Source organism: Condylostylus longicornis, unplaced genomic scaffold (assembly GCF_029603195.1).
Source record: "Condylostylus longicornis isolate FDR11 unplaced genomic scaffold, ASM2960319v2 ptg000048l, whole genome shotgun sequence".
In the NCBI taxonomy this organism is placed as follows: domain Eukaryota; kingdom Metazoa; phylum Arthropoda; class Insecta; order Diptera; family Dolichopodidae; genus Condylostylus; species Condylostylus longicornis.
This window is the reverse complement of record NW_026578017.1, coordinates 1,653,321-1,797,499: the sequence shown is the minus strand read 5'-3', so window position 1 is coordinate 1,797,499 and position 144,179 is coordinate 1,653,321. Positions and strand designations below refer to the sequence as shown.

Sequence of the window (144,179 nt, the reverse complement as noted above, 5' to 3'; positions counted from 1 at the left end):
TTTTTACAATGCTTTGATTCTTAAAATGTTATATAAAGGGGAAAATTTACTTTGAGTAATATGAAAAAAATATTAATTATTCTCATATTTCAATATTTAACATGATTATAATTATATGAAGTCACACGGAAACTTAGACTAGTCTATCACCAAAAAATCACAAAAATTCAAACTTTCCACATGCCATTTGAACGTATCAAACGTATCCAAACGCCAACGTATTGGATGCCATTTGAATTATCAAAATCACTTTTAAAAAATGTTATGCCGTTTAATAACCAATTTTGATTTTTGTTTTAATTTTTTTTTTGTTTTTGTTCTAAATTCTATTTTTAATTTGAGAAATTCAAATGGTAATCCGATCAAATTAACAGTAAAAAAAATCCGATGTGATCAGCATATAACCGACCGCAGTGTATATTGTCTAGATTAGTAAAAGTATTCCAGAACGTTTAAATTCGTTTTAAACACTTCTTTACAATTTGAAAGACACTAATAAGCTTTTAGTTAACATACCTAGCACAATGTGAATTTAACTTTTATAAGAGTATCATTTTGTGCCGTCCGAATGTTACGAAAAGTTCGTCAGTAACTTCTGATAAAAAGCAGAGCTCAAATATTAAATTTCAAGAAATTCCATCAATTCGTTCGGTAGATATGATAAAAAATGTAAAATCGGCAGAGATCAGTTTCCGATCTTTCCAAAACATTTACAGATTCATTATTTTAAGACCTCGAATTTAAATATAAAATTTCAATGAAATCGGTTGTTTATTTTTCTTTATATATGCAAAAATGTATATTTGGCCCGTAGTAAAGGTTTAGTTGCTGACACCTGATTTGTTCCAAAAGTTAGAAGGTTTTGCGAACGGACGGATGAAATATCAAGAAAATCTGTTGAAAATTTTTTTCAAAATGATAAAAAATGTAAAACAGGCCCGTTAAAAGGTCCACTTTCTGAAGCCTGATATATCCTAAAAGTTGATCAATCCGTGGAATTATCGAAATAAACTCACATATAAAATTTCATCAATATCGATTCAGCCAAACTTGAGGTACGCCCGTGCGCACACAGACAGACAGACAGGCCGACAGACCGACACCTCTCTAAAAATAGTTCATGGAAAACTAGACATCCAAAATTTGTTGCCATCACATAACCTACCTTATTGTATACACAATGCGATGGGTAACAACAACCTTTGGCCTGTAATGTTAATTTCAGTTTGACAATGTTCGGAGCAAAAAAAAAGAGACCTACCCATGTTTTTTTTCAAAGATTTGATTTTTTAGGGAGTGTAAGCGAGATAGAAACAAAGATGCTACTTCCTTTAGTATTTCTAATTTAATCTATTAGTCTTTTATTTAAATTTAGTCTTGGACAAATATTCAGCAAGTTTGTGAACTGTCCAATTTTATTTCAAATATGTCATAAAATTCATGTGACCCTTAACCTTTATAATGTATAATAAATATAAAATGTGCCAAAGGTAAAAATTCTTCAAAAAAAGCAAATTGTTTTTTATTATTTCAAATTTTAAAACATTGAACAATTTTAAAAAGTGAAATCAAAAAAAATTTCATGTCACTAATAGTCCGCCCTAATTATTTTTTTTTTTCATAATATTTGTATTTTAGAGTTCGCTTTAATCCTTTAGTTTTCGGTAGTCGTTAACACAGTTTCATCTATCTACGAGTACATTTCAATTTTAACTTAGCCAAAAGTATAGTGTAGATATAGATAAAATTATAGAAAATATTAAAAATTAATTTTAATTTTCCCCAAAGAATTTTTCCATTTTCATTTTTTGAAACATTGATCTAATAGCCAATCTGAAGACCCTGAAGGGGATTATGTGATGGCAACAAATTTCGCATATCAAGTTTTCGGTGGGAACGTACTTCTCCATAGTAGGCAAGCGTAAATAAACTATTTTTAGAGAGGTGTCGGTCTGTCTGTCTGTGTGTGTACGCGTGTATCTCCATTTCATATAAAGAGAATAACCAACCAAATTCCTTGAAATTTAATATTCAATTTTGGAGTGTTAAAACAATGAGCATATCAATTTTTTGGAATGATCAGGGATGGTAAAGCAAACTAGGGACTGAATTTACATTTTTTATCATATGTATGGAATTAATTGATGGCATTTCTTGAAATTTGATATTTGAATTCTGGTTGTTACCGAAATTAACTGGTGAACATTTCAGGGAGTGCGGACACAAAACAAAACTCAACTAAGAGCCAAATTTGTATTTTGCTAGGTATGTTCTAGGTAAATAAGCTTTAATTAACGCCCTTAAAATTTGAAAGAAGTGTTTAAGAGGCATTATTATAATATTGTGTAACACTTTCAGTTAACTAAAAAATACACATTGCGGTCGGTTATGTGCTGATCACATCAGACTTTTTTTATTATACAGGTACAGGCAACTTCTTAAAAATAAGAATGCATCTTAAAATAGCAATGAATCAATGGGGCAGATGATAAAAACTTTATTCTTTCTTTAATGGTTCTACCTCCAAGAATTGAATCTTCTTGAATGCTTTAAGTTTGAGTTCTTATGTGGCTTTTGTTTCTATCGTGTTCACCTTATAAAGAAAAGACGGCCACAATAAATTTACAAGTTTCAATAAAACAAAAGAGAAAATATAAAAAAATTTGCCGTTTTTTTTCTATCTTCCATTTTGTATACAAAACACATACCATTTTTATTACCGACCGCATTGTGTATACAATAAAGTAGGTTATGTGATGGCACCAAATTTTGGATGTCACCTTTTTGGTGGAAACGCACTTTTCCATAGTAGAAAAGTGTAAAGAAACTATTTGTAGAGAGGTGTACATCTGTCGGTCTGTTTGTCTGTGTGTGCACGCCTATATCTTAAGTTCGACTGAACCGATTTTGATGAAATTTTGTATGTAAGTTTATTTCGACTATGGCACGGATTGATCAACTTTTGAGATACGTCAGGAATCGGGAACTGAACTTTTTAGCGGGCCTGTTTTACATTTTTGATCATTCAGAAAAATATTCAACAGATTTACTTGAAATTTCATATATAAGTTTCATTCGACCGTACGCGGATCGTCCTAACTTTTTAGAAGAAATCAGGTGTGGCAACTGAATGCTTACTACAGGCCAAAAAGACATTTTTGCGTATATAAAGAGAATTAATCAACCGATTTCATTGAAATTTAATATTTAAATTCGAAATCTTAAAGCAATGAATTTATAAATTTTTAGAAAGATCAGGAATCGGAAACTGAACTGGGGGCCGAATTTACATTTTTTACCATATCTGCGGAACTAATTGAGTCTCTTAAAGTTTAATATTTGAGCCCCAACTGTTACCAGAAGTTACTGACGAACTTTTCGTATAATTCGGATGGCACAAAAGGAAATTCTACTAAGAGCCAAATTCACATTTTTCTAGGTATGTTAACTAAAAGCTTATTAGTGTCCTTAAAATTGTAAAAAAGTGTTTAAAACGCATTTTCATAATCTTCTGGAATATTTTTACTAATCTGGACAATATACTTTGCGGTCGATTATGTGCTCACCACATCAAATTTTTTTTCAAATTTAAGTTCATTGATGATTTTCTAAAGTATAACAACGACGAAAAAAAAACCTTATGAGCTTATGTTATAGCGTAAGAGAAGTTGAAAACATGTTTTACTTTTTTTTTTTAATTTTTTATAAATTTTCAAATTTCATTATTTAGCAAAATATTTTCCTCTTCAATCTGGAAATTCATTTAATTATCTTTATATTACTCTCCCCCCCCCCCCCCCCCCCCCACCTTGTTATAGTATATGAGTAAGCAATCAACAAGCAGTGTCATCATCACTGTTATCATCAACAATACACGCATACATTTTTATGTTTCAACGGCATAACTTCCTTTAAAAATTTTTTTTTGCTGGTGTTTTTGTTTTTTTTGTGTGTGCCATTGTTTTTGTTTCCGTATGAAATCATGTTGGTTACGTTACGTTATGCATGTACTTATATATTTATACCAGTGTATTGTGTGTAAGAATATAAAACATCTATGTATGTAGGTGAATATGTGTTGTAAATGCATTTTTTTTTTAGAATTTAATATTGAAACTTTTAAATATACCAAATTTATTCTTCACTTACACAATAAAATATTCACATTATAAAGCAAAGCAGGGCATTTTTGAATGAAGCACGTTGAATATGCACAATCATTAAAAATGCAATTTAAATTTTAAAGGAAGAAGAGAATTGATAACAATTTAATTTTTAACTCTTTTTTTTTCTCTTAGGCATACGAATATAATTTAAATTCTTTCATTTTACGCTCATGAAGAGAAATGAATAAATTTAAATCTTTTCTCTGTAAGACATTATTATAAAAACTTTTAACCAATATACCTGCACTGTTTAACCCCCCCGCCCCACCCGTAAAATTTTTTGCTTGAAATTGATCAAAGAATCATCTCAGTAACTGTTTGCTACTTTATGCGAAACATCCTGTATAAAATATTTTTATATCTATGCATACTTATCTATTGGATGTACATAAGAACTAGATACAATATAGAAGATGTCAGTGTTGCAAGATGACATTGATCCTTTTAAGAGTTAATGTGATATTTTAAATTTTTCTTCACAATATTTAAAATAAACTGCAACCAGCACCCCAAATAGCAAAAGGAAAAAAATTAAAAGTTTTTAAGACTTGGTGCGATGATTGTTTTTACCACTAACCATTTACCGGTTGAAATAGAAAAGACATATGCATGTACATAAGTTATAAATAACGCTTGCATTATTTTTAAAATACTTCTACTACATGCAAATATATTTATTGAGCAAACACTAGAATATTGTCTTTAGAAATTTCAGTCTTGACAAAGTTTTGATAATTTTCAAAAATAAACAATATCTAATATTTAATAAAATTTATTGTTTTATAAGAAGTTATTTCGAAACAACTAACTACAAAATTTTTTTATACTCGTATCAAAATAAAAATTTTAGCAAAATTTTCAGTTTTTTTTTGTTTGGCGTTGCGGTTATTTTGTTGGAGTATCAAAATATTGCAATGACGAAGTATTTTGAAAAAAGAAATTATTTTAAAGTAAGTGTAAGAACAGAACCAAAGTGGTGAATTGCAACCGCGAACTATTTCTGTTGTTATAAAAATAACAGCGGAACGGTAAAATCAAATGTCTAGTATTTTGTGTATAATGTCACACAACATGGGAACGGATGATGGCAAAAAGCCGCCAGTGGTAAAATATGATTTTAAATTCGCGGCGGTAACTTCACTTCATTCTGGACAGTATTCATGTACATGTAGGGTTTGCATAAGGCCATCATATTATTTCAGCTCATCATACAAAAAAACTTTAAATTTTTTCTTAAATTCAAAATCTTTTTTTTAAAATCAAAAAACTGTAAATTAAAAATTACTCTTTGTCAAAATTAGTGAAAATGTGGATATTTCTTCTTTCTGCATAAGAGTGTGCTAGAATCAAGACGTAGTTTTTTTATTTAAATTTATTTGCTCGTGTATTTTACTTATAATCAAAAATTTAATATTCAATTTAAACTTACTAATTAGTTAAGATTTAATTAAGCTTCAATTTCAAAATTAAGAGGTAAACTATCTAACTGTAATTGTTTAAAAACAATAAAAACTAAATATTGAACTTTCATACTGTGAAATAAAATACAATTACAGAAAAAATTGGTGTAATAAGTTATTTCATTTAAAAATCATTATTAAATCCTACGTATTATGTATATGTGTATTCCATATGAAATTTGACATATCGCCGCAGAAAATCGCTCTTGTGCTGTTTTTAACTTAAATTATAATGAGAAATTCTTTTAATAACTTCTTTATGATTATGATTTTTAGATAGTATTGGTTGTCTAAAAATTTGTTTTGCAATTTTTAGATTTGACATTAATGACACTTACAATAATTATCTTGAGCGCAGACATATAATTAAAGCAATAATAATGATTGACCAGAAATGATTCATTCTGAATTTCTTCCTTATTACATGCAACACTGGAAGAAAAAATTTCATAATGAATGTTGAATGACTAACAATAAAATTTCTCACTTTAAAAGAATTTTAATTCGTAACACGGAAAACCAGAAGCCTTGAGAAAATCATAATTGAATAAAATCTTTGATGTAAATAAATGAAAAAGAAGGGCTTATTACGATGGAATTGTGAAGATAAAAGATCATACTTTAAAACTTTGTAGAGAAAAAAGTTGAAACATTTATACTGTTTCCACGATTATTTCCAGTTTAGAACCTATTTCTGCTGATTCTTTTTCAAAAAATAACTAAAAAGTTACAATATTAGAAGCTCAAAATACCACGGGGTTTGTACTTGCCAGATCTTTGGACAACCATACAGAGACAACCTACACTACAGAATATTAGGACAGATTTTAAAACTGAAAAGTTACGGTTTTATATATGTACGTGTAAAAAATGTACGAATACAAATTTGACTATACCGTAAATGTTTATGTTCTTTTTAGCGACCGCATTGTGTGTACAATAGGTAGGTTGCACAAATTTTGCATACCGAGTTGTCGGGTAGGGAAACTTTGCACTTCTTCGCGGTAGGCAAGTGTAAATAAACTATTTTTAGCAACCTGTTTGTCTGTCGATCTGTGTGTGCACGCGTGTATCTCAAGTTCGGCTGAGCCGATTTTCATGAAATTTATATGTGAGTTTGTTTTGGCTATGTCACGGTTTTGTCAACTTTTAAGATATATCAGGCCACTGAAACTGGACTTTTTTGCGGGCCAATTTTAGATTTTTGCCCATATAAAGAGATATAATCAACCAATTTGGTTGAAATTTAATATTTATATTTGAGGTCTTAAAACAATTAACATATAAATTTTTGAATATAAAACCGAAATGGGGGCCGAATTTACATTTTTTATCATATCTATGGAATTAATTGATGGAATTTCTTGAAATTTGATATTTGATTTTGGTTGTTACCGAAACTAACTGGTGAATATTTCAGGGAGTTCGGATTGCACAAAGCGAAACTCTACTAAGAGCCAAATTTACATTTTTCTAGATATGTTAACTAAAAGCTTACTAACGCCTTAAAAATTAGAAAGAAGTATTTAACAGACATTTTTATAACATTCTGTAACACTTAACATTCTGTAAATCTGATCACATCAGATTTTTTTTACTGTTTATGCAATGAATTTATTTTTTTCTTGAAAATCAATTATGTTTAATTTATTTTTTAAAAACCAAGTTTTTAAGCTTAAGTTGATTTTTTACGTAAAATTTAAAGAAATATTAAAAAAAGAGGTATACGAATACGATTTTTATAAACTGTACATACCTATACTTATTTTAAAAAATATTTTAATTATTATTTAACGTAAGGTAAGTGTAGCTAATACTGACAGTGGCGGTAATACTGACATACATGAGGTTTTTTATAATTATTAAGAGATTTTCTCTATACAACATATATATATTTTTTTATTTCTAGATTAATTCAAATTATCGCAATACTTCCTTTTATTTAGTTTTGAAATAACTCCAAAATATTGAACATAAATCAGTTTTGTTTCCATAGACATAGCAAAAGTGGGTTGCATTGGAGAATTTCTTATACTTTTTGCTTAATTTTTCCGATTTTGTTTTTATTGTTTTTTGACTTATTTGACGGTTAAAAATATATGTATTTATATTAAATTAAATATTTTGATTATTCTTTATCTTATTTTATAAGTTATTCGGAGTAAAAACGTTAAATAAATAAGAATTTTAAAAAATAATTCCTATCAGTATTAGGAACATCTAAAATTCGACCCTGCTTCTATTACTGACATATGTGTCAGTAATACGTCAAAAATCCGTATTTTTACAAATGTCGTCATTTTTAGAATATTTAAATTTTTATTTTCGTATTTATTTAATTAAAATCGAATTTGAATTTTCTTTCTAATGTCCGAATTCTGACACTAAGAATTTACTACAGGTTCGGAGTATTTTAGCTTTAAAAACGGGTGTCGGTAATACGATCTAAAGAGGGTCAATATTATGTACAAAATTATGTCAGTATAAAGTTTTAATTTTGATATTCATTTTAATTAATAAAAATAATTTCTTTATACTTTAAAATTGTTTAAACTATTTCTGTCGAATGAAAATCGATTACATTTGTGAAAACTTATATCTGACTGCGACCTTTTTACCTTTTTAATAGTGATATTCGTCTAACAAATTGTGTGTCAATATTGTATACAATACTGTCAATAAAACAGTACAATTCGCTTTCTAAAAAAATGCTTTGAAATTACTGTAAACGTTAACGTCATAACAAATATCACAACGGAAATGGTTCTTTTTAAATAAGAAAAGGAGTCCTTTTTAATAACCCGAAATGTTGTTCCAAAAATTAAGAATGGGTTGCTCTCGTTACGTACTTAATACATAAATAGTCTTTGTTAAAGCAAAAAGCAGCTTTAGAATAGGCTTATTAGCAGCTTTAGAATATATTGATATGATTTCTTATAATTTCGTGTGATCGGTACATCATATTTTAGGTATTATTTATAAGAATACATCTGTAGCAAATATTACTTATAATACTTTATAAAAAATTATATAATTTCGAATTAGATTTTCATAAATATCTTTTAAAAATTTTTATTTATTCATTGTTGCATATTAAGACTACTAGCAAAAGTACATTCTGCAGTAATAATAAATTCAAATCAGCTGAATTTCACATATTTTTACCTTTAATTCAATAAAAAATATTTTTTTTATTTTTGTTTGAATTATAATATGATAAATTTTTAATTTTTTTTTTAAATAAAATGAAATATCCGTAGAAATCCAAATTATTATTCCATTTTTATTGAATATTATCATTTTAACCATTTTAAACCATTATTCATATATAGAATATGGATTACAGCATATAAAATTACATTGTCAGTATTAGGAACACAAACTGTCAGTAATAGACACAAACATTTGCGGTTATGTCAATATTAGGAACATTTTTTCTCTTCGTCTTTAATCGAAAAATTATGAATTAAAAAATATTTTGATTAAATAATTTTATAAAAAACATTATTCCCAATTATCCAAATTATTCAAAAAATCGGAAATACGATCATTTATTGTGTCCCACATATAAAATATCTCACGCCAAAGTTGAATTTGTTGCGAAATATGTCACTAATAGGGACACTTACCTTATATATCTCTACCCTATTGATTATGTATCATAATTTGCATACAATTTACAAGTATACACGGCATTTATTCTATATAACATGTACAATATAACAATATACACTAAACTCATATACAGACACTAATTTGTATAAGTGTACATAATATGTAAACATATGTATGTATATTAAATTTTAATTTTTTATTATCCACATCATCAGTTAAATATTCAGTATTATTATTTATTTTTCTTTAGTTTTTCTTTTGCATTAATTTTAAAACAAATATCTAAATACTAAGCCAAAAATATACATTTAATTCATAGTATACACAAAAGCATGTCACACAACCATCCAATAAGTTTAAAGTCAAAACATTTTCAACCTTAAAGAAAAATGTATATATGTTTTTGCATACGTATGTAATATACCAAGCGCTCATCAAATATATGAATTGAGTTCGGTTAGATTGGGCGGAATATCATTATTTTTTGTAAATATGTATGTATGTGCTTACGGACATATATACATATATATTCGCAAAAATAAATAATAATACAAGTTGTGTCGAAGTCTAACTTGCCGCATTGTTAAATTTTAAAAAATATTTAATTTACGAAAAAAATTTTCAAAATTTATTGTGAATACATAATATTAAAATTCGATTTCAATTTCTCAAAAACAGCACGGTACCTGTATATACCCGTATAAGTAAGTATATCGAGAAATGTAAGAACAAAAAAGACTAATGTATAATTGAATTCCAAAAAAATCGTTGGTAAGTTACATCTGAAAAATGCATTTAAAAAAAAAGTTGCAATTTTTAAGCGCAGACAGCCGAAGACTTCCAAATGGAAGGGTAGTAAACAAAAAAAATAATTTTTATAATCTTCAATCGACATACTTCGAAAACATATAACATGAAGGATTGCTTTTTCCGATTCAAAATTTCGGAAAAGAATTTCAACTTGGTGGCCTGATAAATATATATGGCATTATATGCGGCATTGAAAACAAAATTCGTTATTTTCATGAATTAGTTCCCGCATGTTAGGTCTAATATTTAAATTATTTTATAAACTGAGTACACCTTGTACGCAAATTATTATGAGCTTATTTTTATTATTATTAAAAAATTTTAGATAATCTAAAACAAATTCTGTTAGAATTAAATGAGACGAGAAAAGACCCGATGACAGCAAAAATTATTTTCTACTATCACGTAATATTTCTTAGGATTTTTATGGGATTTTAATGATAAAATTTTTATTTTATAGCTTTTGTGTACTTTAAAGAATTTAAAAACAAAAAATAGAAACGAAAAATTTTGTTATTACTTTTGTAGTATTCTATTTTCTATATTTGGCTTTGCCTCATGCCAAAAAAATGTGAAAAATATATTTAGCTACATTCATATGCATACATACATATATAAGTATAAGCACATATATTCAAAAAGTTAAGCTTTAAGTAAGTTTCACTTAAAATAACCTTTGGATACATGAGTTATAACGGTTTTAATGCTATATTAAATAGCTCGTAGACATACTGTGCCGACCAAATAACGAATGCAATTGTAACTGTAATAGGCAAATACACTCTGCTCTCGCTTAACGGAAGCTTGTCATACCGAATTTCGATTTTACGGAATTCAAAAATTAAACCAAAGTCTCTTTTTAGGAAAAAAAAATTCGATTTACAGAAAATGTTTAAAATGCAAAAAAAAAATAAAGTTGGGTCAAACTAATGTTTTGTATTATAGCAGTTTTCCCTTTAACAAGTGAAATTCTGCTTTTAAATACAGTCTATGTATACCTATCACACTATTAAAATTATTTTCATTCATATACAAAACTATTTCTAGGATTGCATATATTTAGGATGATGCTTACATGCAATCTTTGAAATAAAGCAAAAATTAATATAAAGAGTGGTTAACATAATGCTCCATTTTACTTCAATTTCATACATATTCAAATTTTACGAATTTGGAGAGGTGATAACTTGAGAGAGGGGTCTAAAAGAAAGACGACATCAAAAATTTGGAAAAACGGATTATAGACAACGGTAAATCTTAACGGCTATTTTGCATTTTTTAAAGTTTAAATATAGTTATCTGTTCATCTACTATATTTCTGCGTTTGCGAAATTTGAAAAATGCTTATGGTTTCTCTGTGATAAATACATAGTTGAAATATGCCATTTTAGGGTTTTAGTAATTGGGAGAGATAGCTAATAATTTTGTTCTACGGAAATAAGTGTCTAACAAAAGTCTATGTGTATATAAAATTTCAGCTATCTATCTTCAAGGGTGTAGAAGTTTTGTAAACAGATGCATGGACACACGGACGGACGGACGGACAGAGTGAAACTAATAAGCACTTTTTTCAAATTTTTTTTAAAGAGTCTAAAAAATTACAATTTTTACTAAAAAAAATAAAGCTTATTTCTAGAAAACTTTAAGTTTAAGTATACATATATGTTAAACATTATGTAGATATAAAAACCATTGTGATTAACGTGTATATGTATATGTACACTAATGTTTCATGTAGCAAAATAATGCAAAGAATTTATGTATGTAATTGTTTTTTTTCCAAGAATTAAAATTTCTTGTTGATTTTGTTGTCCAATGTTCTAATAATAATAAAATCCTACTATATTTTTTGCAAATTAACAAGATAAATAAGTTTAGGTAAAAAATTCGGTAGTTGTAGTGTAATGTAAGTAAAAAGATTAGTTTTACGAAATTTCGCTTTACGGACAAAATTTCAGGAACATATTAGTTCCGTAAAGCGCGGAATGAGTGTATTTTAAATTCTTCCATGCAACTCCTCCATAGCGAAAGTTGATATCTTTAAATCTATTCAAGCCACGTACTTTAGATTTTAGGAAAAGTTGTCAAGTCTTGGACCTACAAATATGGTAATGTAGGGATTGAAGTGGACTCGGTTCGATTAGTATCGGACAATTCCTATTTTGTGCGATCAAAACTATAAACTTGAAATTTTATCTGATATTATCGAATTTGCTTTTACGTGAATAAACTGCAACAGAAATTATAAAATGGGTTTCAGTAAGATAATAGATAGAAAACTTTTTGCAAAATGGAAGAAAAAGCACTGCGGAGCTACTGTAAGTGATTTTGAGTCTTCGTTGTTCCAAAAAGGGCAATCGTTAAACTTAAATGGCTAAACGGTCTCTTAGACAGTAAGAAATTGATAGGAATGTTCATAAAGCCTCCATAATATAAAGGTTTTAGATGAAATGCAGCTATTATGATCTTTGTAAAGACACTAAGTATAAGTAATATATAGGACGCTAAAAGGAAAACATACAAAATAAAATAATATAAAAAACACCTTTTTAAAAAACAACCCTTGTATCTTAGTGAATAATTGTGCTAAAAGATTCTTACAAAACGAGATTGTGAGAACTTTATAAAATTGGCCATTTGTTTCTTTTTATATTATTTTATTTTTACAAATAAACTTTTATGATAGATTTTTTTATAGAACTACAGTTAATTTTAAATTTTTCCAAAATTTTTCATAAATTTTCTAAAACTCGTATTATTTATTGTTAATTTATAAAATTAGATTGCCTATTGTCAAATCAATAAATTGAATAAATTAGTAATTAAAAAGCTTTATTGAATTACAATATTAAAAAATTAAATATGAATTTACGCATTTCAAATTAAATTGTTGAATCATTTAAAAAACACAAGTAAAATAAATAATTAGCCGGATAGATGAGCTGAATTTAAATACACTTTGGTCAAACAAATGGTTCGTAAAGAAGCACTTTTCTTTTAAAAAAGTAAAATACTGTTTTTAAAAACAATCTGCTACATTATTTCAATTATATGTGTTTAAATCGTAAACCAAGATATTTCAATTCATTGCACACTTTTAGGATGAGCAAATAAAAAAAATTTAAAGAAACGTTAACAAAATAGTTAAATTGGTTACGGTTAATTGAGTGATTTAAAATAAAAGATTACACTTTTTGATGGAATGACAATTGCGGTTACGTTTTCGCTTTTGTAGAAATTCCGAAAACTTGTAGTTTCGGAAATATAGGTCAACAAAAATCAAATATTACGAATTTTAACTAAATAAATTATTACTAAATTACATGTTAATGTGAAAAAGTTGGTAAAATTTCAGACTCCTGCAAGTTGCCGTCTGCAAAAAAAAACGATACCAAAAATTAAAAAAAAATAGGTTTTGTATAACGGTTAATTTTAACGGCCCGTTTTGTACTCGTATTTTTTAATATTCAATTGTGCTGTGCCGCGGTAGGAGAAGTATGTCACTGCCTTTCTGCGTTTGCTGAATTTAAAAAGTGTTTATGCTTTCGTTACAATTAATAGTGAAATATAGCATTTTTAAGTCTTATAGAGAGATAGGTAGGTTAAAATTTTTGCTACGGAAAAAGTTTTTGCAAATGCCTTATTTGTATATAAAATTTCAGCTTTTTATTTCAAAGGGTTTATGTAAAAGTTTTGTAAACAGCACACGGACAGAGTAGTGATGGACGGATGGATAGAGTGAAATTAATATGTACTTTTTTTAAACATTTTGGAAAAGTGCTAAAAAGCGATACTAGTTTCAACAGATCTATTTTAGTTTGATAATAGACATATGTATGTATGTATATTATGTTAATAGATACATGAACAAGTCTGATGAGTTTATTTTTATTCAGATTTTTCTATAAGTGAAAAAATAAAATATTTAACTAAAGGTTCAATATTTCAAATTAGAATAGTGTGAAAAATAATTAAAACTTAACCAAAATAAGCTTATAAAATGAGGATATGTTAAAAACATTTTTTTGTTTATTCGCATGGTGTCAAATTAAACGAGAAATTCATGACGAATTGATTAAACAATTATTTGATAAAAATTGAGAAAAATATTTTCATATTATTATTTACGTTACTCCATATTCCATTGCGTTCTTTAAATATTGCGCTGAGACGATTGCAAAATTTACCAATTCATTTCTTCTTTGACGATTGCAAAAATTTACTAATTAAAAATTTACCATATTGTCTAAAACTGTTAAAACGCATGTTCTGATCACATTCGTTTTCTGAGAGTTTCGTTAATTCTAATAATAAATTCTAATTTCGAAATTTATCAACTGAATTAGAAGTCTTTCTCTTATCAGGAAATACCATTAATATTGTTTTTAAGTTGTCAATATTTATTAATTTTGAAAAAACCAAAGTTGTTGCGTTAGCCAAACAGCAATGACTTCCAACAGATACAATTTTGTAAGGAACCTTAACTGGTTTGTATGCGCTGTATAGTTTTCAGGAATAATTTTCACAAAAATGTGCAACATTCATTATGTGCAAGAATACGTTTTTTTTTGTGAAGTAATAACACTCGTATTAAACATTACAAATGTAACTAGATCAACCAAAATTATGTATTTATGTAAGGTTTCTTAATTTATAAACTCATTTTTAGAGGTGCTTAATATAATTTTTTTTGAGAACATCGTCTTGTTCACAAATTACTTTTCCATTGCTCCTGAAATTGTTTGCATAAAGCTTAACAGTAAAACCTTAAACGTAAAACATTACTAAACCATGCAATGCACTTTACAATGTATTTGAAATTTCAACACTTACTGTTTCTACCCTCGATAACTGGGCAGTGCAATTGTTTGAGAAATGAACTAATGCATTGTCATAACGAAAATTGAAGAGAATTAACGACCTATTTAATAAGGCACGAATGTTGAGCTGCACAACAATAAATTATAAATTTTTGTTTTTACTGATTTTTACTTTTAATTTCAGTTTTTGGTACATAATTCACAAACAAGCATATGACATACTTACATACGTACCTATGAATGATGTTATATAACAATTTTGAACATATGTATGCATTTCCATATATGTATACATATTTAATTTTATTTGTTCTGTACATTTATAATACAAAAATAGTAGGCAGTGACATTATTATGTGAAATGTGTGTATGATTGTGTGTTAAATACATATTCTTATATAAATGACAAACCACCGTTAAACTTTGCATATAATAGTAATTTTGGAAAAAGGTCATTTTAATTTTTTCTTAATTTTAATATTTTTATAATAAAAGACATTTATATACTGCATACATATGCACATACATGCTTAATAATATCACCTGTATAATATTATAGGTAGATACTATATGTATTTGTTTTTCCACACGTATTTTATATATGTATGTTTCATTATATGAAAATGAGCAAATAAACAATAATTATGCTTAAAAAAATTTCAATAAAAACAACAATAACACATACATAGGTAATAAAAAAAATACAACACGTTTCATCAATGATGGTGTTTTCCGACCTTGGCGGTGGTGACCACAATGAAACTCAAAAAAATCTTAAAATACACTATGTACACACATTTGATGAGTGTTGTATAATAATATCGTAAAATACGAGTATACTACGTGTTTAAATAGACAGTGTATTTCAATATACATACATATATACACATATAATTTCCAACATAGTGTATATATATAACTATTACCTACGGCTTTAAATCAAGAAGCTTATTATGAATTTGTAAATGTATATAAAGAAACAGCTAGGTTACATACGTACATACTTATATTCTTGTAATTTAACTTTTTTTATATTAAATGGGTAATTTAAGGTGAATAATATTTTGAAATGGAAAATTTTGTGGGTATCAATTAGTGATTTTTTTTTTTAAAGCAATTATGTAAGTGGATGCAAATATATTTTTTTGTTTTCGTTGAGCCAGACAAAATTGAAAATTTAAATGTACTACGTTATTGTATATTTGCCTGATAGGGTATTAGTTTTTTTTATGTATATTATGATATTTTGATATATAATTTAATTTTCTTATCAACTCAAAATATTTAATTTATAATCTATTGTGTATTCTAAATATATTTAAGTACTTACATACTTATGCATTTAAAATCATGATCTCTTAAGTGAATACATTTACATGTACTCAAGTGAATATAAATTACATTGCAATACACATAAAACGAATTATTATTAAAAGTAACGTAAGAATCTGAGGACAAAATCTTTTTCTATTTCTTCACTTTAAAATTTATAGCCCCTCAAAGCTATAGTTATTGCAATGAAAACATAAAATTTTTTTAAATTCTGCGAAGCAGGAAAGTGATTGGTTTCTCTTTCCGCGGTAGAGTACATTTGAGTATTGAAAAGACAAAATGGTCGTTATTTATCAACTCTTCTCAAGTTTTTGTCATTCGAAATTTGTAAATTTTTAAATTTCGGCACCTTACATTTTCTAAACTTCATGCTTTTTCTCTTTCTATAAATGAAAGTTAGCGGTAAATGCTATACCATCAAAAAATATAATAATTATTTACCTTAACTCATGCAGTTGACCCATGAATTCGATCATTGTTTTTTTACTCACCCTAAATATATGCAATCATTTGAGATATTTTCTTATATGAATGAAAAAGTTAAACTTTTATTCGTCGTGACCATACTGGCCTGCAACTGAGTTGGCCTGCAACTGAGTTGGCCTGCAACTGAGTTGGCCTGCAACTGAGTTTTTCTTCTGAAATCTTAAGTATTTAAAAAAATATTTCAGTGATTGTTAACTTTGCTTTGAATTTTTTTCAATTTTAAATTTTTATTTCTTATCAGATGTGAAATTAATTTTACCTAAGTAGTATAATGCGTACTCGTACATCTCAATCAATATTAATATATGCATAGCTATATATATATAAAAACCCTTTTAATAAATACATATTTATCGAAAAGTGCGCTTTAAAACTAATACATTTTGCATGTAAAAATTTTGAGAGATTTCATAATAACAATAACTACTAATTATAGTAAGTTTTTTGCAATAATGTTTTAACAATGGCTACTTATGAATAGAGCTACTTATTTAAAAAAAAATACACTTAATCTTTGACATCGTTCAGTGCGACAACTTATCATGTTCAGTTTGCAAACTTATTTAATTAACAAAACAACAAACATTTAAAAGTGTGATTTAATGTTTTTTTACGTGTACAGAAAGGTAAAATAAAAAAAAATTGAAAAAAGATAAATAGTAGCTCTTGTAAGCTTTATTTTATAAAAGTTCATTTTAATTTTTTAATCAAAAAATAATAATAATAATAAACAATAAACAAACATTTTGTTTGCAAATAAATTCCGAGTTAAAACAAACTTTAGTATAAATATGCATGTTAGAAAATGTGCGTTTTATTACGTATCTGTGTTACTTTATGATACAAATACTATGTATAAAGAGCAACGTATGTATTGTTATAAAATGTATTTTATTATTCATATACGAGTATAATAGTGTGAACGAAAAAAGTATAAAGTTTAATAAAAGAAAATATAAATAAATAAAGTTTTAAGGTCGAGAACAGTTCGAGGGCGAATGTTATATGTATGACGTTTTAGACAATAATGATTGTTCATTCAAAAATTAATTCAAAAGCGAAAAGAAACTAAAAGAATTGAAATTAAAACAAGTAAAAACGTTTCAGTCGGTATAAACCGACCGAATTATACCCTGCACGTTAGCAATATGAGTTTAAAATTTGTTTTTGAAATATCTAGAATTAGCTCTCATTGTTATATACCAAGTATTCGAACCTGACAAACCACTCTATAGAAATTGCATGGATATGTCTGACCTATAATTGGACATGCAACTGCCAAGTTTAATGAAGTTAACTCTATTATTTTTTGATATTTAAAATTAGTTTTTGAAGTTCCATCGCAGCTACTCAAACCTGTTAGGCCATTTTATCAAAACTTCAGAGTTATGTGTGGGCTGATGTTGGACACACAACTGTCAAGTTTCATGAATTTAACTTTATTATTTTCCCAAATCATTAAAATTTGCTTTTAGAGTTGTCTAGCAGCTACCCGAAGCCGTCAAGTCATTCCAACAAAACTTCGTGGATATATGTGGCCTATAATTGGACACAGGACTATCAAATTCAGTGAAAGTGACTTTATTATTTTTCCAAATACCTAAAATTGTCCTATGGAGTAGTATGGCAGCTACCAGAACCTGTCAAGTCATATTCCCAAAACTCCACAGATATGTGTGACCTATAATCGAACACACGACTACCAAAGTTCGTGAATCTGACTTTATTATTTTTCCAAATATTTAAAATTAGCTTTTGGAGTTGCATGGCAGCTACCCGAACCTGTCAAATCATATCACCAGAACTTTAGGGATATCTGTGACATATAATTGGACACACAACTGCCAAATTTCATGAATCTAACTTTATTATTGTTCCAAATATTTAAAATTAGCTTTGGGAGTTGCATGGCAGGTACCCGAACCAGTGCAGCCATTCCATTAAAACTTTCAGAACATGTGTAGAGTGTAAATGGACAAATCATTTGATATTGATATCTTTATTAGTTTTTGAAATATTCAAAAAAACCTCTTTGAGTTGTATGGCAGCTAATCAAACCCGTTGTCCGAATTGGCCCAATTACAATAGTAGCCGTCGTTTGCGCAAAAGAAGCAACTTTTGAAAGTTTGGTGCCGATTGCGTTTTTGAGTTATCGTGCCATCGGACGGACGGACGGCCACGTCTAAATCAACGCAGAATTTTACTCTGAGCGAGAATATATATATATATATATATATATATATGTCCATACCGGAGACGACTCTTTCAAGTAGTTACAAACTCCATACCAAAGTGAATATACCCTTCACGAAGTGCAGGGTATAAAAAACATAACTAGATAGCGTATAACAAAAACGAGGAAAATAATTTTTTTAGGTTAAGTGTTTGAAAAGTATTATTTTTTAATGCATTAAATGCAAGTTTTGATAATTAATTTAAGTAAATTAAATAAAATTTCAACACAAAATAATGTTATGACATAATTTTACGGTGTACAACAACATTATTTTTGTAAAAAGCAAAGATGAGAATACAACCTTTACAAAGATTCAAGAACAAAAAAGAAATATTTCAAATAAATGAGCGTTTTAAGTAACTAAATAAAAAAGTAATAACATGGTGTGCTATATTTAGAAAATACATCTATATAAAACAAAAGCAGTCTGTGTTATATCACTATATAAATTTTTAAAAATACCCATCGAATGTCCAGTTGTCCGCGATTAAAAGAAGTGAATTTTAGGATTTCCCTTGCAAAAATTTTTTTTGTCATTCATAACTGAATTTTTATTTTTCGAATTTAGTTTATTTCAAAAAACCAGAATAACAACTAAGTAGGTATATGCGTTGAAACGTTGTGCCGATAGTTGCCTTTGCTATGATTGACTTAAACTATGTTCCTAATAAATACACTTCTATAATTATGTAGAAATTTTCCGATTCATATATCTGTTTCAAAAATTTTATGGCAGCTGTATAATCAAATTAAAAAATTTGATGTGGTCAGCATATAACCGACCGCAATGTGTATTTTCTAGTTAAGTGAAAGTGTTATATATTATAGAAGATTATGGAAATGCGTTTTAAATACTTCTTTGCAATTTTAAGGATACTGGGAAGCTTTTAGTTAACAAAGCAAAGTGTAAATTTGTCTCTTAGAAGAATTTCGCTTTACGTAACCTGAATTCTCTGAAAAGTTCATCAGTTATTTTCAGTAAAAATCAGAACTCAAATATCAAATTTCAAGAAATTCCATCAATCCGTTCCGTAGATATGGTAATAAATGTAAAGCCGGCCCCCAGTTCGGTTTCCGAGCCCTGATTGTTCCAAAAAATTTATATGTTCATTGTTTTAGTACTCCAAATTTAAATATTAAATTCCAAAGAAGTTGGTTGATTATTTCTTTTTATTATAAAAATGTAAAATTCACCCGCAAAAAAGTCCAGTTCTAAAGGTCTGATATATCCCAAAAGTTGATCAATCCGTGACATAACCAAAACAAACTCACATATAAAATTTCATGAAAACCGGTTCAGCCGAACTTTTGAAATACAGCCGTGCACACACAGACAGACCGACACCTCTCTAAAAATAGTTTATTTACGCTTCCCTAGAGAAGTGCGTTGCCACCAAAAACTCGATATGCAAAATTTGTTGCCATCACGGGACCTCCCTTATTATATGAAATGCGGTTGGTGAAAATTAATTCTACAACCACTTCGCATCGTTAACAATAAATGTAAAATTTATCATGTCGGTCTGTCAATGAACTGTCAAAACATTTAAATTTATAATTTCTTTTTAGTTCATTTTGTTTTGTTTTTATTCAATCCGAATCTTAAATAAATTTTCTTTTTTTTTTTGAAAAATATTAGAGCCCACGTTGCATTCAACAATTTCACATCTATTGTTTTTTACATCATATTTAAATTTACTTTATAGATCTGATGATTGATCAACTTTTTCCAGGTTCCATAATGTGTAATTAATAGATTATCTTGAAAATTTCTCAAGTTTAGCAGTTATCAGCTAAACTACCTAAAACAATTTTTGAAAAATGGTATTCGAGAAAGTAAACCTCCCATCAATAAAGTTTAGTCAAACCAATGGTTTGTAAATAAGCACTTCCTTCAACAAGTGAAAATACTGCTTCAAAAAGCAATCTAAATAGCTGGTACATTTTTAAATTGTTTTTATTTATATATCTGCATATTATATAAAACTATTGCATAAAATTAGGATGAGCAAAAAAAAAAAACTGAAAGAAATATCAACATAATGGTTAAGCAAGTGAGTTAAAGGTAACAATTATATTTTTGAGTGGCATGACATTTACCGTTAGCATTCTGCATTTATAGAAATTTGCGAAAGCTGGCAGTTTCTCTTCTCAATTTATCACCTCTTGATGAAATAAGGTAATGAAATTTCGAATTTAACAGATTTCGAATAGCGATAATTTGGGAGGGGATCGAGGTAGAAAAAATTTTCTTTAACGGATATAAGTTTCTAACAAATATAAATTTATATATAAAATTTCAGCTCTCTATCTTAAAGGATGTAGAAGTTTTGTAAACAGACACGTGGACAGACAGACGTATGGACGGACACATTTTTTCCAAAAATACTTTGAGAAAGTACTAAAAGCAACTTGGTATTTATGAAGCTACAAACATTAAACAGGAGTTTACCAGTTTTCTTACAATTTGAGATAAGTTTATAAAATTTGTTTTTACATCCCAAGTCTTTCGCAGACTTTGTAATTACATTTATTGAAATTCAAAATATTATTCAAAATGTTATATGTGCCACATAAAACTGTTTTAATTTTTGTTTTACGTTGTGGTATGTCGTTACCGGTGATAACAGCCGGGATACAATGATGTTCACCTTGAAATTATTTTAAATAAAAACTTATTTAAATAAATAATAAAATATATCTAATGCGCACGAATAAAAATTTACAGTAAATATGTCAAAGGTGAGTAATAATAACGAGCGATTTATTTAGAGGATTCGTTGCACTTATCAAATTATAATTTATATGAACTAATTTTCCACTAGTCAACCGATACATATATCGAGAATCTTAGAACTGAACCTCATACAATAAACAATCAGAGTTTTTTTTTAAATGAAATTTTTATGGTAAAGATCGCAAAATTAAAAATCAGTACAATGCAGCCTTCATTCACAATTCATTGCAGAAATTTGGCTCGTTACTTTTTAAAATAGCTTAGCATAATAATTTTTCCCAATAATTTACTTCGCATTTCATTGTTATTATTTACATATTTACGGAGAGATGATGCAGAGACGATTAAAAAAATAAGAGAAAGAAATAAATACATTCAACAAGTTGAGAAAACCAAAAAAAGGAAAAAATACAGTACGAACTTTCATTTATGAATATGTACATGATAACGTATGTACATTGTGTCGTATAAAGTAACGTACATTATTATACATACATATATACATTATATTATTATATAATGTTCATGAATAGCTTAAAGTGTATATCAACTCAGTTTATTATAAGAGTTCCCGATCAGACATAACAATAATTATTCTATAATTTCATTTTGTCTATATACCTATATATTCGCATATGTATGTGTGTATTTATGTATGTGCATACACACTTCTTAATTTTTAAGCAGTATAGAAAAGGTCAATATCTGACCATTTCCATTTTTCAAGTTGGTGCCTCGTTTCTACATTGCAACTTACCCCATTTTCAATATTAATGTCTCACTATTAAATTTTATAATATATGTATATATACATTTGTATATATGTATATTTTTTATTTTTTTTTCATTTTTTTAACAGAAAACCATTACATTTCAATAAAAATATAAAAATGTAAAAATATGTGTCGCCAATGCGGCTTCAAATCGTAATTCTCTCTCTCATATACTTAAATATTTCTTGTATGTATGAGTTGTTCATTTTTTTTTTTTTTAATTTTGGTGCTGTTAACGAAAAAGTATTAAATATATCCTTCCTAAACGACAATATCCTTATTTCGTTTCGTATACATGTAAATACATAGAAGCAGTTTTTAAATTTCCGATTTTTCCACATGTTCATATTATTTAATAGTCGTTAAAAGTAAAATAAAATATAAAGATAAAATACAAACGAAATGAGAATACATTTGTATTATGTACATATGTATGTATAGATAATAACAAAACAATAGCTACTGCCACATCAATTATGATTATTATCATCATCATAATCAATATTGATTTTATATGTATGCATGTATGTACATAATATTATGTATGTTGGGTTCTACACATATAGTTACGAGTACTTACATACATACATATTTCATAATAATCAGTACATCATATTTTCATTAAACCAAATGGATGAAAGTGGAAGATGAACGAAACCGCACAAGAAAAGAATATGAATAAGAAAGAATACATAAAAACAAAACGGAGTCTAAAATTTTATTTGTAATATTCCCCCACTATTATTTCAATATAACAATTTTTTTTCTTGATTCTATATAAAATTCCATGGATAAAACTGTGGACTTTTACAAGACAACAATGTACTTTCAAATAGGATGTATGAATAAAAAAAAACACAGTAATACCGGCGACATGTATAATAAGAAAAATAAAAAAATATTTCATTTTATTCTTTGTACATACTTATACTCGTATTAAAAGCCCCTAGTGCAGATCGCGCTGAATTTAAATATGTTCGAGAATACCGAAACAAAATTGAGACATGAATGTATAATTTTCCTACAATACTCAATAAAATTGAGTAATGTAGGAACAAAATTGAGGAAAATTTAAAATTAAATCAGGTTAACTCATAAAATATAAAAATTTATATCCATATACATATGTACCAGCCCAGCAATAGCCATTGCAGTTAGTTTGAAATAATATTGAATTTTACATCACAAAATAAAAAAATCTTGAGTATGTCTAGTATAAAGCTCCGCAAGAATACATTCATATTGAAATTTAGTTACTATACATGTAATATAAGAATCCTATGTTTGGGTTTCAATTGACAGATGTACAGAACAGTATACCGATAGGTGTAAGATTTACTTTTTTCACGTAATGGCTGTTTAAGCATAAAATTTTGAATTGAAAAAATGCTAAATACTCGTATCTTAAAAATACGCATTATTTTCTTGATTCGCCTCATCTACTTCCACAACTTTACTATGGAAGCATACATTTTATCAATTTTTGTATAATTTGTGCAAATAAGTAAATTGTTATAGATTAAATTATTGATAGATTAATAAGTATATGTATAATATGTCGAACTATGTATGTATGTATGTATATTATATTATTATAACCATTATTATATTATAATAACTATTTTTAGCACTTTTCCAAAAAATTTTTGAAAAAAAGTGCTTATTAGTTTTACTCTATCCATCCGTCCGTCTGTCCGTCTGCCCGTGTGTCTGTTTGCAAAACTTCTACACCTTTCAGGATAGAAAGCTGAAATTTTATATGCACATTATAAAATAGTTTCTTTACTAGAAACTAATTTTTTGTGGAACAAAATTTTTAACCCTCTAAAGTTATACCCTCTAAAAGTTATACTCCCCCCTCACAAAACCCTAAAAATATCATTTTTCAACTATTTATTGTAGTACGAGTATAACCATATGAATTTTTTAAATTTTGAAAATGCAGAAAAGCAGTGGTTTGCTTTTCCTATCGCGGCATTCTATACTTGAACTTTGAAAAAAAAATAATTTTTTTTTTGCTTTATTTCAAAGACTGCATAAATCGTTCATCCTAAATATATGCGATCCCAGCTATAGATTCGTATATAAATGACAATAATTTTAATAGTGTGGTAGGTATACATAGATTGTACTTAAAAGCAGTATTTTCACTTGTTGAAGGGAAAAGCGCTACAATACAAACCATTGGTTTGTCCCAGCTTTATTTAAGTTTATTTTAGCGGAAAAAGTTTCAAAAGATAAAAATCAATTTTAAAATGCTTCATTGTAAAAAAAACTTTCAAATACATATTAGAATATATATTTACTTTGGAAAATTTAAATTTGTAACCTGTTAGTACAACTTATGTAAATAATATGTAAACTGAAGGTCAACTAAATGAAATTTTTTTGACTTTACCTGCATATAATATGTCAACTTATTGGCAGTTGGCATAATATAAGTCAAAAAATTTCCAAGTCTCAATACACGGGTGGTTCCAGAATTTTTAACAAAATTTTCCACAAAAATCTGCATATGCTCAAGTTGGTTCTAAGAAAATTTCTTACATAATAAATCAGTAAAACTGTAATATAAAAAACTATAACGTATAACAAACATTTAAAAACTAAAATTTTGATCTAATATTTCGTTTTTATACGTTTATGTTATAATATCTACACACTATACACATTTCAATTTCTAAAAGGCTTAAGTCTATCTTTATATAAATATTTAAGCTCAAAATATATGTTTTTACGACAAAAAAAAAAAAAAACAGTAGAACCAATCACAGTAATTTGAATCTCAAATTCGAAAAATATGACTCAAACACTACCCCTTTTCATTGAGTAGTTGACAGTTTAAATACAATTTCCTTTAAATTATTAACTTATTTTATATTTTACTTTTAAATGTTTTACAATTTACTTTAAACTTTTGATAAATTTGTAATACTGTACTTACATCGTAATATTGCGAAGGTTAAAATTAAAAAAAACCGAGAAAAAATAGAGTTGATCGTGTCAGCTCTGTGATACCCGTACGAATTTGTTATCCTATGTTCCAATAAATATTCCATAGCTGACTATGGGACAGACTATGACATTAAGTTATCGTATTACCATATTAATTTATGCAAAATTACTAATATGGCCAAACTACTGTTGAAGTTGTATGACAGCTACCAGAAGGAGCCAAGCAATTTCAACAACTCTTATGAAACACATTGGCCCTATTGATATATTTGCTTGTGTGAAATTTCAATATCACAGCTTTTATAGTTTTTGAGATATAGTCAAATAAATTTTGAAGTTGTATGGCAGCTATTCGAATTTGTGGAAATTTAGTAAACTTAGCTCAATTAGTTTTTGGGTTATCGTTGGGACGGACGAACGGACAGACGGACACACAAAACTAAATCGACTCACAATGCTGATCAAAAACATACACTTGAGTCTATATCTCAGACCGTTCTTTCTTAGCGTTACAAAAAATCAAACAAAACAATCATAATTTATATAGGTACATATATTTATGTACATATGTATCTGTACCTATGACCTACCTATGTATATGAAATATAAAATTATTTTTCTACTCTTTTCAGTACCTTTCACGCAGTGTTATTGTTAAACTATAAAATTCTCAGAAAATTCCCATAGATTCCAGGTAAAATAGGAAGATTCCAATCAATTCAACTTGACAGATTTTCTGGCTTTGGTTCAAATATATTGTTATTGTTAATTATATTTATATCCAAAGTACCCACATAATATGAACCAAAATATACATATGTATATTAATACACACAAAAAGTAAATGCATAAATACAATTCACCATACAAAAATATATTACATCCATAATAAAAAAATAAAAAGAACCTGTTAATAAGTTTCCAAAACCAGCATTAAAACTATATCGCGAAATTATAAACAGCTAAGAAAAAAATATTTTGTAAATGATTCGATCCCATATCAAAAGCTGAATATTTTATATATGAATGTGTGTGTGGCGGCACTAAACAGAGAAATACCTTTTTTATAACAATCCTCTTCAACAATAATACAACATTGTTGAGTTTATAATATGCTTATCTACATATGTATATGTGCATATATACATATATACATTGTTATTGTGGTACCATGATTTTAATTCTAGCGAAGACATATTATTGTATCTTCTTGAAAATGTCAGAGGGATTCCTTTTGCCCATTTTTTTTCTCTTTGTTTTTTTTACTTCTTTCGTATTATTTTCTTTCGTTTCATGACCATATATTTTATACCCTACACCTTAGTTTTCGGTATATTATTTTTGGTATGACGTTTGGTTTAGTTAACTGTTACACAATATTATAAAAATGCTTCTTAAATACTTCTTTCCAATTTTTAGGGCGTTAGTAAGCTTTTGGTTAACATACCTAGAAAAATTTAAATGTGGCTCTTCGTAGAGTTTCGCTTAATTAATCCGTTTCGTAGATATGGTAAAAAATGTAAAATCGGTCCCCAGATCGACTTCCGAGCCCCCCAAAAATCAAATCCAAAAAATTTAAACGTTCATTGTTTTAACACTCCAATTTTAAATATAAAATTACAAGAAAATTAGTTAATTATTTATCTTAATATGGGCAAAAATCTAAAATTGGCCTGCAAAAAAGTTCAGTTCACAAGGCCTGATATATCCTAAAAGTTGATCAGCCTGTGACATAGCTAAAACAAACTCATATATAAAATTTCATGAAAATCGGTTCAGCCAAACTTGAGATATACGCGTGCACACAGACCGACAGAGTTCTAAAAGTGTTTTATTTACACTTCCCTACCATGGAGAAGTGCGTTCCCACCGAATACTCGATATGAAAAATTTGTATCTACCTTATTGTATATACAATTGGCCGGTAATGAAAAAAACCACCAAATTTCATATTTGCATTGTTTTCTGGCAGGACGGCTTCTATTTAAAATTACCTTTTTATACAAACTAAAGGAGGCTATTTTAAATATATCAAAATCTTATAAAGACATTGACATGACATATTGTACTCTAGTGTCCAATTAAAAGTCATATTAATTCTGATAGTTTTATTGTAACGGCTGTACTGATTGTGGTGCATGAAGTACAAACTGTGTCATGGTGTGGGGTATAATGAAGTCGGCTAAGATGTTTTATTATAAACAAAAAACTTAATTCCCGAAGCAAAACAAAAAAAAACAATTTTTAAAAGCCAAAATTTTTGAAAAAAATTAAAAAGTATGAATAAAAAATAAATTAAAAATGTATGTATACATACAATATGTAAATACATATGTATGTACAAGGTAGAAGATACGAAAAAACCAGTCTACAAGCTACTAACCTAACGCTTTTTTTTAACGTGGTTTCTTTTATAAGTACGCTTATATTTCTCAAAGATGTTAAAAAAAGAAGAATTCAAACAGGTAAATTGAAAAATTCAAACGAAAACTGCAAAAAGAAAAGGAAATTAATAACCGAAAACACGAAGTTGAATCGTCTCAAAAGTCAACTGTCGTTTGATTTATCAGAAGAAAAGTTTTTATACCGTGCACCATCATGAAGGGAATACTCACTTTAGTATGGAGTTTGTAAGTACTGTTTGTAAGGAGCTGTCTCTGGTGTGAACATGTATAGCCATGTTTGTCCGTCCGATCGCACGATAACTCAAAAACGAATAACTCAATCAACACAATTCGGACAATGAGTTTGAGTAGCTGCCATACAGCTCAAAGAGTTTTTTTTAAATATATCAAAAACTAATAGGGATATTAGTAACATATCAAGTTTGGCAACGGTGTGCCCAATTATCTTTTACATATGCCCTAAAAATTTTAATGGAATAGCTGCACTGGTTCAGGTAACTGCCATACAGCTCTAAAAGGAAGTTTTAAATATTTGGAAAAATAGTAAATTTAGATTCATGAAATCTAGCAGCTGTGTCCAATTTCAGGTCAGATATATCCCTGAGGTTTTGGTTGAATGACTTGACGGGTTCGGGTAGCTGCCATATAACTCCAAAAATAATTTTAGATATTCTTTTTATTTAATTAAATACTTAACTTGTTTTGAATTAAAAATTATGTACGTTATTTTTGAATAAAGAGCAAAAATGAAGTACTTTTGTAAGAAGTCTTAAAAACTGTTAAGTTAAAAATACACTGCAGAATATGAACATCAGTTAAATTTATGAAACATAATAGATTATTATGTTTAATGGTACGTAGTTAAATATTAATGTTAATATAATTAAATATTAATGAAATATTAATGAAAATTTTAATTTTATAAGATTAAAATCAAATATTTCATTGGTTCTTTTAATTTTTTTTTCAAAATAAGTTTTCACGAACTTTTTACAATTAACTAACACTTACTCATTATACCTGCCACAAACGCTTTGGCGAAAATTTCAACCAATTGTTATTATATTAGTCTTTTTGCTTCATATAACTTACAACTTTTTACAGTAATTATAAGTGTTTTTAAGAAAATTCTGAAAAAAATTCACAAATTTTACAAAATTCAAAACAAATAAACAATGGTTTGTAAAGTAGTAATTTTCCGTTGAACAAGTAGAGGTACTGTTTTTAAAAACAATCTTAAGGTCATCGTTTATATGTCAATCAAAGATTGACAATCATTGATGAAGATTGGCCACGAGACTGAGACATAAAATTGAGAGATGAAGACAAGAAAATGATGAAGATTGAGCCTGTAAACATCATCAATCAATCATTTTCATCAAACTTTTGATTGACGAAAAAATAAAAATTGCTCCTTCTTTCGTCAACTACATTTGGCAGAAATAAAAAAAATCTGATGTGGTCAGCACATAACCGACCGCATTGTGTATTGTCTAGTTAAATGAAAGTGTTACAGAATATTATAAAAATGTCTGTTAAATACTTCTTTCCAATTTTTAAGACATTAGTAAGCTTATAGTTAAAATACCTAGAAAAATGTAAATTTGGCTCTTAGTAGAGTTTCGCTTTGTGCTACGCGAATTCCCTGAAATGCTCGCCAGTTAGTTTCGGTAACAACCAGAACTCAAATATCAAGTTTCAAGAAATTCCATCAATTTGTTCTGTGGATATGGTGAAAAATGTAAAATCGGCCCGCAAATCAGTTCTCGAGCCCTGATCTTTCCAAAAAAGTTATATGTTCATTGCTTTAATATGAAGAATTCATATATTAAATTTCAATGAAATCGGTTGATTATTTCTCTTTATATACACAAAAATGTATATTTGGCCCGTAGTAAACGTCTAGTTGCCGATGCCTGATTTCTTCCAAAACATACGAATTTTTGCGGACGGTCGAGCTGAGCTTATATATAAAATTTCAAGTAAATCGGTTGAATATTTTCTTCAAAATGTTCAAAAATGTAAAACAGGCCGGCTAAAAAGTGCAGTTCCCGAGGCCTGATATATATCAAAAGTTGATCGATCCGTGCCATGGTGGAAACAAACTTAAATATAAAATTTCATCAAAATCGGTTCAGCCGAACTTGAGATACACGCGTGCACACACAGACCGACAGACCGACAGACCGACAGGTTGCTAAAAATAGTTTATTTACACTTCCCTACTATGGAGAAGTACGTTCCCACCGAAAACTCGATATGCAAAATTTGTTGCCATCACATAACCTACCTATTGTTTACCCAATACGGTCGGTAAAAAGGGTGCCAAATTCAAAGGTTTTTGAATAAATAAGGAAATTGACGAGAAATCGATTGCGTGAGTTAAAATTAAAAATTATATTTTTTTATGGCATGACATTTGCCGTTAGCTTTGTGTCTTTATAAGAATTTGGAAAAGTTTGCAGTTCCGAAAATGTAAGGCACCGAACATTAAAACTTTACAAATTTCTGGAGGAGATTTATGACGGTATGAAAGCTAACATATTGTACCTAAATTAACGCAGTTTTTAAAATGTGAAAACTGCGCATTTTAAGAGATCAACAGATATAGAAAAAGTAAAATTGCGAGGCCACAGCAATTTTCGCTAACACAGTATGCAAAATATTTAAAAAACAAAAAAAAACTAAAAAACAAGCATATCTATTTAAAAAAAAATTAATTGCTTCACGGTAATTTGTATTTCTTAATAGGAGCAGATTATTGCTAGTAATCGCTCACAAACGAAGCAAAATTACTGCTATAATACTAGGGAGCAAGTGTGCGTACGTTTACGCTGATCTGTTCGAGCTTATTTATGTATTATTTTTTACATAAACCGATAATGTCAAAATATATTTGTATGTAGTGAATTAAAAATCATGTCGGTATAACAAATGAAGATTCCTTCTATCATGATAATAAGCACACATGTTGCTTCTGAGTTACGTTAATCTAAGATAATTTTATTAAACTATTGACATTTTTTTACTTTTATGTACTATATGGGAATGTTTTATCTTATTCATTTTATCTTATTATCCTAACAAATTCAATAAAATGAAATATTTACCTTCGATGTTGACTTGAAATAAGTCAATTTTTAACTTACCTGGAATGAAAAGAAAAATTATTGAAATATAATTAATCAATATTTTTTTAATATTAAGGAAATGTATTAAATAATTGTTATAATTAAAAGCTCAAAATGCATCAAATTGATAAAATAAATTTTATTTCATTAACTGCACGTTTGCATGTCCTGCATCGTGCAAATATTCAAAAATTGAGATTGACTCTCAGGATTTTTTTTTTTCATCACTTTAGTATTTAATAACTAACAACCAACTCAATAACCTATGTTAATTAAATCTTAACATAAATTCCTCCATAGAAAATTTTAATTAACTTATTAAATCAAATAAATAATTAATTTACGTAAGAAAAAAAAGTTTACAAAAAAAATAAATTTCCATCAGATAATTTAATTTAAAATAAGTTTTTCGTATCCACAAAATTTAAAACTGGGAGCTTTTCGTTTAGTATCTGCTACTGCAAGCAAGTAAACAAAACCAGCTTAAAGCTCAAATCGGAGCTAAAACGATAATTTTCATGTTCTTAATTCATATGTACATAGGTATGAAGTAAATTTATATGACACATCGTTGCAAATTAATCTTGCACACATCTGTTTATATTAAACAGATTAAAGTCTATAATATGATATTTATGTATTTTCATATTTAAACTTTATATAACAGAAAAAATTTAATCAAATTGTAGAAATATTCTATAATTATGGAATGATAGAAATAAGTATGGATAAATAAACTAGCGGTTTTGTTAATTTTTCTTACATGTAATTATCTCACAAATATTATGGAACACATCATACGTACATACATATGAGCAATACTACTGTGAATCATCATATTAAAACTCTTAAACGTGTACACTGCTTTGTCATCCATAATATTATTCAAGGTGAAAGAATAAATCTTATTTGAGATGAACTTTTGATTCACGATTATGTCATTAAAATATTTATCATAAAGTTTCTCAGAAATTACGCGATAATTTAAAATTTATAACAACAAAAACTAGTTATACAAATAATACTATAAATAAAACTTCTTATAGTTTCTCAAAGCTTAAAATGAAAAGTAAGATAAGTATTCGTATAAACTAACAAATACATAATTTGACATTAATTTAATTACACTTGATTGAGCACTTTTCCCTTCAACAAGTGAAAATACTGCTTTTAAAGCAATCTAGTCATGAAGGCGATTACTTTCATTTTCATACGAAAAAAATTTCAAAAATTGCATACCTTTAAGATGCACCATGTAAGCAATCTCTTTAAATTTTTTTTTGCTTTATGTCAAATAAAAAAATGTTTCAAAAAAAACAATGCACCCGTAACATAATGCTCGAATTTAAGGGTTAATTACGTGAGTTAAAAAAAATGATATATTTATTTTAATATATATTCTGATGACATGGCATTTACTGTTAGGTTTCTGCATTTATAGAAATTCGGAAAAGCTTGCAGTTCCGAAAATATAAGATGCCAAAAATTCAAATTTTCCTAATTTCAAGAGGTGATAACTTGAGAAGAGTTGGAGGTGGAAAAACAATTTCTTTATTGAAATAAACTTTTTATCAATATCTTAAAATGTCTTATATATCAGACTCAAACAAAATTTAATTTAGAAGGAAAACAATATAAAAAATTTAAAAAAAAAACGGGCTTAAGGCAAAGGTAAATTTCAGCAGCCATTCTGTTTTTTTTTTAATATTTAATTACGCTATATTTAATATTTAATTATTTAATTTTTCCTGTGTTAACAAAATTTGAAAAATGTTTATGGTTTCCTTGAAATAAGTAGACAAAAAATGGCGTATTTAGCTCTTTGAGGGGCTATAACTTTTAGAGGGGGAGAGATAAGTAAAAATTTCCTCTAAGGAAATAAGTTTCAAGTAAAGATCTATGTACGTATGTATTTATAAAACTCAAATATACTATATTTCACTTTTCTACCTGCAAGGGTGTTGAAGTTTTGTAAACAGACACACAGAAAGGCGGACAGACAGAGTGAAACTAATAAGCACTTTTTTTTCAAAATTTTTTTTTGGAAAAGTGGAAAAAACAAACCTTTGTAAAGTTAAGTTAACTAGTAAATATACGCATCTACATACTTATGTTTATTACCTGCGTCGAAGTTATTGGAAATGAATTAATATAACACACGTACAGACAAACACGTAAATAAAATCAATAATTGTGTAAATAATTTAAAATTTCAATTGTATAATGAATTTAACGGCTTATCTGATTAAATATCTAACTTTTGTAAAATTAAAAAAAAAAAAAACTTATATGTATGTATGTTGTTGCAAAAAAACAAATTTGATATATGAAAGTGGGAAACATAAATGTATACAATCACAATATTTCCGCACGATATAACTGATTTTTTTCGATTAAATGAAAAATGCTGAATTTTCTGACAACTGCATGCCAGATGCAGAGACAATCTTATAGAGGACAAACATACATCAGCAAACAGTACAGAAATTCTTTTATAACTTATGCTATATTAGTCACTGTACTGTATTACATCATAAACTCTGCCGTAATTAATGCGGAGTATTATTGTACACTAAAAATATTTATACTTTTCTTTATTTTTCAAAAACATTGTAATTTTTGTGATTGATTTTTGTAATTGTAATTTAACAATTCTATATAATTAAATTAAAGTTATTAATAAGAAATTTTACCATTACTAAAACTTCAAATCAACAATTTATACTACTTTAATCTCTTACTTTTCATCTTTTGTAACTATAACACTAAAGAATTTCTGCACTGTTTGCTGATGTATGTTTGTCTATTACAAGATTGTCTCGTAGCAGAATATGAATATCTGTCACGTTTGAAGCGCAAGATTTTCAAGTCGTTTTTTTCTTTTCATTTCATAGAAAATTTCGAAAAGACATTAAGATCTTTAATATAAATCTTTTCACAAATCGGAACTTTACACATGCACATGGATATGTGCATATATGCATGTGTGTGTATATATTTACATATGTATTAATTTTATGACACGTTAGTAAATACCTATGTACATACAAAATATTATTATGAAAATATTTCATTGTTAATACTTCGTTTAAAGCTCAAGAATGAGAAAAAGAAATCAAGAAAAAAAACACAGTAGAATTTAAATCGGCATTGGTTGAGTTTGATAAAACAAAGTACGAGAAAAAAAGGAAATATCAAAAACATGTCACTAGGATAACGTCATCTCAAAACTTTAAAACCTGTTTATGAATAAGAATTATTTTGGAATCTACATCAAGTGAATATATTATACATATATATGTACATACATACTTGTAGTAGTTTATAAGCAAATTTTTCTCATATTCTATCTTTGGTAATCAGAATTTAAAAAAATTACGCAATAAAACAAGACCTTATATTGAGTGGTGTTTTTATTATACGAGTACATATGTACATGTGTGCATACATATGCCCGATCATAATTTGTATCTTGTCGTTATTTGTGCAGCATAAGGTAAAATTTACTCTACCAGAAGTTCTCATTAAAATGAATGATTGTGTCTGCTTAATTTGAAGACAAAATAGTTGTAAAAATTGCATTCCGTGACTTCAATAATGCTTTATAAAAAGTTTGAGTACGGTATTAATATGATTTTAGTACCGCCTCAGAGCTTTCAATACCTTTATCAGAGCAATGTAAAAAAATCTGATAAAACTTTTGATACATTTTGAAATACAATTTTTACAATATTAATACCTACTTTAACGTTTGTTTGAAAATTTCAATTTAAAGTTCTGTGCAAATAATATTTTTCAACAAAGGTCACCACATCATTAAAAACATAGCATTTTTATGCTGCATTTTAAGGAAAAAATTAATAACTAGCATTTTATTGCTGGAAATATATGCTAGTTTCCGTGACTTCAATAATGCGATACCTAATTTACTTTTATTTTACATATCCGCTACCTAAAAAACGCATTTTGGAAAAGTGTACAATGTCACGAGTTTTTGCTAAACTTTTTGAATGTGATACTTTATAAAGTTTACTTCGTAAGCGCATTATTGAAGTCACGGATTGTTATAGTAATTAAGTAAACTGATTCTAATAAAATACACAAATATTTAGCCTATTTATATACATATGTATGTGGATATTTTGATTTATTTTAATTTATTTTGATTACGAAAATACATGCATGCATAAATAAATAAGTTTAATTTTTAATATAGGCACATTATGATAAATTGTAATAAGCGATTTAAATTTTTCCATCTTGGTTCCTTTCCCTAAAAACCATGTTCTTATTTGTTAACATATGTTATAAGTATATATGTATATTAATAATGGTACATAATTATATTAACTTTATAAAAGATGAACCTGTAACGTAGTATAATATCCATTGCATATTAATTCTTTTAAATCGGTTAATATAATATTGGAGTATGTAGTAAATTAACAATGTTTTTTTAAATATCATATATTTATTGCATATTCTCAGGATAAAAACAAAACTAAAAGAATTTTACAAATTGATTGGAATATAATTATATTGATTGAATTACACGATTCGATTATTTTAACAATCGATCGAAGAAATATCGTGTGAAAAAATCGGTAGTGTTTACTTTTGTATTTCGATTATGATAAATTAATTCGGTTATACTAATTTTTAAATTGGTTGATAAATATATTTTTAAATGAAATGAAACTCATTTCTGTTATTTTTGAAAAAATTGGTTAAAAAATATAACCCTGAAGTTGCGAAAAAGTTTTGCAAAAATTCTCAAATGCAAAGATTCTTTATAAAGAATTTAGAAATTTTAAATAGCTTGTCTCACTGTATTATAGCACATCATGTTGGCAATAGGTACTTAATATAAAAGTCGATCAACATAGTACCGAGAAGCCTTATGTTCATGTACTACCGGCAGGCCTAACAATCTAATTTTTTTTATTTTTTTCCTATCTGTCGACAGAGAATTACATGATTCTAATGAAAGTAAAATATTCTTAGTTGATTTGATTACTTTATAATAAGAAATTCTTCAATCAACTTATGATAAATTTCCTACTGGGATAATATTTATTAACACTTTCAAAATATAAACATGTGAGTGTATGTACATATGTATGTACATTATGTATATGTGCACCATGCCAATTCAAATCTACATACATCATACATTTTCAAAAGAAAATTCTAAAAATAATATGACATATATGAATATGTATGCATATATATGTATGCGTGTGTATATATATGTACATATGTATATATAATATGAAAATAATAAGAAAAATCTGTTGATTCAATTATAATCATTGTTGATTCTAATGATATTGATGCCGATGATAATGAGTGATGCCAGAAATTCTAAAAAGCAACAGATATGTTTATGTGAATAGCTATTTATATGGCTGTATTTAAATTTTGTGTATTGTTTGGATTTATAAATACAATTTATATACTATATTTACACACTTAAATATGTACATATGTACATGCATATATAATAAATGTATACTGTATGGGCGTCACATTTATTTGATTATAAATGAAACTAAACAAAGCAAAAAAGAAAAGGCATCGGCAAGAGTTACAGCCATGCATACATACATATTTTACATCTTTGATGAAAACATTTTATAAACATCTTTTCGGACATTTTGGCGACTTTGTGGAATTTTGTTTAGTTGTTCATTTAAGTTCTTTATATTTTTTGTATACACCACGTATTCATACATATAGCTATATACATACAAACATACACATTTTGTTATTTAGATATTATATTAGATTTATATTAGATTTTCTTTCTTTATTTCTCATTTATTTTATGCTGTTTTATTTTTTTTTTTAAATGTTACTTAATAAAAACAATAAAGCGAATGAGTTTGGTAAGTGTTAATTTTATTAAAAAAGTACTTGTAGTATGTTTTAAATATTAATTGTTTTAGGCGGCCTCCCCTTAAATTTAATTTTGAATAATTTTTTTTTATTATAAAACAAAAGAATTTTAAACATGTACATACATATGTAGTTGATTAAGGTAAGTGTCTCTAATACTGACATACATACTTCGCAACAAATTCAACTTTGGCGTGAGATATTTTATATGTGGGATACAATGAGTAATCGTGTTTCGGATGTTTTGAATAATTAAGATAATTGAGAATAATGTTTTTTATAAAATTATTTAATCAAAATATATTTTAATTCATGATTTTTCGAAAAGAAAAAATGTTCCTAATATTGACCTATCCGCGTCTATTTGTGTCTATTACTGACAGTTTGCGTTCCTAATACTGACAATGTAATTTCGTATGCTGTGATCTACATTCTATGTATGAATAATGGCTTAAAATGGTTAAAATGATAATATTCAATAAAAATGGAATAATAATTTAGATTTCTACGGATATTTCATCTTATTTAAAAAAAAAGTTAAAAATTTATCAAATTATAATCCAAACAAACATAAAAAACATATTTTATATTGAATTAAAGGGAAAAACATGTGAAATTCAGATGACTTGAATGTATTATTACTATAGAATATTTTACTAGTAATCTTAATATGCAATAATGAATAAATAAAATTTTTATAAAATTTTTATAAAAATCCTATTCGAAGTTACATATTTTTTATAAAGTATTTAAATATTTGCTACAAATGTATTCTTATAAATAATACTTAAAATATGATGCACCATATCAAAAGAAATTATAAAAGATCATATCGATTTTCTTCTGCCCAGTCAAAAACTGTTGGATACTTAACTGTTTTTTGTTTTATCAAGGACTATTTTTATTTGCTACGTAATGAGAGTAACCAATCCTTAATCTTTTGAACAACTTTTTGGGATATTAAAAAGGACCACTCTCTTCCTATTACAGATAACCATTTTCATTGTGATATCTGTTGCGACGTTAAGAGTTAGAGTAATTTTAAAGGAGTTTATTAGAAAGCGAATCGCACGCTTTATTAAGAGTATTGTATACAATATTGACACACTATTTGTAAGACGAATATCACTATAAAAAAAGTAAAAAGATCATGGTCAGATATAAGTTTTCACAAATATAATCGATTTTCGCTCCACAGAAATCGTTTAAACAATTTTAAAGTATAAAGAAAGTATTTTAATTAATTGAAATGAATATCAAAACTAAAACTTTATAATTGTACCTAAGACTGACCTTTTTGAGAATCTATTATTGACACCAGTTTTTAAAGCTAAAATGCTTCAAAACTGTAATGAATTCTTAGTGTCAGAATTCGGATATTAGAAAGAAAATTCAAATTCGATTTTAATTAAATAAATACGAAAATAGAAATTTAAATATTTTAAGTCGGAAATTTAAATATTTTAAGTCGGATTTAATTTAAAAATACGGATTGATGTATTACTGACACATAATACATATATCAGTAGTAGTAGCAGGGTCGAATTTTAAATGTCCCTAATACTTAATCTGACAGAAATAATTTTTAAAAATTTTTATTTATTTGACGTTTTTACTCCGAATAACGTACAAAATAACCAAAAAAATAGTCAATATACTTAATTTAATGTCAGTACATATATTTTTAACACTCACGTAAATAAAACAGTAAAAACAAAATCGGAAAAATTAAGCAAAAAATATAAGAAATTCTTCAACGCAACCCACTTTTGCTATGTCTATAGAAACAACAATGATTTATGCTCAATTTTTTGCAGCTATTTAAAACTGAATAAAAGAAAATATTGCGATAATTTGAATTAATCTAGAAATAAAAATATATATGTATATATGTTGTGTAGAGAAAAATTAAATTAATAATTAAAAAAACCTCATATATGTGAGTATTACCGCCACTATTAGAGACCCTTACCTTATTTTCTTCTTTCCTAAAAATTTTGTATGTACTACATAAGTATGTATGTATGTAAGTATGTCTATATGAAAATATTGGGGGGGGGTAAAGTGATGGAATTTCGGGTTTTATTAAAAATTTTATACATGCATACATACATACACACATAATTTTAATTATTTAGAATTATGCAAATATAAGTTTATCTGCTTCTTAAAATATTTCAGTTATAAGTTCTAGGTACTGACATATGTACATAATATGTATATACTACATACTTATGTTTTCATTTTTCTTATTATTTTACTAGAAGAAAAGAAAAATTTAAAAGCAAAACAAGTGCAATAAGTACCACAGAACTTACACATTTTACTACAGCATTAAAAGTTATTGGTTATATGTAAAACATTTAGGCTTTATATGTTTTACATACATTCATACATATACATATGTATGTATGTATGTACATATCTAAAGAAAATACGAGAAAATTGAAATTAGAATTTAGAGTTTTTTGAATCGTGTAGTAAATATGTATGTATATATGTAGCATTTAGGCACTTTTGAATACAACATCATACATACTTACATAAGAGTACATATGTATAGTATATAAATGAGGCAACGCCTATGCATTTTAGTTTATGTGGTTCATTTGACAGCTCCAATTTTCGTAAAAACTTTTTTGAGCTTTTTAAACGGCTATTACCAACAAAATACACAGCATACTTTTGATATCTGTATGTATCTGTTATCCAGAAGCTGCAATAGATAAAACTTCATAAACCCAAGAAATGTGTGGTTTTTCAAATTTGTTATGAGGCAAAAATTACTGTAAGCTATTCTTTTTTCTTCTTATTATGAAATAAAAGATTTTAAAAACTGTTTTTCTGAAAATAATTATGTATGTGACATATTTTTTTTCTTTTAATTAAGCAGTATGCACTTAAGGTTTAATGTTCTGTCACGGTAACGTGGGCATCTTAAGTTATTTAAATAAATGATTTTAACTCAATTTTTGATTTGAACCTTAAAGTTTTATGTAGAATTTAGAAATTTTATATCATGACTAAAAAACCCTTCAATATTTTTTAATAAATCTTAATTGTAAATATTGTTTTACAAATAATAATTTTAAATGTAAATTTTACAAAAGAAAAATAATGTTCGGAATACAGAAAAAATTTAGACTTCTCAATTAAAAAGGTATGTAGAGACAATCATAAAACACATATAGATGTATGTACATAATATGTATGTAGAGTTTTCCAGGCAATAAGGCTTCTATTTTACGTGTTATACTTATTTCTTTATAATGTTTGCTATTCTGTTATATCTCAAAAGCTTCGTAAAGGTGTTTTTAAAGTAAATTATTTAAATACATAAGGTAATTTTTTTGGCCTCGAAAATTTTTTAAAAATAAATACAAATTATTAAAATAGAGGTGGTTGTAGGCGATTAATAAGTTGTTTTCATTTATGTATATTGTTTTTTTTAGAAATATGCAATGAAAAAAATAAAAAGAATAAAAATACTTAAATTTAAAATTGTTTTTAATATGTACTCGTACATTAACTACAAACGATATAGCTACTTGTATCTTTGATATAGCCTATCGAGGTTGGTAGATTTATTATGTATGTATTTTTTACACGACTCAATCATGTACGTACATATACTAGAAAGATAATTAATCTTAAGCTTGTAACGAAGAATACAATTTTTATTGAACGTATAGACCTGTATTTTAATTTGTTATTTGTTTTGATATAATATGTACATAATAATATTACGTTTCATTATTGAGAAAAATCAAAATTTAATAAGACAGTTTTTCACAATTAAGGATAGATTTATAAGTATATTCTTAAGATTCACATTATATACATATGTACCCGTAAATATTAGTGGACAATAGAACACGTCGAAATAGGAAGTAATTATAAACGTTCTTAAAGTGTAATTTTGGTATTTGATACATATAATAAATTTTATCCCAATTCTTAAACACCTGCTAAGGTTTTACATAATATTTTTAATTGATTTTACGGTTGAGGTAAATGTAAAAGTGTACTACAAATGTGATTTTTTCGAACTCCCTCAAAAGAATTTCTACATTAAACTTTTTTACTTAAAATTGCTTGGAAAAAAAATTCTATTTCTTTACTCTATTATTTTTGATGTAATCAATAATAGGTATGAAGTAAAAATCTTAAAATTATTTTCAAATACACGTACATACATATGTAAGTATGTAAATAAAATGTGAAATTCTTCTCTTGTGTACATGAATATGGAATCAACTAACACTCTTAAATTCAATAAAATATTCATATTTTTTATAAATTTATTAATTAATATGAAAAAAAAATTTATTGCTCATTTTCTCTCTCCATTTTTTGTATAGCATGTCTTAATTAATATTTCAAGGTTCCGCCAAAAAGGCGACATTTTTAAATTCGAATTCAAAAAGAAAAAGAAGTAAAATAATAATAATGTGTGAAGAAAAAATATTTTATTCATAAAAAAAACAAAATAAAATGAAAATAAATAATAAAAAATAAAGTTATGATTTGAATCAATGGTTTGTAAAGCAGTTCTTTTCCCTTCAACAAGTGAAAATACTGCTCTTAAAAATAATCTACCACATTATTTAAATTACTTTCATTTGGTAAATGGAAGAAAAAAAATTAAAAGATGCGTTAAGATCATGGTCGAATTCGATGGTTAAGTAAATGAAATTGGTTTCGGATATTTTTGCAGTTTCGGACACGCTGAAAATTTAAATTCTACGAATTTCGAGAAGCTTGGGAGAGGGTGGGGATGAAAAAAAAATTTTTCAAACGAATTAAACTGTTTGTTAGTTGAAACTAATAAAAATCTGAAAACTGCTAAATGTCTGGTTTGAACAATTTAAATTAGAAGAAAAACGATTTCCTAAATTTAACAATGGGTTAACAATGGATAACGGTTGAACTTCAGCAACCACTTTAACATTTGGCTATGCTGCTTTGCTTTGTAAGAAGTCAGTCACCACTTTTCTTTCGCTATGCTGCTTTGAGATAGAAATAGCTTTGAAAAATACGAAAAAATTGTACTTTGAATGGCGAACTTTGGAAAAATGCGAAAAAATATTTTTTCGCATTTTTGGAAAAATTATATTAATAATTTTTGCATATACTAATTGGAAAAATTATACGAAAATTAGAACAGTTTTTAAACGAACAAGGGAAAAGCGAAAACCATACGATTACGTTTTCGTTACCCACAATTATTTTTTTAAATTCAAGTATATACTTACATACATACATAGATTATAAGTACAAATATATATTTTGTATTTACATAAGTACGAAGGAATTTATAAGAAGTGATATCTTGAGAAAGGGTCATGTTGGAAAAATTTTTCTTTTAATAAAATGAACTATTTACTACTGTCTAAAACCTGCTAAAATTTAAAACGATAAGATACAGAAGAAAACGATAAACAGTTTGGAAAAAACTGATCTAAGATAACGCTTAATTTTAACGGTGATTTTGTTCTTTTATAGTTCAAATATGGTATGCCGCTGTAGAAATAGTCACTCCTTTTCTGAGTTTACAGAATTTAAAAAAAGTTTGGTTTTGTTACAATAAATATTCAAATAATGGCATTTTTGGGGTTTTCAAGGAATATAGCTTTTAGAGGAGCGGAAATAGATAAAAATTTGCTTCTACGGAAATACATTAAGTTTCTAAAAAAGATTTATGTATGTATGAAATTGTTTTCTTTTTTATTTTATTCAATTAGCCTAACTAGACAAATACACATAATACAAACATAAGTGTGAATGTACATGTATGCTTGTTTTTAACACTTTTCCAAAAATTTTTTGAAAAAAAGGGCTTATCAGTTCCACTCTGTCCGTCCTTCCGACCGCCCATCTGTCCGTGTGTCTGTTTACAAAACTTCTACACCCTTGAAGATAGAAAGCTGAAATTTAATACGTACATAGATCTCTACTAGAAACTTTTTTTCATAGAACAAAATTTTTACCTGTCTCCCCCCTCTACAAGTTTGTAAAAATTGGGGAAAGTATTAAGTTTCGAGAAATTAAATTTGCTTGATTTTTAAATTTATACAAATTAATTATATACTAAAGTTTACGATGTTTAACCGTTTGAGTGCGGCACAAATTTTGTGGATATATGCCAAAAATGCGGTAGTACTTGGGTATATATAAAACAAAATTCACAAACGTAGTTAAATAATTAGATCATAAATACTTATTGCATTTTTAAATAAAAAACATAAGAAATAGGGGTTATATACATTTAAATTGTCTTTGATTTACTTCTTTAAAAACAATAAGAAAATTGAAATTTACAAATTTTCCTTGCAAGAATGGTTTGCTGCACAAAGCGCATGAAGCCCTCTTTTACAAATAGAGCAAATTAGGTTTCGAGCTATAGAGCGGCGACTGTATAAATAATGGTTGTATTATAAAAAAAAAACAAAAAAAATGTTATATTGTACGAAATAACTATTACATATATTGAAAAAAAAAACCGTTAATGTAACCAAAATGATACAATAAATGGAGCGCTATCACTGCAATTTTGGCAAAAGGAGCGCTTCCCGCAGTTTTGGCATATAACAAGAGGAGCGCATTCGCGCTCCTCCGCACTCACACGGTTAAGATTCTTAACTTTATCATTATACTGATAGTTTATTTATAAATTAATTGCGAAAGTTTTCAAAAAACTCTTTTATTTTGTACAAAAAAAGAGTATAATCGAAATTCTAGTGCCGACATAATAAATTCTTGTGTTGTTGAAAAATGTAAACAAAAAACTCAAGAAGAAATTCTTCAATGAAAATGAAATGAAAAAACAAATTTAAATTTTGAATTAACAAAAAATAAAGTCAATACAATGTATGTATGTCAATTACGTACCAAATATATACATATGTATATTTAATTTTTTTTGTAGATTTTTTAGTTATTTAAAAAGCTTGCGTTGAAACTTTAGTAAAATGTTCTAAAATAATCGTTCGCGAGCCTCGAGTAACTAAAATGTTTTTTTATCGCTATGTTTTCATTTATCGCTAAAAATAGAAATTATTACATGCTGGGTATTGTAATCTTTGTATAAAGATTATGTACGACAATAATGTTTAATAATTAATTTAATTATAGCTGGGTCAAATCAATAGTTTGCAATGTATCACTTTTACCTTCATCAAGTGAAACCACTACTTTTTAAGACATTGTATGAGTACCTACTATTAAAATTACTTTCATTCATGTACGAAACTATATTAAGGATTTACAACTTGGAGTCTAGAAGAAAAATTACATCACAAATTTGTAAAATACGGATTTTAGGTAACGGTAAATTTTGACGGCCATTTCGTTTTTTTGAAGTTCAAATATGGTATGCCGTGGCAGAAGATCAACGCATTGCCTTTCTGTGCTTGCAAAATTTGAAAAATGCTTATAGTTTTATTGCAATAAATAATTAAAAAATGGCATTTTTATCATTTTGAAGTGGTATAACCTTTTCAAGATAAGTAAAAATTTTCTTCTACGGAAGTTAGTTTCTAGGAAAGATCTATGTACATATAAAATTTCAGCTTTCTATTTTCAAGGGTGTAAAAAGTTTTGAAAATAGACATACGGACAGACGGACGGTCGGAAGGACAGACAGAGTGAAACTAATACCACTTTTATACCCTAGAATTTTTCAAAAATGATTTGGAAAAGTGTGAAAAACGAAAGATAAAAGTTCTTTGAATAAAATCGATCATAAAAAATGGAACAAAGAAATATTCTTTATGTCATAAAAACGCCTGCAAAATTTTGCGAGAATAAAGGTTAAAATTATACTGAAAGATTAGGCATTTTAGGAAATTTTTAGTTGTTGTATAGCACTGGCCCAAAAGGAATACATTTTTTTCTAAGATTCCTGAAAGTATTCCTTGACACGTAAAGTTTCTTCGCTTTATTTAAGTCAATATAAAAAAATCATGTATTTTTTTCAGATTAAAAAAAACGAAATGTATAAAAGGCATTGCATAAGTCTGTTTTAAAGTTCATTCTACATTTTTGAAAGCGCTTCATAAAAAATATTAGAAAAAACATGCAATTGTTTTTTTAATTGTTAAAATTAGTTTTTGGGAAGGATTCTTTTCGTACGGGATGTTTAGTTCTGGAAATTTGCAAAATTCCTCAAAATTAAAGTATTAAAGTATTAAAAAAAAATTTGCAGTAGAATAATTTTCTCAATATGTTCCAAATTCAGGTATTGTTATACCAAATTAAAGCCTTTGTTTAGGGAAATGCTAGATACGGTAAAATTAAAGAAACCTCCAGTGTTACATAAAACATTAACGCTTTTCAAATATAATAAGATAAAAATTCAAATTTTTCAATACCGAAATCTGAATTATATTGTAATTAGTGTAAACATTCTTGAGAAAGATCTTGTTTTGAGTTTCCTGATATTGGAAAAGGAACGGAGTTTTACTCAAAATTTCAAAAGCATTGATTTTACGTTAAATGTCTTTAACCCGGAATCTTTTAAGCTGTAAAAATTTTTTCAATACAAAATATTTTTTTTTATTATGTTTATCACATAATAATCACATAGAATATCTAAAATATCAACCGATAGAACGTAGTGTTTTTTCGGTGGTATTTCATTTTTCCGTTCAACAAAATCAGATGTCAAAAGTGTTGTCGCGTATTTAAAAATCTACAGACGTTTACAATTATATCAAGCTTTATCATATCAAATCATATAACATATCAAAATTCTTATGAAATATTTTATAGAAATAGTACTAATCTAATAATTTTTAGATTCTTTCATAAGCACTTACATTGTATATTATTGCTGATTATGTACGCATCAACTGTATCTATGAGATAAAATATTTACTTATGTATCTACATATATGGATCTGTATAGACTTACATACATACATATTTTTTATGTCGGTTCCAAATTATATTAAAAAAAAGGTAAAAGAATCGAATGAAGCTAAATTTTACTCGCTCCTCCACACATATGAATGTACGTACAAACATATTGCAATCGGTTGTTAATATAATGTACATAGCCGATTTCAATCTTCCAAAAGATACCTACATATTTTTTTTCTCTGTAAAATTAAACATGAAACAGGTCAGAAGCTCATATTTTTTTCAAAAAAGGGAAAAAAAAATTAAAAAAAAAGCAAAAAATAGAAATTTCATTATAAAAGGATGAATATTTTGTTTACTATAGAACATACCTATGTAGTTATCTACATACATACATACATGCCTATATATTTATTGCGCCCAACAGATGAAGTCGCAGACGTCAACTTGGCGCCACTAAAAATGATTATATGAGACACAGGGGTTTTTTTATGATGAATAGAACAATAACATAAAACAACGAAAAAATGATGGTGAAGAAAAAGAATGAACATTTTTAGAGAAGAACATCAGATACATTAAATGTGTACATCCATACGTATGTATGTATGTACAAAGTTGTTATATTTTTATACCAACGAAGTTTAGTACCTACCGACATGAATAAGAAAAGTACTATAAATACATAAAAATAAATATGTATGTATGAAATTTTGAAAACTGTTGTCCTTCCTCATCTTACTGTAATTGTATTTTATGATTATTGCTACATGCATACATAAATATTTCAAATTTCGTATAAACATTGTTGTAGAACGTATAAATGTACCTTAATACTTATTTGTAGGCAATAGATTCATACACAAACATACTTATTGATGCTAACAAGTAGTTATTAAAAATATACAGACTCCACTGTTGTTAAAATATAACATAAAAAAAATAATTGTAAAAATTAAAAAAAAAATGTTCTTAAGAAGCAAAATTTCTTAAGAACTAAACTATATATATATATGCGCCTCATATGTACATACATATGTTCACGTGTGAATGAATAATGTATAGACAAAAGAGGAAAAGCAAAATTAAGGAGCGAATAGGGAATTTAGCACCGAATTACAGATGTGTTGCGAGCAATGTTGCCAAAGTGGAATATTTTATTTTACAGCAAATATTTTTGTCGAAAAATGCATCTTTTTTTTGAAAAAAATTTTCCATTATGAAAGTTGAATGTTTTACTTTGGAAGAATAAAAAACCATATTTTTTTCAAAAAAATTATTCTACTATTTTTAATTTTGCCGTTTAGTAATGCTGAAGCGGAGCGAGTTTTTAGCTTAATTATTATTATAAAGTCAAAACTAAGAAATAGAATGGAATGCAAAAGCTACTTCTTAGCAGCTTACTAATAATAAAAACGTATTGTAAATTCTGTAATAAATGTTGGCACAACTTTGACATCACTTCACAAAGTTTAAAAAAATATAAAAATATTAAGTGGGTTGAATGTATCAAGAAAGCTGAAGCGATGGGTTTGTTCGGAATCATCAAATAAAAGTTGTACGATTTTGTCAAAATCAAAAAAAATAAAATTTCAATCTAAATTTCAATACATACCATTTTTTTTTCAAACACATTGTATTATTTAACATTTGAAAACTTAAAAATCATGATGCTTTGCATTATTTGATTCCATTGCTTAGATAAGAAAATTTTTTGTTTCACATTATTTTAATTTAAAAATTTCTACATACTTAAAACTAAATCAAGTACATAAAAAACATTATGTGTTGAAAAAATTTTGAATACACAATTCGACAAATATTTCAATGTCAGCAATGTCGCAGACACAACATTAAATAAATTCTGAACAAAACATATCATCAAATTTGTTTGTTAAAATTTTAAAAGATGATACAATGTGTCTGATGCGTCGTAGATGTAATTCCGAAGATGCCCGATGATCAATGGTTTTGGAAATTCTTCAAATTTTGTAGTAATATGTGCTTAACATAACATGTCATAAAACAGAGGTGGGGAACCTACGGCCTCCGTGGGGTTTTTTGTGTGGTCCCCGCCGCCTTTTACATTTGTTAAGTAATGAATTTGAAGCTGTTTTTTGTTATTTGTGTTTAATTATTTACTTTTCATTAAATTAATTTTTTTTATTAATTTTTGTATGGTATTTATGTATGTATATACATATAATTCAAACACTGCCCTCGTGAGTAATAGCCCTCCGTATTAAAAAATTTTTCCGAAATGTTTGAACCGAGTCAACTTCGATATAATTCGTATGTTTTTTCTCAATTTATTTTCAATGAAATAATTTTTTAATTTGAAAAAAACTATTGAAGAAGTAGGTCCTTTTATAATATATGTACAGTGGCGAGCAGAAATGATCAAATAATTTGAAAAAAATTTTTATATTTAATTTTTTCTTAATTTTTTTAACAAATTCATTTTTATTATATTACATAATTATTGCTTCAATATTAACCTATTAATTCATACAATAAAAAAAAACAATTCATTCAAAACAAAAACAAACAACAATTAAAAACTCTTGGAAGTCCCATTTGATCAATTTTGCACGTTTTTACATGTTTGAAAATTTAATAAGAAAGAACCGTTTTAAACAAATCTTATTACCAAGAATAGCATTATTTTACTTCATATACTCAATAACGTCCGTTCTGTATAGAAGTTTTATTTATATTTGTAAAGAAATTTATTAAAAATAATAAAATGAAAAAAATTAGTATGCAAATAGAAAATAATATAGTTTCCATGATTAAGCAGGGCTATACTGCAAGGAAAATTGCTCAATTATTAAAAGTATCTGTAGGAACTATCTCTAATGTAAGAAAAAAGAAGAAATTAACTGAAGAAAAAAATCTACGGGGTCGAAAAAGTCTGTTGTCTGAGGCCAATGCTCGCCAAATGTATCGATTTTTAAAAAATAACAAAGCTAAGACACCAAAAGAAGCAGCTCTTGGGCTAAATAAGAATGTTAGCGAATGGACGGCTCGAAGAGCTTTGCAAAAAATTGGTTTAAGAGCTGGGGTCAAAAAGAAAAAGCCTGCAATTTCTGAGAAAAACAGAAAAGCTCGTTTGAGTTTCTGTCAGAAACACCGAAATTGGGGTGTAGAAGACTGGGAACGCATAATTTGGTCGGACGAAACAAAAGTGAACAGGTTTCAGTCTGACGGAAAAACATATTTTTGGCAACGGCCACATGAAAAAAAACTGCAAAGGCAACAAATTCAAGAAACCATGAAGCATGGTGGTGGGAGTATAATGGTATGGGGTTGTTTTACATGGTGGCACATAGGACCTGTTGTCAAAATTAATCAAATTATGACAAAAGATTTATATTTAGACCTCTTGAAAACCTATTTGCCTAATTTTGTTGAAGAATGTGCTTATCCAATCGACGAAATCATTTTTCAACAAGATAACGATCCCAAACATACGGCCAAAATCGTTCAAGATTGGTTGGGAGCTCAAGATTTTTCGACGTTAAAATGGCCAGCACAGAGTCCGGATCTCAATCCTATTGAGAATCTTTGGGCCATAGTAAAGAAACGTCTACATCAGCATGAAAAGCCTCCGAACAATATAAAAGAACTATAGGAAAGATTTTCGAAGGAATGGCAAAACATTGATGAAGTAGTCATTCAAAATCTCGTTGAAAGTATGCCAAGGAGGATAGAAAGCGTCATTAAAAACAAAGGACTATGGTCCAAGTACTGAAACCGAAAAAATATTAAAATTTACTATGAAATTGATAAACGTGCAAAATTGATCAAATGGGACTTCCAAGAGTTTTTAATTGTTGTTTGTTTTTGTTTTGAATGAATTGTTTTTTTTTATTTTGTGAATTAATAGGTTAATACTGAAACAATAATTATGTAATATAATAAAAATGAATTTGTTAAAAAAATTAAGAAAAAATTAAATATAAAAATTTTTTTCAAATTATTTGATCATTTCTGCTCGCCACTGTATATAGATATGTATATTCTTCCTCCTTTCAAAGATATGTATATCTTTCAGGCCACCAAGTTGAACTTATTTTCCGAAATTTTGATTCGGAAAAAAATACAAAAACAATTCTTAATGTTTTATGTTTTCGAAGTATGTCGATTGAAATATTTTTTGAGTATTCTTTATGAATCTCATTTTATTTAGTATAGTTTTAAAAACCATCTAGATTTTATTTTTGCTTGTTACTTCAATTTATTTTTAAATTCTATTTTTTATTCAAAAATTTTACTCCGTAATTCAGTACCCTTCCATTTGGAAGACAAGAAAGATTGTCTGCACTAAAAATTGCAATTTTTACATTTTCAGATGAAATTTACCAACCGATTTATTTGAAATTTAAAATTTAAAATTTAAAAAAATATTATGTAGAATCAGTAGAGCCAAAAATATTGATCAAATTCCTTCACACAATTAAATTTCGATACACTTTCCATTTAAATTCCATATAAATTTGGAATTAATTTTTGATTTGCTCTCTGAGCTTGATGGCCTAATAGATACTTATACATTACTTATATGTATGTATGTATATACGAAAATGTAACCAATATTTTTTCAATATGTACATACGAGTATAAAGATTTTTCAGTAAAATTTTCTAATGAAAGCTAAATATTTATGTTTAGAGTATGGTGAACTTAGTATCGATCAATTTTCTATAAATTTTAGGAAGCATATTTTTTATAAAATTTATTTTAAATGCAAACTTCCTTCTTTAGCAGCAAACATCAAAATAAAACTCAAAAATTTATTTATATAAAAAAATTTTTATGTATTTTTAAATGTAACTTAAAACATAAAAGGATGGTGAACATTTTTTCCTTCATTTAAACTGTATACATTTTTTTAAAAATCATAAAAGCTAAGTCAGAGTTGCTTCGTGGTGACCTTATGACCAAGGCAGTGATTAAAATATTGACTTCAAAATAAAAATTTATTTTGAAATAGATAAAAACTGAATCAAAAATAAAAATAATGGAATTTTCACGGAAATAACTGTACAAAAGCTACATTCATTAGTATTGAAACTTATATGGCCTCCTTAATTTTTGTTATACTAAATTTAGCCTCCATGGGTAAAAAGCTTAGAAACTTATATGACATGTTATTTTATTTTTAAGAAGCTTTTTCATTTATATTTAGTTTTAGAAGTAAAATTATATTTTATTCTATATAAAAAACATATTATATAACGCTATTGCGTTACTATCAAGAAACTGCTGGCTTTTGTAGTACAGATTTTCCGTTTATATAACAAATATATATCATTGGTGGTAAAAGAACTGTGGAATATAAACTGGAATATTTTTTTACAAGTGGAATGTTTTAGCATACTTTTTTCTAGACAATTTGGTTAATTATTGAGGATATAAAAATATTTATATGTATACCGTGACTTCAATAATGCTTTAAAAAAGATTTAAGTACGGTATTAATACGGTTGTAGTACCGTCTCAGAGCTTTCAATACTTTTACATTTTAAAAAAAAATACTAAAGCTTTTCGTACATTTTGGAATACAATTTTTACCATATCAATACGACTTTGGCGTTCTGTGCAAATGTTCATTTTTATAAAACGTTATCACATCATTAAAAACATAGCATTTTTATGCTGCTTTTTGGGAAAAAAAATTAACTAAAACTTTATTGTTGAAAATATATGCTAGTTTATTTTAACGGTTATTTCTGGCAACACTTATATGACAAGATATTAGAAAAGCGTGCTCGATTTTTTCGATACCCGATTTACTTTTATTTTACGTTTCCACTACGTATAAAACGCATTTAGGAAAAGTGTACAATGTCAAGAGCTTTTACTAAACTTTTTCGAATTTGATACTTTGTAAAATTTACGTCGCAAGCGCATTATTGAAGTCACGGATAGTGCATGCGATTAAACGTATGTATGTATGTATATGTATTCATTTATATGCAAACAAATATATTAAATATGTGACTGTGTCATCAAGTAATTTAGTTTGTTTTTCTTTATTTTTCTTATTATTATTATTATTTACAAAACATGTAATATATAAATATGTAGACAAAAAGATTTTTGGTGACTTCTAATTTTCATCGTTTTTTTGTTTGTCTCCTTTTTTTCTTCATTTTCATTCCATTTGTTTGAGTATGTGTATAATACAAAATTGTGTGAGTGTAAGGTATTTAAATTATTCATAATAAAAAAAACGAAAAAAAAAATAAAAAAACTTAGAAAAAATTATATAAATAAACATGTTATTATATATACAGGGTGTTTCACATAAGAAATAAGGGTGTTTTTCGAAATTTTATTAAAAGAAATGTTTGGGCAAATAAATTAATTCTTTCATTTGCAAAAATTTAAAATATTAATAAAAAGATAAAAGATAACTCCGACAATTAGAGATCCGAGCCTTATTGCCGAATCTACACAAAGTTGATAAATAAAGACTTTTTATTTTTTAATACTTATAAACATACAAAATTCGTTTTCAATTGGCATAAAAGAAATTATGTCATGTACTGCATAAATATCTATATATGTACATAGATTCTTTTTTAAATCAATTAACATTATATTGCTAGATTAAAGTGTGCAAACTTGTTATTTAAAAGCAAAACATATCCTTCTACAGTTGAAACAATAAAAATAAGAAAAATAAAGAAAATTTTTGGTACTATTGCAAATTGGTACTGTATTTGATAGTAAGACAGTTTGTTATTTGTACCTACTAATAAAACTCGTTCGAAGAATGGGTGGTGTTAAATAATTAGAGATCATTTTTTTCTCGCCTCCTTTTATCACATTCTCTTCTTGCATAGTAACCATTGAATAGCTCAATTAGGCAAAATCTAAAGTTTAAATCTTAAAAAGAAAGTTATGTTTGCTTGTGTTCGCTGGAATGCTAATTTATATGTTTATTTATGTTTTATACATACATATATAAAATATACCAAACTAAAAGGAAAAAGTTTACTGTAAAACTAAAATTTTTTCGTTTTGTTCTTTAGGAAATAAATTTTAAATTATTTTAAATACACATTTTGCTCTTTTTATATGTACATACATCTCATTGTACAAATGTTATTTGAATTTTGTACAATGAAATTTATGAAAAAAACATGAGAGTTTTTACGGGTTATTGAGATCGAAATATTCAATATCGCTTTTCCGAAATTTCGTTTTACTATAGGCCTAATTACATTTTACTATTTTTATATTACATTAGAGAATTATGCGAGGAATCAACTGCTCGATGATAGTCGTATAATTCTAAAAATGCCCTTTACAGATTTTTTATTTCGTTTGTTAAATTTAGCCGCAAGTGATTGGGCATTCTGTTATAATTTTCAATTGATATTTCTGTATAGCTTGAATGTAAGCAGCAAACGTAATATTTTTATATTTCTCTTTTCGTTATTTTATATTTTTAAATTAATTTTATTAGGAACACACCTAAAGCACATTCTGTAAAAATTTTCTTTCAAGAAGCTGAAATTGTCTAACTTGACTAAAACTTAACCAAAAGCGTGTTTACTCTTACACAAAATTTTGATGTTAGACCTATTCAAAAAGTGTACTTAAATAAACTTTCAATTATTATGATTAATTAACAAAATGCAAAATATGATTAAATTTTTGTTAAGATTTTTCGAACAAATTTTAATTAATTAAATAATATTCTTGTATTTAATAAACTTACAAAATAATCCGCAATATTTCGGCCGCAATTGAATGCATTAGTCTCTGTTTTTCTATTACTTTTTTAATTTATTTGACCGGAAACTAGTTTTTGGTAAAACTAAAATTAGTAGAACTCAGATACATATAAATTTAGAAATAATTTTAATCACAATCCATTTACAACTGTCTTAAGTACAAGAAATTCAACAGGTTTTTGCTTTTTCCAACAATTGTTCTTGATCGCTTTTAGTCAAAAAATGAAAAAAGTTGCAATCGTTAGAAACATTCAAATAATAATAAAAGGCATACATACATACATACATAGCATGTAAATAGGAAATTGAACCATCAATTATGTCAAAAATTCTATTGACAATAAGAAAAATTTTAAAAGGTAAATAACATAGTTACTTACAGACAATTCAAAGTTTATATGTATGTACTTATGTATGTACCAATTATAAAATATACAAATGAAAGCAAAATAAATTCCAATACACACGTAAAAAAGACGGTAATTTTTTTCATGAAACACAGCACAATATTTACAAAAGAATTCTTCTATTTTATGGTAATTTATAAGACATTTATAAGACATTTCTGTTTCTAAATTAAAATGAAATTTTTGACATTGCCATTGGCAACCCCATTATTGTGTATCACATTTTTTGTTTTTAATGTCTTTTTCCGTTTAATTTTTACTCTGTTGCCATAAGGATTTTCATTTCATTTTAATTTGGCATTAAAATAAGAGCAAAGATCTATAAATGTTAAAAATGATGTTGTTTACATTTCCTTTTGTTACCTCTAAAAATAACGTTGTAAGAACGGGGTTGGGTAGACGAAGATATTTTCCATAGTAAATAAACTTATCCAGATCAAATATTTTACACACAGGCATGCATACATACATACAGTTTTTTTAATACACACATATTATATTAAGCGCAGGCATTGTATAAATGTGTATATATATATTATACTATATATTATATATATGTATATAGTAATGCCATATATGTATATCTACAGGCCATCAAGCTCAGAGAGCAAGTCAAAAATAAATTCCAAATTTATGGAGTTCCAAATTTATGGAGTTCAAATGGAAGATGCAGTGTCGGAATTTATTTGTGTGAAGGAAATTGATCAATATTTTTAGTGCTAGTTATTCTACATATTTTTTGAAATTTAAAATTCAAATTTCAAATAAATTGGTTAGTAAATTCCATCTGAAAAATGCATTTAGAAAAAATTGCAATTTTTAGTGCAGACAACCTTTCTTGTCTTCCAAATGGAAGGGTGCAGAATTACAGATTAAAATTTTTGAATAAAAAATAGAATTTAAAAATAAATTGAAGAAAAAAGCAAAAAAGTAATAATTATAATCTAGATGGCTTTTAAAACTATACTAAATAAAATGAGATTCATAAAGAATACTCAAAAAATATTTCAATCGACATACATACTTCGAAAACATAAAACATTAAGAATTGTTTTTGTATTTTTTTCCGATTCAAAATTTCGGAAAATATTTTGAGCTTGGAGGACTGATAGATATATATGGCAAAATGATTCCTTGTATTCATTTTGGGAAGACCCCTGTTATTTTTGTAGAAATATAGAAATCAGGCGAAAAGTAAAAAAGGATAAAAATTTAAAAAATTTTCCTGTGAAATGGTCAATTTCCTTTTTAGCTTTTTTTTCTCTTTTAACTGGTATCTTTTGTTTCCTTAATAAAAAAAAAATCAAATTGCCAGCTTTTTTAAGCTGGTTTTTAGTATTTTGAATAATAACTTTTTCTTCAACTATCATTTATTATTCATTTATTTATTTATGATATAAGTTGAGATTTAAATGTTTTCTATTTGTAAAATTTAAGGGATATTCCAGTTTTATATATAGCACCATCACTACAAAATGCCTTTGTTATGTGTAAAACAATTAACATCACCTCCTCATACCTTCCTTAAAGCACTTTTATGTCTTTAAAAAGTTACTTAATATTCTGCACAACGATACGAAAACAGAAATTTTATTTAATAATGATTTTATTAAGCTATTCTCATGGTACAGTTTGGTTAAGAATAATTGACGACAACTGCATATTGCCACCGGGTACCGCAGCGCGAACGAGGAATTCGTGGTAACCGCATTCGCGTACATCACACATTTAATTGCAGCACTAAGAGATTATTTTATGAAGTTTTTCAAATCGTCTTTAATCAATACAAAAATATGGAATATATTGAGTTAGTCCAATTTTGGATTCTTAAGCAAAACGAAAATTAGTAACTGATACATCAATACGCTAATAAACAAAATCTATTTTTATTTTAGGTAACTATTTGTATATGTTTTTTTTTTTTGAAATTTTATGTTTAATATTTTTGTGATGAATTCAAGGAAAAAAAATCTTATTAAAAAACATGTACAATAATATTTAAAGTAATTTAAAAAATATATGTAAATACTAAAAAATTTGCTTTAAAGTGCGATTTTCCTAAAATTTCACAAAATTTAAAAGAGCTTTTTGGTATGAAAAAGTTAAAATTAATTAGCTATGTAGAATTTTTGCCCATTCCCCTTTTATGGAAAGATGATATTAAAATAATATTTTGCAATTAAATTGTGAAAAATTCAAATAAAATTAAGTAAACATTTTTTTTGTTCGGTGTATATGTCATCGACGTCTATTGTTTTGACTCAAGTGGAAGTCTAAATATACAGGTACTTTACAAATTATAGTTATGATTTATTAATTGGGATCGAAATTTTATCAGTTTTATTTACAATCCTGTTTAGATGTGTATACTTTTATAGTTACAAGCCGTATTTAATTTAACATAATTGTATTTTTACATATAATAAAATTTAGCATTATAATTTCTTTTTACATCTTGATGAGTTAATAAAACTCAATCTGCACATATAGGTATATAAAAAGCGTAATACTAAAAACTGATTTTTTATTTACATTGACCTCTTTTCCGTATCTTTTCTTTTTGCAATGCTTGATATTTTCGTTGCGCCAATTTTACATAGTCTTTTTTAAATGATTTTGATATTGCTTTTTCTTAATTTTCTTTTGCATTCAATATATTTCCAAAAGAATTTTAAAGAAATGTGCTCATTGGTTTAACTCTGTTAGAGATGGACGTTATGTATCCACTTTTCAAAACTCAATTCAAATTTTGCTAGGAAAATTTACTTACCTGTCTGTTATATTATAGTCTATTAAAAGTCAAATTGTAGCTATTTTGCCAGAATTTGTTATGTTGAAAAGATATAATATAGATAAAAGCATGCCTCAATTTCCTTATGCGTAGAATAGTTGGGTGACTTACAATTTTCACTCAAAAAGTTATAAGAAAACGTTATTGAAATTGGATTTTCAAATTCCCCGTTATTTAAAATCGATTTTCAACTTTTCAGGATAATTTTTTCATGAGTTTAGTTTTTAGCATGTAAAAATATTTCATTTTTCTTCTTCAAAATATCTTTTTAATTATCTTAAATTTCATGTTATTATTGTTGAAAATTATAATAAGTTTTAATTGTCGGCTAATGTTCCTTCAAAATAACTTTATCATTTCATAAATTCAATGTTCAAAAGAAGGAAAATGAATATCGCCTAGTTGAAAATTCTTTTTACTAAGTTTTGAATGAATTAATTACTTACATTTTAATGAAATGCTTAATTAATCATTAAGTCTAAATAGAAATACAACGGAACTAGTACAAATTCATGCAAATGAAGTGTGCTCTTATATAATTAATTAAAAATAATTATGATCACGTATACGATACACATTTCGAAACTCTATTATGCAGAAATTGTACAAACCATTTTTTGTAATTTTCGGCAATAACTTCTTACATAAGAGTTTCTTATTTTATTTCGTATTCATTAATATTTATTTTATATCCCTCTTAATCGTAGGCAATGCGCTATAAAAGTAGGATAGTCTAGCCATCATTTTTTATCTTTTGCTCAATTAATGCCTACAAGATGTCTGAGTATTCATCAAACATATTTATTATAATGAAATTTGCTATTTTACAAACCATTAGCTTGATCGACTTTGTTTTTTTCCTTCATATAAATAAATGATTAACATTTTTGCTTTGTAATACATTTTTTAAGTTACGTTTATGTGAAATGTTATGTTAAACAATATATTGATAGAGAATGGTGTACATACAGTTATTTCAGGAAGGACTTATTGTAAATAAAGAAAAAGGATAGTACATATAAGATATGTATATGAAAATCACTTGTTCCTTTTTTTATTTTTTACTCTTAATGGCAACATATACCTATTGTTTATATGTATACGCGCATACGTATATATGAAAATCTCATAAATATAGATAATTATTATATTGTACAAACCTACAAAAAATCAAAGTTTTCTGTTGAAGATGGTGAAAAATTTTTGCATTTTTTTCATTTTCTAGAACAAAAAATATTAAAAATGTTTTATACCAACTATATTTGTGTTTTTGTAAGTTTCCAATATCAAAACAAATATTAATTGTGCAGTAAAATGTTATATGATGATTATATAAATATGTATACGTGTCCTATACAGGGTGATTCAGAAAGATATTTTTTTTCATCAATCAAAATTTATTAATTTCAGAAAATTTAACAAAGTAAGCTATGTATAAGAGATTAATGAAGAAAAACTAACTTAAAAACTAATTAATTTACATTTACATTTATTTTTTCTTTTTCTTCTATATTTCTTTTTCTTTATATACTTTTTTTCTTTTTCTACGTTATTACTTAATTTCTAAAATTTTTAAGAAATTTTTAAGTTTAATTCTGAGTTAAATTAAATTGTTACTATCTTTTATTTACCTGGGTAAAGAGTTATATAATTTAATTGCGCTGTACTTTAAGCTTTTTTGATTTTTTTAGTTTCTAAATTTTGGAATTTGGATTTTTTTTCAATACCTAGGGTAACAATTATATTTATATATTTCCATTGTTTCAAAGTTTAATTTCGTTTTAAAGTTATTATTTAAAATATTATATATGTATACTCGTATAATAAAATTTTTCAAAATATATTAATTGATTAATATCTATTTCATTAGTTTCTTTGAATAAAGTTTTCAAGGCTTTGTTCAATTAAATGAAATTTAGAACATTGATACCAGCTACATAAATTATATCTAATTCTAGATAAGATATGCCCATAATATATTAACTTAACTGCATGTGTGAGGCTTACCTACACATTCTTTTAATTTCTATTATTATTTCTATGTCTATATTAAATCTATTCTTTTAATGGCCATTATGATGGGTATAATTTTTCATTCTCTTGATATGCTTATCCCATTTAACTGCTCATCTATTATCATTCCTAGATATTTGATGTTATCCAATTTTTTTATTGGTACGATATTTACTTTTCCATATTCTTAGCTGGTTTAAATATTATAAAATATGTTTTATTTTAGACCTGTTTTTAATGATAATTCTTTACTTAAATACTAACTTCTATTTTTCAGCTAGTTTTTTACCAAATCATTACTAGTACTCATCATACCTAGTCTATCTAAAAAATCTAGTAGTTTAGAATGATTAATTACATCAAATGCAGTTTTAGGATGGCTGTAATTTGGCTGAACCTGTTCCACAATTTTCTAAGAAACCCTAATTGGTTCAGATCAAAACAAATTGTATTTTTAATAAAGTCTCTGATTCTTATATTTATTACTTTTTCAAAAAATTTTGAGAAAACATTAAGGACTGAAATTAATCTATAATTTACAAAATCAGTTTTCGAACCTTCATTGTATTGGTATAGTAAATGATTTTTTTTGACTGTCTAGATGGAGTATAGAATGTAGTATTTTGACTGTCTAGATGCGCAATGAAGTGCACTATTAATGATATTTGCCAGTGGTTGTTTTATTATAGTAATTCAAAATTGTACATATGTAACTGTAATTTTATCTTAGCCAGAGGGCGCATTTTTATTAAGATTTAAAATAATTTTTTGAGTTTCATTTTTAGTAACTGGGTCAAGAAATAATTTATTATTATTAAATTGTGGAAAATATTTATCGTAGCTTAAAATGTTATTTTGAATATTTTTAATTATCGATTCTCCAATTTCATTGAAAAACTTCTTTAAAGCGTTTATTGTGTCAATTTTAGTTTGTGTTTTTTCTCCTTTCTTATTAGTAACATTCAAAGTAAGTATGTTTAATTTTATCAGTGTTGGTGTTGATTGATATAACTGTTTCAGAGTTCACTACTAGCTTAAATCACTTACTAGCTTTTTTAATATTTTTACATTTTCTCCTTAAAGTACACAAATACTATGATATTATAAAAAAGATGCGAAAAAGTAAAAAACTTTTAATACGTAGTGCAAAACTTTTGCGAAAAAATATACCATAAATGCATAAATTTCGCATTTTTCAAACATTATCCGATAAATTTATGAAAAAAAAATTACTTAAGAAAGGTTTGACGGATTCATTATTCCACATATTCCAAGCTAACACTGAAGAATATTTTCTATAATAGTTGTTTTTTCAATTAGTTGCAAAGACAGTTGTTGCTCACTATTATAATAATTTTGTGGTTATTAATATCCTTTATTTAAAGGTTATAATATTGCTCATTAAAATAGCACACCATGCATGTTCTTACATGTCATTATGTGATGTAGATGAATTTTGCTATTTCAACATAAAGTTAAACTTTTGCATGAGATTCTTTTTGTTTCCTTTTTAACACTTTTCCAAAAAATTTTTGAAGAAAGTGCTTATTAGTTTCACTCTGTCCGTCCGTCCGTAGACATGTTTATAAAACTTCTACACCCTTGAAGATAGAAAGCTGAAATTTAATATGTACATAGATCTTTACTAGAAACTTATTTCCTTAATTTATTAAAAATGTCCTTTTTTAACTATTTGTTGCAATAAAACCATAAGCATTTTTGAAATTTTGCAAACGCAGAAAGGCAGTGGCTTGCTTCCCCTAGCGCGGTATACTATAGTTAAACTTAAAAAAAACAAAACGGCCGTTCAAATTTACCGTTATCTAAAGTCCTTTTTTTCCAAATTTTTGATTTCGTTTTTCTACTATACCCCCGGTTGTGGGAGTCTCAAATTTTACCAGCTTTAAGACATTAACAAATAACTCATTTCGTTTGAAGAAAATTTTTTTCCATCTCCACCCCCTCTCAACTTATCGCCTTTTGAAATTTGTAAAATTTTAATTTTTGACAAATTTTAATTTTTCGCATTTCCGAAACCGCAAGCTTTTTCAAATTTCTATAAACGCAAAAAGCTAACGGTAAATTCCATGACATTAAAAAATATAATTATTTTTCTTAACTAACGTAATTAACCCTTAAAATCGAGCATTACGTTAACTCCTCTTTATATTAATTTTTGCTCTATTTCAAAGACTGCATAAACCGTTCATCCTAAATATATGCAATCCTAGAAATAGTTTCGTATATGAATGAAAATAATTTTAATAGTGTGGTAGGTATACATAGATAGACATTTTCGCTTGCTGAAGGGAAAAGTGCTACAATACAAACCATTGGTTTGACCCAACTTTATTTTATTTTTGTTTTTAAGGGCACAGTTAGTTCTGTGCTCATTTAAATAGCACACTTCATTAAAGTAAGGTAATAGATTATTGCAAAATCATAGTTTTATGATTTCTCTTTTATTGTTAATTCTTGTTTTTTGTTTCGTAAATGAAGTATAACTCAAAATTTACGTTCTTTTTTAACATATTAAATTTTTTTTAAAGTGTGTTATTTTAATGAGTAAGACTATTTCTGCAAATTTTAAATAAAATAAAAAATTTTTAAAATTGTAATTTTGATGTCAATTTATTTCCATATTATTTGCATACATAATAATGTATGTATGTCTTTAAAAGTAACCGTATGCACATTGTAAAATTATTTTTGGTTTTATTTATTTTATTTAAATTTTTTTATTATTTTTTTATTATTTTTTTATTTTAAAATATATAATTAAAAAGAACTCGTGACTTAATCACGCATTGATATTGATTATCACAATTTTTACCACTTTTCCAAAAAATTTTTGAAAAAAAGTACTTATTAGTTTCACGCTATTTGTCCGTCCTTCCTTCCATCTGTTCGTCCGTGGACATGCTTACAAAACTTCTTCACCATTGAAGATAGAAAACTGCAATTTCCAAGATTTCCAAATATGTTCCAAGACCTTTGCTAGAAACTCATTTCCGTAGAAAAAAACCTTAAATATGACATATTTTAACTATTTATTGCAGTGAAGCCATAAGGATTTTTCAAATTTGCAAACGCAGAAATATAGTCGCTGGCCTCTTGTATCGCGGCATACTATAATTGAACTTAAAAAAAAAAACAAAATAGCCGTTAAAATTTACCGTTATCTAAAATCCGTTTTCCCAAATTGTTATGTCGTTTTTCTTCTAGATTCGGGGTTGTGAAAGTCTGAAGTTTTAACAGCTTAGAGTCATTTATTAGACGCTAATAAATGACTCATTTTGTTAGAAGAAAATTTTTCACACCTCCATATCAAGTTATCGTCCCTTGAAATTTGTAAAATTTGAATTTTTGGCACCTTATATTTCCGAAACCGCAAGCTTTTCCAAATTTCTATAAACGCAAAAAGCTAACAGTAAATTCCTTATTAAAAAATATAATTATTTTTCTTAAAGCAATTATAACCCTTAAAACCGAGCATTATGTTAACAAATCTTTAAATTTATTTTTTCTTTATTTCAAAAACTACAAAAAAAATTGTTCATCCCAAATAGATGCGATCCTAGAAATAGTTTCGAATATGAATGAAAGTAATTTTGTCACAGTAGTAGATATACATACATATTGTTTTTAAAAGCAGTGTTTTTACTTGTTCAAGGGAAAAGCGCTACGTTACAAACTATTGCTTTGACCACTTTATTATTTATTTTATATACAATATTTTTATTCAATTGAACAATTATTTAATTTATTATAAAAATGTATTACTGATCAATAAAATTGTACATAATATAAAAATGTAATGTAATATAAAATAAAATAAAATATATAAAAATAATATAAAAATAAAATGTGTAATACTTACATATACTTGTATCTAGTAAATAACACACAAATATAGTATAGGTACACACATACACGTATTATTAAACTATTTTTATTTGAAATAATCAAAACTTTGGAATAATTAAAAGATTTTCTTTATAGATAGGCGTACAAAAAAAAATGCAAATAAAAAAAATAAAAAAAGCCAAACAATATTTTCAAAACTGTAAACAATAACTTTGTACAAAGTCCAATGCACTTGGGGTCAGCTGATGGAAAAAATATGGTAAAGGGTATGAAAAGAAAACAATTCAATTTAATTTGAATTGAAATTTTAATCGTGAAAAAGTGTAATATAGAAAGTAAAAATTGAAATTATTTCTTTTTTCGTTTCTTTATATTCACATGTGACACTTATCAAAATGAATAAGTTAAGTTTTATAAATATCAATCTCCTTTTGTAACAGTATTTATAAATGCGCGTATACGTATGTATGTATGTCGTTATTTGAAGATTTGTGTCGCCATATTTATAGCTCTTTAAATTATAATTAATTTTGATTTTTTCGTGATTATTTGGCAATCTAGTGCACGGATCGGTAAAATCGGTCATAACATGTTGTTTTTGTTAGTACTTCTAGACAAATCAATACATTTTACATATGTATGTGTTTAGATACGAACACCAGTTAAACGCAAGCCTAACTCAATCGATAAAATTAAATGAAAAACAAAAAAATCTATGATATAGTTACAAAGTAGCCGACAGCAATCTCTATTAGTTTAGTGAAAGTGTTGTACAATATTATAAAAATGCATTTTAAATACTTCCTTCCAATATTAAAGACGTTAGTAAGTGTTGAATAACATAGCCGGAAAATTGTAAATTTGGCTGTTAGAAAGGTTTTCTTTTGTGCCATCCAAATTCTCTGAAAATTTTGCTACTTAGATTTGGTAACAACAAAACTCGAATGTTAAATTTGAACAAATTCCATCGATTGGTTCCTTAGACATAAAAAAATTAAAATCGGTCCCTAGTATGGTTGCCGAGCTCTGATATTCCAAAAAAAAGTTACATGTTCATTATTTTAACACCCTGAATTAAGTTTTAAATTTCAAGAAAGGTTGTTCAGTTCAACGTAATTCAATTGCTGACACCTGATATCTTCTAAAAGTTAAGTTGTTTCTTGTTATGTCAAACAAAACTTATATGTAAAATTTTAAAGTTGAATACTTTCTCAAAAATAATGAAAAATGTAAAGCTAGTCTATAAAAAAATCATCTCCTGGGGCCTGACATATTCCAAGTTGATCAATCCGTGACATAACCAAAATAAACCAACATATAAAATTTCGTCAAAATCGGTTCAGCCAAGCTTGAGATAGCCGCATACATACACAGACCGATAGACCGACGTTGGGTATCATTACATAGGTTATGTAACTTTAATGCGGTCGGGAAAAAGAAAACAAGCTTTGTTGATTCCTTTTTATCTCATTTTTGTACAGATGCGACATTGGATACTTCAGTCTTTTAACAGTTTTTCAAAAATATTTAAAAAAGAACGTATTAGTTTCATTCTGTTTCTCCGTTCTATTGTCCGAGTGCCTGTTTACAAAATTTCTACACCTTTAAAGATAGAAAAAGCTGAAATTTTATATTTATTAATTCTTTAGTAAAAACTTGTTTTCGTAGAAAATGTTACCTATTTCCTCTCCTCCAATAGTTATAGCCCCAGAAAGTCTTAATAATGTAATTTTTTTGCTATTTTTAGCTCTCTTAATGCTTAACCGTCCAATTCAACCATTATGTTAACGCTTCATCCAATTTTCTTTTTCAGTCATCCTAAATATATGCAGTAGTTTTATATATAATTTGGTGTATCAATGAATCTAATTTAAATAATGTAGTAGTTCTATATTTTCACTTGATAAAGGGAAATTATAATAAAATAAGTCCAATCATAAATTTGATTGGACTTATTTTATTATAAGATTTTCATTTTTAAAGTAATTAAAATTATTGGTTTTCCTAATGCTAATTTTATTACGTACTAGTTTTCATACTGTTACAATTCATTTTATTTTAGTTTACATTTATTTCTTGAAGGATTGTTTTCATATAATATGTCCCTTATTCTATATGCATTAAATCCAAAAAATTAAATTGACATAAGACATTTCAATGTTTGCACACTTCAATTTTGTGACCCTTTGCTTGAATCAAACTTTGAAATTATTTATTATTGAAATGTTATCACTATGAATAGTATAAAACGATATTGCTGCTTTTATCTATTTTTTACCATAAGCAAGCCTATATAATTTAGTAGTAATATTAACAAGTTTTTGAAAATAATTTGTTCAAATAGTTCTTACATGAAACTAATTGAACTTAACCGAAAAGACAAAGTGTTTAATTAATGAAAAAATCGCCATCTTATTTTGTATTCACTATACATCTTTTGAATTTAAAACTGTTTAGTAATAAAAGAGCACGCATCTTAATATTTGGCGGAGTTTTCCAATTACGTAAAAGTAGTAATTTATATAAAGCTCTAATCGGTGCTATGCTGCTCACATTTATTTTGTTTCGGATTTATTTCGGATATATGAAAACAATCAAATAATTCGCGTAAAATATATATATACATATATTGATATATAGTATGAATATAATATTGAAAATTGCCATAAGAAGAAATTTGATATGTACAGCACATACCCGGCCGCATTCTTCAAGTGTTGCATTAGGTCGTGAAAATTTTCTTTCAACATTTATTTTAAACTCAATAAAAGATTGAAAGTGGTCTTTTGTTGTAGTGTTCCTAGAAAAATGTAAATTTGGTTCCTAAAAAGGTTCATTTCCCGTGATTCGATTTCCTCTAGTTTCCCAGTTAATTTCTTAATAACAAAAACTAAAATACATAACAAATTTCAAGAAATTTCGTCAATTTCTTCCTGAGATATGATCAAATATATAAAATCGGCTCTTGGTGAGAGTTCGGTTTCCGAGTCGTGATATTCCCGATGAATTTAATGATTCATTGTTTGAACACCGTGACTAAAATTTTAAGTGAATCGGTTGGTTACATCTTTTTTATGCGCAAAAATGTAAATTCGACCCGTAGTAAAAACATTTGATTTCCTCAAAAAGTTAGGTAAAGAAAACTCGACATTGCAAACGCGAAATTTGCACCACATCATCTCCCTTATTGAATGCAATGCAGTCGGTCATTACAAAAACATTAACAATGAATAGTGAATCATATTTTATAATTGAATGAAAAATACACGAATACATCTCGGAATTGGGCGTGCGGGGATATTGACCTAGTGGGTGGTGCGTCTGCCGCTAAAGAAGTTCCTTAGCTCATAGGGAAGACGAAGTGCATTGGCCAGAGCGATATGGCTTAGTAGGGATGAGAAGAGTACGAAAGCATTACCTTTATAAAATGTTATCGTATTTTTTAAATAATTCTTTAGATTTTTATACTCTTTGAGATTTATATAAATATGAGTATATTGAAGTTTAGTTTACCCTAAAAATCAATTAATTAATGAATTAGAGTTGTATATTTTAATACTTTTTTGTTTTAAAATTTGCTTTTTCGATAGCAAAAGAATGATTTTAACTATTTCATTGTACTATATTTGTATTTTTAATTCTTGAATTTCATTCTTAACTGGCATGTGCAATATACTGAAATAAATAAAATTAAATATAGTAGGGCTGATAGTAGTTAAATATAGTAGGGATACTGATGGGGGTGTTGACGAGGCATTGCTTAATAGGGAAAATGACTAAGAGGCTCAGAAACGCTGCGACGGATGTTTGCCGGGAATGTCAGGACATTGCGGAGGCGGAAGATACTCGTATTTAACATGTTCTTTATACCTGTCCGCCTCTGATGTGGAAGAGAAAGCGCATTCTGAGTCTATGATGTCCTAGGGAACCTATCGGCAAGTCCTTAGTGCGGCTTTTGAGATTCGCGAAGGGAGTTAATTGGTTCCAGTAGATGATTTTTGGGATTGTATTATCTGCGAGTTGTGGTGTGTTAATTTGAGGGTTGTCGATGAATCTTCTTGTTGAACAAGTGCATGGGCTTCGTGTGGGTAGCCAGGCAGGGCGCTTTTCTCTTACTACTACTTCTTCTATTAATATATGATGTTTTATTCTAATAACACTTACCAGAATACTTCAAATAAAATAACGTATATAAACACAAATACATAATGAATGCAGATAAGCATTCATATATAAACAAAAATATATAATGATTGCAGACAAGCATTCGTTATGTTTTAGTGTTCATATACATAATAAAACTAGATAAAATACATACAATAACAAAGTTCATTAGTACAACAAATATTTATATGAGTACATAATATTATTTAAATTCATATACACATACATTCGATATAAGTAACAATACTAATTCAGAAATTCTAATTTAATTTTTAAATTATCTTTGTTATTCACATTACTATCAGTGTCCATTGCTTTTTTCCCATATGCCGATGTATAAGTTCGCCATAAATGATTAATTTTGCAGTAATAAATAGCTTTAAGGAATAAAGAAAAACTTTTGTCCATGTTAATGAATTGCAATTAATATTTTGTCTAACATTTAAGATTGTTATATAAAACGCTTTTAAGTTATTTTCAACTCCTATTTGTATATGGTCCCAAAGTAGTTTTAGTTTATAATAAATTTAGAGAACATCAAATTAATTAAAAATATTCGAATTGAAATAAGTATAAGAATTGAAACTTTCAAATTAATTTTAAAAGAAAACAACCCTGTTTTAATAAAAATTAATTTATTGCGGAATTTAATTCATACTGTAACATATTCTTTATTATATAATAGCCTAAACGGGTCTTATGGGTAAAAAAAGAGTAATATATAGTTTCTCCTAACCAATAGTCAACTTCAGCCTTCTCGAAGCAAGACCCGTTTAAAACGGATAAGGCAATGTTGGCCGAACATTGGCAGGATAACCATAATCAACAACGCACTGGCCTAAATATCCAGATGCATTATCACGGTCCTCCAAAGATGGGGGTTGAGCATTGGGCTAACAACCCAATCTCGTGAAAATTTGAATGTAATGAATTGACAACCAAAGCCCTCGAATAAATGATGGATTTTAAAGGCACCGATCAATATATTCGATGGAGAACAATGATTATGGAATTGCCACATGGAACATTAGAACAATGCTTCAGGCTGAAAAAATGGCAAAAATTGCAAATACAAAATGAGATTATATGGCCTTGCAAGAAATAAGATTCGGTTAACAAGGAGAATACGTAAAAAACATTTTACAATATACAATGGTTCTAATAAGTCTGAAATATCTAAGTATATTTTTGTTATCCATATACGGACCAAATTAAGATGTTGATGAAAACGAAAAAGACGAATTTTAAGATGAATTGTCAAGACAGTGTAGTAAGATAAGTAATTACGACATACTAATTATATTGGGGACTATAACGCTAAAATCAGAAAAAAAGAAGAATATATTGGTGAAATTAAAAAAGAAGCTAGAAGATGATATTTGAAAAGGCCAACGAGACAAAATCATATATTTACCAGCAAGAGCGAAAGTAAGCAAAAAAAGCAATAAGAAAGAAAAAGAAAATTCATATGTGGCGAAAAATTGAGGAAATTAAAGAATGTACAGAACATGTATCAGAAAGCAAAAGGGCGAGTTAAGAAATATCAACTTAGAATAAGCGTGTGTAAAGATAAAAATTCTGATTTTATTAAAGAAAGAGACAAAATTTTGGACAGGTGGAAAGAATATTTCAATGAGCTTCTTAATAAAAAAACATAACCAGATAACCGTTCGGGCAATATATTATACAGCGGACAACAGAGTCGAACTACCAAGCTTTGAGGAGATTGATTAAGCCTTGAGTAAATTAAAAAACAATAAAAGCAGTGGGGAAGAACTAATTATTGCCAAGCTCTTAAAATATGGTGGCGATGAATTGGCGAATAGAATGGTATTTGCAGCAAAAATAGTTGATGAATATCAATGTGGATTTCGTAAAAATCGCTTCACAATGGATTTGTGTTTCACAATGAGCCAAATTTTTGAAAACTTTATGAATACTAAATCGATATCCACTGTTTATTTATAAACATTCAGTATGTAATAAACATTAAACAGTAATAAACGTTAAACTTACAAATAGAGACCCAAAGGTATTGATACAAGGTGAACTGTCCGAACTGTTTACAATTAAGTCAGTTAAAACAAAGGGATGGCCTATCGTCAATGATTTTTAATATTATTTTACTTCTTGTACTAAAAGAAATTGACCCTGGTGGATCAATATTTAATAAAAGCGCCCAAATCTGTGCCCATGCTGATGACACTGTAATAATCATCAAAAATGTAAAAACACCAAGAAACATATTCCTTAATTTAGAAAAACAGACAGAGTAAGTAGGGTTAAAAATAAGTAAAGCAAAATACGTGTTACGTCAACATCGGCAACAATATAAATCGAATAAAATATAACAACGACATTGAGAGCTTAATAGGGAAAGAAATTTTTATTAGATTTGTAAAAGCCGAAAGAATCAGTTGGCTGGGACATGTGATTCACCACATTATGCCACAAGAAAGAATGGTAAAGAGAGTATTTAATCTCTCATGATCACAGAAAACATGGGCGCCCAAGTAAAACGTGGTTAGAAGACGTTGAGTTAGACCTCAGTACTATGGACATAAGAAATTATAATGGTCTAGCTAAAGAAAAAGATCGTTGAAAGGACGAAGCAATGGTTCATCAAGAGCTGTAATGTTAAGAAAAAGAAGAATAATGGCCTAAAAATCATTATGAAATTATTTCAAAAAAGATTTAAAAATAAACAAATTGAAATATTTACAATTATGCTAATGGTCTCTTTACTATACCTTTTATAAAATAATTTACAGACTTTTAATGAAAATTTTACATCCGTTAAAATCACTCAGAATAAATGTATTTACATTCATGTATATAATGAATAAATTTCTAAGTAAAACATGATATAAAATCTCTGAGGATCTCTTTTCCTGTATATCCTTCAAAAATATAATAATTATATGCGATAAATTATAACATACTTGTATTCCTCTGAAATAGATAGTCTGCTTTCAATCTATTAAATTTTTTACTTATTTCCGCAATGACTTTTATGTAGTTTAACACTATTGTGAAAAGAAAAATTCATTTAAGCACATTTTATAATTATGAAAGTAAAACTAAAATCATCGATAATTTAGTGAATTTATTTTTAATGTAGGGCTAATCCCAAAATACCTATTTAACAGAAATTATTTGTCTACTTTTTGTAATCAGAAATAAATCAATTTTTTTGTCGTAAGTTATTTAAAAAATTGTGTCATTTTTCATTAATTTCACTTTTTTATTCACATGTACGAGTATTATATATTTTCTTTATATGTTTTTTATATTACACTAGAGTGCAAATTTCAACTCTGAATTATTTAGATGTAATAACAATTACTAATTTATATTATTATAAATGAAATCATTCTCTCGGGACTGTATATACATAATGGTTGAATTTTAAAATATATGTATATATTTAATCAATAATCGTTTAATTAAAATACTAAAGTTTTTTTTGCTATAACAATATCTACACTGTAAAATAATTATGTCTAATATTCGTATATAATATTATTCAGACAGGGATAATGATCAAACAACAATTATAACACAAAATATACTTGTATAACAATTCTGTACATATGTATATCATACATTTATTAATTTGAACATAATTTCGAACAATAAATCAATATTTATTTATTTTTTTCATCTGTCGAGATTTAAAACTTGTGCACTTGCATATGCAAAATTTTTAAAAAAATATTTAATTCAAATTAAAACTTATATAGAGATGACGATGTTGTATGTCGTATTATTACAGAACAGTCACTCAATTAAAAAGTTCCCCTAATTCACCCAATTCAGTTAACAAAGTGTACGATAAATATGTAAAAACAAAAATTTATGAAATAATATTTTTTTATACCCTGCACCTTCATGAAGATTATGTTCACTTTGGTATAGAGTTTGTAACCGCTTGAAGAAGTCGTCTCCGGTATGGGCATGTATATAAATTCTTGCTCATCGTAAAATTATTTTTTTGAATATTTTAAAAACTAATAGAGATATTAATATTAAATTTTGCAAAGGTGCGTCCAATTGCATTTTACATATGTTCTAAAAATTTTAATGGAACGGCTGCACTGGCTCGGATACTTACCATACAACTCCAAAAACAAATTTTAAATATTTGGAAAAACAATAAAGATAGATTCATGAAACTTGGTAATCTTGTCCAATTACAAGCCCGATACATCTCTGAAGTTTTGTTGGAATGGCTTGACAGGTTTGGGTAGGTGCCACACAACTCCAAAAGCAAATTTAAAATATTCGAAAAAATTATAAAGTTAAGTTCATGAAGACAGACATATCTGTGCAGTTTCTTTAGAGTGGTTTTAAAGGTTCGAATACTTGGTATATATACTCGTAACAATGAAAAGTAATTCTAGATATTTTAAAAGCAAATTTTTAAACGCAGATTTTCAAGTTGAAGGGTATAATGTGGTCTGAATTATACTGAAACGTTTTTACTTGTTTAATTTTAATTTATAATTTTTACATTTACAGTTATAAATAAATGAGAGCCGTTTTTAAGCTAAAAAGTTAAACATGAATAACCAAGATATTTTTAAAGAAATATCTTTCGGTTTGTCTGCCAATCTTTTCGTTAAAATCAGTATCTCAAGTTTCGCTGGACCAAGAAAATTTCAAGAAAATTTTTATCTGACTCTTATTCGAGGAAGCGACAGTTTGATCAGCTTTTGGGATATGTCACGTCCCTTCTTAACTTCTTAAAATCTGAAAAAGAGTTAAAAAAATTTTTACTTATATTATGAAATTCCGATCAAATTACAGAATTCGAGTGTTTAATATATTCGAGCTTTTCATATATTTATCAGCCGTAAAATTATATTCGTATATATATGCATGCTGATTAAACATTAGTTAAGTTTGTACATATTTATGACTGAAAAATAAAATGTTCCCAAATTATCGTTGTTTGATAGCAAAATTTTTGAACGACTGGCTTTTCAAAGATATTCCTAATTCTCGAAAAAATTTTTTTGGTAGATTTGTGTATTTTTGAAAAGTGGAAAGCACTGTTAGAATGATGTTGAAAAAAAATTTTCAAAAAATTTACGTCAGTTCACCAATCCAATTCTTTATTAATACAAACACATTCTTAATCAAGAAATAGCTATTATAAGTTTTTAAATATTTGTGTAGCTAAGTAGGAAAAATAAATACAAAAGATGACCTAAAAATATGCAATTTTTCTTTAAATCAAGAATATTTTGAACAAATAACTATGCATGAGTGGAATTGTGTAATTTATAAATTAAATTGTCAATTTCACTGAACACAATGTAATTTGATCTTGATAAATATTAAATGAGTATTTTACCTACGTGTCACCTGTACAAGTACAATATTTAAATTACACAACAGAACTTAAAATAAAGTTGGGTCAAACCAATGGTTTGTATTGTAGCACTTTTCCCTTCAACAAGTGAAAATTCTGCTTTTAAATACAGTCTATTTATAACTTCCACACTATTAAAATTATTTTCATTCATATACGTAACTATTTCTAGGATTGCATATATTTAGGATAAACGATTTATGCAGTCTTTGAAATAAAGCAAAAATTAATATAAAGTGGGGTTAACATAATGCTCGATTTTAAGGGTTAATTGTGTGAGTTAAGAAAAATAATTACATTTTTTAATGTCATGGAATTTACTGTTAGTTTCTTGTGTTTATAGAAATTTGAAAAAGCTTGCGGTTTCGGAAAGTCAAAAATTCAAATTTTACAAATTTCAAGAGGGGTTAACTTGAGAGGGGGTGGACATGGAAAAAATTTTCTTCTAATGAAATGAAGCATTTATTAGTGTCTAAAAGCCCCTAACCATTTACCATTTCAACCATCTGCAGGCTAGGGTCTAGAAGAAAAACAATATCAAAAATTTGGAAAAAACGGAGTTTAGATAATGGTAAATTTGAACGGCCATTGCCTTTCTGCGTTTGCAAAATTTCAAAAGTGCTTATGGTTTCACTGCACTAAATAGTTAAAAAATGGCATTTTTAGGGTTTTGGTGAGGTATAACTTCTAGAGGGGGGGAGATGGGTAAAAATTTTGTTCTACGGAAATAAGTTTCTACTAAAGATTTATGTACGTATTAAATTTCAGTAGAAGTTTTGTTAACAGACACACGGACAGACGGACGGACGGACGGACAGAGTGAAACTAATAAGCACTTTTTTTCAAAATTTTTTTGGAAAAGTGCTAAAAATACATACTTATAAATGGTATATTGGTAAAACTGTATACGTGGTGTTCGTTTTTTCATAAATAGCTGTGCCTCGAAAAATTTCAATTTGTGCCTCGTTCAAAGAAAATGGTTTTGTTCCTACTTATAATATTTTTAGTTCTTGATTTTTTTTCGTTAATTCGTTGGTGCGCTTTGTTCAAACCATTTTTTTCCAAAGTTAATTTACTAAAAACCAAAGGTTTTATTTATAAAATTCTAGATACATTAACTAAAATGCTATTTCTTTCCTTTCATAGAATTTGAAATAAATATCTAAAGAACATTTTGATATAGTTTTACGTAATACTTTAACAATGCTCGGGTATGTGGTGCTCACATTAGATTTCTTTTTTTTTTGGAATCATTCATTTGGACAACTTAAACCGTTTTGTAATTTAGTTAACTTGAAGCGATGTTAATAAATTTAATTAACTTGAAGCGATGGAATGTGCAACATATTTAAAAAATTTCAATACATAGGTATATTTGCCTTTTTTTGCATATGCTTCCAAATAATATTATATGAAAAGGTCAGCACTACTTAAGTATTTTTGAATGCACACATTTTCCACTTTGCATGTAAATAAAAGTAAGTCAAAAGTAACAAAAATTACTTATGCATACTCACTTGTTATTTTTATGTGCCTACACTGAGATATCAATTGTTTAGTTGTGCATGAAAATGCAAAATATTTCCTTTTTTAAGTACTCACAACGTTCATACATACTTGTAACAAAAGTAACTTGGTTTCTTTCACAAATTGAGGTTGGTTGCATGACAAAGTAAACTAAAATGGCACATGAAAAAACTTTAAATCTTTTCTTGTAGGCGTTTGTAGCACAAAATAATAAAATAAAACAAAGAAAATATTGTAAAAATATTAGAAAAATCAATTTAAAAAAAAATAATCCAAAAAAATGTTTGTGTTTGTAGAAAATGTATGTAGAAAATATTGAAAAAAATAACAAATTAGGCTTTTGTAGCGAAAAGGTGGTTCTAGGTAGTAGATTTCTACTTTGTGACTTCACAGCCTGTGACTAAACGAGACACTTATTCTCCATTTATATTTGGTGTTTATAGGATTATCTAAAAATTAAAAAAAAAATAATCTGAAATGTTGAATTAACACTGTAATTCATTCACTAAAATGTTATTTTTAACGCTATTAGGTCATTAAAACTCTAAGAATTTATCAGCTGCTTAAAGTAAGTTTGAAACTCATCGATTGGATGAATTTTATTTATAGTGTAATTGGAAACCGTTTTACACAGCAAATTTGAATAATAAATTTTAAGGGTTTAAAATTGTAGAAATTAAACTACTGTGGCTTTTTATTAAAACTAACATAATTTTAAAATATCACTTTAAATCAAAAAGTTTAAACTATTTATTAAACTTTCTATTTTTTACTTCCCTCACCCTTCCCTTTCACATAACTGTAATTTATATTCTATTGTTCTATTGTAAAATTAAACGTGTACTCTATCGTGTTCTTAATAAAAATTTCAAACTGTGTTATGACAAAATAAGTTTCATAAAGTATATGTACACAATAGTATCATCATATATATGCATGTACCTACCCAAAGCAAGTATATATGTATAACGCATTGTATATCACTTGAATACATTAGGAAATTTTATTTAAATTAAAACAAATTTTTTCTCGTCTCTTTTACTTTTACATTGTTTGTGTCGTTATTTCTTCGTAAATTTTCCGAGTCCTTACACATATTCCTCAAGTAAATCCTTTATTATTTTTCTTAAAATATATCTATCAGGCCACCAAGCAAGCTGAAATTAATTTTCGAAATGTTGAATCAGAAAAAATTTACAAAAACAATTCATAATGTTTTATGTTTCGAAGTACGGCGATTGAAAAATTTTTTAATTTTTTTGGTGAAATTTTTGAGTATTCTTCATGATTCTCGTTTTATTTAGTATATTTGTAAAAGAAATTTAAATTATGATATTTTTGTTCTGCTCTTTTTCAAATTCCTTTTTAAATTCTATTTTTTATTCAAAAATTTTACTTTGTAATCCTTCCATTTGGAAGACAAGAAAGGTTGTCTGCGCTAAAAATTGCAATTTTTTTAATGTATTTTCCAGATGGAATTTACCAACCGATTTTTTTGAAATTTAAATTTTAAATTTAAAAAAAGATGTAGAATCAGCTAAAAATATTGATCAATTTCTTCACACAAAAGAATTCCGATAATCCTTCCATTTAAACTCCATATCAATTTATATTATCCTGATAGAATTTATCTATCATCCTGATAGATATGTATGGCATTAAATGAAAGAATAACTATATATACTTTCAAAATACATATATATATATGTACGCATATTAATATGCTAGTAAATAAGTATAGAGACCTTTACATCATAGTTAACTACTTATTATCATTGTTGTATTTTATATCTCAAAATTTTTTTAAATACAAAAATATGAACACATAATTATACATATAATAAATTAACGGGAAAACAGAAAAAAATACGTTCTAGAACCCAATGCTCTTTATTTTGTGGGATTCTATGTATATATGTATGTATATATAAAGTTTCGTTTAAATGTATATATATATATGCATATGTATTATGAGAATTATTATTATTTTTCATTAATTTTTAAAGTACATATGTACATTAAATTTGCAATGAAACAAAAATATTTAATTCAGTTCCAACAACGGTAACAAATGTTACGACCAAAACAAAAAAAAACATAATAAAAGTCGCAATAAAAATCATACAAATTATTCGAATTGCAAATCGGAAGTCTACTTTGTTATAACAGTTATACAAGAATTCAATTATCAGTAAGCTCTTTTTTTTTAGAATACCTTTGAGTCACTTCGGCTCAAACTTAAGTGGCGACTGTACTACAATTTGCATTATATGGGAGCAATTATATAGAAACCACTGTTATACATTATAATATAATTCATATACTATGTGAAGAATGTTTGAGATAGCTGTAGACATAATACTGGCTACAATTTTCTTAATAGCAGCTGCAAAATTTCAATTTTTTTGTCTGCCTTTGGAATATTTTCTTTAAAATGTTAAAAAAGTATCATTGTATGAATATTAACCACTCTTTGAAATTTCGCTATCGTCCTTTATTCGTTTCACTCTCAAAGTACGTTATTGAAAATTTCACAATAAATTATCGCAAACCAAGAGGAATACGTATACGAAAAATAGTGCTTTGACTAATTTCTATCAGTAAAAATATCTTATTGTTCTTCTGCTATATAATAATATCTTCTGTTAAATAATAAACGAAATATTATATAAACTGTATGACCAAGTACAATATTTTTAAGTTTGTATCCACTTCTACAACTTTCATAATGCACTTAATACACTCAATTTATATTGAATTTGAAATATATTAACCTTCACATAAGTATATACGTTTTGCTTGCTGGTTAGGGTGGTTTTTGGTTTTCTTTTTAGCACTTTTCCAAAAAATTTTTTGAAAAAAGTGCTTATTAGTTTCACTCTGTCCGTCCGTCCGTCCGTCCGTCCGTCTGTCCGTGTGTCTGTTTACAAAACTTCTACACCTTTGAAGATAGAAAGCTGAAATTTAATACGTACATAGATCTTCACTAGAAACTTATTTCCGTAGAACAAAATTTTTACCTATCTCCCCCCCTCTAGAAGTTATAACCCCCCAAAACCCTAAAAATGGCCTTTTTTAAATATTTGTTGCAATGAAACCATAAGCATTTTTGAAATTTTGCAAACGCAGAAAGGCAGTGGCTTGCTTCCCCTTGCGTGGTATACTATAGTTCAACTTAAGAAAAACAAAATGGCCGCTCAAATTTACCGTTATTTAAAGTCCTTTTTTTCCAAATTTTTGATGTCGTTTTTCTTCTAGACCCCAGACTGTAGAAGCTTGAAATTTTAGGAGCTTTTAGATATTAATAAATAGTTCATTTTGTTAGAAGAAAATTTTTTTCCATCTCCACCCCCTCTCAAGTTATCACCTCTTGAAATTCGTAAAATTTGAATTTTCGACACCTTATATTTCCGAAACCGCAAGCTTTTCCAAATTTTTATAAACGCAAAAAGCTAACGGTAAATTCCGTGAAATTAAAAAATATAATTATTTTTCTTAACTCACACAATTACCCCTTAAAATCGAGCACTATGTTAACCCCTTTTTATATTAATTTTTGCTTTATTTCAAAGACTGCATATATTTTTTTTTTTTTTTTTTTTCCTTCTTCACTCCTAGGAGGAGTATAGGGCTAGTGCATGATATCTATCATGCCCTAGTTTCTATAGTCATATAGAGTTAGCTAGGTAGGTGACTAGCCTGCCGTAGTTTTATTTATATTAATTATTTGAGGTTATTAATATTTACTGTTTATTTTTCTTAGTTTTTAGTATCGAATATTATGAATATTTGAAAATTACTTGTTTAATATTTATTAGTATTGCATATTAAGTTATATAATATTGAATATAATTTTTATAGTGACCTGACCGGGGTTTGAACCCGAGACCCTTCGGTTAAAGGGCCGGTGCCATAACCACTGCACCAATGATCAGATAAAGACTGCATATATGCGTCATCCGAAATATATGCAATCCTAGAAATAGTTTTGTATATGAATGAAAATAATTTTAATAGTGTGATAGCTATACATAGACTGTATTTAAAAGCAGAATTTTCACTTGTTGAAGGGAAAAGTGCTACAATACAAACCAATGGTTTGACCCAACTTTATTACAATTTAAACTCGTAAGCAAACAAAGCAGAGTTTTAGTATATTATAAATGTATTTTTTAGAAAAATACAGGTTACATGATTTCTTCAGATACCTGAAGAAGAAAACTTAAAAGGTTTAATATCAGTGTTTAAATTTTTATTTTAAAAACGCTTTATATTTTCATTTTTCATAACGCTAGAGGCGAGATGATTTAGGTACTTTATTGTCTATCTTATATATACATACATATATTAGCATAAGTAAGATCATCAAAACTTGGAGATGAAATAACATACAAAAATAAAAGGAAAATAAGTAAAAACGTTTCAGTCTGCATAAACCGATTGAATTATACCCTGCACCTTTCGTTGTTGTATAGCAATTACTAAAACCTGTGAAACCATTCTATAGAAACTTCACGGATATGTCTGACCTAAAATTGGACACACAACTGCAAGTTTCATGAATATTATTATTATTATTTTTATTATTTTATTATTTTTCCAAACATATAAGCTTTTAGACTTTTATGGGAGCTACTTGAACCTGTCAAGCCATTCCACTAAAACTTCAGAAATATATCTGACCGAAATTTGGGCACATAACTGTCAAGTTTCATTAATTGGAATTTATTATTTTGCCGTATATAAAAAATTTGCTTTTGGAGTTGTATGGTAGCCACCCGAACCAGTGCTGCTATCCCGTTAAGATTTTTAGAGCATGGGTAGAATATAATTGGACACATGTATACAAAATTTTATAGTTATACCTTTATTAGTTTTTGAAATATTTAAAATAAACTTTTTGAGTTGTATGGCAGCTACCCGAACCCGTTGTTCGAATTAGTCCAATAGTAATAGGGTTCGTCCTTGGCACAAAATGAAACAACTTGTGAAAGTTTGGTGTCGATTGCGTTATTCGTTTTTGAGTTATCGTGCGATCGGACGAACGGACGGACTGACGGACATGTCTAAATCAACGCAGAATTTTACGTTGAGCAAGAATATATACTCGTATATGTCCATACCGCAGATGACTCCTTCAAGTAGTTACAAACTGCGTACCAAAGTTAATATACCCTTCACGAAGTGCTTACCAGATGAAAACTTTGTGTTTTTCTGTTCCCTATAACTAGAGCCTAAACTTAAAAAAAAGTACGCATATAAGTATCTGCATACAGTAAGTATATGAAGCATTTTTCCAAAAAAATTTCGGCTTATTTTACTTTTTTACACTTCTCTTTTTACAACTTGCATTTAGTTTGGTTATTATTAGTAAAATTTTTTTTTATAATTTTGAGTATATACAGACGGTTTATAAAAAAACTCCCCCACATTATATTTCAGCTTTTTCTGTAGATACAGCATCCGCCACTGCAACTAGTTTGCATGAATTTAAGTATATAGTTTATATGTCCATTACCAAATTTTGTCATTTATGAAAGCTTATGTATATGATATAGTTAATATAATTTGTATAACTTACTATTATTAGACTTATTTTGTACATTTAATTATTTTATTTATTTCTTAATTATTTTAAATGTTTGATGTCGAGTTTTCGGTGGGAATGCACTTTTCCTTAGTAAGGAAATGTAAATAAACTACTTTTAGAGAGATGTCGGTCTGTAGGTAAGTTTGGGCAATCGTGTATCTCAAGTTCGACTGAATCGATTTTGATGAAATTTTATATGTGTGTTTATTTTGGCTATGCCATGGATTGATCAACTTTTGTGATATATCCTCGAGAACAGGACATTTGTGGAGTCAATTTTACATTTTTGTGTATATACTCGTAAAGGGAAATAACTTTACTAAAAACTTATTTCCGTAGAAGAAAATTTTTACCTATCTCCCCCGCTCTAAAAGTTATACCCGCGCAAAACCCTAAAAATATCATTTTTTAACTATTTATTGCAGTGAATCTATAAGCATTTCACAAATTTTGCAAGCGCAGAAAAATAGGGGTTAGTTTCTTCTACCGCGACATATCATACTTTAACTTTAAAAAAGAAAATGGCTGTTAAAAGTTACCGCTATCTATAATACGTTTTTTTCAAATATTTGATGTCGTTTTTCTTCTAGACCCTAGGTTGTAACAGTCTGAAATTTTAACAGTTCATTTCGTTTTGAAAATTTTTTACCACCTCCACCCTTTCTCAAGTTATCGCCTGTCGAAATTTGTAAAATTTGAATTTTTGGCGCTTATATATCCGAAACCACAAGCTTTTTGAAATTTCTATAAAAGCAGAAAACTAACGGTAAATTCCATGCCATTACAGAATATAATTATTTTTCTTAACTCACGCAATCAACCCTTAAAACCGAGCATTATGTTAAACACTCTTTAAATAAATTTTTGCCTTATTTCAAAGACTGTGTAAATCACTCATTCTAAGTGTATGCAATTCTTAATAAAATAGTTTCGTATGTGAATAAAAGTAATTTTAATAGTGTAATAGGTATACCTAGATTGTTTTCAGAAGCACTATTTTCATTTGTTGAAGGGAAAAGTGCTTCAATACAAACTATTGGTTTGACTTTTAAAAGATTTATGGAATTTTTTGTAATGAATTGGTGGTTGAAAAATAAACAGACAAAAATATAAAAAAAAAAAATTGAAAAAAAAGTGTTTAATAGTTTCTCTCTGTTCCTCCGTCCATCCCTGAACATTTACAAAACTTCTACGTTACATCGTTAAAGATAGAAAGCTGAAATTATGTACTTATGAAATATGACAAAATTTTGATTTGTATCTACTTCTACAACTTTTATAATGCACTTAGTACGCTCTATTTATATTGAATTTGTAAAAGTGTATATACAAACCAACGAGACAAAAACAATTGAACTGGAGATAAAATGTTATTGCCTTAAAGTGAAACGAGTATCCTTTCGAAAAACTACCATAATGAAATGAAATATTTATGTATACATAGTATGTGCATACATATTGAGAATTATTCTTAAAATTTTCATCACATTTATGCTCATAGAATACCTTTATATTAAGCTTAGCTGTGGATGTTCCTTTAGGTATAATAATGAAGTTCATAGTATACGAATCACATTTTATTTTGTGAAAAACCGGAAATTGTATTAATAATTCAAATAACCTAAATATTAATTCCGGAATTATTTAAAAATTAATACAAAATCCTTAAAATCAAATGAAAGAAAATCTCTGGATCTTCAACCAGCCTTTTGGAAAAGTTCAAAGTAAATAATTTTTTTTTTATACTCCCTGTTAGAGCATAGAATTTCGTTATAGAATGATAGAATTTCGTTATAGAATCGTTAGACTTGAATTCCAATTATGTATGTAAATATTTACGTATACATATGTAGGCACCTAGATACTGAAATTTTTTTCATACGAATTTGCTGTATTGTAGGTACAACAAGCGTACAACGAAAGCATACTAAAATTCACACAACATTTGAACTTTGCGCCATTTGTGTGTTGCCAACAAAAAAGGGACAGTTCACGGTTATTCAAAATGGAATGCTACAAAAAGAACAACGCTTTTTTATTATTGAGTAATATTTTGTAAATAATAACAGTTTTTCGAACAAAATCATCTTCAGCTATGAGGCTCATTTTCATCTTAATGGCTTTATTAATCAATAAAATTGTCGCATTTGGGGTTTAGAAAATTCACAATGATTGTTGAGAAACAAATCTATCCACAACGTGCCACTGTTTGGTGCGAATTTTTGGTTGGAGATATCATCGGACCATTCTTCTTCGAAAATGCAGCTAGTCAAACAATAACGGGTAATGGTGCTCGCTATCGCCACATGCTAATTCAGTTTTTTGTGCCAAAATTGCAGGATATGGATGTTGACGGCATTTGGTTTCAACAAAACACGAGAGTACCACATGCCATACAGCACGAGAAACAATTCCATTTCAAACAATTCAATGGATAATTTCTTGGTCGTGTAATTTATCGTTTTGGTGGTTAGAATTGGAAGCCCAGATCTAAGGTTTATGTTTAACAAGCACACGACCACACACGCCTTGAAGGAGGAAATTGAGCGCTGTATCAACGAAATTCAGCCAATGTTATGCACAACAATCATGAAAAATTTTAACAAAAGAGTGCGTGGATGCCATTTACCCGATATGCTATTCCACACATAAACCTATACTGTATAATACACAGGATGATTCAGTAATTAATGACATAACGTATACGATAATTTTGAGCAGAGGTTCCTAAACTTTTATCCCTCGTAGACCCCTTGTCGGGTTTTTGAATTTTTGATAGACCCCCTTAATATGTACTTATTTAATTAAATTCATATTTTTTTGTAGACCCCTAGCAGGTCTTCATGGAGCCCCAGGACCATTTTGGGAATCACTGATTTAGAGCATCAAAAATTCCTGTACTTCGGAAACGTATTGGTATACGTATTGGATACCCTTTATGTGTGATAAAGATACATACATACATATATACACACATATATATGCTCATATACAAAATATAGTGTATACATATACTAAATTTATCTAATACATATTTTCTTGTACAAACACATAATTTTGTTCATGATCCAGCACAGTATAAAAAAAGGAAAATTTGTAATAAAACAAAAGCAAAAACGAGGAAATAATAAGGAAAATATTATTCGTAGAATTTTTCCTGCTGTACAAAAAGAAACAGAAATAATCCAGCATGCTTTTAATTCTTCAATACTTCAGTGATTAATATGTACAAATATGCATATCTATGTATGTGCATAAACACATTTAAAGCATACAAATGCGTCTACAAAACCCGCGACCAACAAGAAAAAGCACAGCAATATAATCACTTGCTACGACCCCAACAACAAAATATTATACAAGGAAAAAAAAAAACAAACAACAATAGCAAAAACAACAACAGAAGTAAAATGCAAAAAACCTGATATTTACATATACAGAAAAACTTTTGGCACAATTTTTCGTTTTTCTTTTATTTTATGGTTTTTATTACTTTTATGATATAAATTTTTTTTACTTTTTTTGTTTTATTAATATTATCGCGTTCCCAACACCAGTCACCACACCATTGCATTCTCTTTATTATATCCAATGCTATTGCTATGCATGTTCAAATCTCTTTCTTTAAAAGTAAAGTTTTAAAAGAAGGGAAAAGTTGGGTCAAATAATGGTTTGTAATGTAGCACTTTTCCCTTCAGCAAGTGAAAAGTGTTTTTAAAAATAATCTGTGTTCTACAGTCAAACACGTTTAATATCCATCCGTTTCATATAAGAAAGAATTTTTGACGAGAAAAATCTACATATGCTTTTACACGTATTCGAACTCGCTTGGTAGAAAAGTCGCTTAATAGAAACTCTGTTAAAATCACGTGATTAAGTAAAATTTGATAAAAACAAATTACAAAAACCAAAACAATTCTTACTTTTTTAAAAAAAATATGTAAATCTTTTTGTTGATCTCTTGACACTTTTTTTTAAAAAAGTATTGAATGTAAATGAATTTTTTTAGAGTGTACCCGTTGAAACAGGTGTCAGTCACGATTTATAGCTGTCATTGTTTTCAGTTTTTCTATATGTTTAAATATTTTTGTCGTTTAAAAACGTTTTCAGTTATTTTCCAAGGAAATACGTAAAAATGTTTTATAAGTTCACTTAATTTCACAACTCAATTAAAATCCCAAATTCTTAAACATTTTTGTATGTGATATTAAGCGTGTTCGACTGCACATTGTTAAAATTACTTTCATTCATATACGAATTTTTATATTTTAAAGATGCGTTACCATAATACTCGAATTTAAAGGTTAATTACGGAAATTAGGAAAACACAGGTTGGCTTTCTGTACTAAGTTAGTTTTCTGTTTAGAAATGTGGAAAAGCTTTTACGATTTCTAGAGGCGATAACTTAAGATGGTGTGAAGATGAAAAAAAACTTTCTCCTAACGAAATGAACTACTAATTAGTGTCAAAAACTGCTTAAATTTCAGGCTCGGAAAAAAACGGATTTGTAAACATGGCCATGGTGGGACAGAAGAAGGGGTAGAACAGAGTGAAGCTAATAAGCACTTTTTTTTTTAATTTTTTTTAAAAGTGCTAAAAATATAAAAATAACTGCAATAGCCACACTCAATCACATAACATGGGGAAGCAGAACACGACAGTTCCTAACATTACGTCGCCTTGAATTATCATTTGTTTTGATTTTCTCTTATTTCACTTTTCTTTATCTCCATTTTTTTAAATTTATCTTATTATTAACAGTTGCGTTGTTTTTATTTTTATTATATTATTATTCGATATTTAAAAAAAACATTCTCAATCCGCCATTATTATTATCCATCACCATCAATCATCATCATCATCACAATCAACAAAAACATAATCAATATCATATTATTTTTTCGTGTAAGCAAAAGTGTAATTATGGATGTGTGGATATGTAACGATATCCTATTATAATATATTAATAACATTGTTCGAAATATGTACGTATATATATAATTTATAGAATATCACATAACTATATATTTATATAAGTATATATGGTCATATCGTATTATAAGGTTATGAAAGCATAGCACAGCATTGTAGACGAAAAAAACAAGAACATTACGTAAGGGAATTCCCGCGCGCGCAAATACAACAAAAGAAGAATATGTATCAACATTTTCACATGAATATTATTGTAGCAAACGACGCTACCGAAATGTATTTTTGTTGCTCTGCTGTTTGCTTTTTCTTGCCACATCTTTCGCTCACTTTACTCTTATAACGTTATGTAGTTGTGTGTGTGAACGAATCTGTATTTTGTTTCTGTGTAAATGTTTATCGGTATCAGACAGAGCTGTCGTTTGGTTCCGATCGGAGCCATTTGGCTTCGATTTGAAAATTTGTGTCCCCGGATCCTCCCTTTGCATTTTGGCTCCGATTTTGTTCTTACTTCAGTAGGACCCGAAAACAATATTGATTATTATTCTTGAAAAAATTTTTCTTTTAAAATAAATATAATTTCTAAATAAAAAAAAAAAAGTATTTTTGCAATATTTAAATATTTTTTGACAAAACCTTGGCTAACGAAATTATGTACATACGTGTACCTTTTTCTTCTAATTCCAATGCCGCCATCTATCTTTTTATAGTCAAGTTAATCAATTAGTCAGTTCATGCGTCAAATAACCAAACTTAGAAAAATTCGTCGACGTCAGCAGATGAGATATGTTTGTATAGAATTTTTGCTATAGATGATAATATTGCGATTTTGACATTTTAATTGAATCCGATCGAGAATATTGTTAAAAATTTAAAGAATTTGTTCAAAGCTCCCTCAGTTTAGCCCATGTAGTACGGAAGCTGAAAGGGTATTTTCTTCTGATAATTTGATTAAAACTAAATTGAGAAACTTCTTTTATGTTGAAATGGTAAGCAACATTTTAAAATCAAAAAAATTATTTAAAAAATATTGATTTGAAAAGTTAGGAACCAAGTTGTGATCTTATTTAAATTTACAGTAAGAAAAATTGAAGTACTCATTTTTTAATTTGAAGTACGCTTTTTAAAATGGTGCTGAATAAGGAAATCTACATACAGGAATCCCTCGATATACGTCGTTTTTGGTTCCGGCCAAACACGACGTATATCAAAACAACGTATATCGAAAACCCATATAGAAAAAGTATGTTTTTTTACTAGAAAAATACTGATAAATACAAAGTTGTACGTTTGCATATTTATTTAAAAATTCGTACATCTAATACATCATACCTTCGTAATTAATTATATATATAATATGTTCGTTTTTATGTAATAATAAGTCTTTAAGTTCACAAAATGTAAATATGTATGTTTTTATTTAGATACATACAACATAGTAACAAATGCAACAAAGCATAAAATTAAAGCATAAACAAAACGAAATTAACAAAAAAAAATATAAATATATATCTATGTACTTTGTACATACATTATGCAAAATTCCAAAATTCATCATTATGCATAAAATTTTAAACAAAATTTGTACTTTTTATCACAAAAAAAAAATTAACACTAAACCATAAGCTATAATAGACATTGTATGTGTAAATATGAACAGGTAATTCAATTTAGTTCTCATTCAAAAAAATTGTATTAATTTTTGGTTGCACCAATGACGATATCATTTTTTCTTTATATAATTCTCAAAGACGTATATCAAATCTGAAACAACGTATATTAAGAACGAGGAACAAAAATCTCGCCGACGTATATCAAAACGACGTATATAGGGCCGAAATATATCGAGGGATTCCTGTATAAGGAAATAAATAAGGCTGTAAACATATGATCAGAAAAAAACGTCAAAAACATTTTTATGAGATATTTTCATAACTGGAGCATAAAGCCCAAAACTTCAAAAAATGTATAAACGTATATGAAGTTTCATGTAAAAAACATTAATTGAAGTTTAAGTTTTTATTGCGATATTTTTTAATTCGAATGTATTTATTAATTTTTTTATAATTTTTGTTCAAAGTTTTTGTTTTGTTTTTCTGATTTGTTTTTGTATTCGTACGGTAATAAATTGTTTTTTTTTTTTTTCATGAAATACTTATAGTAATTGGCTCCACTTTTTTGAAAATTTCTGCTCCCCATCCAAAAAATCAAACGACAGCCCTAATATCAGGTATTCAGGTGTGTCGTTGCCGCAATGCCGCGTACTCAATTTTGTAATACTCTTGGATAATATAAACAGAAGTTGTTCGGAAAAAATTACTAGATTATGTGTAGTGTGTATTAGTTGTTCTTATATTCTTGAATTTCGTGTGATAAAATTAAAAATATTCTGTTGGATTTTACAAGCGTCACAGCAACAATTTTTTTTGTGTATATGTTTTGTATTTGCAGTTTCTAACAATTTATGAAAAAAATTACATTAATCTGGAAAATTTTTACTAGAAAATTCTTTACAAGGTGTAGCATATATTATACATATAATATCATATATCATAAGTACATACATACGTATAATGAAAATTAAGTTCGTAAATTTTAGTGCGTTTCTAGTATTAAGATTTTCAAATTGCTTTAGTTAATTATAAGATTCAAATAACTCAGTATTTTACCTACTCTAAAATTTGTGAATGTAACATAAACTCCTTATTATATAAGTACATTACACTAAACTAAAAATATTTAGTGTTTTGTTTATATGAAATGTTTTCATATATGTATGTATTTCATTTAAAAAAAACATACACATGTATGAACATTTACCACGTTTTATTGGCAAAACTAAGGGGAACAGAGAAAAATGTTACATGGTTTAACTTTTAGTTCTCATTGTGACGCATCAAAAAAAAAAAAATAATATTTTGTTTTTTTTAAATCCAAAAAAAAAAACGAGAATTCTCACTTTGACAGAATGTGTTCTCTATGTAATATGGTTCCAAAGTTCATTTAATTTTTTCATTTTGGAAATTTCGAAAGGTACAAAATGTGCATCATATGTACAAGTACACTGTACATAAAAAAATGGCTACTCAATTTATTTCTTTAAAATTACCACAATTCGATTTTGTACATTTGTCTGTATACGTATAAATGTATGAACCTACACGATTTTGTTATAGGAGTTGTAACTATAACATGCATTAAGAATGTATACATGTAAGTAGAAAAATTTTTCCAAAAATGTGAAGATTATAACTAAATCATAAAAAGTTAAGTTCATCACTACATTCTTGTTATCCCGTTGTAAGTAACAATAGGCGGTACACTGCCGAAAGATGAGCCCTATGCTTAAAATCGAATTTAGAAAATTCTCCTATATATGTACATACAATATGATTTTCTCATTCCAGTGTACCAAGTTTATTTCTCTAGAGCTAAACGTCAACTGCTATCATTATTATTAGACATTCTACATATAAATATATATTGTTCAATATGAATAGCTATTATTATTATTACACATTTTTCGCACAAAAGAAAATTAACGATGTAAGAGGTGAAAATAAAGACAGAAAAAACCAATTTTTTTTTTAGACGATTAGGCGAAGAGAAAGGGCCGTAAAAAGAAACATGTAGAATATAAAAAAAGCACTATGTAGTTTATATACGAATATATAAATTACATTTATATATTCGTATATTACCTAGTGTTCATATATTGTTATTGGCATATAAATTACATAAGTATGTTTTTATTTTAAATTTGTAATTTGTAATACTTCATAAATACGTCCTGAATTTTCATCTTACGCATAATGGATTGATAGCTACATTTACATATGTAAGTATACACGTAAACAACGTAGGTAGATAAGATTATTTATAAAATATATGTACGTTCATTCATTTGCTCAAGTGAACATCACATGTTTGAATAAAGGCTGTGTTACTAATATTATAAGTGTATGTATAACATGAAAATCTGGAGTAAAAAATAATGAGAATATGTGAATATAGACCCTAGGTGTATATACATATGTATATGTATATCCATTAATATATACTCATTTATGCAATTTTGCAATTTCATTTTGAGGAACATTGTATATTCGTTTTGCAAAGGCTTTACGAATATATTAAAAAAAAAAAATACTCCTTAAAACATACAATATGAAGGAATCATAGGCGAATAGGAGTATATATACTTATATATAAGTAGGTATATGAAGAATTGCAAGAAAGGAATTGTGAAGTTGCATTTTACTTTTGCTGATACTTTAAACAACATTTCAAAAAATACATATGGCAAATATGAATTTTACAAAGTTCAAATTTTCAATAGGCATGTTTGAGAGGGGAATCAATAATTTGAAATATAATATATCATATATACCTCCATAGCATGTACATAGAATACATGTCTATAGATTAAAAGTCATTTTCAAACTCATTCTACAAGTTACATTTATCTTGTGATTAAGTGAGGATTGGACTTGCAGTTAAATGAGTAAAAAATAATTTCTTTTTTTACTCCTTCCTCTCCAGCTTTTTACCGGCCACATTGTGAAGGCACTAAATTTCGCATGTAAATTAACTATTTTTAATTAATTCGTCAGTCTGTCTGTATATGCATTTTCATCGAACTTTACTTTTGTGTATGTTATGGGTTGACGATAAATTTTTACTACGGGTTAACTTTATATTTTACATCTTTTTTTAGATAATATTGAACACATTCACTTGAAATTTTGCATAAAAACTTCGCCTGCCAAAGCGACAAGCCACATAGCTTTTCAAGTAGAGTAGGTTTCATGAGCGGACTTTTAATAGGGGTCGAATTTATATTATTGCGAATATTAAAAAAATCATTGCTCAATTTTCTTACCAGGTCGTTTAAAGCATGAGTTAAATTTTTTTGGAATATCAGAGCTCGGAAACTGAATTTTCGTCAGAGGGCGATTTTAAATTTTTTACCATATATGTTAGAAATCAATTGACGGATTTTCTTGAAATTTAATATTTGATTTCTGTTTTCTACCGGAACTAACTAACTAACTTTCCAAGGAATTCGGACAACATAAAATTCACCTTTTCTAAGAAATTTCCATTTTTCTAGGTATGGCAATTAATATAGCTCAGAACTTAAAATTTGAAAGAAGTGTTCAAAAGCCATTTTCATAATGTTGCGGAACTTTTGCTGATCTAAAAAATCTATTTTGCGCTGAATTATGTACGGATCTCTTATTTATACCAAAGAAGAAAAAATGAAAAAGGAAAATTAAAATTAGGTATGTATATAGAAAATATTGAATTTTCATACAATATAAAGAGAGGGAGAAAGGCAAAACTGAAGACTTTATCATCGAATAAGGTGCGCTTAAAAATAGGAATTGAAAATTGTTTTTATTGAATTCGTAAATAAATATACTTATATACTTCTCTTCAACTTCCATTCTTATTTTTGTCTTTGATGGACCAAGAGCTCAAGATTTTTGTCTTTGAAGCTTTCATTCTAAAATTATTGGAGTACCCGCTAGGTCCCTTAAAAGATTTGGTTTCTTTCTTGGTACCTTTCAAAAAAAAAATTGCACTGAAAAAAAGCGCACATCTAAAGTTGTCATAAAGCATTTCAAAAATCATGTTTCTACTTTTGAAAAAAAATTGAAAAAATAGTGCTTATTAGTTTTATTCTGTCCGTCCTTTCGTCCGTGGAATGTTTACAAAACTTCTACACCATAGAAGATGGAAAGTTCAAATTTTATATGTACATTCGTACATTTATATGTACAAACTTTATATGATTTTTTCTAGAAACTTATTTTGGTAGAAAAATTTTTTACCTACCACCCTCCTCTAAAAGTTATAGCCCATAATCCTAAAAATGTCATTTTTTAACTATTTACTTACTATAGCGAAACCATAAGCATTTTTCCACTACTGCGGTGTACCACGTTTCAACTTTGAAAAAGCAAAATGACCGTTAAAATATACTGTTATCTAAAATCAGTTTTTTAGAAATTTTTGATATCGTTTTTCTTCAAGATTGCAGGTTGTAGGAGTCTGAAATTTTAGCAGCTTTTTGACACTAATAAATAGTTCATTTGGCTAGAAGAATGAAGTTGGCAAATTTCTCAAGTTATCACCTCTCGAAATTTCAAAAATTTGAATTTTGGACACCTTATATTTCCGAAATTTCTAGCTTTTTTAAATTTCTGTTAACCTAAAGACAACGGTAATACCATGCCATTTAAAAAATATAATTATTATTCTTAACTCAAGCAATTAACCTTTAAAGTGGAGCATTATCTTAACACTTCTTTAATTACCGACCGCATTGTGTATACAATAAGGTATAGGTAATGTGATGGCAACAAATTTTATATATCGAGTTTTCGGTGAGAACGCACTTCTCTCTGCAAGGGAAGTGTAAATAAACTATATTTATCAACCTGTTGGTCTGTCGGACTGTCTGTTTGTGTGTGCACGCGTAGTTCGGCTAAACCAATTTGATGAAATTTTATATGTAAGTTTATTTGGATTAAGGCACAAATTGATAAACTTTTGTTATATATCAGGCCTCGGGAATTCAACAGATTTACTTGAAATTTCATATATAAGCTTCGGTCGACCATCCGCGAAAACTCCTAACTTTTGGAACAAATCAGACATCAGCAACTGGACGTTTACTACAAGCCAAATATGCATTTCCGCATATATAAAGAAAAATAATCAACCAATTTCATTGAAATTTAATATTTCAATTCTTCGTATTAAAAAAATGAACATATAAATTTTTTGGAAGGATCAGGGCTCAAAAACTGATCTGCGTTCCGATTTTACATTTTTCACTACACTTACGAAACGAATTGATGGAATTTCTTGAAATTTGATATTTGAGTTCTGGTTGTTACCCAAACTAACTAGTGAGCATTTCAGGAATTGTGGTAGCACAAAGCAAAACTCTACTAAGAGCCAAATTTACATTTTTCTAGGTATGTTAATTATAAGCTTGCTAATGTCTTAAAAATTGGAAAGAAGTATTTAAAAGACATTCTTATAATATTCAGTAACGCTTTCACTTAACTAACAATACACATTGCGGTCGGTTATGTGCTGATCATATCAAAGATATGATCCTTAATGTATGCAATTTTAGAAATATATTCATATACATATGAATGAAAGCAATTTTATTAATGTAGATATATTGTTTTTCAGCACTTTTCCAAAAAAATTTGTCCGTCCGAGGTTTTCAAAACTTCTATACTCTTGAAATTAGAAAGCTGGAATTTTATATGAATATAGATCTTTATTAGAAACTTATTTCCGTAGAAGAAAATTTTTACCGGTCATCCCCTCCTTTAAAAGTTATACCCTCCTAAACACTAAAAATGGCATTTTTTAACTATTTATTGCAGTGCAACCATAAGCATTTCTCAAATTTTTCAGACACAGAAATATAATCGCTGGCTTCTTCTATCACGGCATACTATATTTGAACTTTCAAACAACAAAATGGCCGTTAATTTACCATTATCTAAAATCCGTTTTTTTTTTCAAATTTTTAATGTCGTTTTCCTTCTAGACAAACTGTAAAAGTCTGAAATTTTAACAGCTTTCAGACACTAATAAATAATTCATTTCGTTAGAAGAAAATGTTTTCCCACCTTCACCTGCTCTCAAATTATCGCCTCTCAAAATTTGTAAAATTTGAGTTTTTGGCCCTTTACACAGTATTGGACAGAACTAAAGCAACCCCAAACGCAATAATTATATTTCTTGGCAAAAAACCGTAAAAACAAAAGCTTAAAAAATTTAAAAACATAAAAAAATACTAAGTACAAAACAAGTTTTTTTATTCATTTTTATTCAACATACTTTTGAAAGTACGAGGATTGGTTGGAGAAAACAAAAGCAACCTTCTTTTAATTTTCTTCTTGGATATAAAAAAAAAATAATTCAGCATGTTTGAAAAATTTTTCACACAAAATGTATGTAATAATACTTTTATCTAAATTTTGCATAAAAATTTTGTTGATTTAATAGAAAACAGTTAATGAATACACTGCCAGTTTTTAGATTTACTATTTAATTTTATGATGGCTAGAATTAAGTATATTGTGAGCATAGGAAAAATACTTATTAACGAATTTCAAGAGGGATTATCTCGCTATGAATTTATGAACAGGTAAATTAAATTTTCCGATATCTGCAAAATCTCTTAAAAAATTTGGCCAAAAATATGGGTTGTTTTGGTAATTTTGTTTTTTCCAACTAAATTTTAAGCTTTTGAAATATTTATATTTCGTTTTTGTTTTTTTTTATGAATAGTGTGACTAAATGTTAATTTTTAATAATAGGTAATTTATTAAAAATTTAATAGGTAATTTATTAAAAAAAATAATAAACTCAAGAAAAATATATTACTTTTCAAATTTATGCATAAATACGTAAAATTGGGGTAGGGTGCTGCTTTGGTTTTCGCCAAGACTGTATTTCTGAAACCGCAAGCTTTTTCAAATTTCTATTAACGCAGAAAGCTAACGGTGAATACCATGACAATAAAAATATAATTATTTTTTTAAACTCACGCCATTAACCCTTAAAATCGAGCTTTATGTTAACACCTCTTTAAATTTATTCTGGTTTATTTTAAGCTGCATAGATTGTTCATGCTGAATATATCCAATCCTTGAAATATTTTCGTATATGAATTAGGTATACAAATATTGTTTTTGAAAGCAATATTTCACTTGTGGAACAAAAAAGTGCTACATTAAGAGCCAGTGGTTTGACCTTACTTTATAATAAATAACAATATAAATAAAAATTTGATAGCCCGTAATATTTATGCTCAAAGTAGAAACAATTTTTATCTTTATATAACATAAACATATTTCAATACTTTTTATAGTAAAATGCGTTAAATTATTTCTATTACATGAATGAAATAACCGGACCAATGGCGCAGTGGTCATTGCATTCATCCTTTAACTGAAGGGTATTGGGTTCAAAGCCTGGTCAGAGGCAGGTCACTATAAAAAAAAATTATATTCAATATTATGTAGATTAATTTACATAACATGTAAAATAAAAAATTAATATATATTTTTAATTAATTAATATTTTTAATAATTAATTTTAATTAATATTATATATTAATATAATATAATTAATATTACATATTAATAACTAACTACCATATTTCTATGATATCCAATATTAAATATTATAAAATCAGCAAAATAAAATATTAATTATCAATAACCTTTAATATTTAATTTAAGAAAAAACTACCATAGTCGTCACCCAATCACCCAATAAACTGGTTCATGGTTATCTAAGATTTCATGCACCAGCCTTATGCTCCTCACAGGCGCGAACTAGGATAAAAAAAATACATAAATAAAATGAAACTAAAAGGAATTTCACATGTATATTTTAATAATAAATTGTTATATTCCTATGTTTTACATAGTTGTTCCTATATTTTAATAATGAATAAAAAATGTTTTGATGGACACAAGTTTGTTGGTATTCAAATAAAAAACATTACCAAATAAAAAAAATTTATTTGTAATGTGCTATAAATATTTCCCAATTCCTCAAAAAATATTTTGAATTTGATTAAAAATGAGAATAAGTAGAGTTGGCCGTATAAACTCTGTGGTACCCGTACAAATGTATAATTTTATTTTAATTAAATGTTGTGTGTTAACTGCCACAGTGTTCCATACGTAATCCTGGTTTATTCATTTATGCAAAATTTCAGCACAGTAGTTTCAATAGTTTCCATAATGGCAGTAACTCTTGTATGGCAGTTACCACTACACGTCAAGAAATTTCAACGAGTTTTTGGTCAACTTCAACAAGGTAAAAACAAATTTCAATACTGTAGGTATTTCTTAGATTTAGCCAAATAAAGTTAGAATTTGTATGGCAGCTATCATAAGCACTCTTGAAATGTTAACAATATTTGCCCAAATGTTACTATATTCGTTTTTGCAAAATTTTAGTACCGTTTCTTCAAAACTTTCCATGTAGAATGCTATTATTCCATGTAGAGTGCTATAATTCCCTATAGAATGCTAATTTTGACCTTAAAAATTGTATACATACGTTCGTACGGGTATAAATACGTACGAAATTATTGGTGCTCATTCAGAAATTTCTTTTATTCCATATGGATACTTTATTTTATAAAACCACTCACAAGGAGAACTAATTAAAAACAATGTATGTATTTCTAAAACTATTTTAAATTATTATATTTAAAACAAAAATAAAGGGGTAAGAAAAATTTTTTGCAAAAATTAGCTATAAAATACGGTTGTCGTGATTTTGGATATAGCTTGTGTCCTGTTATAGCTTCGCAAAATTCGCCAAAGTTAATATTCCTGCACCTTTGTAAAGGGTACATTAACTTTGGTACGAAATTTATAACTACTTGAAAAAGTCATCTGCGGTATGGACATGTATATACATTTTTGCGCATCAGATCGTATTTTTTTAAGCAAATACGATGAAACTTTCACAAGCTACTTTTTCTGTGCTAAGGACCTATCCTATTGTTATTGGAATAATTCGGGCAACGGATTAAGATAGCTGTCATACAACTTCAAAAACTAATTTTAAATATTCGGCAAAATAATAAAGTTAGACTCACGAGATTAATTGATAGTCACGTCTTCAATTACAGGTAGCACATATTCTTGAAGCTTTTTGGAATGGTCTGACAGATTCCAGTAACTGCCACACAACCATGAATGCTAATTCTAAATATTTCGAAATCAACTCTTTATACTCAGACTGTCAAGATGCGCTGTATAAATCAGTCGGTTTAAACAGACTGAAACGCTTTTACTTGTTTGACTATTTTTGTATCGAAAACATAAACAGTTTTTTAATTTTGCTAACGCAGAAAAAAATCGTCATGCTACTTGTATGTTATATATATGTATATCTTATTGATATCAATAATATTTACAATGGCTGAAGTAAGGATAAAAATAAAATATGCTTCATGGTGAATTTTAATTTTATACGTTTTTATTATTATTTTGCGAAGTAAAGGCGAAAAAGAATTAATTTTGTTTTTTTGTTAAAGCGTAATGAATTGCTCATATAAATGTATACACACCCATTGTTAAGTACATATATGTATGTATATACAAGAATGTATAGATACTGCAATACATACATATATATAAATAAGAACATACATAATATAAAGAAGATAATATTATTATCTTCTTTCATTTCTTTTTGTTACTTTTTTTCGTCATTTTTATATCTTATTTCTTTTAATACTCTATCTATCATATTGCTTTTTTTCAACCATGACCAATATTTCCACTTTGCAATATATGCGAATGAACATACATATATATTATATACCTAGGTAACAACTAGGATTTATATAAAAGGTAAACAGAAAAAAATATATTTAAAAATTGGTTGATTTGCATTAATAGAAGAAGAAGGTGTAAAATTTTTATATATATATAAAAGCAAATTTTTCCAAGGAAATACGAATATTATATGTATTAGTATATGTATGCAAGTAAATCAATACATATAAATTGTGTACAGGATTGTGCCAAATATATTGTGCTAATTATATAGAATATTTCGTCCTTTAAGTATGCGTTTTTATAATACTTTGAGTTTTTGATATAACTTCCATACAACTGCTTTAAAAATTTTAAACCAGTTGACAGTTTTAACAGTAAATTATCGTATTTTAGAATGAAATTTAAAAAAAATTCTTCACATGTCATTTAGTTACATACTTACACTATCACTCATCATTTGTTAAAACTTATCAATTGTGAATCTATAGAATCAATTTACTATGATTCCTGATTTAAATGTCAAATTTCGAACAAATCTAATATAGTAAATTATGTTAACAAAATAATTTAATTCAATAAAAAAATAAAAAATATTTAAATCGATATTAAAGTATGACTAGTTTTTCTTCCAATATTAAATCAAATCGCAATTGTACGCTTATTAGAAAAATTCAAATGTACATTAAAAAGCAATTTTCAGAAAGCTTTAATTACTAATCACTACAACATAACAAAACTTATGTTATTTTGAAAAAATTTGGTATTTTTGATAAAATATACTAGAATTTCTAGTATACTCGTATTAAAAATATTTATATTTTCATACAAGTAAACGTAAATTTTTTTTGTTTCACGTTTTTCCCCGAAAAATCACTCCTGAGAATAATTCTTTTATATTATGTGAACACAGAACCTTCAAATTAAATTAATTTGATTACTACGAGATTTCAAAATTTAAAAATAGACTTACAAGGACAAAAATTTTATGTTGATTTTATATGAAAAAAAGTTATTCTTCTTACTATATTTTGTAGACATACAATACTACATATTTATTTTAGTAACATTCTATAAAAAGGATTCTTTTTTATATAATATAATATCTATGTACTTAATATTTTTTGATTTATTTAAAGTATTAGGTGATGTTTACATTTACGAGTCTTAACAAGTCTTATATGAAAGTATTGTTGGACATTAGACTTTGGCTAACATCAAATAGTAGAAATTACTTTATTCTCATCAGATTTCCTATCAGATTTGCGGGAATTGTGAACAGTGAGTTTTATGCTGGTTATAATTTTTCTGGCAAATTGTTTAAATATAACGTCTAAGTTAACTGATGGAGCTTGCAGTCTGATATGTATATAAATACCCATCAGATTTTGTCCCGCATTTCATCTTAGATTTTGCGGTACATGGCATCTAATTTTATATAACATGAAATTCAATCTATTGTCATTTTGAGTAACAGTGTGCTTACCCACTTGTACTTTAATAATAATACATGTAGCTAAAATATATCTGTTTTAGTATGGATTTTCTTATTTATTTGATTCATATTTCAAATGAACTAATAGCTCGTATAGAGTGTATTATTATAAGTTATATATACATTTGGTTAATTGTTTGATCTACTTTATAATGCAGTGTAAAATGTCAAAAAGTGATGTTATTACAGTGACTGTATAATATAAATGAAAAAAAAAACAATTATTAATAAAACTTTCAATATTGAAAATTAATTTAAAATTATATACTTATAAGAATATTTAAATTTTTTTGTGAAAAAATTAATATTTTTTTATTTTATTGTGGCACTCAGCGTATTTTATTGTCATCTTGGTACAGCGTGTTAATTATTATTTCTTACTCTTTAAATTATATGGACCCTCAAAATATTAGAATTGCCATTATTTTGATGCACAATAAAGAAATGTAATTTTACAAGTTAGACTTTTCTATTTTCCTTTACTTAAAATTTATCTTTAAATGCAAAAATCTTTAATTATTAAAGTCAGTTCAAGATAAAATTGTGCCACAACAAAAAGAACCCAAATTTTTAGTTTGCGAAACATGAAAAAAATTATTGTTATTATTAAAATTTGCAGTAGTTTCTTAATGACATTAACAAAGTCATAAATTTACAAGAGTACATAGAATTTTAAGATTTTTCGATCTTAGGTATAATATGTATTCTACGTATAAACTAAGTAATTTTGAATATTATTCAATTTAAAGCTATTATTTTAGTAACAACAACTAAGCTTTAAGTAGGTTATTTCGGATAGTGTACTACATATTACTTTTTTCTCTTTTTTTCTCTGTTAAGTAAAAGTAGATATTTATAAGTAAAAAAAAATAACTTCTTTGTAATAACTCAGACTGGTTGTCGGACAATATTAGTTACACTAAATAGTCAAAACTGTGTTATTTTGTTTCATTTATTGATTTCTTTGTACGAGTATTTCATTTCAATATTATACATACTAATAGATACCCATTATACTTGTATTATTAATTTACTTAATTGCTTGTTAATGACTAATGCGTAATTTTTTTAATAAAATTAATGAAAAAAAATAAAAATTTGATTCAATTAATATATTTTATTAATTGAATTTTTATACTACATAAATAATATTTATTAATTAATTCCATAAGAGAATAGACTTAAAGCTTAATTCTATAGACTTAAAGCTTAAGTTTAGGCAATAAGTATATACAACTTATAAATAAACAACATTCTTATTTAACATTTTTCTATCGTCTTTAAATACATATGCACAAATATAAACACGTACAATTATTATACTTTCAGTAACACAGATTATCCCTATCTCATATATGCAAAATTTCCAATTTCCTCAAACCACACAACAACATAAAAAACATGCTCGTAAAAACTCATTCATAGTGATATGAGAATGTTACACTTTATTATGGCTCTCCTCTAGCAAAATATTCTATTTATTTTTTTTCCTCATTATTTCACTACATTTACGTTTTACCTGGTATATAGTTCAAATAATATATTTGAGCGTGTGATGTTTTCCTTTACTCTGCGTATATATATATATCTATGCAATACATGTAAATGATGATACAGTTTTCGTTTCAAAATGATGTCCTCTTATTTATACTTTTATAAGCAGTTTCCTTTTTGTTTATACCATAAAGGGCAAACATTTTCCTATTTACATGCTTATACTACAATAATAAAATGAGAAAACAAAAATAAAATAACCAAGACTATAGGAGAGTAGCACTATATATAGTGTAGTGACTTATTGTTATGAAGGTGGAAGCTACAATGTGTTATTATTATTCTTGACATATTTTTTTACCGCCTCTTCTATTTTTTTTATTGTTAAGTATTGTTTTGGTTTTTATTTTTTCTTTTAATTTTTATAATACCACCATCACGGGATTTTTATTTGCGTTCATGTATAAGGCTAAAAAAATATGATAATAAAAATCCTTTACTCCTGGTGCCTGGGATTAAACTATTATTTTATGCTTTTTTCTTCTACACACAATTTTTATTATTATACTCCCTTACATTTCTATAAGTATATAATCTTAATATAGGTACATTATAGGAGTTTATGATTACACATTATATGTATACACACGTATTTATGTATTTAAAAATTTATAACATAAAATATTATTTTAATATCCTAGTAGAATATAATAGAGCTAATGGTTTGGGATCTGCCGTTTTATTTTTTAATTTTTATATTTCCTTTATTTTAAGATTACTAATAAAAGAATATATCATGTATGTATCTGTGCACTTATATGTGACTGTAAATGTATTTATTTATATCAATTTTAGTACTAGTTATGTTTCAAGTCTTTTGGCAATAAGATATGTGGCAAATAAGTATGTAATGTACATAAAAAATTTACAAACGTACAAATTTTATTTTGCAGACTATTACTATAATTATAAGCATGCAAAGTTTAACTTAAAAAATTTACAGAATATTATAACACCAAAAATGCTTCAGTGTTTCTGTAATTTTATTAAATATGGTAGAAAAATTACCTACATTCATCTTTATTGCTACTTTAATTTTTTTATCTGCATTTGAACTTACTAATTGCCATTTAACATATTTATTCTACCTCATTTATAGTAAAACAAAAATATGAAAAATTAAACAATCTTAGCAAAAAAGTTCAAGAGCAATTTTAGCAGATCAATACCAAATTTAATTACAGCCAAAAATTTAAAATACAGTTATTATTTCTCAAAATTTAAATGCGCTGAATATTTCAAAATTGATTATTTGAACATGTACAATATATTCAAATACAATCACGCAGTAAACCGCCCAACTAAATACAAACTTGAACAAGCAAAGAACCTAAGAACAATAAAGAGTTCAATATATGGAGGAAAATAACAGCATATCTAATATACTTTGATAAACATACAGATTTGTTTAATTTTTAAACAATAGAAAATGTTAAAAGTAAAACAACATTATAATAAAGTTAGGTCAAACCAATGGTTTGTTGTGGGAGTTTTCCCTTCAACAAAAGAAAATACTGTTTTTAAATACAGTTTATGTATACCTACCATACTATCAAAATTATTTTCATTCATATACGAAACTATTTCTAGGATTGCATATATTTGGGATGAACGATTTATGCAGTCTTTAAAATAAAGCAAAAATTAATTTAAAGAGGGTTAACATAATACTCGATTTTAAGGGTTAGTTGTGTGAGTTAAGAAAAATAATTATATTTTTTAATGTAATCACGGAATTTACCGTATTTTTTGCGTTTATAGAAATTTGAAAAAGCTTGCGGTTTCACAATTTAAGGTTTCAAGGGGGTATAACTTTTAAAGGGGGAGGAATAGGTAAAAATTTTGTTCTGTAGAAATAAGTTTTTAGTAAAGATCTATATAAAATTTCAGCTATCTATCTTCAAGGGTGTAGAAGTTTTGTAAACATGTCCACGAACTGAAGAACCATAACTTGAAGACAACCATAACATTTACATTATTTAAATTAATTTCATTAAAATACCAATATATTGAAATTTATTGACAAAATACATCTAGGATGACAAAAAAAATTAAAAGAAGTGTTAACATAATGGTTGAATATAATTATCATGACATCGCATTTACCGTCGGTTTTTGCTTTTATGGTAATTTGGAAAAGCTTGCAGAGAGTGTTTCATATATCGAAAATTCGCAATTTTAATTTTTAAAATTCGATAACTTGTAAAAGGATGAAACTTGTAAGGAATGTTAGAGCTTTACAATTTACCATCTAAAGGAAAAATGAAATCAAAAATTTGAAAAATGTTGGTATCTTGTGCGAATTAATTTCAACGTTCACTTTATCATTGCAATGTTTAACCTTATGCAATGCCGAGTGAAACTAATAAGCACTTTTTTCCCAACTTTTTTTGGGAATAGCAATACATTATAATTCTGTTTTAATTTTTCTCATTATGGAAATTCTTTTAAACATACTTGGACTAAAAACATATGTTAAAATATATAGTTTTCTCTCTTTTATTTTGCTTAACTGTCGTGTACAAAACGTAAGGAAAATATGATCGTTTATCAAAGTAAGTTAAGCTTTAATATATTCAAACAGATTTCTTGAATACTTATAAAGTCAGTCTTGTTTTTAAATATATTTCACTATCGTTAAGATAATTACGATAATGGTAACAAAAAATGTTAACCACGATTAAGATTCATATTTTACTATTTTAACTATTAATTTACTTTAATACACAATGCTGTGCAAAATATTAGCAATAAATTTCGTAAAAATCTTTCTGATACTTGAAATTTAAGAAAAATTGCATGCAACTCTAACCAAATCCAGTTCAGTACTAAGGAAATGACAACAAAATGAATTCTTTTTCAATATTGGAAATATAGTGTGCAAATCATTGGAGACAAAACATTGTACTGTGAAAATTCTTCGAATTATTTGTGTTAATGAAATTTGTTAAATATTTTAAGGACCCTTCTAACTTATTCGATACTCTATACATCAAATAAGTATATAGAGTATTTTGAATTGCCCAATATTTATATGTCAAATTCTCAATACATCGTTTTATAGTTTAACATGAAAGTTTAGCTCCAAAGAAATTTATGTAGGCACGTTACTTGTCTTACTGTAAATGTAATAAGGTTTATAAATTTTATAAAAAAATTAAATTTCATCTTTGAATGACCAATAAAGCAAGTACTTATATAAAATTAAAGTCACTTCGAATATATTCTTATCTGCTTTCAGATATATAGCGCAAACGATTAAATTCGTATGATTCAATTGTGTTTTTAACTGAAATGGCATACTTACTTAGTTTTTTTTTTTAAAAGCGTAAACGCATATGCAATTGATAATTTCAAAGTAAATGAATTGACATTTATTTGATGACACTACTATAGATGCATGCTAATTTTATATGAAATAACTAATAGCAAAGAAAATTACAATAAAAAAAAGTGTCGCGTTTTGTAATAAGTCAGCCGATATTTTATAAGAAATATTTTAGAAAAATATTAGTGTTAACGCGACTAAACTACATATAATAAGAAAATACTGTCTAAAAATTTCATTATTAATATTTTACACTTTAAAATAAATTTTGTTGATAAAACAAAGATTAGTTTAACCAATATTGAATTTATTTTTTTAAATAAGCTAAAAACAGATAAGGGTTTATTCCAATTTCCAACGGACTGTAGCCAAAGGTTATCATTTACTGTTACTTATTTATTTTTATTTTTAGTTTATTACAGAAAATGTTTCACATATAAGTACTTAGGTTTTTTCATTTAGAAATTTTATACTGTACTTCTATGTGTGTATCAAAGTATAATACTTTAATATGAAAACAATTTCATTAGAACTTCCATATACATACTTTTTTAATAATTCATTAAAAAAATTTCAATTAAATAAAATATGACTATGAGTATGTACGTAAGTTAATAAAAATAGAACAATAATTACACAGATAAGAAGATTTTTTTTAGAGACTTGACGTTAAATTTTGATTCAAAGTTTTTGATTAAATAATATGCAAATGTATGTTTGTATATTTATTTGTAACATTTGACTTTCAAAACAATTTAAATTTCAACATGGGTACGTACTTTTTATGGAAATTGTTCTTATAAATTCTTATCAAAGTTTCGAGCGATGATGTATATTTCAAAAATAATATTTTGGTAGAGGATTTTGAATAAAGATTATATTCAGAATTTGAAATTATATAAAATTTTCCAACAACTAAATATACTTTGTATTAAAATTTGTTAAATTCTGAAAATTAAAAATTATTCTAATTACTTATATTTTTTTTTAAGCGAAATGACCTTTAAGATTATGTACTAAACCCCTTTTTTACTTTGAACAATAAATATTTGCGAAAAAATTGCTTTTCTAGAACAAAATATTTAAATATTCCCTCAATCTCCTCTATTCTAGTTTTATCTTTCCAAAATCAATAACTTTTCTGCAAAAGCAAAACGAATTCTAGTCTGTCTATATAAAAAAAATCTATAAACCAATGTCAGGGTGTCCGCTTATTTTCGGAGTAATTTCCTCCATGCTATAAGTATCTCTAGTCAGAAATCTTATCACTCACAATTGCACATAGATTAGTTTTTAACTAAAACGTAGAACTAAATTACTTTTTAACTACCCACTTTCTTGAATTCAAAAGGTTCGAAATGAAATTTTATAGTCCCAAATTTTCAACAATATAACTAAAGTGAACTTTAAGAAAGTACATAATGTAACAATAATTTTTCCGTTATCTAAAAGTGTTCTCTTTTTCTTTAGCTAAATTAATTAGTAATCAATTCAATATATTGTAAATATTTTGAATATTATTACTTTCTTTAAAAAATTCATTGATTTCCCCTAAATATATGCAAAAAATTGATTTGAAAAAAATCCAACCTTAAATCTTAGCAGCCTTCCCAAGGGGACACACGATAATTGCTCTAGCCCACCAAAGAATAAGTACTTATATTTTTCTTTTTTAAATTAAAAATAGTTTCAATCAAATAAAATTTTTACGAGCAGTTTACTATAAGTATTTGAAAACGGTTTCATTAAAATAAAAAAAATGTTATAATACTTATTGTACTCATTACTGAATATGAGCATTAATTCACGTATGAGGATCTATTCTATATGAACATCTTTAAATTTTCAACTTATTTTCATTATATTTGGCATTTTCTTAATAAAACAATAAAATAGAATTTTATAAATACAAATTATAACTATAATAAGTAATTATATTTAACCTATTTTAGTGTATATATACTTATACATAATGTACATATAATAAATAAATAACAATAATAACACTTACTTGTTTTGGAAGCACCTTTACGTCTAGCCATTTTTTTTAATTTTTCAAAACACTTTTGTTACTCCATCAAAAATCGAAAGAAAAATTCGCGTTATATTTTTTATCTTTATTTTTAAATATGTGAAAGAATTGAAAAAGAAATAAATTTTCGTTCCTTTTATTCAACAATAAAATAAAATAAAGAAAAAAACACAATGTTTTTTAACTACAATTTGTGTTTTTTATTTCAATATTACCTTAATTACATATAGGTAATTATATATGAAATATATTCAATTGTATGTATGCATGTATGTACATTTATTTTTTGTCCTTGTAAAGTTTGGCTAGGCGCTTTTTTCATTTAAAATTTTTTTCACTTTTCATTTTCCTTCGAATCATTCTTATTAGATACTAACATTAGATTTTCTTTTTTAATTATTTATGTCTTTTTTAATATGAAATCTAAGTTTACTGATTTTTAAAAGTGATTTTTCAATTTTAATGTTCATCGTAAATACCGCACATCTCTCCCGAACTTTGTAAACACAATCGCTTGGCACAATTTCTTTTATTTTCGAATTTTCCGTAGGTATTCACAAATTTTTAGGGTGAATATTTTTAACTTTCCTAATAAAACATATACATATGTAAAAAAAAATTAAATGATATCCTTTCTTTTATTTTTTAATTGAAAAAATTTATAAAACAATAAAATATATAAAAAAACATTAAAAGGTAAAATTCGTATTGTGAAAAATCGATAATAAACAATATTATTTCCTTTTGTCTTTCATACGCTCACTCAACTTCGGTATTTCCTTACTCATCACTTCTTTCATTTACATAATATTTTCTCTTTTGTTTCAATTTTTTCCACATTTTTCAAAGAAAATAATTTTTATTTTCCCATTGAACAATGAAAATGTATATTTTTTTAAGTTTACTCATATTTAATATACAATCAATCAATCAAACAAACATACAAGTTGAAAATGATATCGTAAGTTTTTATATGTGTTTGAGGTTATCAAGATAATTTGATATTAACTGTTTTTGGTGGTTAAAAAATTTTATTTCAACATGTAAACAAATTTTTTTAATAACTGTTGATTGTTGGTTGCGCGTATTTGAATAAAAATTTTTAAATGTTAATGATATTTCTTTCATATATAGTTTGGCAATTTCAAATTTTAAGATCATGTTTATTAGTTCTATTTGATTTCTTTTTTTTTATTTTACAAATTCATGAATGTAATTTTAGGTTTTTTCAAAATCATTTATTTATCACTTTTTTCACTTTTTACATTTATTTTTAGATAAATGCCATGTAATTTTTTTATTGTGAATTCTTATTAATTTTAACTATAGAAACTTGCTTGCAAAAATTTTTATCTTATACATTTTGTGTTTTTTTATTTCTTTAGAATAATTGATTTTATTTACTTAATTCAGCAAAAAAAAAAACAATGATTTTTTTATCTTTTTTCTCCTTTTTTATAACATTTTTAATTCTTTTAAAAAATTAATGAAAAACATAACAAACGAAATTGTAAACTATTTTTTAAAATTTTGTTACATATTATATACAAATCGTATGTAAATATGTATATTGTAGATATTATATACATCTGCACATATAAAAAAAGTTATATCAAAATATATTATTAATAACTACACTACAAACATAAGTATTATAGTTATATTATGATAAGGTCATACATTTGACGTATATAAAACAAATGTAATTTATACCTATACACACTTATTTAATATTGTATTTACAGTTATATATTATAGTAATATAATCTTTATCTGAATTTTTTTTTATTTATTTTTCTCTTTTTCTCTAATATTATTTCCTTTAAAATAGCCTTACAAAGTAAAAAACTGTTACATAAAACTTTGAAGAAAAAACAAAAATAGTAAATATTTATATCAAAGTTGTACCATACATATGTACGTATCTACTCGAATATTTGTGTACAGTGAATAAAAACGAAAAAGGATATATTAATAATAATAATAGTAATAATAATAATAACAATAATAATAATTAGAATAATAATAATAATATATTGAATGGAATGAGTGATGGTATAGTGAGGACAAGGACGATACGTCAGAATACAGTTGTATGACAAAAGTTATCTTATTATATGTATATATACAAATAACGTATAAATGTAAGTATGTATATAATGTTATGATTTATACATGCATTTATACTTGTATAATATTTTTATTACATACGTTGCTGAATAAGTTAATGTTATATAAGTAATTGATATTATTATTTTTAAAAATTAGAACAAATTTGATAGTATGTATATAAATATTTTTATTTACTTATTTATCTATTGTTTATTTTTTTGTATTTGTGTCCTTTTACTTTTAAAAGATTATTAAATTGAATTCTGTATAGAAAATAATAAAATTTGTTTTTGTTTTTTTTTTTTATTTTGATGAAATAAACGTAGATATAATGGTTATATTAATAGAATTCAGGCATTGTAAAGGTATTAATTCACGCATATTAAATTTATTTTTATATGTATGTATATATAATGATAGTCTTATTTATTTGTGTAACACATTTAACCTTAACGATATAAAAAAACTTTGTATATAATTTTTTTTTCCTTTTTATTCTTGATAATTTTATTTTATTTTGATATAAGTATTTTAACACGCTTATATTGAAATATTTTATATGCATATGTATTATGAAAAAACAAAATATTGTTTATATCCAGGTAAGTACACCTACATATATGTATGGAGATGAATTATATGTAAGTAGGATCGTTGTATTTTATTTGCTTATATGTTTTGTCGAGATATTTTTAAATTAATTTTTTCTTTATGCTTTAAATGTTCTTGCTATATTTTAACTGGTACACATTTAGTTTTTATTTATTTATTTATTTGTTCAATTTCAATTTCTCAAAAAGTAGGATAAATATAATATAATAATATAAATAAAGTGTTATGTATTTATGTTCTATATATTTATTTAGAAGTGCTCCCTGTTTGTTCCTTTTTCTTTTTATATATTTTTTGTATATTTATATGTACATGTATTTATTCGTAATATAAGTTAAAAATACCAAAAAAGACAAATTTAACTTGTTACACTTTTCTTCAGGAAAATTTAATTCGGAGTTTGAATTTTATTTTTATTAATTTTTTTTTATTTATATAAAAATAAATTTCTGGGCTAATGAAAATTGTGTTGAAAAAATATTTAGTGACTAAAATTTTCTTATAACAATACTTATAAATATGTACATAATTTTTCACTTTTTTTCCTTCTTTTACTTTATTCTAATAAAAAGTTATATATAATTCTTTTTTTAATTGAAATTAAGCAATTTTATAAGTACAACATATATTACTGTAATATTATGTACATATATTCAAGTATAAAAGCAGGCTTCATATACCTCTATGTACCTACTATGTGCTTGAAGTCATAAGAAGCTGAAAAGAAAAAAAATTAAAAAATTTTATTAAATTATGAAAATTTATATTTACATATTTGAAATATAATTAAAATTCGTAAAGATTAAATAAACAGGGATTTATATAAATCTACATAGCCTTGTTTTTCCAAATGATATAAAATATAATAACGATTATCCCGAACATTATGCGAATTAAAATTCTTTAGCAATGTTTTTACGATCAGAATACTGATTTTATAATATTGGTAGCGCAAAAAACCTGATATTTGCAAATAAATTTTTTTTTAGAAACAAATGGTGATCTATGTACATATGTATGATATAAAATGAGAACTATAATCCAGATAACATTTCATGTTTTTTATTTATAAAGTAAAATTTTCATTCATTGTGTAAGTTCTATATTTGCGCCTTGTTTGCAATTTCGATATAACGGTAGGTATAAATTTGTAGCAAAAAATTAAAAGCATAGATATTTAAAGCTAAATCACTTACCTAAACATTACATATTCAGAACATAAATTTTGTATATTGGTCCATATATTGCATAAACTGTTTTCAATAATAATTTAAATATAAACTGTATCAAAGTAAGGAAACTAAAGTTTAATTTATAATTTTGAACCCACAAAGCTTAGATGCATTATACGAGTATTAATTTTTTTCAAATATTGTTCTTACTTATTTATCACTAAATTTTTATATAAATGATGTTCCAAAAATTTTTGATATGTTTGAATGGCTATAATTAATAAAGTGAAGACAAATAATTTTTCAATATTTCATATTAAAATTGCAATTAATTAAATAAATATATATTATTATTTCAAAATAAAAGAGAATTTTAATTTAACATGCTTTCTTTATTATAATTATTGTTCATACCATATTGTGTATATATTATAACAAAATAGACTTTAATTAACATTTGCATTAAGTAAAAACAATCTGGCAAAATTTATAGGTCAATGGTGGTAGTAGAAGCTTAGACTTTATAAGTAAATTTTACAAGATTCTATTTTGTAGTTCATAGATAAAGTTTGATTTAAGATATAAATTGTGTACATTATCGTATAATAGAAAATGTGTATTTACATTATATTTATATTTAGATACTTAGGTATATGCACAGAGCGCTTCAGACTTTCAAATTTTTCATAATAATTTAATAACAAATTATTCGAACATATAACGTAAAGCTATACCTACAGCACGTTTTGTATAAAAATTTTACATTATAAACGCTTGAACTTAAATAGCTAAAAAAGTATGCGAGTAGGTACGTATCTTCGGGTACGTGTATATTTCCATTTGTTTTTCTCATATATGTAGATATGTAAGTATACTTAGTATTGGATTTTATATGCCTATATATTTAAATAAAAGAAAATTTTATTTTTAACGAGAGAAAAATTATTCAATTTTCATATACATATATGTGTATACATATGTAAGTACACACACACATGCAAATATTCATATTATGAAATATGTTGTTGGTGTTTTACTTTTTTCAGTATAATGATACTAATCCTGGAACATTCTAATTGTATATCGCATGCAAACATGGGTATCCAAACCATGCAAACATGGACATTCTTTATAAATTACATTAGATATGCAAAAAAACCTATTCAAATTGAACAAAATGACAACGATTTGTGCAATTGCATGGAAATCTCAATAGAACTACTTTCATCTCTCTCATACCAACGTACCATAATAGCTAGAAGTATTGCAACATAAAATTTGTTTTTGTTGCGTTGTAGTTTATGGAAACTTTTTTATAACAGATATCGTACACAAACGCAATATTGTAGTGTAGTGAAGAGGAATCCCTTGTTTTGTTTTTAAAATTTTGTATGTAGGTATGTATTTCTTTGTTGCAAATATTATTGTACTTCGTGTCGAATATTTCAAACAGCCTTTTGACAAATTTTGTTTATGACTTTTAATAAAAATTATAAAAAAGTTATTGGAACGTAAACTAAAATTACAATTTAATCTAACCAAAATACAAATTTTAATATTTTTTAACATATAACACTAAATATAACATTTAAATTTTAGTATGTTTAAAATAACAATTATTCGAAAAAGTTCAATAATTAAAATAAAATTTAACTATGTTCATGAATATTACCAATATTTGGATAGATAAATTTTTGATCTAAACGGTTATTAAACGCACTTCAGAAAATATTTTTCATAAACACTTTTATTACGTATATTTAAACTAATAGCAATACATTTTTTAACTTAATTAATTGCTAAAGTGTAATATATATTTGAATTAAGAACATCACTCAATATATTTGTATTTATCATCATTTTTCAAACCTTTATGCGACAAAAATGTTACGATGTGTAAACTCCACGACGTTCGTTCGTTTATTAAATGAGAAATTAGATAAACTAAAATTTCGAAAGAGACGAATGGAAGCCAAAATTAAAGTGTATCTCAATCAAAGTATATCTACTAATAAGTAATTCGACTCGTTCCATTCCGTTAGTTTTCATTTGCATCTTGCTTCCAAATTCTTAAAATATTCCATTTTTTTTTAGAAATAGATGGTAATAAAAGTTTTGTAGGCAAGAAAGAAACAAAATATTGTAAACAAACGAGTGTATCAAAAACATTGAACTAAAATAAAATTAAGTCAGGTAAAAATTTTGTTATTTCTATTTTGATAATAACAAAATTTATTTTTCATTTTATAAAATTTAGGTAAAACATTCGAATGTATGAAATCAAAAGAGTTTGAAATTTCATGTATGAAAGTACACATGCATGCACCTGATACAGTAGATTCACAGTATCAGGTAGTGACATAGAAGTAAAGTAATTTATAAAGAAAAAAAGGTGTATGCATACTGATCACTTTATGAAATATAATCATTGCCGATTCATAGGAAATATGTTTTAAATTTATTAAGATTGAAAAAATAATTTACTTATTTTATTTATTAATAATAATTAATAATTATTAATTACAAATGCTTAACACTAAAAATTTAAAATATTTTCAAAAGTACATATTTACCTCTTCACATCTTTTGGCAACAAATGAAATTTTTGTGTCGGCTTTTTTTCATCCCAAACACTTCAAATAATGTTTACCCATTATTATAAAAAAATTTTTTTTTTCACAACTACTTAAAATTTTTTTTTAATATTATACGTCTTTTTAAAATTTATTTTTATTATTTTTCATATAAATTATAATAATTTTTTTAAACACTTTTTTTCCGCTTCGCTTTTATAATATGAATACACATTTTTTGCCACCTTGTACTGGAATGAATTACAGAAATTATTGTGTCGCTTTTAAAATTCTTTATATTTTTCCCTATACTTTATATAGGAACAAATAATAAAGTGTCGCCTTTCAAAATTACATTATAAAAAAAACAGGTTGACATCTATTGCGTACTCCCTCTCCCGAAAATTCTTATGTGTATAAAAATGAAAATAAGAAGGAATACTGCTTAACTCTTTTAACTAAGGGAATTTTTTGTATACAAATATTGGTGATTGATTGCATTAGTGTGATGTAAACGGAGAGTCGAACTACTTGTTAGTAGATATACTTAGATCTCAATTTCAAACCAAAGTATATCTACTCAAGAAGTAGTTCGACTCGTTCCACTCCGTTAATTTTCTTTTGCTTGCCACTTCCAAATTCTCAAAATATTCCATTTTTAAATAAAAATAGATGGTAATAAGAGTTGTGTAGGCAAGAAAGAAACAAAATATTGTAAACAAATGAGTGTATCAAAAACATCGAACTAAAATAAAATTAAATTAAGTTAGTTAACCATTTTATATTTATTTTGATAACAACAAAATTTATTTTTCATAATACTGAAAAATGAAAAAGCAATAAATACGAGTTTAAAACTTCAGTATCAGGTAGTGATTTAGATATAAAGCAATTTATGAAGAAAAAATGGTAATGCATACTGCTTCACACTTTATGAAATATTATTATTTCCGATATGTGCGTATATTCTTTAGATAAGGGAATTATTTGCATATAAATATTGGTGAGTGATCGCATTAGTGTGATGTCAACGAACGACTTTTTGGAGAGATATACTTTGATTTATTTTTTTTATTCCATTTTCTAATTTAATAAGAAAAAAGGGGAAAAAATGAGAGGAGTTGGAAAGAATATAAAAAAAAGAATATAAAGGACTTATTTTTTAAAAAGGTCATGAGTGTTGCATTGTTCTTTGTATGCAAGTAGCAATATTTTTGAAAGAGGTCGTTAGTCTTGGAAGGTGCGCATTAGTGTCGTGAGAGTTGTTTTTCCAATGGAAATAGTACATTTTGCTCTTAATAAGTAGCAAACAAAGTATATCAATAAGAAATTCGATTCGTTCCATTCCGTTAGTTTTCGTTTGCATCTTGCTTCCAAATTCTTAAAATATTCCATTTTTTTTTTAGAAATAGATGGTAATAAAAGTTGTGTAGGCAAGAAAGAAACAAAATATTGTAAACAATCGAGTGTATGAAAAACATTGAACTAAAATAGAATTAAATTAAGTTAGGTAAAAATTTTGTTATTTTTATTTTGATAATAACAAAATTTATTTTTCATTTTATAAAATTTAAGTAAAAATTTAAGCAAAAGAGTTTGAAATTTCATGTATGAATGTACACATGCATGTACCTGGTACAGTAGATACACACTGCACAGTATCAGGTAGTGACATAGAAATAAAGTAATTTATAAAGAAAAAAAGGTGTATGCATACTGATTACTTTATGAAATATAATTATTACCGATTCATGGGAAATATGTTCTAAAGTTATTAAGATTGAAATAAAAATAAGAAATTTAAAGATAATTTATTTGTTTATTTATTAATAATTATCAATTACAAATGCTTAACACTAAAAATTTTTTGTTTTATATCAAATTGTTTTATAGTTTTATTAAAACTTTTTATTATATGGTAAATTCTAATTCTAATATACAGTTTAATGAAACATGTTTTGTCGGACTTCTCACAACATTCATAGTTGAAATTATTTTTTACGTGTTCATATATTTTACATTCTAAATTTTTTTCTGTACAAATATCATTTAAAAGTTTAATAAAAGTATTTTCTAAATTCTTTAAATTATCCATGAAATTCTTGGATAGTTTATATAAAACTGAATTATCATATTCTTTAAAATTTATAAACTGCATATTAATATTGTAGTCAGTATGAAAATTCATTGGCAAAGTACATTTGCGATACTCTCGGTGCTTCTTTAACAAATAGCCCCCAAAAAAATGAAATGCATTTTCTTCACCGAAGTCCATGTGCTGGTAATCTATTTCAACATTAAATTTGTAATTGTTTTTATAAGTCACTGGTAGTTGTATATTTGTAGTATTTATATGGGGAACTTCAATATATTCAGTCGGTTCGCAATTCGATAATGTTGTAATATCCTCCATATAATGAACAGAAAATGCTTTTTTGAATGCGGATGAAAATTGAGATGAAGTTAACAGCCTTGTGTTTCCGCCGCGTTTACGCAAGGTACCAAATGCATTTTCTAATACATCTTGTTTTAAATTTCTGGTTAAAATGAATTCAATTTTTTCTTTTTTTAAATCATTGTACAAATCGATTAAAACCTCGATATTTTGCAGCCAACCTTTTAAGAATTTAACTGTTATCATGGCACTTTGTGTGGTTTGATTGAGTTCCAAATTTGAAATGATGATTTTAGTGCTTTTTAAGAATTCCAACCGCTCCTTAGATCCAAAAAAGGTCTTCGAAATATTTTTGGTTCATTAAATTTTGATGAATTAAATAAATCAAACAGTTTATCAAATATTTCAATTATTTTTGCGGTATTAATTGCAGTTGAAGTAATTGCATTATTGCTGGCTAGTGTATATAAACCACTTGGAACTGTTGTACTTATTACTTGTGCGGCATATTTTACTCTCATTTTTTGAAATGTATTTGGATATACATATATGCTCACGACTTAATTTAGGAGCTAATTTGAAATTGTTGTTTACAGTCATTTTCATATAAAATTTTTATATCACGCTAGCCATTTTGTTGTTCTCAAATTTTATATCGTACTTCATAAAATTTTTCCACAAAGATTTTAATAAGTGTGGAGTATCGTACATGTAATATATTTTATTTCCATGTACCAAAAAATATGGAGCGCATGTTGATATGCCTAGTACTTTATTAAGTGCGACAAAATTTGCTCCCTGGTCAGATATAACCAATTTAGACTTCATTCCAATTCTTAATAATTCTTTTATACATACAAAAATAATACTTTTTAAATGTTTGGCTGTGCATAGTTTATTGGTAAAGTCATATCCAACGAAGTGGCTATATCTATGCGTGATACCTCTTACCATTGCAACAACAGCATATTGTGGTAGAAACTTATTTTTTGCTCGCCATTATCTTCTAAATCAATGATTTGTCCGCTTATTTTTTGCTCGCCATTATCTTCTAAATCAATGATTTGTCCGCTTAATCTGTCGTATTGTAGGTATGTTTTCAGAGATATTTCATCTAAACAAATCACGCAATTTTTTAGCCATTTCATGTAAACATTGGATTTTAAGATTCAGTGCGTTAAAAAGTGATGCATGCATGCCTGGTTCAGAAGGCCAATGTTTGATATATTTGCGCAATGTTGAACCGGTAAATTCATTTGTTTTGAAAGAAATCTATATGCAATTGGAGATATAAAATGTATAGTCAAACAGAGTTTTTTTAAATCAGCGGAGTGTCTCCATCCTTTCCTTTTTTTAATGTGTTCCTAATATGGCTTTTTACTACACAGGCTAGACCTTCTGGTAAAATATTGCGAAGTTTTTTTTACATAAAATTAATCACTATTTTTCTTGATTTCTTTAAATTTTTTAATTTTCTTTTTTAAATTCTCATTTTCCTGTTCTAATTGCTGAAGTTTTGCATATAGATTCTGATCAGTAAAATTTACTTGGCAACTTTGATTTGTCCTTAATGGTGATAGAACAAAAAAATATTCGCCGGGAATAATTTCATTATCTGTGAAAAAATAAAAATATATTAGTTTATCTTATATTATATAATTTAAAGTAATTATGATTAAAATTTTTAAACGTACCTTTTGTTCTTTCCGTTAAAATATTCGATGTATGTATCTTTTTGAGTATAGTTTTGTGTACCTGTAAAATATGTTTTACGTTAAACTTCGTTTGCATCATAATTGCTTTGAAAAATTTAGCTATTATTTGGTTTTTATATCTCGAAAATATTATATTTAAAAATTTTACCTGTGAAATTCTCTGATGAAAGGCACGAAACTTCTTCAAACAAATTTTCAGTGTCTTCAGTATTTAAATTTTAAGCTGGGTCTGCAATTTATAACATAAATATTATAATGAACTTAATGCTTTGTAAGTATTTTTACTTAAGCATAGCACCTGTTACACCAATCAAGATGTTGTCGTTAATTTTATCTTTAAATAAAGTATTTTCTTTTACCACTTCGATAGCAATTGAATCTTTTAATATCCTCCCAGTTTTACCCAATGTTTTCCTTGTAAAATGTATTCCACATACACGATAGTCACGTGAAAGACTTTTGCCAATTAAATCGCATCTGTTTAATTTTCTCAACCAGATTTCTTTTCCAAAAAGAGAATTCCAAGATACTGTAAGCATACACAAAATTTGAATTGGTGCATGTAAATTACAAATTGAAAATACTGTCGTTTAAAAGAACAAACCTCTCCACATCTCTTGGCAACAAATGAAATTTTCATGTCGGCTTTTTTGCCTCACACACAATATTACATCCCAAACACTTCAAATAATGTTTACCCAATATTATAAAAAATTTTTTTTTTCACAACTTCTTAAAATTTTTTTTAATATTATACGTCTTTTTAAAATTTATTTTTATTATTTTTCATATAAATTATAATAATTTTTTTTAAACACTTTTTTTCCGCTTCGCTTTTATAATATGAATATACCTTTTTTGCCAAATTGTACTGGAATAAGTTACAAAAATAAAACTCCCGCTTTCAAAATTCTTAATATTTTTTCCTATACTTTATATAGGGAAAAATAAATGAAATTTCAAACTCTTTTGACTTCATACATTCGAATTTTTTACCTAAATTTTGTAAAATGAAAAATAAATTTTGTTATTATCAAAATAAAAATAACAAAATTTTTACTTAACTTAATTTTATTTTAGTTCAATGTTTTTGATACACTCGATTGTTTACAATATTTTGTTTCTTTCTGGCCTACACAACTTTATCTATTTCTAAAAAAAAAATGGAATATTTTAAGAATTTGGAAGCAAGATCCAAATGAAAACTAACGGAATGGAACGAGTCGAATTATTTATTAGTAGATATACTTTGGTTGCAACTTTCAATAATATTAAGAAGCACTTATCTACCTAAACTAATTTTAAAATATCTAATAACTTATTGCTAACTGTATTAAGGCTGTTTAACATAGTATTTTTATTTGTTAGTCTATTCGGTTGGGCTGACGGTCACTTGACACCCGCAAAAATATGATTCAGCCGTTTTATTTTAATTGCCTGAATATTTTTGCGGGATGTGACTGTTGGCGTTGACCGTCAACCAAAAGTTCGTCTACAATTTGACTCAAAACAAAAGGCAATCATTTATTAAAATTCTGTAATAAAATGAAATATTTTTAACTATGAATTTGTTAATTTTTATTAAACATTTAAAAAAATTTAAGTTTATTTCAACATTTTTCTTAAGGATAATACGTTTTGGCCCATCTCTTTCTACTTTTATAGCCATCGGGTCTTAAATCTCTAGGAATATATACCGGCTTATGATGATCTAATTGTCTCTTAAATGGATTGACTCCTAGCTCAAAGAATCTCCTTTTGGATTCCAAAGGCCTAGTTTTATGATCAATTTTGTATATCTTTTCCCACATGTAAATTTCAGGAACAAGGCGATTTCTTGGTCTATTAGACATTAAGTGTTTATATATCTTTTCTAAAAACTCTCTGCGTTCTTCCTCTTTAATGTCGCTAATTCTTTGAATTTTTTTACTTTGTTTGATTGTAGGTTGATTCGCATATAACTTGATTAAAGTTTTTAAAACTTCTTCATTAAAACCAATACATTTACCGTTTTCATCAAGATGCTCATACAATTTCATTTCTTTTGTTCCCCAGCACCTATTAATTTTTTCATTGTTAATAAAATTATCATGTCGTGGTAAAGTCGTATTTAATTGATAACCATAAAACGACCATAATTGGCCATTCGTTACTACGGTTTGTGTTACAAATGGGAAAGTAACATCCTCAAAATTAGAAAACCCTTGATAACAAGCTTGCGCGAAAAGCCATGCAAAACTTGATTGAATACCTTTTATGTGCATAGCTTCTCGCAAAATTTCTGCTGTTAAAGGTATTAATTTATTAATTTCGATTGAGTTATTTCGATGTTGATAATTTAAAAATCCAAATTCATTTACATTTCCTGGCCAATATCCTGGTATAATCGTGCCGTGTCTATATTCAATAGAGTAGCCGAGAGTTCTGGGATCATATTCGTATATTGGTATCAGTGAATCAATGTTCGCATTATTTATGTTTGAAACTTCGGTAAATGGTTTTAATGACAAACTATGGCGAAGAGAAAGGAAAGGTTTTCCCGTGTATTGTATTGCTCTAAATGTTGGCTGGTTTGCTTTTAATTTGGTGTACTCCCGACCTTCTAATGATTTCCGTATATTTTTGGTCGGTTGAATACCACCGGTCCACCAAAAAGCCTCATGTCGTGGTCGAATATCAATTTCTAATTCCGATAAATGTTGAAAATTTTTCGACAAATGCTTCAAAAGGCACTGATTTATTTGCTGCACTGTTACTTCATCTAGCGTTTGTTTAGAACTTTTTTTTTTACTTTGAAATTTGAAATATTCATTTGAAAATTCAATAGAATCCACTATTTCAGAAGTAATCTGTTTACATACATCATCGACCACAAATTGATTATAAAACTCCGGTAGATTATCAACCTCTTCGAAACTTGTATTTGTGTAGTGTTTCACCATATTTAATGCGTTATAAGGTGTCCTTGAATCTTCCAATTTAACAGTGGCATAACCATAATATTTTGGCATGTTGATTTTTATTATTTTTTCTTCAACTGTTTGAATATTTCTAAGAATATCTTTCCAAGTTTTCTTTCTATTTTTTTCATTACTTTCTTTGATAACTTCATCCAGGAGGCATGAAGACGGCAGCTCAACTTGTTTTGGTGGCGAGTTTTTAGCGGAAAAAATTTCATCCTGATTGGTTTTTAACTCTAAAGTGCCATAAAACTTTCTTGACAAATTGGTTACATTGCAGTATCTTATTCGACTCAGCATAATTTCCTTTCTTAATTTAAAGAAAACTTAATAAAAGGTTAAAAAAAAATAATTTTAATTGGGAAAGTGAAACTCATAACCTCCCAAAATTTAAAAAAAAAAATCTACTCCTGTTTAGTGTTTAGTAAATGGTTTTGTCACTTTCGTATTTTTTAAACAGCTGATAATGTACTTGCGAGCAGCTGATAAACTTCAAGCGAATTCAGCACAGTGATGCCGTTTCATCAAATTTATCTTTGAATTTGACCGTAAATATACATATATGCATATATTAAGAAGCTTAGATTTTTAATTTTATATTGTGAACTGCTAGCTGTCACAATCAGTATCATTTCATTCAAATATATAAATATTTATTTTATGCATCAAACATATATTATTTTTTAATATTGCATACAAATTATACATATAGATCCTTTAACAGTAAATCCTAAAGAATTAAAATACGTGGATGCTGACGTAAATATGTATTAAAATTTTGTAGAAAATGCAAACATTATAATAAAAATAAAGTCCAAAGTTCAATAAATTTTGAGAATTAGATTTATGAAAAAAACTATACCTACCTCTTTTGCTACTATTTGGTAAAGATTTAGATAGGAAGAATTACAGTGATGCTTTCTAAATCAACTTTAACTAGAGGTAAATTGCTTACATACTTATATGATATCAATTCACTTATGTAACTGAAATTAATTTTGAACAATATTGCCGGCCTCAGTCAAGATCATATTAAAGTAAATGTTAAAACATTATTTTTAGCTTGGCGGTTATGGAGCTGTGCGGCAAAAAGAAATTATGCGAACCATCCAAAAATTACTACTCATTATACAATTTTTCCTAGAGACAAGGATGAAAGATGGAAAGGTTTTTTTTGATATAATACGGATGTATCGTAAATATGTTGAATTTTTTTGAATATAAATTGTAGACATTGACATGGAACGATATGCAGATGAAGTTGATATAGTTATTGTCGGAGGTGGCCCTGCTGGATTATCTGCTGCCATTAGAGCAAAACAAATTGCTTCCGAAAAGGGAAAAGTATGTTAAATAGTTTTGCTCTTTTAGTATGTAAATGTATCTAGTATATTATGGTATTTGTATATATTTTGTTCGGTAAGTTTTGTCTTAGGTATTGCGGACATGAGGTTCGAGTTCATAACTTTTATATGTAAGTGCTTGATTTCTTGCGTGCTTCTGTGCCTGTGAAGAATAGAGTTCACATGTCTTGGCTCATTTGACGCACTACCGATTCGCGGGGACTTGAGAACTCTAAGAATTCTACTTGACGTATACTAGAAATTTTTTTAACTTGGCCAAGTTTTCGATGCTTACCTTTTTTTACTTCAGTTTTTGGGTAGAAATTCCAGCAATCTTCTTGTACTTTTTAATCTCTACTTTTCAAGTGGTAAAAACTTGGCAAACATTTGGAGACAAATGTCTCCTGCTTTATTCTCCTTTGATATCTAGAGCTGATGGGTCTAGTGGAATAGTATTTTAAGGTGTGTTGGTAGCCTTGTGGGTCGTCTTATTTTTTAATTTAGCCTATCATTACAATCTGAAGAGTTTTCTTCAGCTTGAAAGGGATCTCCTATTGTGAATGTTCTTAAGAAAGTTATGCCTTTTATTTTTAAGATGTCTGGTATTTTTAAGGTATTTGAGGGTTTTTCGGGTGGACACTTGCAGGTCTCTTGTATTCATTTAGTCATTCTTTGTACATAGTTTCACAGAAGTGGATCTAGTGTTACGTAATGAATGGGGTTAGTCTTAAATGTCATTGACATTGTAGAAGGGATTTATCAGGCCAGGGTTTTAATAATGTTAGCAAGGCTTTCGATACTATGCCTCAACGAATTATTCTATCAGAATTGTAGGTTGATTTCTTTTCTGTAGATTGTCATAATATGAGACTAGGTTGCTACAGATCGACTTGAAGTTCTTGCAGGTGATTAGGGCAACTAAAGATATAGTGTTCATTCAGCACCTTGTGTCGAAGTTTATCACGCCTCCTTCGTTAGGAACAGTTTCTCTTACAAGAAATCTCAAATCAGGTATAATGTAAGAAATCTTAGACCAGTTTTGTTGTTTAAAGTTCGTTATCAGGCCAATATCTAAGTTTAGCAACAGTTGCCTGGTATATTATAATATGCTGCCTCGATATTCGTGCATATTTATAATATTTAAAAAAAGGGTTGATGTGACATTAAAATGAACGATGTGAAATCAAATTTTTGTTTCTTAGACATGTGAATTGTGATTCAGATATTTAGCATTCAAAAACAGTCATAAACCGCTTCGACATCGCTGGAAGGCGAATTTTATGTAAATTAAAACTTGTTTCACCAAATTAAAATGTTTCCAATTATTTTTTCATCGTCCGGTCTCAATCTATCAGATTGCTTTCGAGGTACCGTAGACTTTAGCACGCTATGTACATATGTATGTCACAAAAGAATTGCAATTTGTTCTCTATTTCTTTGCTTCTTAATTTACTTACACTGATATGAGGGTGTAGATTTCTTGCTAATCTAAATTCCTTAGAAATACATATATTATTTTTTTTAATTGTATAAATATCCTAAGTAACTTTCTCGTACTTCAATATTTGGGTATAATTATGTTTTGTATGTATGTATTTTGAAAAGTTTTACTTTCTAATACAAATTTTTTTATTGCTTTATTTATTTCCCAAAAGTATTAAAATTATAATTCTAAATAAAAGATAAGAATTAATGTATGTATATTATCGTAAATATTTTCAACAATTAAGGTCTATTTCTCAGGAAATTCGAGTATGCGTGATTGAAAAAGCTTCTGAAGTTGGGGGTCACATATTATCCGGTGCAGTTATTGATCCTCGTTCTATTAACGAGTTAATACCGGACTGGAAAGAAAAAGGTGCTCCTATTAACACCCCCGTTAAAAAAGATCAATTTCAATTTCTAACTACCAACAGCGCGATATCATTACCAATTTTCAAAGGATGGCCTATGGATAATCACGGAAATTATATAGTTCGTCTTGGTCATTTAGTAAAATGGCTGGGAGAACAAGCTGAAGAATTAGGCGTTGAGTTGTATCCAGGAACAGCCGCTTCAGAAATAATATTTCATGAGGACGGAAGTGTTAAAGGCATTGCAACAGCGGATGTGGGAATTGGGAAAGATGGTTCTCCAAAAGACACTTTTGCACGAGGAATGGAATTCCATGCAAAAAACACAATATTTGCTGAAGGTTGTCGAGGACATTTAACAAAACAAATTATGTCAAAATTTGGTTTACATAAGAGTTCTGAACCCCAAACTTATGGAATTGGATTAAAGGAACTTTGGGAAATTAATCCAGAGAAGCATGTGTAAGTTTAAAGATAATTGGCGATATACGGACATTTAGAAATTTTAAAAGTATTTCATTTAAGACCTGGATTAGTAAAACATACTATTGGATGGCCTTTGGATAAATTTACGTATGGAGGCTCATTTTTGTACCATTTAAACGAACCTACACCATTAGTAGCTGTAGGTTTTGTAGTTGGACTTGACTATTCAAATCCTTGGATTAGTCCTTATAGGGAATTTCAGAAATATAAAACACATCCGAAAATTAAAGAGATTTTCGAAGGTGGCACTAGAATAGCATATGGAGCGAGAGCAATCAATGAGGGTGGTTTCCAATGCATACCCAAATTGACGTTCCCAGGAGGGTGTCTTGTAGGTTGCAGCGCAGGTTTTCTTAATGTTCCAAAAATTAAAGGGTCTCATTATGCTATGAAAAGCGGTAATATAACAAATAATAATTGTTTAGAATTGTTTTTTGATAAAACCTTTAATAGGAATGTTGGCTGCGGAAAGTATTTTAGAGAGCATATGGAATGAAAGAACGCAAGAAAAAGCTGGAATTGAACCAAAATCCTATCCTGATAAAGTAAAGGAATCTTTCATTTGGAAAGATTTACATAAAATACGCAATGTTCGCCCGGCATTCCATAATCCTTTTGGTTTATATGGGGGTTTGATGCTAAGTGGGATATCAATGTTTCTTGGAGGCCGCGAACCCTGGACTTATTCTCATGGAAAACCAGACAATGAGCGTCTTAAACCCGCTAGTGAATTCAAAAAAATCGAATATCCAAAACCAGATGGGAAACTTACGTTTGATTTATTAACTTCAGTTTCGTTAACGGGTACTAATCATGAAGCTGATCAGCCTGCTCATTTAACGTTAAAAGATGACAGCGTCCCCGTCGATCTAAATTACTCAATATATGAGGGACCAGAATCTAGATATTGTCCAGCCGGAGTATATGAATTTGTTCCAAATGAGGATGGCAATGGTGTTAAATTAAATATAAATGCCCAAAATTGTATTCATTGCAAAACTTGCGATATAAAGGATCCATCGCAAAATATTAATTGGGTTGTTCCTGAGAGCGGCGGAGGTCCTGCATACAATGGAATGTAGGATCTAATAACTATAAATAGGCCAAGTTTTATTGATTTGTTCTTGCATTTTTTGTATTTTTTACTCAAAAAATATTTTATACCTACGTAATGTTGAAAAAATAGTATGGTATTTTTGTATGTTTTACATTTTTTTTATTTAGAAATATCCTAAATTTAAACTCACTCTCTAACTGTTTTCATATCATTCTGGGTGATATTATATTCCTTCGAAATGATTACTCGAGTTGCCGAACCTCAAATAATTATATCAGTTATTTTCCTCTTAGCAAATTTTACGAAAGATTAAAGGAAAAAAAATCTGATGTGATCTGCACATAACCGACCGCAATGTGTATTGTCTAGTTAAGTGAAAGTGTTACAGAATATTATAAAAATGTCTGTTTATTTTTTTACTTTATTTATTTTATTTCAAAATATGCCATTCGAGATTGCTCTTATCTTAGGCTGTTTTTTGTTTTAAATTTTTGTGATTCGATAATATATTACATAATATTAAATACTTCATACTGTTAAATACTTCTTTCCAATTTTTAGGACATTAGTAAGCTTATAGTTAACATACATAGAAAAATGAAAATTTGGCTTTTGGTAGAGTTTCGCTTTGTGCTACCCGAATTCACTGAAATGCTCGCCAGTTAGTTTCGGTAACAACCAGAACTTAAATATCAAATTTTCCAAGAAATTCCATCAACTCGTTTCGTAGATATGGTTAAAAATGTAAAATCGGCCCGCAGACCAGTTTTCGAGCGCTGATCTTTCCAAAAAATTTATATGTTCATTGTTCTAATACGATGAATTTAAATATTAAATTTCAATGAAATTGGTTGGTTATTTCTCTTTATATACGCAAAAATGTATATTTGGCCCGTGGTAAACGTGCAGTTGCTGACGCCTGATTTCTTCCAAAAGTTAGGAGGTTTCGCGGACGGTCGAGCTGAGATTATATATAAAATTTCAAGTAAAACGGTTGAATATTTTCTTCAAAATGCTCAAAAATGTAAAACAGGCCTGCTAAAAAGTGCAGTTCTCGAGGCCTGATATATACCAAAAGTTGATCAATCCGCGCCATGGTGGAAATAAACTTACATCTAAAATTTCATCAAAATCATTTCAGCCGAACTTGAGATACATGCATGCACACACAGACCGACAGACCGATAGGGTGCTAAATTTAGTTTAATAGTTTACTTACACTTTCCTACTATGGAGAAGTGCATTCCCACCGAAAACTCGATATGCAAAATTTGTTGCCATCACATAATCTACCTATTGTTTACACAATACGGTCGATAAAAAGGTAATATTGGGTAAAACGAATTTGTAAGTTATCGTTTAAGCCTCCAGTCAAAAGGTTTGAAAGTTTTTATAACACAAAAAGTGAATGAATGTGTTATCAAGTTATGTATGTACATATATCAATGTTGCGTAATATGTTTTTCATATTATGGCCGAACAAGTCAGAGACGCCGCTGATTTTACTCATATACTGAAAAAGACTTTTCGATTCAATAATTACGCACATAGAATTGCATGCTTATGAGTAATTTGAACACATTGTAAATGAAACAAGCGTTATTTTTTAGATACTACCCGTTTTTTAAAATAAAACTGATAAAATTAAAAAAAAATCTTTTTCTTTTTCAAATATTTGAAGAAAACATAGTACATCATGTATACATGTTTATATACTTATACCTCTAGGCACGGTTGCACAATTTGTAAAGAGCTACATACCTTTTCCGCTAACATTCTTGCTTTCTACTCTTATTTTTATTTAATACATATGACTTAAAACATGTACTTAAATAAATATTTGATCCTCATTATTTTGCAAAATGTAAATAAAACGCAGTCAAAGAGTTATAGACACCAATGTATGTATGTAAGTATGTAGGTACAGCAATCCCTTTATAACGTAACCTCTTACTATATAATTTCGATATATGTAAATTTTATTTTTCCTACCTATTTTCACTTAATGTAATTTTTACCTCGTTTTACGTAATTTTAAAATAATTTAATATGCAATAATCTTGTAATATGTATGTACATACATATGACTAATATGTATGTACATACATATGACTAATATGTATGTACATACATATGACTAATATGTATGTACATACATATTAGTCATATTAGTTTAGTTGGACCTCCTATAATGTAATTTCACTTAACGTAAAAATTTTTCGATCCCAAAAATTACGTTATAGGAGGGATTGCTGTACATACATAATAAAACATCTTCACTGTTAATTTAACAGTTATTTTTAAACGTAAAAGGTTCCTTAACAGGCAAAGTTAACACTTTATTTTGAAATTTTTGTATCATTATTGATATGTAGTACAAAGGACACATATTTTAAAAAAAGTATACAGTAAATAAAAAAAACTCTTATAACATGATTTCACTTTTGCTTGAAAAAAATTACATAAAAAACAACAAAATAAGATGAGAAAAAATAAACAAAAACAGATACTATTCTTTAAATGTAATTATTCTGTAGTTTCATATCTAAATAACATTACTTTCGGGCTTTGGCGTCACTTGTATACAACAAGTAAAGGACCGGATACAAGAGGCTGCCCTGAAGAACTCCCCCTTCCATGTTCATTAGATCCGAATATTCATTTTCTACTTTTATACAAAATACTCTGTTGGTTACGTATGAAGTAAGGAGATCTGCATACTGTTTGGGTAAACACTTGCTGAGTTTATGAATTAGCCCCTCATGCCATACTTTGTCAAAGGCCTGTGAAATGTTGTAGAACAGACCTGTCTTTTTTCAAGAGATTTTTCAATGAGTTCAATAATGCGGTGTGTGTCTGCTTTATCGATGAGTGTTTTTCCCTTAATCCAAATTGATTACTCAGGATAATGTTCGCATAATCGATGATTGGTTTTAATCTTCTTAATAACATTTTTTCAAACAATTTGGAGAGAGTTGATAGAAAGGAAATCCGACGATAGGACTTTACGTTATTGGGCTACTTCACAGGTTTTTGGAGCATTATGATTTTTGCTACTTTCTTTAAGTAATTCCTCAGTTTTCATTATGCGATTTAATTATTTAATTATTGGGCTTAAAGATATTCGCCAAGTGTACTGCAAACGTTACAGCTTTATCCTTGTTGTCTTTAGCCCAAGAACCGTTGCCCTTTTCTGATTGGAGGGATTTGGAAAATCGGTTTCTTCAGGTACTTTGTAGCCCTTCACAGAGAGTATTCATTCCTTTCGTTAGCAGATAAATTTTCTAAATAATTGTTTGTCGAGATTTCTACTATTTCAAGATTTCTCGTTTCAGCTGCAAAAATTAACCCAATTAAATTAAACTTTCTGACATTCTGCTGGCTTTTCATTCCCTTCGTTTTTAAAGCTGAGAATGCTACACTTCATAAAAAAAATTCCAAAAATAATCTCATATAAAAATTTTACTACACTGGGTTATTTTTTATTTCAGTTTAGATAAAAATTCACAGCTGTTAATCAAAAAGTGAAAACATATTTAAAAGGTCTTGTCTTCATATGAGGCCGTTCCGTACCAATGGGTATAGTTAGACAGTTGTTTATATGTCAAAGTCAGGATATTAGCTGTCGTGCTTATAGGTTATTGTTAATCGACATTTTAAAGCAAAATGTTACAATTGCAGAATAATTGTATAAGAAATATATTCAAAGTTTTTCAAATAAATAGACATAATTTTTTACGCTCAACAAATGAAACCACATTAAACCAAGTTTATCAGAATTTTCATAAAATTTGCGTAGCAAATAAACTCAAAATTAATAAATGCAATTTTTGTTCAAAACCAGTGTACGATGTTAATACAAATGTTGTTAAGGATGTTGTAATATTTAAATATGAGAATCCCAAATTTTTCAAAGTGATAAATCTATTCGGACTTTCGCAAGTATGATAATAGGACGAAATATTAAAAATATTTTAGATGTTTTTAATTTAGTTTTTCTTTTGGACTTATCTGTCTCATTTTGCATTTACAACTTTGAGGGATGCTCCTGTTGATGAAACAATTGCAAAAGAAGAAGTGTGGTATAAGAGAATTAATTTGGGGGAAAATAAGTTTCGAAATGCTCTTACAATATTTTCTTTTCTAATTGGTGAAATTTTGAATTAAAATGCAAACATAGTGAACACAGTGTATTTCTGCTCTAGGATATGGTGTATTGACAGCTGCTTGGCTTTTCACTCTACGATCTGTTAGGTTTTTGGTGCTAAAGAAAGGTGGAAAATCGATTAGTTTGGTTACTTATAGTCCGTTCGGCGAAAACAGAATTATGACAGTGCCTCTTAATTGCGTATCTGCAGAAACATCTCGTGAATCAGCCAAAGTTCAACTACCACTCAAAATAAAAAATAGAAAACTTTTTTATATATTAGATATGAGAGGTGAATTCACAAATCCAAGATTATTTGATTATACAGTAGGCTTAAAGAGAAAATTAAACTAATATTTTTTAAGGATATTGAATGTATAATGTATTAATAAAACATTAAAAGTTAATAAATTGGCGCAGGTCTTTGCGTTATTAATAGTCCAAATCTTTTTTTTATAGTTAACCTTTGCCTTGAATATTTATCTTCGGGAGAAAATCTAGCTGGGTGAGCTGATTGAGTAGGTAATCCAGTATCTGTCCGCTTCTGCAAAATTTATTATTTCACGTTTTGATTTATTTGAATAAAAATCAATTTACCTTAAGAGTGTATTGTCTCTCCCCATTTTCGTTTAAATAATACATTAAATACATTTTAAAATTTTGTGCAATAATGATTGTAATTAATTTCAAATTCAGATCTAAAATAATTATTGCAATAATAAACACGCGCTTTGGTTAGAATTTTGACGTTGGCAATTGACAATACTAGTGGCTCATAAAGATAGGAAAAGACAATATTAAAATTTGTAGCTGACTTTTTTTTAACAGGAACAAAGTTCCCATTTTTTGTGCCGATATTTAGCGAAATAAGTCAAAACAGTTTTAGAATTTTGTATCATTATCAAATGCATGCTAAATTTGTCGTTTTTACTTCAAATAATTTCCCTTTATTTTAGGGAGTTTCGAAGCAAAGTAGGTTTAATAGACATGTGCATTGCTATTTTAGTTTTAATAATGAACATGTAATATTTGTCTTTCTGTTTTACATAATTTATGTACATATGTGTTTTAATATTTTCTATTAGGTAAAGTTTTATCTAATTTCTGCTATCAGGTGACAAACTCTTCCTATATACATATAAATCTTGCTAAAATTCATGTACATATTATTAAATTCATATATACATATGTTGCATACAAAGAACATATGTATGTATGTATGTAGTTAAATATTTTGCCTTTGATGTATATCTATTACATGACGTAAGTAAATGTTTTCAAACTTCTAGCTAGGGAACAATACTTGTTAATCTACTCCAGTAACAATCTACTATAGTAACAAAGTTTATTCTGGAACCTTTCTTGAATAAAATTGAAAAAAATATTACACCTATTGTTAACAGCCCACGGCTGACAGAAGTACAGGTCTAGACCATAAGAGAAAGTGACGAAGAGTTCACAGCTGACGAATTTACACGTACTAAGGGATCTATAGAGGATCCTTTTTAACATCAGAAATCTTCCACAAGATCAACTTTTTTCAAATTTTTAGTTAGAAAAAGTTAAAATTCAATCTTTTTTTAATTTGTTAGTACTTACATTCTTAAAGTTTTGTGTTATTAAACCTATTGTGGAACTTTCCAGGTTCCGTTCATTTTTTAAGATTTCAATAAATGTTACACTACAAGAAAAAAAAATCTGATGTGGTCAGCACATAACCGACCGCATTGTATATTGTCTAGTTAAGTGAAAGGGTTACAGAATATTATAAAACTGTCTTTTAAATACTTCTTTCCAATTTTTATTACATTAGTAAGTTTATAGTTAACATACCTAGAAAAATGTAAATTTGGCTCTTAGTAGAGTTTCGCTTTGTGCTACCCGAATTCCTTGAAATGCTCGCCAGTTAACCAGAACTCAAATATTAAATTTCAAGAAATTCCATCAATTCGTTCCGTAGAGATGGTGAGAAATGTAAAATCGGCCCGCAAATCAGTTTTCGAGCCCTGATCTTTCCAAAAAATTTATATGTTCATTATTCTAATACAAGGAATTCAAATATTAAATTTCAATGAAATCGGTCAATTATTTCCCTTTATATACGCAAAAATGTATATTTGGCCCGTAGTAAACGTCAAGTTGCTGATGCCTGATTTCTTCCAAAAGTTAGGAATTTTTGCGGACGGTCGAGAAAAGCTTATATATGAAATTTCAAGTAAATCGGTTCAATACTTTCTTCAAAATGTTCAAAAATGTAAAACAGGCCCGCTAAAAAGTGCAGTTCCCGAGGCCTGATATATCCCAAAAGTTGATCAATCCGTGCCATGGTAGAAATAAACTTACATATAAAATTTCATCAAAATCGGTCCAGCAGAACTTGAGATACACGCGTACACACACAGACCGACAGACCGACAGACCGACAGACCGACGGACCAACAGGTTGCTAAAAATAGTTTACTTACACTTCCCTTCTATGGAGAAGTGCATTCCCACCGAAAACTCGATATGCAAAATTGGTTGCCATCACATAACCTATACCTATTGTTTACACAATACGGTCGGTAAAAAGGTAGGAGGAAAGAAAAAATTAACAAAAAATTCAAATTCATATTTCAGTATGGTTTCAAATGTTAATGAGGAAGTATGTATGATTTTTCATGCTCATTTTGTATTTCCCAATAAGGTAAGTTGAGTAGTGTCGGCTAACAAAAATGTTAATAAAAAAAATATAGGTTGACACATTTCAACAATTTGAATTATCTCATTTTGGTTATTTATACGTTACTTATAAAATTGTTTCAAATAAGAATTCGGGTAGCACAAAACGAAACTGCACTAAGAGCCGAATTTACATTTTTCTAGGTATGTTAACTATAAGCTTACTAATGTCCTAAAAATTGGAAAGAAGTATTAAATAGACATTTTTATAATATTCTGTAACACTTTCACTTAAATAGACAATACACATTGCGGTCGGTTATGTGCTGATCACATCAGATTTCTTTGAAATGAAATAAGTATGGTTTTAAACATAATTATAACATAATAAGGGAATTTTGGTAATTCAGTTTTTACTTATGTATTTATTTATTTACGTTTAGCTCAAACATTTTACAGAAATTGAAATTAAATAACACGTATGTATATAAATTTTTTTAGACTCTATAACAAATAATTATTGACTTAAACATTAATATTAAAAATTATACAACATAAAAATTTATTAGTACTAAAACTCCGTTAAACAAAATAAAAAATAAACAAGTAAAAACGTTTCAGTCGGTATAAACCGATTGAATTATACCCTGCACCTTTCGTTATTGTATAGTAATTACTCGAACCTGTGAAATCATTCTATAGAAACTTCACGGGTATGTCTGACCTATAATTGGACATTCGACTGCCAAGTTTCATGAATCTGACTTTCTTATTTCTCCTAATATTAAGAATAAGCTTAAATAAGAATAAATATTAAGAATAAATATAAAAAATTTGCTGTTGGAGTTGTATCGCAGCCACCCGAACTGGTGCAGTTATCCCATTAAAATTTTTGGAGCATGTGTAGAATATAATTGGACACATGTATACAAAATTTTATATTTAAAGCTTTATTAGTTTTTGAAATATTTAAATTGAACTCTTTGAGTTGTATGGCAGCTACTCGAACCCGTTGTCCAAATTAGTCCAATAACAATAGGACTCGTCCTTGGCACAAAAGAAACAACTTGTGAAAGTTTGGTGTCGATTGCATTATTCGTTTTTGAGTTATCGTGCGATCGGACGGACGGACGGACAGACGGACATGTCTAAATCGACGGAGAATTTTACGCTGAGCAAGAATCCATGTCCATACCGCAGATGACTCCTTCAGGTAGTTACAAACTCCATACCAAAGTTAATATACGAAGTGCAGGGTATAAAAAGAGGCTATACTTAACTATAAGTAAATAAAAGTTTTTTCATCAGTGAAAAGTCAAGTCTGTGTTTTTTGCATAAACTCAGTATTCTACTGACAGGTTCATGTTTACCATTTTTGGTCCTATGAAAAAAAGACCATTACAAGATCAGGGGAACGAGACCCAAAGTTAGAATTAGTAACAATTTTATTTAAAATATCGGGGGAGAATAAATCACTTTTCATAAGCTGAAAAATGAATAACACATCCGCGATATCAGTGCCAGCGATATTTGACCAGCGTTTAATAAAACCCCACATTGAGCTTGATCTGCGTATAATATGGTTGTAGTGGTTTATGAATGATAATTTGTGATAGAAGAAAACAACTAGGTCCCTAATCGAATTAAATCTTTTAAGAGCTTGACTATTTGAAGTATAATTTGTTAAAAAGGATCGTCATTGCCTAGAGTAGCACATTTGTGTACATTTATTTATATTAAGTTTTAGATCATTACTTGAACACCATTTGCAAAAGCGGTTAACATCATTTTGAAGATACATCGAATCATTTACAGTCTATTTTTTTGAAAATTCTAATGTCGTCAGCAGCAGTAGACCTAAGTGGCTACCCTGGAGTACCCCAGAATTAGCCGAAAGAGGTGAAGAAATTTAACGAAAGAGGACTCTGTACGTCCTACCAGAGAGGTATGATTTTACCCTGCCGAGAAGTTATCAGGGAAAAAAGTTTTAATTTCAAAATCATTACGTCATGTGGTAAAATGTCAAAAGATTAACTAAAGTCTGTGTAAATTATGTTCGTCTGATACCCATTTTCCATACTATTAAAGAAAACTGTCGTCGCTTCCACCAAATTCGTCACTGTTGATTTCTTTTTGAGGAAACAATGAACTCAAAAATCTTAGGAATTGCCGACAGTTTAGCAATATGGAGGTAATTTGCCAAGTCATTTTTATTGTTTTTCTTATAAATTGGCCTATTGAAAGGCTTCCTTCCACAACGAAGGAAAAATTCCCGAAAACTAAGACTTATTCATTTATTTTGCTCCCATATTATTATGGCTCCCATCTTGCGCCTTTATTAAGAAATAAAAGGTGCAAAATTATTGCATTGAACTTATCCGTTATTGGCTTAATATCAGTAAAGTTAAACACTGAAGGGGAATCATAATCAGATGGCTAAATCATTAAGCGCTGGAAAATAAATCATTTAGCACTTGATCTAGTCTTTACTTCTAATTTACCAATTAGAGGTAAGTACTATTAATTTCAAATTGCCTCGTTTGATGGTTTGTTATTGAGGATATTTCTTGCAAGTTGTTTAAACGAAAATCATCTATAAAAGAGAACTCCAATTCACTAGAACAAACAACTGCAATAAAAAACAGTTCTTCATCGTAAGTCATCCACTTAATTTTGACGAGATTAAAATCTCCGAAAATAAGAACCTCACCCTTTTTTGATTGATAAGGATTGATAAAATTGCACACATAACACACAATTGCACACATAATCGATTGTCGAAGAAAATTTTGCATATAACTCATTACCTGAGTTTGGCGGTAAATAGCAATTGACTAAGAAAAGTGTTTAAAAATTAAGCTCAATTTTAACTGCGATAATTTCAAGATCATTAGAGTCCTGAATATCAAAATACTAGCAGATAACGAGTTTTTAATGGCGATTAATACCCCAACTCACTGTTGTATGAGTTTCTGAAAAAGAAGTCGGTCCTTTCTAAAATAGAAACTAAAGAGGTGAATATTTCAAGATTATTGGTGGAGGGATACAGCCAAGTTCCCATTAGAGCGAAAATATCGCAGTCAAGATGAGAAGAGTTGTACAGAACCTTGTTAGTTTCAGTCCTCAATCCGCGAACATTTTGATATTACAAAGAAAGTTGTTTCACAGTCCTTGTCATACTATTTTCAAAACTAGTTAATTGGACCAAGTTATTGTTGTTAGAAAAGCTACTTGGACTGAGGTTGACGAAAAACGAATATTTGTTATTTAATTCCCTCATCCTTTATAAATAGAAAATCTATTTGTTTTTTATATATGGTTCCTAAAAGTTTGTAAATCTTTCTTCGCTATCTTCAACGCACTTTTTGGTCATACGAACTATTGAAGGAGTTAACGGATCTACAAAGTTATTAGGTGGATGTGTTTGCAATAAGCGAGAATTGAGTGGGTTAAGATAAAGAAAATTGGGTGCTAGCTGTGAAAATTTTATCCCGAATAAAATTAGAATATTTGATTCCATTGTCCGTATTTTTGTTGTTAGTATTTATATTGTCACTGTTGCCTTTGTGACTAATTTCACTTCCATTGTTATTATTGCTATCGACACTATTATTATCATAATTTTATTATTATTACATTATTTTTATTTTAAGTTTATTATTGTTGTTATAATTGTAATTATAATTATTATTATTAAAATTATTTTTATTGTTACCATTTTTATTGGTATTGTTATTATTATTCTTTTTTTTTTTTCTTCTTCACTCCTAGGTTTCATAGCGTCATAGAGTTAACTAGGTATGTAGGTGACTAGCCTGCCGTCATTGTTATTCTTAATACATATATCAAAATTATTATTATTTTTATTTTTGCTTCTATTATTCTTAAAATTGTTTATTTTACTTTTTTTATTATTGTTATTGTTCGTTTAAAAGTATTGTTATAATTTTTGTAATGGGAAAGAATGTGCGTAGTATGCTTGCCTTTACGAGATGAATCAGTGCCTGGTGAGTTGTCTATATTGTTAATATTTTGGAGACGTTAATTAAGTAAGTTAGTAAGTATGGACTTAAGCTAAGAGTCATAATGACTAAAATACTGAATACCTGCACCTAAATGCTAAAACTTATGGCCAATTATGTCATCACCTATGGTAGAAGGTACAGTAACTTTGAAAGAATCATATTTGGGCTTTTATTTTAAGCTACTTGGAGTGATATTAGCTACGGGTACAATAGCGCACTTGAATTTACTACTTAATAACAATTTAAGGCTATTTACTGCGGTAATCACCAGGAATTTAGAAACGAATAGGTTTGAATATCGAGGCGAAGAGTTGAGAGAAGATCTACTGACTGGTTGCTTAGAAGATCTGATGGAATTAGGGCAAGATTCGGCATTTGAGCAGTTAGTTTCAAAGGCAACGGACGTGACAAAATTTGCAGAAGACTCAGAATAAGTTAGCTTATCCTGCAAAGATGCATCTTCACCAAGATTGAAAATGGCATACCATGGTGTAACTATTGATCCCAGAAAAAACTCATAACTCTATAGTTTGTTGGTCTGGCAACACGCATCCTTCATGTTCGAAATTAGGCCCTTATTATGATCAGCGAAGCGAATGAAATTTTCGGAGTATTATGATCAGCGAATTTGCCTAAATTGTAGGCGAATGAGCTGCTAAATCTGTTGTATGAAAATTCCGTGTCACAAGCTTTGCGAAAGAAACCAAAAACCAAAATAATACATGAGTTTTTTTCTTATTGGATATTATAGCATTTATAGTGATATAATGGAAAAATCTAAACTATCTGTAATTCTACAATTATTGTAAAAAATATTGATTGCTTAATATTGATTTAACTGTGAAAAAAACGAACCAAAAATAATTCGAGCATTTAAATAAATTAATGCAAAAACACAAAAACAATGTACATATGTATGTATGTATGTGTTATGTTAAACTCATTATTTTCGGTTGGTTTTTTGATGTCTTGCGGTAGCAAGGTTTTGGATCTGGCGAATAAAAGCATTCGCCGAACATAATTTGAAATGTCATTCAATTCGCCTAGTCCATTCGACTCATCTAGCCATTCGCCGGTCATAATGAGGGTGTTATATACGTCTGGTTGAACTTAGAAGTATCAAACGATGGAAGGCTGGCATCGACCTTCATACATAATTCATTCATTAAGAAAACTAACTGACTCCTTCACAGATTCCATGTCTGCGCTTTTGAAGTCCATAAATTTTTGAAATTTATCATTGAAGGATAACTCCATTTATCATTGAAGGATAGTATGCTTAAAGTACAGTTGAGAGCTTCATAATCCTGGGTCATTTCATTAAAAGATGCCGAATTACTTCTAACTGTGTCCATACATTTTGTGGCAAGTCCCATCTATTCATCTTTTTGCTTACTGGATACAATATAAGTCGCCCAGTCTAGAATGATAGTCGCCCAGTTTAGAGTGATAGTCCATGCATCTCTCAGACACAAAATACTGCGCAAGGAAAGAGGAGTACCATCCTCTAGTAGCACTTAAGCAGATCCCATGAAAGTTTTTTTTGCAGAATCCATTGCAGGTAAGCGGTTCACTTTTAGCGTCGGATACAGAGCAAATTGAACTATCACACCTGTACCTCGAACTCATCTCGATAATTATTATAATTTAGCTTTTAACTTTTATTTTAAGTTTTAAATATAATTTAAAAATATTTGAAAAAAGTTTTTATATTTATATTCAGTTTTTTTTCCTACTTTTATTTGTTACGTGTTTATCTAAGATCTTAATACATAAATGTTAATAACTCAGATCTATGAATTTTTAAAATTAGCATGTACGAAGATTTCTACAAAAATTTTTTTTTTTTGAAAATTGGTATATGTATTAGAGTTTTTTTAAATAAGTAGTGATTCAAAAATATTTTAAATAAGAAAAATATGTATACATAGAAAAATGTCAAATATTCAGGTGATATTAATAATAATAATATTAATAATAACAATAAATATGGTACGCACATATAGAGACATTATTCAAGACATTACGAATCTGGGAAGGATTATTTTGTTTTTACAAACTTGTAATTAAGCAAAAAAAGGGTTTGGAAGTCTAAGTTCCACACAAAAGAACAATAATCTCAATAAAACATATCTTTTAAATACTTTTTTATATTATATAATATGCATTTTATTATTACACAGATATATTTTTTTTAAAAAATCACATATTTTCGTATTTTTCTAATTGTATGTTTTTTATTTAAATACATGTAAGCTCTTAAGTTAGAGAATAATAGAAAAATTCAAATTATTATACTAAACTAAAAAAGTTTTAAGGTTTATTTATAAGTATTATAAGAAGATTTTGAAACAATTATTTACTGTATTTATTACCTTTTTCTTCATCTTGTATAATAAAACAACTTAATTAAATTAATTTTGTTTTGCTTTCCCTTTGAACTTCCCCAATTTTTAATTAGGTAAATTCTTTTTTGTATGAGTTTGTCTTTTCAACAAGACTTATATTAGCAAAATAATTTTATGGCCGAAATGCAATACATGATGAAAGCATATTTAATCGAATATCCTATGTAGAGTTATAATCAATTTGAAAATATTGACATTATTCATATTGATTTTAAGATTTTCACTTTACTATAATTGTTATATTATATGTATGGCTTCATTTTAAGTAACTAAAATAAAAATTATGAAATGAAAATAAAATTAGAATATTGTTATAATATGTATATGTGCATTGTAACGCGAACACTTCAAATCAGATATACATATCCAAAAAAGAAAAATTCATTTAAAGGTGAATAATCATTATATGAATACAAAAGTAAATTGATACTTTATTTTTTTTTTTAGTTCGTCACGTTCTTTGATCTCAATATCAAAATAATGGACTAGTCATGTATTGCATTTCATTTAAAAATATTCTTTAGAACATATAAATTAATACCTAGATATCAAAAAGTTTCGTTACAGTAATGTTTTTTATTTATATTTTATTTTTTATCTAAAATTTTGTTACTTGATTAATCAATATTTTGTATATTGTTGTAAGTTAAAATTTACTGGGCTTTATAACAACAATTAAAAATGATTCTTTTTTTTAATTTAACTTTATGGTAAAATTATCTTATTTTGAAAAAAAATAAAGTCAAATAATTATTTATAAATTTAATTTTATTGAAGATGTTTTTTCAATAATGTTTTTCTTTTTATTTTACTTTAATCAAATAATCGGGTTAAAACTAATAATAATATAAATTAGTAGCATTTCTGTGCATACATACATACATACATATGTATATAAATAAGAATTTTCATTAAGAAAACTTTTAATTTTCTTATTTTCATAGTAATTTTGCAAGTTATTAATTTAAACGAGTCAGAAAAATAGTCTTAATCGTTTTGCGTTTATTATCTGCTAAAAATTTTGAAATTGATTTCATAAACTCATGTATTGCGAAAAGAATTTCCGTAACATAAGAAACCCTTTAATATATGTATATTTTTTTAAATTTAAAAACTGCCTGTTGGCGCACAAAAAAGTAATTTTTTTTTTTCAAATTCTTTTTGTTGGCAGTTGATACTTCGACTAGGAGTTTTTGTTATTAAAACAAAAATAAAAATACAAAATTAATATTTTTTGATGAGATCAAAATTATAATTAGAATAAATATTTTAGTCCTATTTAACTGATGCTACAAAATTTAAAGACTAACAAATTTTTAGCGAATATAACTTATACAAAATACAGTTACCTAGTACAATTTATACAAAATATGCAAAATGAAAATTCAATAAAAATTATGTGTACCTAATTTTATAAGAAATGAATTAAATTTGAATAATTTTAAATTACTATATTGTTTGCAGTTTATTATTTACAACAAAATAGTGATAATAAAGGAGAAAATTTAAAAACAAATTCCAAAAATTTTCTCATTTTATATTAATTAAAAAAATTTAATTATAAATTAATGAATGTAAAATCTTAAAATAAATGGTAGAAATGACCGAATAATAAAAGTATGTATACAATTTTAGGTAAATTTTAGCGAATTTTTATGATACAAATGATAGGTTTAACAAATTAATTATGTATTTTAAATATTTATAATTATTAAAATATGAAAAAGCATATGTAATATTTACAAACATTCATATGCTTTTTTTAATTTTCTTTCAATTCTTTCTACACCATTAGTTTTAATTTTATGAATGTTTACTATATCTGTTAAAAATTATACTATTTTATATATAATGAGAATATATTAAATATTATATATTATATACATATGCTTTTTATTATAGCATTTAAAAAAAAAATATTAACATACTTTTTCTCAAAATTAACTTTGATAATTTTACAAATAATATAAAACAAATAAAAAAGTATGAACAAGCTATAAAGACCACCAAAACAAAGTTCATGCATAAAATATATTTATCATTTTATATATTGATGATTTCACTTAAAAATATTGATGACTATAATGATTAAATACTTTATTTATTTTAATTAATTTTTTATTTAATTCACCTTTTTTTATTATATATTTTAATATATATTACTAATAAAACGTAATATTACTTTAATTTATAGATATTGTTTCATATATATTTTTTGTTTTATAATTGTTTATTATACTTATTCAATAGTCGATTGTTGAATTTTAAACGAACTTTTCTTTTATGATTTTGTGTGGCAATACTTCGCCTTGCCTTTATCAATAAAAAATGATTCCAATATCTAAAACAAAAAAATTCCCTAAACATTTTTTCATCTGAAATTAGGACTAAGTTTAAATTTAAAGCGTTGCTAATATTCGTGTGAAACCCAAACATGCCGATAATATTGTTTGTCCAACACCATATATAATACCATAGATTTCATTAAATTGGTAAACAAATCTATCTGAATCGGTGTGAGATGGTACCGTTGCTGCCCAATGTACTAAGGCAATTATAGCACTGCTAATTAAACCCGTTGTAACTGGTAATACAAAACCAGTCACTAATATTAGCACGGAGAAAAAACGTCCAAATTTATGTTTGCGTAATGTTAAAAATGACACTATAGCTGCACATGTGTGAATAAATATTGATGAAAATACTGTCCATATAAATATACTGTACCAAATTTCAGGAAATTTTGAATTTGCAGACATTACACATTATTTATTTAACATTAACGTTTAAATGATAAGTTTTATATGCCTACAATACTATTGTTTTAAATTTTTTTTAATTTATGTTTGTTTTCCTTTTTTGAATTTTGTTAAAATGATTTGAATAGAATTTAATCTGAAATCTTTATTTAAATTTTTGCATGGCAAAGAAATTTTTATTAAAGGGCTTTGTAATAATTGATCCGTCGTTCCTCTTATTGCTATTTAAATATACTTAACTTGCATATTTTATACAGATATATTTATGTGTATATATATGTCAATATACTCACATATGTTACATGGGTAGCGATAAAAGTTATTGCAATAGGGTTTGATCAATTAAAAAGCTGGTAGACAAATTATTAATATCATTTGAACCAGTATAAGTTGTTTAAGTGAAAGTAATTTGGCTATAACTAATAATTTTAGGCACCGACCAATCCTATAATTTCAATCTTATTTTGCTAATTTCCTTTTTATTTGTGTTTAATAATGTGTATGTTGAATGTATTAGACGATTTTAAGAGAAGTTTCAAAACTTCTTCAACAAGATGCAATTTACTTATTTTAAAATTTTTTAAGTATTTTCTCATAGTTCGCAATTCTATTCTTGCAAGTTTTCTTTCTTTCAATATCCTTCAATTAACCTGAAAATAAAAAAAATAAATTAAAAACAGGAAAATAATTTTCGAAATTAGTGAGAAAAAAATATATGTATATGTAGGTAGGTAGGTACCTACAAAAGTATAATCTGATAATATGGAATAATATGTATTTAGGTAAGAGAAAACTTATGTACTGCATATACAAACATACATGTAAGTTTTTTTTTGTTTTAACAAATTTGTTTTTGAAGCTTCTTTTTTAATTTTTTCAAAAAATTTTTTAATTTTCATAAAAAAATAACTTATAACTTTTAAAATCTTATATACCGAAATTTTTTCTATAAAAATATCTCTTCCAATTATATATGGATATATGAAATTAAAAAAATAACAACAGTAAATGTGTTTCACAAAAAAAAAGTTTAAAATTGTGTATTTTTAGTTACTTGTACAATTTTATTATTATCTCTTTATTTACAAGTGAGACTTACCAAGTTACCTTAAAAAAAATTACCTTTAAAATTCTATTTTAAAAGTAATTGCAAAAATAATAACGTCAATTAGATCTACATATTATGTTGTATACAAAATTTACGCAAATTTTAATTAAATAAAATTATAAAATTTGTTTTGTTTCCTTTAAATATCTGGTAAAATTCGAAGGCAAACTATATGCCTTGAATACGAAAAACATAATAATTTCTAATAAATTAAAAAATAAAAGAAATATTTAAAGGCATGAATATGTAATTTCAAAATTAAATTGTTCGTAAATGTAATCAAGATTAAAAATACCTTATATATATATTATTTCTTCCTTAACATAAAAAAATATCTCACTTTTGAATATAATTGATTTTGCTGTGGTGCATTAAAAATAAAACTAGACTTTTGGATGATTAAATTTTAGAATATTTAATATAAATTCAACTTTTTTTAAGGAAAATATTTGAAATATAAAAATCTATTTTCACAAGTTCTGTCGTCGTACTTTTTTTTTTATATATATATATAGGTGAGGTACATACATATGTGTTTTAACTGCATGTCAAGTTGAAGTTTATATTGATTGAGTGAAACTTATTCTTCATTCACAAACTGTCTACTAAGGACTATTCACAATAATTTTTTTTCACATATTTTTTATCCGACAAGTTACTTTTCTAAATATTTTAAAATTAATGGCTTTGTAAAATATTTTCTTCCTAAATTTTAAAAAAAATTCTTTTAATTCAATAAATCGTTAAAGATAAATTGTAAGCACAAGAAGTATATACTAAAAATGATTCACAATTTAACAACGGGAAAATTGTTTCAAAAAATAACAATGGGAAAGCATTTTGTTTTAAAATTCGAGTATCGAGTAAGAAATTATTTACTAAAGATAAATTTAGAAAGAATCTAAATTTATCTCAGCTTAAATATATAGAAGAAAATCATAATTAGAATAATAGATTGACAGAAAAGGAGGCTGAAATCGTGGATATTGAAAATCTTTCAACATTTCAGATGTTCACTAAATTCAAGTTTACAGTGCTGTTTGCAACTTAGGACTTTATATTATGTACTTAGGTTATTTTCTAACGTATGCTAGCTTTCCGAAAATATTTTAGTCCGTACTATTTATCGCATTTTAATATTTTGCTGGCTAAAATTTTATGGCAGTTAATAAATCTTTCGGAATAGAATAAATGTACAATTTTTATAGTATTTATCAAAAATATTACGACAGCACCGAAAAAAACTTTTATTTTAATATTATTCAGTTATATTTGTGAAGGTTATTCATAGACTCCTATAATATAAAGATGTCAGCGAGGTTATGGTAGTATTCTATTAATATTATTATATTTCATATGTCATATTGATTTTTTTTCATCTAAACAAATAAAATGGCAAATTACGATTTTTGGGTCCGAATGCACTGGGCACTATTCATAGTTTACGAAAAAAGTATAAAAATAGGTGGGTTTGCAAACAGTTTTGCCAATAAAAACACCTTCTTGCTGCAAATGTCAAAACTTTCTACATAATTAAAAATGGCAAAACATACAGAGAAATATTGCCAAATAAAAATAAACATCAGTTGTAGGAAAGTGGCACTAATGTTCTTTAGAAAACTAACACGAAGTGATTTATGCATTACATTAGTAAAAACGTGCTGATAATACAGGCCTTCCTTAGAACCGCAAAGATATCAATCGATATCAGACTTAACACTGTAGTATCATGACATGATCGGCGCGAATATATTGCATGTTACATAATTCGTTCACTAAAAAATAAAGTCTGTTTTTTATTGAAAACTCTGGTGAATAAGGATTAACTGCTAGTTAATTCTATTTAATTCAGAATATTAATTTAGCTTTATTATATCTTTATTAATATATAGTATTATTTTTCCAAAATAAATATGATGTAGATAAAAATAAATCATCACGAAAAATTCATATTTTTCTATTATAAATTGAAATATTTACATAACCTAAAAAAATTTTTGTAATACAGCTACATGAGCAGAAAATGTTGAGAAATAAAAAAGTGAAACAATTTAAGTATACTGTCATTATTTTTCTTTATAGCACGACCATGCTTTTGCGTTTTATGTAAATATGTTATGGATATTTTTTTATCGCATATAATTCAAAATAATGCGATATTTTTTTATCGCATTATAGATGACTATATTCATCTTTGGTGATCTTTTAAGCATATCTGCATTTTTATTCTTTTCATGTTGAGATAATTCAAAAATAATTTGCGTGCTTCCATCTGCATTTGATGTCAAGCGCAATGTTAAAATTGGTTTTCGAGTGTTACTATCGCCGTTAAAACAAAAATAATTATTTTTTTAGAATACGTAAACATTAACTTAAAATATTTAATGATGAAATTATGCTTAAATATAAATGATTATAAAGATTGACTTTTACAAAAAGTTAATTAAGATCATTAGCATAATTTTCAGCTGAATGATTTAACTTAGGCTAATCTTCTAGTATAGACTTTTTTGCAGTATTTTCAGATAATCAATTGGCAAGTACGTGTAAGTTGAAGAAATTGTTTAATTAAATCGGTATGCAATCAAGTTGGTAATATACAATAAATTTATTGTGAATTTTGCAGAATATAAATGCCTTTGCAGCTAAATAATTGAAACAGATAACTCCATTCTGCAGTGTATATGACAGAAGGAAAAGGTTGAGTTTTTATAGAAATAAATTTATTTGATAGAAACAATTAATAATATTATCCACAGTTTTAAGCTAAGTTATAATCGTGTATGAATAAAATGAATAAAGATCAAGATTATCCCTCTGATAGTGATGAAAGCGATAAAGATTTCTGTCCAGATAATGAATCAGATTCAGATATACCAAGCGAGGAAGAACCCGATTACAAAAATTCGGAAAGTGAGGAAGAGGAAAAAAGGAAGAAAGTGAAAATATCCGGTAAAAAGAAAGGAGTTAATTCTGGAACAAAAACCGCTGTCAATAACTCGTGTAATACTATTGAAAGCCCTTCAAAAAGTAATATTTCTGAAGAAGAAGAAAAAAAGAGATCAGATGATTTATGGGCTAGTTTTTTGAATGATGTTAATGAAACAGAATCGGAATCAAGAGATGAAAAAAGAAAAAGTTTAGAAAAAGAAGTTTCTATAATTGCAAAACAAAAACCTCAAACAGAAAAAATTGAGCCAAAAAAGTCAGACGTGACGGAAATAGTAGAATTTGCTGGAGAAGTAGCTCAATTAAAAAACAAACGAATTGAACTGCCTAAAAATGAAACAGAGTTAACGACCAATAAGCAAATTAACAAATTTTGTAAAGTTCCTTTTAAAAGGGCTGGCGGTGGTTTAGGCGCCGTTTTAAATCAAATAGGTAAAAAATCAAAAATATCGGTATTAGAAAAAAGTAAAATTGATTGGGAAGGTTTCAAAGAGAAAGAAGATCTAAAAGAAGAATTGCAAACTTTTAATAAAGGAAAGGATGGGTAATATGATTTAACATTAATTGTTTAAAAAAAAAAAATAATATTAAAATATTTTGTAGCTATTTAGAAAGACAAGATTTTCTTCAAAGGACAGATCTCCGCCAATTTGAAATTGAGAAGAGCATGCGTCAAGCCCGAAGAAAATTTTAATAAATTATTTTACATAATCTTATAAATATGAAAAGATACTGATAAATTGTAAAAACGTAAAATTAAATAGGTAATTTTAAGTTTAATATGAATGGAATTTATATAAATGTGCATGCATTACGTAATGACTGAACACTATTAAATGCGTTTGAATTGGGTTCTAAGGAAATAAAAAAAAAAAAACAAAAAGCAACAAATTTAATTTACTACTATGGTTCACAAAATAAAAATTGCAATAAGAACAATATTTTAACTTTGATATTAAACAAAACTATTCAGTTATTTTTATAAAATTAAAATGATTATTTAGGTAACCCTTCAATCTTTAATATTACATCTACCTTTTAACTTTGTAAATAATCGCGATAGAAATTAGTAACGGTTGTTGGATTTTTTTTTATTAGGATTAAGAATATGAGCAGCAGGCTTTTAATTATTTCTTAATTTTTAAAGTATAATAAAATATTAAAGGCAATTGCGGTTTTACACTTTTTTCATAATTTTCTATTTCACCTATCTCATTTTAAGAAATTCAAATTTTATTCAATCTTAGAAGTGAATCTCCAAACTAAACCTTGATTTTTTCAAGAGAATAGTGCTCTTTATAAAGCTTCATAATTTCGTGAAATGGAGGTAATTTATACATATATATGTATCATTCAGGAAAAAGATATTCATAAAATTGATATAATTATGTAGCTCAATAAAAATCTTTAGTGCAGGAAAAATTGCGATATTATTTGGAACTGGCAACCAAAGTTAGCATTAACAATAATTAAAGAAAGGATTCAAAGAAAAGGTGCAATTTTATACTGTTGTACAGAGAGTTTTTCTTAAATAAAGCTTTTATTTCAATTTTTGTTCTTAAATTATACATAGATAAAACTAAAAAAATTTCAAAAAAAATACTCTACTGTTTTATTTTTTACGTTTTTAAGAAAATAATGATCAAAAGAATTTAGTATATAGTTTTTTTAAATATTGATATACATACATAAAACTATGTACTTAACTTAACCTAACTTATACCTTAACTTATTGTTAATGCGAAAACATTGAAAGGACAATTTGCGCACAGTTTTGCGCACAAATATAGTCAAATTTATTTGACTATATTTCAGAAACTGTAAAAACTGTGGTATTGAAATTTCACACAAGCGACAATATTAGTAAGGCCAATGTGTTTGATAAAATTCTTTGAATGGCATATTTATTCGCATATAGGATAACAAATTCGTACGCGTATCACGGTTAACTCTATTTTTTCTCGTTTTTTAATTTTTTTAATTCC

The 144,179-nt window shown here is 27.0% G+C and overlaps 5 protein-coding genes and 2 long non-coding RNA genes across 9 annotated transcripts; 3 read left to right on the top strand and 4 right to left on the bottom strand.

The window, feature by feature from the left end:
- Nucleotides 1-62,585: 62,585 nt before the first annotated feature.
- LOC129611153 (uncharacterized) lies at nt 62,586-105,345 on the bottom strand. The gene is made up of 3 exons (XR_008697126.1): nt 103,839-105,345; nt 64,194-64,333; nt 62,586-64,135 (listed from the first exon to the last, which is right to left on the bottom strand). It is a non-coding gene; the product is annotated as an uncharacterized LOC129611153 (long non-coding RNA).
- Nucleotides 105,346-106,328: 983 nt separating this feature from the next.
- Nucleotides 106,329-109,659, bottom strand: LOC129611171 (uncharacterized). The gene is made up of 3 exons (XR_008697138.1): nt 109,428-109,659; nt 107,780-108,026; nt 106,329-107,300 (listed from the first exon to the last, which is right to left on the bottom strand). It is a non-coding gene; the product is annotated as an uncharacterized LOC129611171 (long non-coding RNA).
- A 6,332-nt stretch (nt 109,660-115,991) lies between these two features.
- LOC129611012 (39S ribosomal protein S30, mitochondrial) lies at nt 115,992-117,827 on the bottom strand. Its single transcript, XM_055523914.1, has one exon. The coding sequence runs from the start codon at nt 117,696-117,698 to the stop codon at nt 116,061-116,063; it is 1,638 nt and encodes a 545-aa protein (XP_055379889.1). The 5' UTR covers nt 117,699-117,827; the 3' UTR covers nt 115,992-116,060.
- Nucleotides 117,828-118,047: 220 nt separating this feature from the next.
- On the top strand, nt 118,048-122,286 carry LOC129610816 (electron transfer flavoprotein-ubiquinone oxidoreductase, mitochondrial). Its single transcript, XM_055523560.1, has 6 exons — nt 118,048-118,340; nt 118,461-118,565; nt 118,630-118,742; nt 120,485-121,056; nt 121,120-121,478; nt 121,534-122,286. Exons 1-6 carry the CDS (start codon nt 118,313-118,315, stop codon nt 122,160-122,162), a joined length of 1,806 nt encoding a protein of 601 aa, XP_055379535.1. The 5' UTR covers nt 118,048-118,312; the 3' UTR covers nt 122,163-122,286.
- A 2,735-nt stretch (nt 122,287-125,021) lies between these two features.
- On the top strand, nt 125,022-126,767 carry LOC129611037 (transmembrane protein 223). The gene is made up of 3 exons (XM_055523949.1): nt 125,022-126,079; nt 126,131-126,287; nt 126,343-126,767. Exons 1-3 carry the CDS (start codon nt 125,804-125,806, stop codon nt 126,636-126,638), a joined length of 729 nt encoding a protein of 242 aa, XP_055379924.1. The 5' UTR covers nt 125,022-125,803; the 3' UTR covers nt 126,639-126,767.
- A 10,618-nt stretch (nt 126,768-137,385) lies between these two features.
- LOC129610758 (transmembrane protein 170A) lies at nt 137,386-139,727 on the bottom strand. 3 transcript variants are annotated; one of them, XM_055523449.1, is made up of 2 exons: nt 139,541-139,727; nt 137,386-138,787 (listed from the first exon to the last, which is right to left on the bottom strand). In XM_055523449.1, exon 2 carries the CDS (start codon nt 138,135-138,137, stop codon nt 137,778-137,780), a length of 360 nt encoding a protein of 119 aa, XP_055379424.1. In that variant the 5' UTR covers nt 138,138-138,787; nt 139,541-139,727; the 3' UTR covers nt 137,386-137,777. The 3 variants fall into 3 exon arrangements, with proteins under 3 accessions (XP_055379424.1, XP_055379425.1, XP_055379427.1); XM_055523450.1 differs by having other exon boundaries at nt 139,586-139,719; XM_055523452.1 differs by lacking the exon at nt 139,541-139,727 and adding an exon at nt 139,237-139,334.
- A 2,062-nt stretch (nt 139,728-141,789) lies between these two features.
- LOC129610757 (craniofacial development protein 1) lies at nt 141,790-143,127 on the top strand. The gene is made up of 3 exons (XM_055523448.1): nt 141,790-141,945; nt 142,005-142,738; nt 142,798-143,127. The coding sequence occupies exons 2-3, from the start codon at nt 142,029-142,031 to the stop codon at nt 142,886-142,888; spliced, it is 801 nt and encodes a 266-aa protein (XP_055379423.1). The 5' UTR covers nt 141,790-141,945; nt 142,005-142,028; the 3' UTR covers nt 142,889-143,127.
- The last annotated feature ends 1,052 nt before the right edge of the window (nt 143,128-144,179 follow it).

What these genes read in the sequence shown, in the direction of transcription:
- LOC129610757 (XM_055523448.1), top strand. Translation starts at nt 142,029, where the DNA reads ATGAATAAAATGAATAAAGATCAAGATTATCCCTCTGATAGTGATGAA. An exon ending in TTTAATAAAGGAAAGGATGG is followed by an intron (nt 142,739 to 142,797) that starts GTAATATGATTT and finishes AATATTTTGTAG; the next exon opens with CTATTTAGAAAGACAAGATT.
- LOC129610758 (XM_055523449.1), bottom strand. Translation starts at nt 138,137, where the DNA reads ATGTCTGCAAATTCAAAATTTCCTGAAATTTGGTACAGTATATTTATA.
- LOC129610816 (XM_055523560.1), top strand. Translation starts at nt 118,313, where the DNA reads ATGCTTTCTAAATCAACTTTAACTAGAG. An exon ending in CAAGGATGAAAGATGGAAAG is followed by an intron (nt 118,566 to 118,629) that starts GTTTTTTTTGAT and finishes TATAAATTGTAG; the next exon opens with ACATTGACATGGAACGATAT. An exon ending in ATTAATCCAGAGAAGCATGT is followed by an intron (nt 121,057 to 121,119) that starts GTAAGTTTAAAG and finishes ATTTCATTTAAG; the next exon opens with ACCTGGATTAGTAAAACATA.
- LOC129611037 (XM_055523949.1), top strand. Translation starts at nt 125,804, where the DNA reads ATGTTACAATTGCAGAATAATTGTATAAGAAATATATTCAAAGTTTTT. An exon ending in ATCTATTCGGACTTTCGCAA is followed by an intron (nt 126,080 to 126,130) that starts GTATGATAATAG and finishes TTTTTAATTTAG; the next exon opens with TTTTTCTTTTGGACTTATCT. An exon ending in AATATTTTCTTTTCTAATTG is followed by an intron (nt 126,288 to 126,342) that starts GTGAAATTTTGA and finishes TTTCTGCTCTAG; the next exon opens with GATATGGTGTATTGACAGCT.
- LOC129611012 (XM_055523914.1), bottom strand. Translation starts at nt 117,698, where the DNA reads ATGCTGAGTCGAATAAGATACTGCAATGTAACCAATTTGTCAAGAAAG.